Here is a 144,179-nt window from a genome sequence, read left to right on the forward strand (position 1 = left end):
GTATGTGTGTGTGTGTGTGTGTGTGTGTGTGTGTACCTGTATGCCACATGTATGCGGGTACTCACAGAGGCCAGAGGAGGGTGTCAGAGCCCCTGGAACTGCAGTCACAGGTGGTTGTAAGATGAACTCAGGTCTTTTGGAAGAGTCACAAGTGCTCTTCACTGCTGAGCCGTCTCTCCTTCCTCATCCTCATTCATGGTTTTTAATTATTGGTGCGGTGGTTTTGTGGGATTTTTTTTGTTTTGTTTATTTGTTTGTTTGTTTTTTAAAGGCAGGTGTGTGTAGCTCTGCCTGTCCTATAACTAACTCTGTAGATGAGGCTGGCTTTGAACTCAGAGATCCACCTGCCTCTGCCTCTGGGATTCTGGAATTAAAGGCATGAGCCACCACCACCCAGCCCGACTCATGTTTTAAATAGTCCTGTGCTAGTGAAAGGAGTCAAGGATGTATCAAAGGATCAGCCACATCCTGTCAGAGACATGTGCTATGAGCTGAAATGAGGGGACCACAGAAGAACAGTTGATGGGACAAGAGTCCTATTTATACAGTTGCATGAATCAGGGTGTTAACATCAGTGACTAACAGAAAATATACCACACCTGGCCTGGCCAGCAAGGAGCTATCTTGATGCTAATAATTGAGAAATCCAGTTGCAGTTCAGAATCTTGGCACAGTTTCTGTCTGCTTCCCCATGAATTTATCCATTCTCATCTTTCCTTCTCTCAAGGGGGGGAAAGGTTGCTTTGGTTCCAGTCATGACACCCACCAGTAGAAGCTTCTGTCAACCAACCCTCTAACATAAGCCATGAACTTCTGTTCAGTTTTATTTCATTCATTCATAGCACCTGTCACTATGGCAATGAGGATGGGCTGCACTGTTTTCATAACAGAGTATCTGGTTACCAAAGAGGAAAGAGAGGAACGGAGTCTAGGAAAGGATGCTGGTACTGACACCCACAAGACCACAGTTGACCGCAACAGCTGTTTACATGTCCAATGAGAGTTACTACAGGGCAGGGGGAAGGAGGGCTGAATCTCAAGAGAGAGGTCAGGATGGGAGATAATCCAGTAGCTGTCACTGGAGTGCAGATCGTTCTTACTCCCAGGAGCCTGAGAAGACCATCCTGATAGTGGCTCCAGTGAGCTCTGGCAGGTCCTGAGGAGAAGACATGAGAATACGAAGGAACAGCCAGTGGGCTTGATGGAGAACCTGGGAGTATATTGCTAAGTTCAAAGTTGAGAAAGAAAAACAATTCCCATCAGATGAGCAAAAAAAAAAAAAAGTGCCTTGGATGTGGCTGGACAGAGGCCATCAGTGACCTTGACAAGTGGCATGACAGCAGCTGGAAGTGAGGAGCAGACATGGGGAGTACCGGTGGCGGGTGGCTCTTCCAGAGCACGAATGGGGAAGAGCAAAGAGGTCTTTGGAGGGAACATGGAGTAAACTGAGGTTTGTGTAGAAAGGCTGGAACTATGGCAAGACCTTGTCTGAAATAAAGGAAAGAGAAAGTGAAAGAAGAGACCTTGGTAGGAAGGGCTGAGTCAAGCCAATCAACAGTCCTGTCCTGCTGCTCCGGGGATTCCAGACTTGGGCCAGGCCTGGGGATGAGTTGAGTCTGACTCATGGGACAGAGTTGGTGATCGGGATCAGGGCAGTGCTATAGGGGGAGGGTGTCAGAGATCTCTAAGATGTTCCTCTGCCTGGAGTTTTCTTTCCTCCCACTTCTCACTCTGTTATCAGGATCTCACACCCACTCCTCTGCCAGGTCCCTTCCTGGATGCCCCTTCACCTCCACTCCACTCCCAGAAGTGCAGGTGTCCCCATCATCCCGACTGTCTTTAGAGTGGGGGATGATGGATGCTGTGCTCAGGAAAATAAACCATGAATTTGGAACAACCAACTATGATGTAGGTCTTAGCTTGCATTCTTAAAAAAAATACTAAGATTTGTTGGTTTTATTTTTATGTGTGTGTTTTGCCTGCATGTATATATGTGCACCATATTCATCTGGTGCCCACAGAGGTCAAAACTGAAGTTCCAGATGGTTGTGAACCGCTGTGTAGGCACTGAGAGTCAAACCCAGGTCCTCTGGAAGAGTGAGGGGTGCTCTTTACCACGGGGCCAGCCCAACATAGGTTCTTTTACATTTATATTTTAATTACTCTCATTCATTTCTGTTAGGATAGGTGGAGGAGTGTAGCTTGGGTGAAAGGGTGTCACTATGCTTGTGGGGGCGTCAGAGGACACTTGTGGAATTCAGTTGCCTCCTGGGGATTGAACTCAGGTCCACAGGCTTAGAAGTCCTTTTATCCCCCCCCCCCAAGCGTTTCCCAAGCCCTTAGCTTGGGTTCTTTTAAAGTTTCAGTTTTCTTTGTGCTCACAAATATGAGTTATGCTCATGATAAACTTAGTTTGTTGGCTGGGGATGTAGTTTGGTGGCAGAGTGGTTTGCCAAGGCAAGGTCCTGAGTTTAACCCCCAGTATCACAAAAAAATAAAACAAAAAGTTTGGAGAACTCAGAAAAACATTTAAAAAAGAATAAAAGACCTACCCTCAACCACCAGCTCAGAGGCACTTACTTGTATGTGTGTGTGTATGTGTGTGTGTATGTGTGTGTGTGTATGTGTGTGTGTGCGCGCGCGCACGTGCCAATGTACTGGGAACATAGCACAAAGGTCCTTGCACACATAGATCTCCAGAGAAACCAGGAATGCTGAGTACACAGAATTATCTTTCCAACGTGAAGACAAAAAACCTTTTTTTCCATCCAGAAGGCTGAGTCTTGCAAGTGATTAGCTGTCTGGTGATTTGTGTTATCTGTCTGGCCAAGCCATAGGCCGTATCACACACCTACAACCAGGACTGGAGGTGGCTAGTAATCTCAATGACCCTGATAGCCAGCGGCTTCCCCAAGCTCCCACAACGAGAACCAGAGGTGGCTAATAACCCAAATGACCTCTATGCTATCTGTATGACCGAGACCAGCCCAGACTTTTCCTTAGGCCCTTAAGCTAGCACAGGTATCTTTAGAACCCATTTTCTTGGAAAACATGACAGGTACCCTGAGTTGAGTTTCAATGTAATTATGCTTCCTTGTGCATCAGAATTGTATTACACCAGGAAGCTTTTTTTCCAAATTGTATTGGGCTTAAATACATTGGTAATAAACTGCCTATTATTAAACTCCCCAAGTCTGATCCAAGTTGATGAATTCAGTTTGCACCAGGATTTCATTCTTATCTCTTTGAGCAGTTTGCTTCCCTGTCTGACACCTGCAGGGACCCCCTCACCTGTGTGGGTCCCCACATTGTTGGGGACCCATGTTGGGGTGATATCTGTCAGGGTCTAGCCTCAGCGGGTTCATATGTTCCACGGTAGGGGTGGGTGGATTAGGAATGTTAGAAAAAAACAGACACAGAAGAAAGGACAGGGACACAGAATAGAGTCAGGAGGGCAACCTAGTGAATACTGAATTCACCCCATTTATTTTCCATATGTTTTCTGTACCCCAATCCAAAAAGGGGGAGAGGGAAGAAGGCAAAAGACTCCTTTACCATGACACAAAGAACAGAGTAATTACCTCCTCAATACCTGAAACACCAAGTAACTACATCCTGAGTTAAGCAGTCTGTTGTTTAGGCAAGACATGCAGTGACCACAACCTAGGCCAAGTATCCTGTAGGTAGCCACACCCTGGGTCAAATCGCCTGTTATAACCTCAAAGGATCAAGGATAGATCGGAACTCTCTGACCTTCAGTCAAGGTGGAATGGAGCCACATCTATGGGCTCTGACAGCACCTGTGTGGTTGTTCTGACAGACAGCACACATGTGGTTGTTCTGACAGTACACGTGTGGTTGTGCACATGCGTGTGTAGGCGGAGGCCAGAGAATAAGATCAATAACATTATTCGGGAGCTGTTCACTCTGTTTTTGAAGACAGTCTCTGATTGGTCTCAAACATGCCAGGAGCAGGATGGGCTGGCTGGCCTGTGAGCCCAGGGACCCTTCCATCTTTGCCTGCTCCAGTACTAGAAATACAGGCACTCACCACCACACCCAGCTTTTTTTTTCACGCCGATCCTGGGGATCAAGCTCAGGTCCTTGTGCTGGCACGGCTGGCACTTTGCCATCTGAGCCGTCTCCAAAGCCCCAGGTGTTTCCTTCCAGCACACTGGCTTGCGTCTTTATTGACTCCCTCCCAAACTCATCTTCTTTTGATTAACTTGAGCCAGGCTTGGTGTTGTGACTTACATATCTTTCAGTGGAATATAAGTTCCAAGAGAAAAGGGGTTTTATCACATAAAGTCTCTCAAATATTTGTTGGAAAAAGTTGGTCTCATGGTCTGTTGTCAGTTAAGTCACAGGAATCATTGTCTGGGCTTACCATTCTTCCACCATTAGTTTTTAATGGTTATATAGTGTTTTATCTTGTGGGCACACAAATACTTATTTTTCTAACTTACTATTGTTAGATACTGCACCTGCTTAAAGTTGCTAGGGCAACTGTATGCAGAACATCCTTGAATGTTCACATGTAGCATTCATATTTCTGCACACCATTCCTTGAAGATTAATTTATACAGTGAGTCGACTGTGTTCGGTTAATTTTTTGGGGGGGGGATGGGGGTCTCATGTAACCCAGGCTGGTCTTGAATTCACTATGTAGCTGAAGAGGACTTTGAACTCCTGATCCTCTTACTTCCCCTTCCCAGATGCTAAGATTACTGGTGTCTGCCTCCAGGCCCAGCAAAGATGTAGTCCAGGCTGGCCTTGAACTAGAGACTCTCTTGCCTCATTCTCTTTACCATCTGCCTACTGGCATGTGTCCCACAGCCAGCTTAAAATGTCTGTATTTTGCCAAATTGCTGTCCTCTTTGATTCAACCCATGTCTTTGATCATTTTCCATGGGAATCTACCAGCATGCCTTACTTCTGATAACTGAAAAAAAAAATGAACCCTAATGTTATTGTTTGCTTTAAGATAGGGTCTCCTGTAGCTCAGGCTGGACTTGAACTTGTTTTGCAGCTGGAGATGACCTTGGACTCCTGATTTTCTTGCCTCTACCTTCAAATTACCCATATGAATTACCGAATCTAGTTTCCTTATTTTTGTTTTATTGACATTTTCTTTCACTACTTGTGGAGCTGAATTTACTAGCTCCACAATCTGTCTTTTTTGTTTTAATTATTTTTTTAATTTAAAATTTTTTATTTTAGTGGTGGCACACACCTTTAATTCCAGCACTCGGGAGGCAGAGGTAGGTGGATCTCGAGGCCAGCCTGGTCTATAAGAACTAGTTCTAGGACAGGCTCCAAAGCTATGGAGAAACCCTATCTCAAAAAAGAAAAAAATATTTTATTTTTGTTTAAGATAGAATCTCCTATAGTTTAGACTGCCCTGGAATTTTCTACATAGCCAATAATGATCTTGAACTTCTGATTCTCCTGCCTATATCTCTCAAAAGCTGTAATTACAAGCCTGAGCCAGCCATCAGAACCTAGTTTCTTCAGAGCCTCGTGCATGCTAGGTGAGCACTTCACCAACTGAGCTGTGACTCCAGCCAGGTTGGTTTCTTTGTATGTCTGTGCACTACCGTGTGTGTGCCTGGTGCCTACTGAGGCCAGAAGAGGGCATCAGATCCCCTGGAACTGAAGTTAGAGACAGTTTGAGCTAGTGTGTATGAGTCTGTGTGTGTGTGTGTGTGTGTTGTGAATCAAACTCAGGTTCTCTGTGAGAGCAGCCTTATCTGCTGAACCGTCTTTCCAGCCCCTGGCAAATAAAATCTAAAATTATTTTTGTTAGACTCGAAAAAGAGAACAAATTAAAGAAATGTGACTTGGGGGGGGGGAAATTGGCACCTTTGTGATGTTCTGCATATACAGACATACAGAGATGGGTTCCTGGGGTGTTTTTGAAACAGAGTCTTCCTATGTATAGCCCAGGCTAGCTCAGACTCTCCATCCTCTGCCTTGGCTCCCCACATGATAGGAGGGCAGACATGAACCGCGATGACCAGCTTATACTGATTAATGGTTTCATTGGTCTGTACCCCATTCACTCACATCACCTTCCTGGTCTTTCCTGGGGATTTAAATCGATCCTTAGCCTCTTCCTATCCCAGCAGGCCTCTGCTGATTCTGACACCGGAAGACTCTATCAAGGGAATTGTTCCCAGGGCCTACAGAGGTTCACATCTGCCTTGTGATATCTCCTTCCTTAAGCAATTCGACTGCACCAGCTTTTCTTCACCAATTCCGGATGGCGGAGTTACGTGCGGGCCTGCACAGTGAGTGACAGGGTTCATGGCGGAGTGACGTGCAGGCCTTCACAGTGAGTGACAGAGGTGACAGAGTGTCAGGGGAGGGCAGCCCTGTGGTTTTCAGTTTGACTCTCCACAGGTGTTGGTGGCCTAGTCATGTCTCTCACACTCCTCACCCTGCTGCCGCTGGGAATTCACCTTGCATCCCTGCGCCACATGGCTCTACTCGAGCTGTACCCCACGTGTTAAAGGTTCCATCACCACTTCCCTGTTTGGGAGTTTTCACTATGCAGATTTTGATTTTTTTTCCTTTTCTGGAAATTATTTTGTGTGGGACTAACATGTAGAATGCACTGGTATCTCAGATGGATTCCCTCCTTTTGTGTCAGGGCTGAGCACTTGTGGTTGGTTCCGGTGTTTCTACAAATGTAAGGACATTCTCTTTCATCCTTTCTGGGGTTTACTCCCTCCCCAAACCTCAAAGACACTAAAATAGCTTCAGCGATGAGCTGGTTGAGGTTCTGTTTATGTTTGCTACTAAAACTCAGAGTAGCTCCTGAAGTTCGTGTGCCTCTTTGTAAAGAGTTAGCCTTTGCTTTCTCCTTTTCTCCATATTTTTTTTTTATTTCTAACTTTAGGAGGAGAGAGAGAGAGAGAGAAAACACTTAACCTCTGAGCACCCCCAGCCCGAGCATTCTGATGTCCCCTCTTTGACAGAGTGTCAGACTGTTCTGGGCTCTTTGCTCTTCCTCCCCTGGCCAGCAGCCAGGAAGCTGAGTGCACCTGTTCTCCCTCAGTTCCTCACATGTTCTGAGAATGGGGTGCATCTTTCCAGTTCCACGGGATGCACCACTTCTTAAGAATTCTCCTTTGTCCTCCCTCAACCTCTTTGACTTCCTCCTCCACTCTAACAGGATCTCCTCCCTCCCTCCCTCCCTCCCTCCCTCCCTCCCTCCCTCCCTCCCTCCCTCCCTCCCTCCCTTTCTTCTTCCTACGCAGACATGAGCTACTCTGAAGGCCCTTATTGCCATCTCCAGCCCTGTCCTCAATCCTAGTTCACCGTGGTCCTTTAATGGCATACCTTGAAGGGTCCAGAGGTGGTGGTGGCAATAATATGCTACGCACATATAATCCTGATTTTTCTTGCTTTGCGTTAACTCCCAAGTAAAAATGCTGACGGTCACCAATGGGCAAGAACTTTGTGACTTGGTTTGCCAAAAAATCTATAGGATGTCAGATTCTCAGACACCCACATTATCTTGCCATCTCTGATTTATTGCTGGAAACCATCTGTGCTGAATTGAGGTAAGAGAGCTTGATGCCTTACTGGCTACTCGGGAAAATAATCTGCGTCTTGAGTAGATGGAAAAAGTGATGGTGTTGCTGGAGTTTTATACAAAAGTCCCAGTCCCGGGAATCCCAACGGGCTAAGTTCAGCCCCCATCCCAACACAGCAACTAAAGAGATGGGTGCAACCGGGGGTATATAATTCAATTGGTAGAGTGCTTGTCCATCAAACACGAAGCCCTGGGTCTCCTTCCAGCACTACAGACTGGGTGTGGTTGTGGATGACTGTAATCCCAGCACTTGGGAAGTGGAGATTGGGGAATCCAAAATTCAAGGTTATCCTCAGCTACATAGTTTGTGGCCAACCTAGAACATTCTGTGCCTCCCAAAAAAATTTTTTTTTTGAGAGAGAGAGAGGAGTAGCAGTGAAAGACAGAGAAAGGAATCTAATCGAAGTGGCCCTGTTGGGAAGAGTAACAGACAAGCAGTGACCCAGAGTTTATCTCGGGAGAACTCGCATGAGCCTCAGTTTAAACAGAGGATGGGTTGGTTAAGGTGAGGATGGATGCATAACTAAGCAGTCACGAAAGGCCATTGTCTCAGTTCTGGCTCTTTGAGGCGAGCTGAAGAAGTCTTTATCACTTTCATCCCTGAAGATTTCTGCTCCCGCTCCAGGGTAGGTAATTGCTGCCACGTGGTGGGTTATCTGTTCCAATCTCTGTTGTTGGAGGATGACTTCAGTCCCTTGTCCTAAAGACATCCATCAACCAGTCCGGTCATCCCTGGAATCCAAGGCAGAAAAAGGAAAGAGGGACTCAGAAGGGAGACATTAGGGAGGCAGAAACTGAAGCGTAAAATGACGAGTACTCTCCTTCAGTGGGGCTTCAGGGATTCTCTCTCAGGGATCAGAGGTGGCAGTGAGGGTTAGAGGGAAGAGAATCCTATGCTATACTTTCTGGAGGGAGGTGACGAGACCACCCTGGCAGCTGCTTCCTGTCCCCCTTCTGTAGACAGTCAGGAAGTGCCAAACATGGCATAAAGGGCTTCGTTTCTTCTTCCTTGAATTGTTCGTCTACATCTGCAGCTCCCCCTACCTAGTGTGTATCTGTCTGTCTCTGTCTCTGTGTCTTTCTGCGTCTCTGTCTCTGTGTCTGTATCCTTGTGTGTCTGTCTCGGTCTCTCTCTGTGTCTCTCTGTCTCTGTCTCTGTCTCATTGGTTTGGATGACATAGTAAATCCTTTGTTGCTGAGTGGCATAAATATTTTTTACAGTCTTTTCATCTTTTAGAGTTTTTAATGGTGGTTTTAACATGCAGATGTTTTAAATTTGCATGTTTCAGAACTTCGAATCTACTAACCTTTTCTTCCTTTGTGGTTTCTACATGGAAAAACTTTTCCCATCCCCAGCCAATACAACACTCATCTAAATTTTCTTTAACTTCCTTTTCCATGTCTTTACATTGTAATTTGTTTTGCAACAAACTCCAACCTTGCATAGCCAAAGACACGTGCATAGAAACATGCTTGGGACCCTCCCTGTGGGAACTAGCGGTTTGACCACCTTTCATCCCTGGAGCGGTAGACAAAGGAGAATCTACAAGGGCGTTGATTTGTCTTCCTGTAACTGCAAAAAAAAAAAAAAAAAATCATTAATTCCTCAGTCATTCAAATTTATTTTCAAAGGAAAAAAAAAACAGTCTCTCCAGTTGTTTGTCTGGAAAGCTCATCCAAGAGTTTCCAACTAAAAGAAACCTTTCCAAGTAAATGGAATTACTTCTCAGGTAATTCTTGTGATGGTTGGACAATGGCGGTTCCCTAAAGCAAAGAGCTTCTCAAGTTGTTCTACTATGACTCTCCTTTTTTCCCCAAGGAAAATGGTTTTTAAACTAAAAAAAAATTACTTTTACTTATTTATGTGTGTATGAGGGGGTATCTTGTACCATGGTGCACATATGGAGGTGTTGAAATAAGAAGCGGCGGGGCTGCGTCCCCAACACCCCGGCCGCTTGGCTAGCTTATGCCCGAAATAACAACACACAAACTGTATTCATTTAAAGAACTGCTTGGCCCATACTCTAGCCCTTATAGGCTAATTCTCGCACCTGGACTAGCCCATTTCTAATGATGTTTGTAAGCACCCCAAGGTGCGCTTACCGGGAAGATTCTAGCCTACATCCATCTTCATCGCGTGTGCCTCAGAGAGCAGAGCTATCGTGTCTACCCGGGAGAGCTGAGCATGGCGTCTCTGCTCCAGCAGAGCTGTCGGGTCTCTCCGGAAGCAGAGCAGAGTCTGACCTCACTTCCTCTTCCGCCCAGAATTCTATTCTGTTTACTCCTCCCATCTATGTTCCAGCCATGAGGCCAAGCAGCTGGTTTATTATAACTTAACCAATGAAATCAACAGATTGATATATGACACTCCCACATCATGGAGGCCAGGGAGCAACTTGTGGGAGTCCATCCACCCATGTGAGTCTAGGGGATTGAAGGAAGGTCATCAGGTTTGGCAGCAAGCACTTTTAACTGCGGATCCATCTCATGTATACCTCTCTGCATTTCCCAACATTTCTACATTAGATAAGTTCTACATTTTTTAAATTTACTTTTACTTTACATTTTGTGTGTGTAGGGGGAGATGGGGGTGGAAGATTGTATATGTGACTACAATACCTGGAGAAGCCAGAAGAGGGTGCCAGAGCCTGGGGAGCAGGAGTTATAGGCAGCTGTGGGCTGTTTGGCATGGGTGCTGGGAACTGAGCTCAGGTCTCCTCCAAGAACAGTATGTGTTCCCAATCACTGACTCATCTGTCCAGTCTTCAGTGATCAACTTTATTGAGAGGACACCCACTGCTATTCCCTGAAGGATATGAGCTAGACATTACATTTTCCCAGTTGTTGCTTTTTGTCTTCAAAGTCCTTGCTGTCAATGGGGTGGCTATAATATATATATACATATATACATATATATGTATATAATTTTATTTTTACTTAAATATTTCCACTTTCTCCCCTCCTCCCATTTCCCTCCCCCTCCCTCTCCAGTTCAAAGAGTAGTCAGGGTTCCCTGCCCTGTGGGAAGTCCAAGGTCCCCCCCCCTCCATCCAGGTCTAGGAAGGTGAGCATCCAAACTGACTAGGCTCCCACAAAGCCAGTATATGCAGTAGGACCAAAACCCAGCGCCATTGTCCTTGGCTTCTCAGTCAGCCCTCCTTGTCTGACACACATTCAGAGAGTTCGGTTTGATCACATGCTCCATCAGTTCCAGTCCAGCTTGCTTTGGTGAGCTCCCATTAGATCAGCCCCACCATCTCAGTGGGTGGGCGCACCCCTCAAGGTCCTGACTTCCTTGCTCATGTCCTCCCTCCTTCTGCTCTTCATATGAACCTTGGGAGCTCAGTCCAGTGCTCCAATGTGGGTCTCTGTCTCTATAGAACTGCCAGATGAAGGTTCTATGGTGATATGCAAGATATTCATCAGTATGGCTATAGGATAGGGCCATTTCAGGCTCCCTCGCCTCAGCTGCCCAAGGATCTAGCTGGGGACATCTCTGTGAACACCTGGGTACACCTCTAGAGTCAAGTCTCTTGCCAACCCTAAAATGGCTCCCTTAATTAAGATATATACTTCCCTGCTCCCATAATCCACCCTTCCTCCATCCCAACCGTCCCATTCCCCCAAGCTCTCCCCATCCTCCCCTTCTCACTTTTTTCTCCCCATCTCCCCTTACCCCCACCCTCAAGTTTCCAACTTTGGAAATCAGTGTGGCGGTTTCTTAGGAAATTCGGGATCAACCTACCCCAGGATCCAGCAATATCACTCTTGGGAATATACCCAAGAGATGCTCTATCATACTACAAAAGTATTTGTTCAACTATGTTCATAGCAGCATTATTTGTAATAGCCAGAACCTGGAAACAACCTAGATGCCCCCTCAATTGAAGAATGGATAAAGAAAGTATGGAATATGTATGCATTAGAGTATTACTCAGTGGTAAAAAAAAAAAACAATGACATCTTGAATTTTGCATGCAAATGGATGGAAATAGAAAACACTATCCTGAGTGAGGTAACCCAGACCCAAAAAGATGAATATGGTATGTACTCACTCATAAGTGGATTCTAGACATAAATAAAGGACATTGAGCCTATAATCCATGATCCTAGAGAAGCTAAATAAGAAGGTGAACCCAAAGAAAAACATATAGTTATCCTCCTGGATATTGTAAGGAGACAAGATTGCCAGGGGTGGCTCTTCTCAGGGGATTCTTCACTGAGTTTCAAGAGTTTAGCCGAGAGCCAAACATGGTAGTACTTATGCTTGTACTCCCAGCACTGGGGAGGCAGAGGCAGGTGGGTCTCCGTGAGTTTGAGAGTAGCCTGTTCTACAGAGTGAGTTTCAAGCCAGCCAAGGCTACATAGTGAAACCCCATCTCATCAAGCCTTACCAGCCAGAACTTTCATTTCCACAGTGAAACTGCGTGAGGGACCAGGCATGTATCATGCTGTGTGCTTAGCTCTGTAGCCACAAGCTTTCAAGGGCTGAAAAGACCTTGAGCAATGGGGCAATGAGGGAGACAAACCGAGTTCTTGGCTGTGCACAACACCAAATCCATACGGACTCCTTTCTTTTAGCATAAAAAGAACTTACTGAAAATTGTTGTATAGCTCATAGCATTTATGGGAGGTTCAAAAAAGAGCCTTAAATTTCTAAGAACAGCTCCCACAGTCACACACCATCCATTACTTTGCTACTTTCCTGCCAGCAAGATGGATGCCATGGGCAGAGTTTTCTCCCACTCATTCCTGATTTTTGGATCAGAGGCTCAGGAAGACATATCTCATTGGCACAATCTAATTCACTTACCCATTCCTGGATTCAAGGAAGGCTGGAAAAGTGAGTTTTCTGGGTCCCACCAGAAAGAGTTACTTACAATGTGGGAAATTATCAAAATATGTTTAGAACTGATAGGAATGGCTATGGATGCTTCTGAGTAATAGAGCACTTGGCCTAGTATATGTGAAGCCCTAGGCTCCATCCCCAGAACTGAAAACACGTTTCAGACTTACAGATACCAAGGGGTCATGACTCAGATTTTCTACATGCAAGATCACCAGATCCCATCCATCTTAGGCTGTTTCTCATGGCCATCTGCAGAACGCACAAGGAGATGAAGACTGGTGTAGACACAGAGGCTTGTCACTCAACTGTGATGATGAAAAGGCAACAAATTGTTGCTTGGTACTAGAAGTCTCTAGACCAGTATCTACTTGCATCAATAGAGACAGGAAAGGGCAGAGGTCTCCCCAAGGCATCAACGCCATGATAGAACCAGAGCCATTGCTGCAGCTGGTATCCTTTGCTCGACTTGGATGGCTGGTGTCAAGTTTCTGCCACTCTGACAAAATGCCTGAGAAATATCAACTTAAAGTTCTATCTTGGGTCATAGTTTCAGAGGTCTCAGTCCATAGTCGCTTGGCTGTTTCTGGGTCTGAGGAGAGGAAGAGCTTCGTGGTGGAGAGGAAGAAGATCCGCCCATCTGTGGCAACCAGAAAGCAGAGAGGAGAGAGAAGGATCGAGAGATAGGACACACCCTTCAAAGCCATGCCTTCAGCGCCTACTTCTTCATCCCAACCTTTCCCCATAGCCCTCTCAGCTATGAGCTCAACAAGGGCTTACTCTACTGATGAAGTTAGCACATGCACTCTCTAGTCACCTCTCAGTAGCAGCGCCACCTAGGGGTCAAGTCTTCAGCCTTTTCAGGGGATCCCTCCTTTCAGAGCATTTGCACTAAGGTCCAATATGAATGTTCCTCCCTCTAGGAGATCTTCCCAGGGTTATGGTAGGACAGTCCTTCTGTTTCTAGGCTTGCCACACTACACAACTGTTACTGCCTTCCTACACCCTAACTCCTATCAGGAGATGGCACAGAACATATAGTAACTTAAAGACTGAATGAACAAACGAATGGATGGAAGGCCACAGCCACTGTGCAGCTGGATGCAAAAGCCCCTTGCACCGACTTCTCTCTTGCCATGTTCCATGGTGGCTGGACCCGTGAAGTCTAGAGGTCTCCGAGTCACACCTGCCTGGTTCATATGGAGATCCACAAGGAGGAAGGAGTCCTTGGCAACCCAGTACAGAAAAGAACAAGTCATGCTCAGTAGAGGGGAGAGGTCTAGAGGGAAGAGAAACCTGGCCGTGATCCCACAGCCAGCTCAGAGCCTTTCCCATCTAGATCCCTCTCGAGGGAAAACAGAACCCCACGCGGTTAAGTTGTAATCATAGGCTTTTGAATTGTAATACTTACAAGAAGCAGGGGCATCTGTGGGAAGAGAAACTGGATGTGACATTCTGCAGGAGGCCAGGCTAAATGTGTCCCATTACATCACTCTGGAGAAGAGGCTGCCAGAAGCCACCCAAAGGCCTTGAGGCTCCTGCATCTTGGTGCTACAGACTTCTGGGCCCAGAGACTGCTGCTCGGCTCCTAGGACCCCCTGTCTGTCCTGGGCTATTCAGTTAGTCCCTTAGCCTATGGAGACACTTTCTGGTTGACTCCCTAGGTCAGTCTGATTGAAAAGATCCACTCCTTTTGCTCAGCCTAGAAGTTCCTCTTGCCTGGGTCTCCTCCTGAGCAGGCTTTCAATTAGTTTGCTGTGGGGGGGGGCATGGGGGGGGTCTGACTGCTGTGTTACCTACTGGGAAAAATCCTGCCACATCACCTCTGTGATTCTCTTGTGGAGGTGTCTGCCAAGTTTGGATTCCAGCAAAACCGTTGCCAGAAAGAGCCTGACTTCAAGCAAGAGTAACCCTCCTGGGACCCAGTTCCTGTAATGGGGTAGAAGGGTCTGGTGTAGAGATTCACTGTAGATATATCTGCAGACTGTACACACATGCTAAGGTTCACACACATAGTCCTGGATATATATGCCAATACTAAAGGTGCAGGACAACCTTCTCCCCACAACACACAACACACACACACACACACACACAAGTTGCAGCCCAGCTGTGAGTTCAAGTGCACAAAGAGCAAGCGACCTTACCTATCCACCCTTGCTTCCGGATGTCTGTTGTCTGGTTTCTCACCCTCTTCCTCCTGGTCCAGGTCCTGATATCAATTAGTGCCTGGCTGCCTATAGAGAGGGCTGGACTGCCTGAGCGCTGTCCTCGGTGCTGGAGACCTAGTGGGTCCTGAATGCTTGAAGAAGAACACAAGGAAGAATTTTGAGGGAGAACTTCGTGAAATCCACCTGAAGATGTCCATGGAGCCTACATCAGAATTACCTACCTTTATTCTTTTGGAAAATCGCAGAATCAGGCTTCCTCCTTTTGTTCCCAGACAGAGGGATTCCAACGCCATCAGCAACTTGGTGGCTTTTTAGCCGTTTATCATAGCTAAGGAACCTCAGTTCTCATGTACCACACACATAACCATCCCTGCCTGAGTCCTCGGAAGGCACCCGTGATTCCATGTGGCTGCCTGTGGCTTCATGTGACATGTCTGAGGATTGGTGACTGACTACTTGGCAGCTGGTGAGTCTTCCTGTGACCTTGTGTGGCCTCCAACCTGACCTTGCGCATTCTCATTAAGTCTGGGCATTATTCAATTTAGCCTCACCTAGAGAGCCCCCAATCACTTCCTCCTCTCTCGGGCTTGCAGATGTGACTCCCAGCGTCTACAAAATCACGTCCCAGAGGGCGTCCGAGTCAGCCGGGAACTGGCCCATCAGCATGTGTATTTCCTGGGACAGAAGTCCTGGACCCCGCTGCCACTTGAGCCTGCGTCGCCATAAAGCCCTGGCGGCGGGTCGTGCGGAGGTAAGGGTCGTTTGTGGGTGGAAGGGTGAATGGCAGCGGCAATGCACCCGTAAGCGCCCCCCCCCTCCAACCCGTTTCCCCCGGAACGTTGCGGGGCGGGCGGGCGGCCCCTCCCCCCAGTCGGGCTCGGCGGTTCGGACGCAGCTGTCTCTTCTTAGCCCAAGAGTCCCGGCCGCGCTGCGGGGCTGGGAGTCGGGTTCCGTGAGCAGCGCGCGCCGCGCCCTCCTCCCCCTCCCGCCGGGTCTCCGCAGTGGCGCGGGGAGGTGGGGGCTAAAAATACCCGGCGGCGGCAGCGGCGGCGGCGACTCTGGGGCTGCGGGGCTGTGGGCCCGGGAAGCAGTGCGGCCCGGACTGGGCCCGCTCGCCAACATGCTGACCTTCTTCCTAGTGTCGGGAGGCTCTCTCTGGCTGTTTGCGGGTAAGTTCCGGTCCGATTCCGACCTCCGTCTCCGGGAAGCTGTAGTATCTCGGCCCTGGGTGCGGGAGTGACATCCCCACCTTGCGGAGCCCTCCTCTGTGCTGCGGCTGCTGAGCGGTCCCTTCAAGGTCCCCTAGCCGCCCCCCAATTCTGGCGGTGGCCCCGGGTCTGCGTTGGGGAAGCAGCTTTGTCAGCCCAGAGGAAGGGCCTTGCTTAGAGAGACCCCCACGACCTCGCTTCATTCTTCAAGCCCCTCTCCCCTTGTGGTGAGGACCGGTGTTCAGATTAGGCCCCGAGCCAAGGGAAGGGCAGACTTTCCATGTCGTGTCCGTGTCCATCTCCAGAGACCAAAAACCCAAGGGTGTTGCCCCCGAGGTCCCTCGGTGGGTGAACTGTACAGCCCGAGCTGACCTGGGGGCTTCCTGATTCCTGCCAGAGCCTTCTCATTACCGGTCACTACTGCCCTTTAGCCAGAGGAAAAGATTGGCTGGTTACTTGCCCCTTAGCTCTGCCCAGGGCTGTGTCCTGGCTTCCCCTGTTCCTCACAGGAGTCGGCTTTCATCCCTGCACCCTCTGAGGAGGCTAATGGACCCCTGCGGAACTCCTGCTTAGCACTCTCCCCAAATCCCTACAACCACACCTGGACTGTCTCCACAGGCCCATCCCTTCAATATTTCCCCGTGCTGGCCTCCTCCTCTCCACATCTCCAGCTAGTACCTCTCCAGGGTCTCCAACCCAACCCTGGCCCCAGTTCTCTGCAGAATAAGCCTGATAATTTATATGAAAATGCTTGATGTTTAACGTGGTTATACCTGGCTTAGGCCGGGGCAAATGCATGCTAGTATTTCTTATTTGATATTCAGACAGTTCCACTGGAGAGGTAGCAAAGTTGTTTCTGAGCTAAAGGAAGGGCAGAGGTTAATCCTTTTGTGAGCTATGTGTTTTGTTTTTTAGTATTCATAGCAAAACCTAGAGGGTTGATGGTACCTCTTTTATTGTTAAGATTCAACGACTGACTTAATCAATGCTGTATGGATAATACCTGGAAGACTGGCATTGGAACTCAAGTTTAAGTTGATCCACCCATGCCAAGTGTCTGCTTACATCAGACCTGAACGTGGTGGGGAGGATGATGGGCCTTGTAATTATTCCCCACCCCCACAATTGTCCTGAGTTAGGCCACAGGGACATTTTCCCCGAGCTGGGGAGAGTAAGGCCTCTCTAATCCCCTCAGCTCCCTAAGCTCCTTCTGTCTGCCAGTGTCTGGTGGCAGGATGCTCAGGCCACTCTGGTCTTGCTATATGCCCAACAGGCAAGGACAGGCTAGAGCTGGGGTCATGTGTAACCACCAGTGGTGGTGGTGGTGATGGTAGGTGGTGGTGGTGGTGGTGGTGGTGGTGGTGGTGGTGGTGGTTAACGGACTTTTTATGGCCTCCATGATGAGAAGCCTATGCACCCCTTCCCAGTACTTGGCTGGTTCCCTTTGTCCTCCTCCAGGAAGAACCCCACCCAGCATGTGTTCAAAGTTTTGGTCTTTGGTTCCAAAGCTTTGGTCATCTGTGGTTTCAGGAAAGTGTTTGGAGGCTACAGAACCATACTTGTGATAGGGGTCATCAGTAGCCCATGAGAGACACCCCATACTACTGTCACTGAGACAGGCTGGCCTTCTGTCACGCCTCCTTGAATAAGAAAAGAGGGATCTGCTTCGCTGAGGGGCTCTACAAGGGCCTTGGAGAGTCAAGCAGAGCTTTTCCTGGGATGGGTGGCAGCTGCTTCCACTTAGGCCCAGCTGCTCTGTTTGCTAGAAGGCTGAGTATGACTTAGGGTTTTCCTTGTATGCTATGCTCCCGATGAATTGTGGGCTTTATAGAGCATGTGTCTGCCCTCTGTGGGACTGGATCCCAGGCTTTCTCTGGGTGGAAAGGCATGAGAAATGCATGTTAACACATACATGCATACACACACACACACACTCTCACACCCAAGGATGAATTCTACTCTGTAGTGCAGGATCCCAGTGTAGCTACCAGGTTCCTGCCGCTCGATCAAACAGGAGCGCACTCCTGGTCAATGCCACTCTTTATGTGCTTTATGTGACTTATTGTACCCCAAAGGAAGCAAGACTTGATCTGGCAAAAGTTGACCTCAAGAGTTCTCAGGGAAAGACGAGGAAAGAGCACCCCAGAAGACAGCAGCCACGCCTCTGAGCTGCACAGTACTTGGCCATTTTAAACCTCACCTGAATGTTGAGCTGTAAACAGACAATGATGTGGATCTAGGGTGAATCAGGTGCTCAGTCTGATAAGAACTGTGCCCTCCACACACCCCACCCGAGCACAATGGGATCAGCGGATTGGGACTCCTGCCCATATCTATGACAATGCGTGCAGCCTGTAAAGAGGGGCCACTCCTGGTGGATTCATTTCTAAAAGGCACCCCTCCCTTCAGGCTGATGTAGCCCTGTACTCTTATACAAGGTCCAACCTGTTTAACCTCAGACCTGACCCACCAGTGACATCTTTATGGGTTTCTGCAGGGACGCAGGGCGTTTGTCAGACAAAGGTAGGCCAAGTGTCGGGTGAAGGAAGTCAGAGCTGTCAGAGTTATGCAGAGAAAACCATGTGAGCCTTCGGGGCTGAGTCTTCAGGGTCTTCTGCCTTGGGACCTGGGTTGTTGGAACATGGAGAAGAGGGTTTTGTCAGGGGGCACAGAAGAGCCCTCTGCTTAGACACAGTGGCCAGGCTGAGTCAAGAGGAAAAGACTGGAGGCCAGGAGTGTTGTGCAGGACTGTTATGTTAGCAGAATAGTTGCATCCCGGGTTGGCCTGCACTGGGACTGGGCTCCATAAAGAGACAGAGATGAGTCTCCAGCCCTGATCCCTGTTCTGGGGACATAGACCTGGCTCTATTGAGTAAGGCATGGCTATATGAGGCTGAAGTGAGAGGTATCTGCCCAAACAGGTGCAAACATGCACCGGCTGGCTCAGCTCAGCCGCATCAGAGCCCACCCCAACCCCAGGGTCCACTAGGGAAATGACTGGCTTGAAGCCTGTGGCTATCGAAGGAAGTCCAAAAAAGGCAGCTAAGAATTGGTGCTGATGGTGGAGCTCCTGGAAAATTAGGCATTTGGGGCATGCCTCCTAAAGGAGGAAAGTTTGAATTTGCACCCAATCCTTTGCCTTGCGGGAAGATTCTGATCATTTAGCTGCCCACAGCCTGCAAGGGAATTTTAAGGTTGCACGTGAGCAAGAACTTGCTGACACCAGGGGGCAGCATAACCTGCCATCCTGCTCTCGGTGATTTTCTGGGGGTTTGTGATTCTAAGGGCTCTTAGTTTGACCTTCCTGAAGCTGAACCTGGCTCAGTGATAGAATTTGGGGGCTGTTCCATACACTGGGTAAAAAGGAGGAAGTTTGTCTTGTTTGCAAAAAAGAAACAAAACTTTTCTACGGTAGAAGGTGTGCTGTTTATCTATCCAGCACCAGGCACAGAGTAGGCACTTAGAAATTCCTTGAATTAAGGGGGGAGGGGTGTAAACATATTGTCTGCATTTCTGTTTCTCCCTGCACACACTGTATGTCAATCACCACGTTTCTATGATTCTGCAAGCGCCCTTTCAACCTTCCCACAATGCTGTTATCACCGCTTACCCCGTGCAGCTCTGAGACTCCAAGATATTTAAGTAGGAAGGCAACTGGTACAAGCTGAGGGTCAGAAAGTATTCTCAGTCAGACTTGCTGCCCAGCGGGGAGCCAGGATTCTAGCAAGCAGAAATGAAGTAGAAAAAGAAAAGGCATTCAACGCAAGAGGAAAGATTAGCAATGGGAGTGTCTGAAGTAAAAGCTGAGTGTGGTGGCTCATGCCTATAATCTCAGCACTGGGATGCAGACGCAAGCGGGCCAGGAGTTCAAGGATAGCTTTGACTACATAGTAAGTTCCAAGTCAGCCTGGGGTACGTGAGATTGTCTCACAAACAAACAAACAAACAAACAAAAAACTGGAATGAATGCTGACTGCTCTGCTCAGCATAGCTGAGAGAACTCTCCAGTTGCAGGGACAAATTCTGCTTGGTCATTGATATTGTCAAGGTTGGGATGCTTAGGGGCTCCAGAAGGGAGAGAGGAATAGTGGGTGGATGGATGGATGGATGGATGGATGGATGGATGGATGGATGAATGGGTGAATGAATGAATAGATGGATGTATAGATGGATGGATGGATGAGTGGATGGATGGATGGATGGATGGATGGATGGATGGATGGATGGGGGGATTGATGGGAGATCACCCACAACTGCAGGATGGATGGCTTTGTAGAAGGGAGATTTCTCTGGGGGCTCTTGTTTTCTTGGACTCCAAGGTCTAGTCTCTTTGTAGACAGGCAACTCTGGGTACATAAGCCAGCATAGCTGAGAAAGAGCCCCAGTCAAGGTCCTTGCCTTTGTTGATAGCCTGGTGTGACAGTCTCAGCCCCTTACCTTGAAGACAGGGCAGAGTTCTCATTCACTATCCACTGGACCTACCTCAGATTTTTAGGGGAAGGAGTACTGTGGAAAGATGCTGCTTGGGCCTGGATGGTGTCCTTAGACTGCCTGCCAATGGCTTCCTGTCATTCACTTACCTATCAGGTGTGGCCATAGCCAAATATTCCCCATACTCATGGGAGACTTGGGGTCTATGAGAGATACAAGTGAGAATAGGGGACACATGTTGGGACAGAAATTCTGAACTGAACTCCCTATCTATTGGAAGGTTTAATCAATAATTTCAAATCCCAAATCATTTCAATTAGTCCCATCTGACCCTATCCACCTGTTCTTCCCAGAAATGTCATTCCTCTCCCTGCCCTAGACTAAGCATTCAGCTGGAGGGCATCTGTGGAAGGTTGGGAGTGGTTGGCTCCTGGCTTGTGCCCTGTCCAGTCTGGTCTGCATTCCAAGCTGACTGCCTCTTATGGTTTTAGAGCAGTAACAATCAGAATCTCAGTTTCCAGATCCTGGGATAAGCAAATCCATTGGAGCAGGAATCAACCTAGTGACCACTGGGAGAGACGGAAGGGAGAAAGAAGGCAACCCTTGGTTGAATGGGCAACTCTGAGACACACCACATTAACTCACTCCCAGAACTCTGTCCCACTATGCATATGGATCTGGAAAGAACGAGTGGAACGGGCCCATTATCAGCACTATTTCTCCCTCTAGTATTGGACTGTTGGGCCCTTGATGCCCTGCGAGATCTACCTGCCCACCTATTTCTGCCCTAGTTCTGCTCTCAGACCTAGTGTGAATACTGTCAGTAAGTTCTGAGGTGTGAGCAGAAAGGTCAATCAGCATTGAGATCAACCAGAAACTGAACATCAAGGTCAGCCAGAGGCTCTATAGCAGGATGGTCAGAGCCGAGACACAGAAAGAGCAGCAAGGTAGGGTGTGGGCCAGCCAGTGAGATCAGGATCAGATAGGGAAGTGGCTAGAGGCTGGACAGGATGTTCTCAGGCCAATGGGAGAAAGATTCTTACCAACATAGAGGGAGGCGGGTATCAGGTAGGATCCGTTCAGGGTGGCAGAGACCACCTTGGCTTCAGAAGTAGCCTCCCCTCTACTCAGTTTCCAGAGCTGGGGCTACATGAAGCTCTGCTACTCTAGCACCCTGCTTAGCAGGCCGAGTTTCAGTGGTGGTGGTAGTGGCTGTACCTCTCAGTGGATAGGATATGGTTTTCTGGGGCACACCTTCAACTCACCCCTACTCAGGGGCCACTCTGCCATCTTGGCCTGGCCATGTCTGGGGACAGCAGTCCTAGTTAAGGATCTGGGTACATGTGTTCCTGGATCCTTGCTGTAGCCCAGACAGCAGGATAGGTGTGACTTGTGAAATTCCCATTTTCTAGGCCCACAGTGACCTCTCGCCTCCTTTCCCTCTGTCTCTTGATTCTCCTTCATGGAGCCACATCTCAGCTTCATAAATATGCTGTGTGACCACAATCAAAAGTAGAACAACTAGAGACAGCTGGTGGCAAGTGGTCCATTACCTCCCAAGGGAGGGCCTTTTCTTAAGGCTGCAAAGCCAATGAGGTCATATGCCTTGGATTGTGGAAGATCCATGTAACATCTCCTGCCTCTTGTGTGGCTCCAGAATGAGCCCTTAAGTGGCCTTACCCTGGATGTCCTCTCAGACTAAATGATGCCTGCTGTGTCACTGATTCCTGAGAGGATTCTGAACCTCACATGGGTGCTTGTGGGGCTCAAGACTTACTCTGTGGTTGATGGACAGGTCTTGGTGACCCTGGGGTGTCAGAATGTCAGAGGTGAGGGGTCAGAGAGACAATGACCCATTGTCACCCTCATCTGCCTGAGGAGTTCCCTTCTTTTAGAGCCCCTCCACCCTTGCATCAAACCAGGATGCCTGGCTTGTGTGCAGGAAAGAATTTCAGGACTAGCCAGTTTATGGTGCACGGTTGAGGCTTACAAAGATACTTTAGCACAGGCATAAGCAGAAGGGTTAAGAGAAAGGGATGTGCTCAGGAAGTGAGACACACCTGAAGGCGTGGCCTCCAGCTTCTCAGAGAAGAGTCGGGGTGCATTGTCTGCACCACCTAGACATGCCATTGCTAAGAAGTTGCTAAGAAGGCTTTCGCCCCATTTGCTTTTCTCTTTTGATAAGCGAGATGGCTCTGACATGTCCTAGAGGAAGTTACACTCTGATCAGCTGAAACCAGGCACCGCCGGGGGTGCACAAGGGCTTTAATACATGTCCTTTCCATGTAAATGGAGTTTCTGGTGAAATTCCTAGAAAATGAGAGGTTTACAGCAGGGAAAGAAAGGAGTCTTAAGCAGTTGCTGGTGGTGTTGGAAATCACGCTTATGTTGTTGTTTCCGACTATATCCAGAGTCAGGAGGTTCCTACCTCTCCTCATGTCCCCCAAAACTTCCCTGCCTTTCTACCCTGCCTCAGGAGAAGCAGCAAGGGCACCAGGTGGGGGATATGCGTGGCCTTCTGTTCCTCCCTCGACATTCACCATGAACACCACAGGAGTTGTCCAGGTCTCCTTACATAAAAAACAAAAACAAAAGCACCAAACCAACCCAACCAACCAAACCAACAGAAACCCTTGTTTTTATAAAAGGCAAAGAATCAACAGAACTTCAGAAGGGGTGATCCTCTCTGCTGTCCTGACCCTCACTCACCCTCATGCTTTCTTTCCTCAGTGGCCACAGAAGTTTCTAGTGCCCTTTCCAAAGATGCTGAACTTTTTTTTTTTAATGGGGAAGTCAGGATTCAGGGATGGGTACCCTCAGTAGGTCAGCATGGAACAGCCTCCAGCAACATTCCCTGGGCCGGCTGGGGCCTCACTTTGCCTGGGTCTGAAAGAGATTTTTGTTTTCTGGTGAGAACAGCCCCCAGTCTGACCTGGCTGCAGGAGCCAGCCGCAGGAGTGCAAACCCTTTCATGTGAAGGGCCCAGAGAGGAGTGAAGCTGGCCAGCCAGCAACAGGCCCTCCCCTGCAGCTTGGAAGGCAGGGTGGCTATTTGCATATTCCCCCATTCATCCTGCCCTTGAAAAGGAAGCCTGAGTTCCCAGTCCCTGGCTCAGCCAAGGACCCAGAGCTGGAGTTCCAAGTTAACCCTGTGGGCCTTCATTGCTACGGGGCCAGGACTGCAAGTGTTAACCAGCCCTGAGCTCCAGCGTGCTGATGCAGAAGGGAGCCGACTTCCATTGATCAGCATTGCCTTCTGCTGCAATGGAGAAAATTTCCTTTTATTTATTCCCATGAGAGCTAGAAAGTATAGCAATTTATCTTTGTCAGAAAAACCTTGAGCCTGAGGAAAGACTGAGTCATTGCTTAATGTGTAAGGTGTACACACACACACACACACACACACACACACACACGTATGTGGAATTGTGGGTAAAGGAACAATATGGGTTCCAGACTACAGGAGCAGCACTCATGGCAAAGACAGAGAGACACAATTTGCCTGGGACACTTTTGTAATCCCCAGGCCTCAGGGTCCTGGACGGTGGTCAGATGACCCACAAGCTGTGTCTTGGAAGGCATGAGGCATACAGCACCAGCTGTGATCTCTTATGTTCTGCAGTAAATAGCCAGCCTCAGCTTCGTGTTCTGGTCCTTTGTACAGCCAGTTTTTGCCTCCTTCCCTGCACTGAGGGATCTTGTCAGGTGCCAACACCTTACAGGCTCTTCCTGTGACAAACCAATCCATCGTGTCACTCCACCTTAGCCCAGCTGTCCTCTGTGCCCCAGCCCGCAGCCCCAACCTTCTCTTAAGGACATGTGTCTGGCATTTCTTTCTGAGCAGGTGTCCCCAAGAGAACAGCAGTGTCCTTAAATGACAAGCAGGCAAGCAGGCCCCTCTTTAGTTTCTCCCTTCCGCCTTAGTAACGCCAAGTGTGTCTCGCCAGGACCCATTCTACCTCAAGGAGCATGGTCCTAGCTAGAGAAGGCTGTCCCATCTGTGCCTTGACCATCTGCAGTTGTACTCTTGAGCATGTGTTTCTGCCAGGAGACCAGATGTGTCCTTCACTGAGCTTGAACTTGCAGCACTTATGGTGCGTCCCCAGTCTTGGCTAGCAGAGGAATGGATCCCTGGCCCCGAGACCCAGGCGTTAGCAGTCCTACTGTGGACTTATCTGAAAGGGAAAGGATCATGGTGCTGCCAAGGACTTGCCTTCCTACACAATGAGATCTGGCCAGGAGTGTCCCTCTGCCTGCATGGTGATCATGGCCCTTACCAGTATCCCTGGACTTCTGCCTACTGTCCCAGAGTGCAATGTGGAAGAAGGGCTATTGGAGCTTCAGTTTGTCCACAAACCCTTAGTCCATCACAGCCATCTGTTTATTCTGCCCTGTAGATATCTCCAAAGGGGCCACCGCCTTTACTGTTTCTATCCCTCTGGCCTGGGATTTCACTGAACCTGACTTACAGTGAGGGCAAGGCTTATCTAGGCGCCTGTAAAAAGACACTGTGTTTCTGTTTGCTATGCTGATCTCAAGGCTGCTTCTGTTTCTGAGTCTCTGGAAGTGCAGTCTGAGCCTAGCTTCCCGGTCTGATCATACAAGTCTACAATCATGGTCTCTGGCAGGGGTTTGGGCTGAGTGAAAATTTTGAAAGATGCTGTCTTGAGGATGGCCGTGAAGGCTGGTGAAGGCAGGCGATGGAGGCACGGTCACGGTGAGTTGGGGTAGCCAGGGAAGTAGCCCGCCACAGTAAACCTCAGTTGGACCTTTCATGTAAGGTGCTTTAATCACCCTTAGGAGAGAGCTATAATCAGGCTCCCCAGAGAGCTCGGGAGTGAGCTATTGGTAACACAGCAACCCTATCTCACAAGGGACACAGGAGCTGCCTCTCCTGCTAGTGCCAGAGTTGGGAAGGGCCTTGGCTCGGTCATCTATGGCTCCATAAATCTAATTAAAACCCAAGAGGAACATGGAGTGAAGCCCCTCTGTCATACAGACTTGAGCTTGAATCCCTGTGTAGACTGGAGAGTTGCTAGGCCTCACAGACTCTGCTGCCTGGCACTGTAGTTTGGGGTTAGTCAGATGTGCTGGTGAGACGGGAGCTTTTCTTGCCCTGGCAACTGGGTCCCTCTTCCTGGAGCAGACCTGCTCCCTCAGCTTCATGCCCCTGCCACCTGCACTTTCCACCCACCAGAACTCTGGTTATGGCCACTTGATTTCCCGCCCCTTAAGCTTTCCCAAGAATTACTATAGGAGGGCAAATTGCATACTGTGGGACTCTTGTAAACATGCTTGCATGCGCGCACGCACACACACTGAGAAATGTAATTTTTTTAAAAAAAAGTAAAGTAGAAGACCCACTAAAGAAGTGAAATTCAGCAGATTGGATGTTGAGGCCAATTTCCCTGACCCCCAATAGATGTCCCAGGTGTGTCTGTATTCATACGTGTGTGTGTGTGTGTGTGAGTGTGTGTATGCGTGTGTATGTAAGAAGGCTTTGTCCTCTGAGAACTCACAACCAACTCCCCTCCCAGACTGAAGACAATGTGGGGTCAGGGAAGGTGGAAGGGCATGGGCTGAGGCCCTGGCAAACTGGCAGAGCGAGGGTTAAGGCAGAGTTGCTTGGCTTTGAGCTGGCCTGAGCTAGCACCGCCCCATGTGCAGATGAAGGGGGGCCAGTGGGGGCCTTGAGGGGCCAACAGCTCCTCACAGAGCTGCTCTGCACCCACAGCCGCCAGGGAGCCACTGTTCCCACAGTTAATGCCTCTGCTACCGCCCAGCTTCTTAGGGCAAGCGGCTGTTGCCATCAGCTGTCCCCAGGGGCAGGGCCTTCGCAACTTTTGTACTTTGATCAAGATGTGGTAACCTCTTTCCCTGGGCTCCACAGGCCTTAGAAAGGGAGGCTGGTTCTAGCAGGACCAGCACAACACCTGCTCAGTGCCCGGAGCCTGCTGGAAAGGTAGGGTGTGAATGTAGCGTCTTTTGCAAGTTGTGTTTGAGCCCCGTTGGCTGGCAAAGTCATAAAGAAACGGATCCAGTTAGCTGCTCTCCACCGAGTACTTCCTTTACCATGTGCCTGGCACCTACTCCCTGCCCATGGCCTTATGTGGGAAGAGACCCTGAGGGGTTTGGTGACTTGCTCATAGCCACATCAAGAATCTAAGTCAGGATTTGAGTCTGGTCAGTCCAGCACTGGAATCCACCTTCTGACTCTGTCCCCAGCTTGTTGACTAGAGGGCTGCACCCTGGGGCCTGGCGAGGTCACCATTTGAGCTCTACAATAGGAGGTGAGGTGGTTCTTTGGTGATTTGATGGCTTGGTTCAGGTTGCCGTTTATTACTAAAGGCCGCAGAGGTTTGCAAAGGTCCAGGATCCCACTGGACCAGGCTGTACTGATGCTGAGAAAAAGTAAGGGTGATTCTAAGGAAATTCAAGAGAAGATTCAGAGAAATGTGGACATCTTTAGGGCCAACTTGCTGCGGTTGGACTTTGGGTCCTGAGACAGTAGGGAACCAGATGAAGTTTTTGAACAGTGGCATGACAGAGCCACATCTGTGTGGCAGGAAGTTGACTTCAGTGTAAGTGTCTGCACAGGTTAGAGAAAAGAGATGGCTGAAGAGGCTAGCCTGGGAATCTGGGCTGCTTTGGGTAGTGATTGGCCTGGGGCTCTGGGATGGGGGAATGGAGAGGTTTGGGAGCCTGACAGGGGTAGTGGTTCCACACTGAAGCATCAAGGTAGCCTAGGAAGGCGCGGAGTGCCGGGGTGGGAGGCTGCAACAGCAGAGGGGTCTCTCAGAGCTGACTCTCCCAGGGCCATTTCTTCAGGGTCTGTGCTCTGAGCTTTCTACTTTATCACCTTGGAGTCGATGTGTATCCCGTCATGGCTCCCTTTGTTCCGTCCTCTCCCACCCTTTTTTCACAAGGAAGGTAGGCTTGTGCCACCCACTCTCCAGGGTGAGCTGGTTGGGGGAAGTCTCAGGGTCTCCAGCATGAGCCACCACTAGGTATTCCAAAAGGATCTGTGTTGGAGGGAAAAGCTTGGGACAAAGCGAGTTTCTGCTGAGGGTTGGGTCCTCAGTTATAAACACCCACAGCAGCTTGCTTGGCAACAGCAGCACCAATGGTCCCTGGGGTGTTGTCTGTAAACCCCCACCCCCCATAGCTGCTGCAGCCAGAAAAGCCTCCTGGGGCATGGGAAGAGGCAGCTGGGCTTGGACCTCAGGGACCACCCCAGGTAAGAGGAGGTCAGAGAAGGCCAAGGCCGTGTAAAATAACCAGAGACGACAAGCCTCCCAGAACTAGTCTCTGCTCTCCCCTCCCACATGCCAAGGGCTTGGTGGCGCACACTGGCTCTGAAGTCAGTGTCCTCAGAGGACCTGGACTCACAGCCCTGCCCTGCAGTGTCTCCCAGCCCTGAAGGGAGCCTCAGAGTGAAAGTGAGCACCTCTGACTGAGAAGGTAAAGCTGGAGAAATGAAACATGCTCGTTGCCAAGGAGGGGTGCAGGCCAGACTTGGGGTCAAAGGAGCTGTGGGCTGCTGTAGTGGGCTCCTTAGGTGAACAGCCACCTGAGGAGCTGTGGGCTGTCCTTCAGCTAACGCCCTTCACTGCACCAGATGGGAGGAGACTTGTGGTGTGTGTAAGATGAAGGGCGTATGACTGGACCTACAGACTGATTCCATGTTCAGATTCTGGTGGCTCTTCATGTTCCCACCACTAGAGCTGGATTTTTCTAGGTGTTCAACAGTACTCCAAAGGAGAGGAGACTTGTGGGAATGAGTCTGTATTGGCAGGAGTGGGGTGGCCACATCAGACAAGGGGGTGCACACTGTGTCCCTGACTTGCAGAAATAGTCTTGTGTTCCCCTTCCTTACAGTAAGTGTAGGGCCCACAGTGAGGACCAAACTGTGTGCTGTAGAGGACAGGTTTTCTAGGAATCAGAAGTTTAGGAGGTCTAGACAAGTCCCCTCCTGAAGCTCAGAGGCTGTCCTCACAGGCTTGTGATAGTGACCTTTGTACAGGGTTCAGGGGCTCAAAGGCTGGATTACCGAATAGAGTACTAGGTTCCCCCACGCGTCCCAGGCACGCTCCAGCTTCTCTCTGCCTGGGACACCCTTTTCTCTCCACCCTTCAGCCTCCACAACTGTGCTACTTCCTGCCAGCAGCCAGCTCTGCCTTGTCATAGCTGAGTCAGGCACCTCCTCTGCCTTCTTGTGTCTGATCATAGCCTAGGCCATACTGTACAACACTGCCCACTCCCTCATGTCTGCCCTGCAACTCTGAGAACAGAGGCCATGTGGAGGCTGCGGGGTACATGGGTGGGAGGGTGAATGGGTGACCTGGCCATTCATGTCCTCTGTCCCCTCTCCCAAATGCCTAGTTTATGCTACAGTCTGAGGTCTGTCTGTGAGCAACTGCCAAGAGCCAGGGATTGGTGGTCTCAAGATATTCTTTCAGCCTTTTTTATAGTGTTTTAAGACATACAGTGGAGTCCTTGAGGGCTGGCTAGGGGCCCATGGAGTCAGTCCATTTCTCTAAAGGAAACAGTCCTCGGCTCAGTGCCCACCCCAAGAGCTGGTGGAGGCGTCTAGTAGTGAGTCACTCATCTGGTAGGTCTGATGAGTCTTCCCATCTACACTTTAGGTAAGTGGATGTCCTGAGAAGAGAAGGCCAGCTGGCCATCTGCCCAGAGCCCTCCCTCCCTAGAGAGACTTTGCTTGGTGAAGGCACTGTGGTTCATAGCTGCTGTGCCTCCACTCTGATGACAAGAACACGGCAGTGTGTGTGTGTGTGTGTGTGTGTGTGTGAGAGAGAGAGAGAGAGAGAGAGAGAGAGAGAGAGAGAGAGAGAGAGCTTCCTCTGGAATGTCTTCATCATTGGTCTCACTTAAGTCTGCTGGTGGGAGCTGGAGAGGTGGCCCCACAATTAAGAACAGTCTCTGCTGTGCTGGAGGCCCAGACTCAATTTCTAGCACCTACATGGTGGCTCACAACTGCCTATTACTCTAGTGTCAGAGAGATCTGATGCTCTCTTCTGACCTGCATGGGCACTGGGCAAGTACATGGTGTATAGATATCCATGTAGGCAAAGCACTCACATACATTTAAACACCAAAATGATTGCCGATGAGTTTGGGCTTCAGGCTCCACAGATCCGGGACGATGCCCTTGCCCAACTAGGGGTCCACTTTCACAGCTCCCTAGGAACGCCCATACCTGGAGATTGGTGAGTGTCCCTTTCACTCAGAGAGCCTGCATTCTATCTACAAAAGTATGCTCCGTGGAAGCACAGAGCCTGGGCAAAACTGCCTCTGTTTGGGCCACCTGCGTCAGACCTGTCTCTGCCTCTCTTTCCAAGGCTGAGCCACCTCCATCTGACAGGCACATCTGTCTATAGGTCTGTGACTATGCCATGCCCAATGGTGCTGTGCCCATTTCAAAGATGGGGAAGTAGAGGTTCAAAAAGGTTGGGTATGCTTAACCATGTGTAGTTTATAGATGAACTAGAAACTTGAACTGAAAAGCTTCCTTTCCTCTGTCTACAGTGACTTTTTGCCTATTACTAACCTCATGCCATGCTATACTTTAACACAAATACTATTTACTGGAATTTAAGCTCCTTCCTCCTCCTCTCTCAAAGGTCAAACAATTGTTGGCTCCTATCCCTTGCCTCCGGAGTCACCACTGTTGACATTCATTTTTGTGTCCCAAGAAGAGAAACCATACCCACTGCCTCCATGATGTCAAGGGCCTGAGGACGCTGTGGGGTGGTCCAGAGCCTGTCCTGTGATCACTGGGATGGCAGGCCTATGCATATCCCAGGAGTTTCTAGCTCCAGGTCTTACTGGGTAGTGATGCTAAGGGGTCCCAGTGTGGATAGCAGCACCTGAAACCCGAACAATTCCTCTGTCCCCTGTCAGTCCTGAGCAAGGTGCAGAACCCAGCAACCTGCACCTGCTCTGCCAATGTGCCATTACCCAACAGCTAACAGGAGGACACATGAGCTCTCTGGGAGATGCCATTCTTGCATCTTCAGGACATCTTCTGTGTCTTCCTGAGAGGCTTGCTGTGTTCCCTTGAACTGCAGAGGGTGGAGGTGCACCCTAACCACCACCTGCAGCATCAGAGGAGGTGCTGGACCACTAGTCCCAGCTAGCACTTCAGTCTTTCCTTCTCAGCCTTGTTTATGTCTTTCTTCCCATCAGTTTCATACTTAAACATTTCTCCTCCATTAACTGTATCCAGTCAAGGATGGAACCACTCTGCCTCTTGGTATCCTGTGTTTGGTGATGCAGAGTCATATAGTCATATAGGTCACTGTCTTCCAGTCATGAAGCCTGGAGGTATCTATCTGAACTAGTCCATGGGCTCTGCCAACGTCCCCTTCTCTCTCCCCCTCAGAAGCAAAGCCTGGGGCTGAGAGCTCGGAGGTGGATCAGGTAGAGCCTGCATCCCTCTGCCCCTCTCATCTTCTACATGGTGATGAGTGCTTCTGAGGTCTGCCCATCTTCTCCATCTCCTAGGAGCAAACATAAGCAAAGATCTGTGGCCAGGGTAACAAAAGACCCTGAGGCCTGAGACACTCCATGCCCAGAACTGCCAATGCATACTGGCCCCTGGAGGATGTGGAAACAGCTGTTAGTCATGGCCCCAGGCCTAGGCATGTGGTTCCCAAGAAAACTGGCCAGATGCCAGGCCGTTAGATATAAGTACGGAGGGCTCTAGTCTCTCAATGAAAAAGCGTCTGCAGGTGTCCAGCTTCTGGGCTGTTCTGGGCTGATCTGGGTTACATTAGGAGACTGCGTATCTGACTACCCCAGGGCCAGACCCATCTACTAGGACCCCTCCACAGCCTGCCTTCCTTCACCTGTCTCTTATTTCCTACAGAGATTGTCCTCTCACTTCTGGAGAAGATGCAGACCCAGGAGATCCTGAGGATCCTGCGGCTGCCCGAGCTAGGGGACTTGGGCCAGTTTTTCCGCAGCCTCTCAGCCACCACCCTCGTGAGTATGGGTGCGCTGGCTGCCATCCTCGCCTACTGGCTCGCTCACCGGCCAAAAGCCTTGCAACCGCCATGTAACCTCCTGATGCAGTCCGAAGAAGTGGAGGTGAGCAGAGCGGGAACTGGCCCATCATTCAAAGTAGCTCTAGATGGTAGAAGCCAAACCTGGAACTCGTTTGACCCCAAGTGGCCCAAAGACTACTAGTGTTCCCTGGTAACCAGCCAGCATGCTCTGCAGCAGCCTTGGGCAAGGTCTCCAGCAAGGTGGTCCTCAAACCCCCACAACATCAAAAGAGGTGCTGGCACGACTAGACTCATCTAGCACTTTGAGTCCTTTTTATCTTGGCCTTCTTTATTTTCCTCTTCCCATCAGTTTAATACTTAAGCATTTCCCTCTGTTCCATTAATTGTATGGACCATAGGCAGAGCCTGGTCAACCACTGGGCTAAGCGGTCCTCAGAGACTGTGGGGTAAATTTACTTCAAGTTCCTGGCTCCAGTCCTGGCTGACAGGAAACAGAGCTGAGCGCATCCCAGGACCGTGCCTCATCACAGAACCTAGGCTCACAGGAGGCTAGCGGCAAGGAAGAAGATTCACTGACTTGCCGACAAGGGACTGATGAGATATGCTTCTCCAAACTTATGGATTTTGTTTTTTTTATTTTTTAAAGATTTATTTATTTTTATATGCATTGGTGTTTTGCCTGCATGCATGTCTGTGTGAGGGCACCAGATCCCCTGGAACTGTTGTTACAAACAGTTGTGAGCTGCCGTGTGGGAACTGGGAATTGAATCCAGGTCCTTTGGAAGAGCAGCCACTGAGCCATCTCTCCAGCCCTCTTTGTTGGTTTTTGTTTGTTTGATTGATTTTTCTTTTAATTCTGCCTGTGTTCTAACCTTTGGTGTGCATTCCCATGAATAGTATGCTCATATAATTCATAAGAAATGAAAGGCCACATGCTGAGAAACTTCTGCTTCCTGCTGCTGAACTTTTGGTTCTGTGAACAGTTCTGTCCCAGCCAGGAGCAAACGGAGAGAGATCCCCACTCCTAGCTTTTGTGGTTGGTTTGTTGCTTGCTTGCTTTTCTCTAGACATGGTCTCATGTAACCTGGACTGGCCTCAAACCCCTAATCCTCCTGCCTCTGCTTCCCCCAGTGCTAGGATTACAGGTGTGCATCACCACACCCAAATCCCCAGTTTTAAATGAGCTCATGCTACACATGCTTGTGAACCTCACTTGATCATACATGTCAGTGACCACCAGCCTGGCAATGTTTCACCAGCTGGGAAGGGCACGGATCCTTGTCTAACAGGGATCTGGATTCTCGGGCTATCTTCCTAGTGGAAGGACTGATGTGTGCGAAAGCCCAGGTATGCTTGAAAGAGTGTGGCATTGGGAGGTGGTGGTTTGTGTTTGGTGCTGAGCAGCTGGAGATGGTCTGGAAAAGGCCCGCAGGATGGTGATGAGAAGGGAGAACAGAAATCCTAGGCAGGAGGCCTGGCAGTGCCTTCCTAAGCTATGTAGTTCTTGGTTGGGACCCAGCATGTCACTGAGTCCTCCTTTGTAAACTGGGTACTCAAAAGAGGGCCAGCGAGCTGATGGGGTGGTGCAGAGAAACTGTCAAGAGTAGCTGAACATAGTGGAATTCTTGGGGACTTTCAGTAGAGAGATGCAGCTTGTTTGTGCTGTAGAAGGGTGGTGGCTGCAGAGCAGGGAGGAGGAGGCAGCTCAGGGCTCCTGGGTTGGGTGATAGTGACCTGGTGGGGCTCAGCATGGTGGGGGGGATGATGGCAGTTCAGTCTGCAAACCTATAGCACAGGTGACCGTGCAGATCCCACTGAAAGGGCAGGGCGCCACCCTTTCAGAGAAGGGTTCTCTGTCCCTGCCCATCAGGAACATATGAGTGGTGACAGGGGCAAGAAATGAGGTAAGAGAGGCAAGCACTCTGGTACTTCTTGGAACACACAAAATTCAGACCATTTTACTTCCCCGCCTTAAAACCCGTCTCTGGTTGGCTAATGCCCTCGCCCAAAGTCTATCCCCCATGCCTGGGTTTGCGGCCCTCTCTAGACTGCTCTCACCTTAATCCATCTAGAGTCCCACAGATTACCCACAGTTCCTCAGCACCCTGTGCTCCTGTGTCGTAAGTGTGTGCTTGCTACCGCCTGCTGTACATTCTGCCTGGCCAACCCCTCTCTGCATCCATTAAACTCCAGCCAGGTGTCCCTGCCCAACACACAAGCACCGCCCCCTCCCCCAGTCCCTGGCACAGTCTCTTGCAGTGTCACATCTGATGCCCAGGTATAAAGTGGGTCTGATTGCACGTACCCCTAACTTCCCAGGTCAGTCTTTCCCAGGCAATACTGGCCAAGAAGAACTTTCCACTCCAAACAGCTGAGAGCTGCCTGTGTTTTTGCATTTGGCTGTTTGTTCTGTGACGCTAATTTTTTCTCAGTGTTCCAAGAACTGGCCGGCTCTGGGCCATCTCAGGATAACCCAAATAGCACTGAGCGATCAGGCAGAGCTGTGGCACAGAAGAACTCGGGGCTTGGGAGCCCTGGGGAGGAGGAAGGCACCGACACCTAACTCTTGTCCCTGGCCCCATCACAGAGGGCCTTTGCTTTGTCCCTCTCTGGATCAGCATGGCTGAGGACCCAGGATCTTGCTGCCTGGTGTGTCCTTTCACACACTCTTAGGCTTCAGTCCTGGGAAAGTACCTTAGAGCACTATCCTCAGGAATCCGTGCTAGCATGCTAACGATGGATGCCAACCTTCTTAGCTCAAGGCTATACACAGCTGACCTAGGGTATAGCAATGGCTGCTGGGCGCAGGGTACCTTGGCAGGTTGATCCTATATCTAAGTGATAACAGACTCCATTCTGTTATGGAACCACATCTTAAGAGTTCCTGATAATTGTGGACATTCTGTGTACACTAATCTGGTATACAAAGGCTGTGTGCTTCTTTAGGAGTGTATATATGTGAGACTCTGTTAAACTGGGCCTGTATGTAGTAACTAGTTATATTGTACGTATATGCGTACAGACTGGGTGTGTATGCTCTCTGCTTGAACAGGCCACGAATATGAGCACTTTCAAGCCTCAACTATTTGAACCAGGAATGCATCCAAGCTGTGTTCACACCAGGGCCTATCCCTGATGTCCCTGCTCACCTCAACTTATCTGGTGTGTCTGACTTCTAGGACAGTGGTGGAGCCCGGCGATCTGTGATTGGAGGGAGCACGCAGCTGCTCACCCACTACTATGACGATGCCCGGACCATGTACCAGGTGTTCCGCCGTGGGCTTAGTATCTCAGGTGAGGAGTGTTTGGAGACTTGTATCAGGCATTGAACAAGCTTCTAGCATGGTACTAGGGACACAGTAATGCCCAGGTCAGCAGAGAGTCTCTCCACCACTTAGAGAGGCAGCTGACTACTCTGTACACCCCTATGGGCAGCCCCTGGGAGCCTACTGTAATACTGTCAACCAAGGCTTGAAACCTGCACCCCTGAGATGCCTCAATAGTCCCAGGGTATGAGTCAAAGGGAGACGGTCATAGAAGGCTATCCTGTTCCCTCCCCCCACTGGCCTCCCCAAGAGTAAGTGCCCTCTTACTCTTTTCCCATTGGAACTATCACATAAATCACAGTAGGAGCTGGCTACCATGCTATCCCACCCACAGCCCCCCAGATCCCCAGGGAAAAGCTGTTCTTGCATTCTCACGATCTTCTTGGGCCACAAGCAGGTGAGACAAACTGCTCGAGGGAAGTCTCCTGGACCCAGAGACTCCCACAGCATGGGATTCCCACCCTGCGCTTGCTGGATGGGGGCAGCTGAGTCCACCTGTTCTCCCCCTGACGCAAGGCCCACTTGTCTCTCTGCAGGGAATGGGCCCTGTCTTGGCTTCCGGAAGCCAAAGCAGCCTTACCAGTGGCTTTCCTATCAGGAGGTGAGTGAGAACACAGGCCCCACCTGTCCAGCCCTGCAAGCATGGTACCCTGTTGGGTTAGGGGAAGCCTAGGTGTAGCCAGCAGGTCCCAGGAGCCACATTTCTTAAAATTAGTCTTTACATTCTATATATATTATAGAATATAATATGAAGATAGAACAGTGTGAATTCAGTGTCTGGTTTCTCTGAACAGGTATGAGAAAACTGTTTAGAAAGCATACATAGTGGCAGTCAGTTCAGGTGTTATCTGTGGTAAAAGGAAATCTTTTGAGTGTGGTAAAAAAAATTAAATGAAGCCATAAAGGTAAAATAAACAAAATAAAATCTACAAATACGTATGTGATATTAAAGTCTTCTTATTCAAAATCTTTGGAGAAGTCTATTCCACTAAAAATTGTGTCCATTTGAAGCCTGATACATAATGTCTGCAAGAGCCTTGTTCTTTTATCCTCACAGTTATTTTAAATTCTTTGATGGTGTCAGGATGTATATAATGTATCTGAGTTTCTTTTGCCTCCCATCACCCCTTCCTTGAACTCCTTCCTGATAAGCCCCACTCCTACCCTCCTGTCTGTCTGGTTTTTGTAACCCACTGAGTTTCAGTAGGCTTGCTTACATGGGAACGAGTAGGGGGTTAGTTATAGAACAGGAGCAACTTATCAGTGTCTACACCACTGAAGAATATGACCCCACCCCATCCCCAGCCATTGACGTTGGGCATCCCCAGGGGATAGGTGGGCTTCGTGAACCCCTCCCACACTTTTTACTGTTTCCCCCCAGCGTTCCCACCTAATTCCTCTCCTTAGCCTCTAGAGGCTTTCTGCATGCCTGGGTGGGGAGCCCAGAAGCTCAGACAGACGTGGGAAAGCTGTGTGGACAAGCCCCATTGAAACCTCCTCATTTCTCCATCCCGACCCCACCCACACCCATCTGTGTGCAGGTGGCCAACAGAGCTGAATTTCTGGGGTCAGGACTTCTCCAGCATGACTGTAAAGTGGGCACGGAGCAGTTCATTGGTGTTTTCGCACAGAATCGGCCAGAGGTGAGCGTCGGTCCGACTGCTTTCAGAGGCATCAGTAGACTAGGGAACAGAAATCCTGTTTCCACTCTTGGTAGGGCCTGCGGTCTGACAAAGAATGGAGACCTAGGGCCATGGCACTATCACCTGCATCCCCAGCTCCCAGGCCCCATCCACATTGTACTTGGAGCCACCGGGGAGGAAAAGTCATGATAAAGAGGCCTAGGCAGGGTCAGGCAGTGGACTTGGGCTGTTTGGACATGAAATCTGGAGGTTTCACACTAGCATAGCAAGCATGGTCTAGAGGTCTTTGGGCTAGCCTCAGCACACACTGACTTACTGGACTTATCTCTTTCCCCCAACCCGAACTTTGCATTTCTATAGTGGATCATTGCAGAGCTGGCCTGCTACACATATTCCATGGTGGTGGTCCCCCTCTATGACACACTGGGTCCAGGGGCTATTCGCTACATCATCAATACAGGTGAGCCCCCACTCCTATTCCTTCCTGAATAAGCAAGTAGCCCTCATCCTCCAGCCTCTTAAGTCGTAATGATTGTTAGGCATTCATAAAAGGCATTTTACCTCAGTTCTCAGGAAACACTAAGGTCTTAGCCAGACACGATGGAAAACGTCTGAGATCTCAGCACTTGGAAAGCTGGAGGAGGAGGGTCAGAAGTTCAAAGCCATCCTCCGTTGCATAGCCAGTTGGGGACCAGCCTGGACTATGTGAGACTCTGTCTCACAATCCAAAAACAAAACAAAATAAAACACTAGGGGGCTTACATGATGGCCTCTGACTTGTTCTCCTGATCTAAACTGTCCTGAAGCCTCCGTCCATAGGTCTGTGGTGCCATGACAGACCTTCTAAGAGACTGTGCCCATGTAATGTTACTACAGCTTGGTGTCATCCTTGCCATGGTGGTAAATATCCCAGACAGACCTGGACTCATGGGGGGACTGTCTGGAGGAAAACTGACCTATCTGCTGCAGAATGCTTTTGCCTAAAAGCCTTTTCCCTTGACTCCTAGCACTAATGGTACACATGATACACGACCCTCACGGCCTATTGTACACATTCATTTACACACAAGCTGGTATAGTGGCCTGTCGCGGCCTCCTCAGTCCCAGCCTGCACCTGCTCAGCCTGACTCTCCCCTTTGGCCTCTGCAGCGGACATCTGCACGGTGATCGTGGATAAACCTCAGAAGGCTATACTTCTGCTGGAGCATGTGGAGAAGAAGGAGACTCCGGGGCTCAAGCTGATCATCCTCATGGAGCCATTTGAGGATGCCCTGAAAGAGAGAGGGCAGAAGTGTGGGGTGGACATCAAATCTATGCAGGCCATAGAGGTGAGAATCCGCATCTAGGATGTTTGCTGGGTTAGAGCTGGCTGGCTGCCAATCACAGCATTGGCCACCCACCCCTCTCATGCCTTATGGTGTCTGTTTTGGGCCCTTCAGGTGCATCAGTGGCACGACAAGGCAGACTTTGCAAGGACTAGGGGAGGGAGACCCGGAATCAGTGTTTATAGACACCCTCTAGATTGACTCTGAGATGGGCCCAACCAGTGGCCCCAGGCACCAAGAACTGGATGATGGCTCCAGCTGGAGGGGCACTCACATGGCCTCTAGAGCTTTCTCACTTGTAGAAGGTGTAAACTTGTGGTCCAGGAACCTGGGAAGGTTCTTGTCAATAGGAACCAGACCCACTCAGCAGTCCACAGAATTAATTTTCTGTACATGGCCACCCCAGGGGCATCAGCGTGGTGGCAATGAATGGGTTAATAGACTGATGCAAGGCCTCCTGGCCTCCTGGACCTCAGGTTTGCTCAGTAACTATTGACCTCTACCATGCTGTAAGAGAGGCACACCCTCAAAACCTCCCAGATGTCCTCATGCTTCTGTCTGTCCTTCCCTGCCTCCATGACCCTGTGCACTTGTAAGCCTTTGTGACATTAGCCACACCTGCACTGGCAGCCCCTCTCCTTACCTCCTCACTGCCCCACCCCCAGCACTGACTGATCATCTAGAAACCTCGGTCATGCAGCCATTCTCTTGTGTACGTTCCCCAATACGTCCAAAGCTAAGTGATACGTGTATGGCGCCTGGCTTCTCCTGAGTAACAGACTCTTTGTCTGTAGCATATGGGGCAGGCCTGCAACCCCTCAGCATCCTCCCTTTTCCCCAGGAGCCTCAGGCTAGAATATGTCTGAGGAGGGACCGCTAAAGTGGCCTTTGTCACCGCAGTCCATGTCCAGGCAGGGATCCTAAGCTCTGGGCTTGGCGTAAGAGCAAGGCCTACTGTGGTAAGTGATCTTGACTTTTTGAATTTTATAATCACTTTTGAACATTTTAAAAATAGTATTTTCTTTTTTCAGGACTGTGGCCAAGAGAATCTCCATGCCCCCGTGGTAAGCTAATCTCCCAGCAGGCATTGGTGAGCAAGATAATGAGTAAGACCAGTTCTCTTGGAGCCCTCGCTGAACAGGGCTGGGGAGAGAGGCCGAGGAGTACCTGCCTCCGTGTCAATGAGCAGCCTAGCAGTGCTTAACCCGCTGCCCAGCACTGCTGCGGGCTGAGAGCCCAGGAGAGGACTGAGGGCAGGAGTCAGATGTCGGGAGAGAGACAAAAGGACATCCAGTCCTTGCCACCCTTGGCGCTCTTGTAACATTTTCATAGGGAGGTCTTGTTTTCCTTTATCTCCCTTGAATGTTATGAAGCCCACAGAGCATAAGATGGATAGAAGCATTCAAGAGCTAGAAGTGACCTCATGGGTCCAGGAGCCGTTGGCATCATCTGTGTGTGTGCGTGTGTGTATGCTTGTGTGTGTGTGTGTGCTTTGTGTGTGTGCATGTGTGTGTGCTTGTGTGTGTGCGTGTGTGTGCATGAGTGTTGTGTGCCTGCGTGTGTGCATGTGTTTGTGCATGTGTGTGTGCATATTCATGTTTATATGTATACAGGTGTTTATGCAGGTGCATGTGAGGGTATTGGAGGCCCAACATCAGCCTCAACTAATTTTCCTCAGGCACTATTCTTTAAGACAGGGCCTCTCAACAGGCCTGGACCTTGCCAAGTGGGCAAGGCTGGCCAGCCAGGAAACCCCATCAGTTTCACAGTCTCTGCCTCCAAGCTCTGAGATAACAAGCATGAGCCACCACTCTGGATTTTTCTTTGTTCATTTTTATTCTTTGAACTTTTCTGAGTGCCATCCTATGTGGTCCCGCCAAAGGTCAGGTAGTAATGACCATCTCTGCCTTCTGAACTGGGCATTGAAGGGAGAAGCTCAGGTTTCTCACAAGGCCTCTGGTTTCTAGGCCTCCCCCTGCTCAGTCTTTCCCACTCCCTTGCCACCTCTGATGAGCTTTCTCACATCCAGGCCAGAGCAGGTCATAGCTCTACTTCCTAGAGCCCTCCATGTGTAATCCTGGGTCCTTTTACATCTCTGTTGTGCCAGACTCTGCCTCCAAGAAGTGCTGCATGAGTCTTCAGCATGCCCCGTGTCCAGCACCACGGCTTCTGTGCCCAGACAGGTCCTCTCCCCGAAGCCCCCTCGCTTTTACCCATCACTTCACAGGCTACCTCTTTAGAAAGCTGTTCCCTGCGTGCACACGGTCTAGGTCGACTCCTCCTAGTGGCCCAGGACCATGGGGCCCTGCAGCCAGGACCTGATGCAGAGCTTGGGGTGCTTTAAACAGCTAAACAGCAAGCCACGCCTACTAGAAAGGAAGGGTCTTTGGCTTCAGCAGCCCAACCCCATGCAGTACTCTGCTCAGGCTGGGGTAGGGAAAATGGGACCAGGTATGAGGTTGGTGGGACAAGCGGGTGTCCACGTACTATGTTTCTTTCCTCGTTCTTGGGAGCTTGCCTGCCCATCTTTCCCACGGTAGCACACAGAAGTGTGTAACATGCCCAGCACATCACTCACTGTAGTGCATGCGTGGGCCTGGGTGGTAAAGGGGGTCCCACTGGTTCTCCCCAATACACGTCTCTTCTCATTCCCACAGCCCCCACGTCCTGATGACCTCTCCATTGTGTGCTTCACCAGCGGCACGACAGGTAAGCAGAGGCCCAGACCCTCGGTCGTGAGTGCTTGTCTCTGCTCCCGGCTGCCTGGAAGGAGACTTTGGGGGTCTCTCGTGCTCTCTGTGGTGTGGACTGAGTCTCATCCTGGTCCTGGTCCTGCTCAGTTACTGTTGTTGGCTGCCTTCTGCTTCTGCCATTAGCCATGCTGGGCAAGGCAGGGCTGGGCAGAGGCAGACAGGCAATGAGGGGACTCAGCACTTTCTACCTCTGAGACAAAGGAGTCTAGGCAGCTGGATCAAAAGCTGGAGAGTGTCCTCTGCTCGTGGAGTCCTTTCTTTATGAGAAATAGTTAACCTTTCTGTTTTATGCTCCTGCCTGGCCTTTGTGTCTGAGACCAGGGAAGGAGTATGGGCTTAAAACACCATCTCTACCGCTGGATAGAGAATCAAGTCAGCCACTTAAGCCCTCTGCTGTCACTGTCCCCAAGTCCTCACCTGGGAGGAGGTGGTTAAAGGTGTCAAGTAAGATGGGGGTGGGATGTACAAGGACAACCATGGGCAAGATTGTCAGGAAGAAGTCATGAGCAGAAATGACTGTGCCTGGTGCTGAGCAAGGAGTATCTCAGCAAGAATAATCTGGAAATGCTTCCTGGAGAAGGGACAGATCTAGCACTTTACAGTCTACAGAGCCCTGTCCCAGCTTTCACTGTGCCCCTCAGCACAGTCTGTGAGGCTAGCAGGCTTGAGAGCAAATCCACTCCGAGAAACACCAGGACCAGCATCCTGCGCTTCCATCGTTCTCCCAGCGCCCTTCTCATTGCTGCCTCCTCATCTGATGACAGAGGAAATGTCCTGGTTACTTCCTGTGGCACTGATAAAACACCATGACCAAGGCAACATCCAGAAGCAAGGGCTCATTGAGGCTTGTGGCTCCAAAGGGTTAGACTCCATGATGGTGCAGTTGGACAACATGGCAACAGGCGGCAGACATGGCGGACTGGAGCTGGATGCTGAGGTCTGGAAACTCACACCTCAAACTGCAAGCAAGAAGCAGGGAAAGCAAACTAGAGATAGCATGAGTCTTTAAACTCTCAAAGCCTACTCCCAGGGGCATTCTTCCTCCAGCAAGGCCGTGCCTCCCCAGCTGCCAAAACAGTGCCACAGGTGGGGAACAAGCATTGAAATGCCTGAGACTATAGGAGGCATTCATTCAAACTATCACAGGAAGTTACTTGCTTCACCTTGAATGGACAAGAAGTTCCCAGCAATCACTTCCAGACCAAGGGTTGACCAGCCTGACGATAGTTCTCAGTGGGCAGTGACCTGGGATCCCTGAACTTTTTAAAGGAACAGCTTACACAGCATTTGGGAGACCCGGGACCAGTCACATAAATGGATTATGCATGGCAGTAGATCTTGACGGGTATGACTTTATCAGCTATGGGATGGGGGTGGATTCTTTAACTCAAACAGGTTTAAAGATTGTTTTTTAAAACTATATTTTCTGGCCTGGCGGTAATGGCACACACCTTTAATCCTAGCACTTTAATACCAGGAGGCAGAGGCAGGCGGATCTCTGTGAGTTTGAGGCCAGCCTGGTCTACAGAGCTAGTTCCAGGACAGGCTCTAAAACTACAGAGAAACCCTGTCTCGAAACAAACAAACAAACAAACTTTATTTTACTAAATCATTTAGAAAAGTAACACAGCCCCTGCTCTCCAGAGCCAGCCCAGAATTTTAAAAGTGCCCTCAGGCTTATGTTGCTTTTAAAATAGCACCTCCTGAAATCTTCTGGGTGTTGAGTTTCATAGCATAATTTTTTTGATGATATGGTTTGGGGGATAAGTCGCTGTGGTGGCTTTTAGCTTTGGACCTCCTCGGCCTCCCAGAGTAAATTCAGTAGTTCACGCGGTCATTGCCACAGCTCCTTTATCTGGAGAAGTATTCCGCGCTGTTGAAACACGCTGCTGGCCAGCTGGAAGGCACAGCCGTCCCACCCAGTGCCTTCGGTACTGTGGACTCACGCAGAGACCAGGCTGGCCTTACCTATCTGTGCAGAGGGGCAGCATGCACAGGGCTGGAAAACTGCTCAGCCATCTTCTTTAAAGCCATGGCAGGTGCCAGGCAGGTCTGAGAGAGCAAGCAGGCCTTTGGCCCAGAATCATCCGGCTGGACCACATACTTGGACTTCCTCAGATCTAGGCCAAGTCTGTGTTGTGCCTCTTACATTCATCCTCTTGTCAGCATGTCAGTCACACCTGTCCCCAATGTCACAGCATGTGGAATGTCTGGTCGTCAGCCTCGATGGTGGGGAAACGTGAAAACGATGACCTGACACTGACTTTTGGCAGGATCTTCCAGGGAGAGGTCCTTCTAGCCTGTGGAGGGACTGTCCTGGAATCAGTCAGGCCAGAAAAGAACAGAATCAGTCGGCACCCGTCTGGAGCCAGGTTGTACACGGTCACTGTGAAAACACCGGCTGGTGCTCAGGGAGACAACTCAGCATTCTTGCTATTGCCTTGGAATCACATGACCTCTCTTCAGACTCGGTTTCCACAGATAGTAAATGAGTAATACAATTATTTATTAGCTTCTGAGTGGGAACCAAGAAATTGACAGTGGCTATCACTGAGACGTTGACCTGGGTGGCAGAGCCTCTCACTATCTGTACCAGCAACCAAGGCAGCTACAGGAAAACCTGCAGCTTGGTTCTGCAAACTGATTGCTCATAGCTCTGTCTAGGATGATTTTTGTTCTCCACATGAGCAACCGGAAAACTTTCTACATCCAGTTTACAGGACATGCTGCTGGAGGTGTAGATTTGTCCTGAATCGGCACAACAGACGGAGCCTTCCTGAAGGCTCTCCTCACACTTCCCAAGGGAACTTTTGTCCTCAGCTTCTAGACTCTGACCAACATTCGCTTCTCCTTCGGCCTTTGAGCAATGTGTAGAGATGACTTGTGGAAATAATCTGAACATTTCTGGGGATATTTTAAGAGTCCTGTAGGTCATTTATAAAGTGACATTTGAATCTGCAAGAATATTTGTGCTTCTGAAAGATCTGAACTTTGGCATTACGCTGGAGAAGAAATGGGCACAGAATGGAAAGCCGCCAACGCCATCAGTGTCAGGCCTCAGCTGAGAGGGCTGTGGGGATTTCTGTCCTGAGCTTATGCTGGTCATGCACGTGCCAGCCAGCCCCTCCAACAACTTCGGCACCAGGACCCATTTTGTGACCGTTCTGTCTGTGACTGGTATCTGGAGAATGATCCTTAGAAACTTCCAGAATCTGAAGGTGAAAATTGCCAGGTGACTCCTGGAGTACTTTAAGCACCCTGGGCTTCTGTAGGATGTGAATCTTGAGGGTCAGAGAGAAGAAATAACATAGGCTCAGGCCTGACAGAGTGCTGGAATAGAGAGCCAGGCACAGGTAAGGCAGATCCTCTGAGTCTTTCTCTTTTCAGAAGGAAGACATTTTGACAACTACCTATTAGGAAAAAAAAAATCACTTTTCAAATAACACAAGCTTCTATGTCCCCCAGAACCAAATCTGGTGTTGGCATCACGGGGGAAAGCACCAGCGTGCAGGCTGAGGCCTCACTCATCACACGTCCTAAGCAGAGGAACGGAACGCCTCCATCACTTGAATTAAGAGATGAGGCTTTGACTGATGCCAAGTGGGTCACCTGCAAGATGAGCAAGCAGGCCTCAGGGGATATCATTATGAAAAAGAGTTTATTTTTATCTCCGTTACCAAATTCCACGTGATCGAGGAGGGAAGTTTTCTCTCTCTCTCTCTCTCTCTCTCTCTCTCTCTCTCTCTCTTTCTCTCTTTCTCTCTGACCCTGTATAAATGTCTTCCTAGTCACTATTGGTTAATAAAGTATTCCATGGTCTCTGCGAGTCACAGAGGCTTAATTCAGAAACACAGTGGCAGTTTGAGCTGTGGCTTCGGCGTGGGAACCCTATCCCCCATCCTTCTCCCCTCTTTGCTTCTTCTCCTGCTTCCCAACTTTGCCAGTGGGGGCTCCACCTTCTCCCACCAGGTTTGACCCGGGGGATCAAGAACAAGGAAGTGGGTTGTGGAAGTTGGGAGAGGTTGAGGGAAAACATTGAAACCTATGCTTTCACTGATGGATACTGTTCGGAGTTCTGATGTAGGCAGTACCGCTCCGGGGCTACCTGAGCCCTCCTCACCACAGCTCCTAGCTCTGTCTGCACCAATTCTCTCCTTGGTGTTATGGGGGGGGGGGGGAGCATTTCTCATTGATTGACAAGATACCTGGTAGAACAACCTGATGAACAGGTTCCTTCTAAGACAGCATCCTCTCAGGCTGACTCCTGACTGTAGACTGCCTCCTGCCTCTGGGGTTCTTTACTTGTTTGAAGTTACTGGGGCCTCTTCTGGCTTCTCATTGGGTTCCCTAGGTCCTATTAGCATCTGCATGAGCTCAGGTTTCATATTAGAATTGAGAGAGATGACTCAGTGTAACCCTCTCCAAAGAAATCCTCCTCACAGATTCTGTTTCTTTCTCTCCATTTTTCCCCTTTTGAGGCAAAATTCATATAGCTTGTAAAATTAGAAACCTCTTTTTAAGACAAGAGTTTCAGTCTATAGTCAGGCCTTATCTCGCAGAAATTCTTCTGCCTCAGCCTTCGGAGAACTGAGGTTACAGATGCGTAGGGGTTGGGTGGGTACACCCCATGTCACGGTGTGCCATGCTACAGTACGTATGTGGAGGTCAAAGGGTAACTTTCCAGCTCCTAATCAGTGCTCCTTCTTGCCTTCTGTTTTCAGGGAACCCCAAAGGTGCCATGCTCACCCATGGGAACGTGGTGGCTGACTTCTCAGGCTTCCTGAAAGTGACCGAGGTGAATAAAGTAAACTTCCCGTGCAGCCGTTTCTGGAGGGTACACTTCAAGTTGGCCTGGCAGGGTGTCCAGGCTTTTGATACTACCATAGGCCACCCTCGTCTTCAAATGCATTGGCCATATTCTCAGTTAGCCTGCGATGACTGTAGTGAGAGGGCCCAGGGTTGGATGTGCTCAGAGTTGTGTTTTGTTGCTGTCGTTCTTTTAGGGTTTGGGCAGCGCTTGCAGGCAGGAGTTTCTGTCCTCATCGGACACCTTTTACAACCGCTTTTTAATCCCTAACACTATTTTTTTGGGGAGGAGGGATTGGGGTCTCACTATGTATTCCAGGCTGGCCTCAAATATCCGATCCTCCTGCCTCAGTTTCCCAGATGCTGAGATTACAGGCATGAGCCATCAGACCAGCTTTCAACCCCAATGCCAAAATGACCCTCCCCCCAACATTCACTTAATATCTAAAAGCTCCAGGAGCCCAGGGTGGGGGTGGGGAGCATGCAAACCTGCTTTTTGGTTTTTTGTTGTTTTATTTTTTTTTTCTTCACTTCAAAAATGAGCTCTTGAGCTCCTGTGTGTACCTTTGTTTGGAGAGTAAGCCTCACTGACTTGCTTCTCACGCAGGCCAGGGTTTGATTTGGTGATTTTGTGTCTAAGGACTACTAGAGTCTGAGAAACAGCGACAGCTGCTAACTGTAAGACTGTGCTCAAAGGCAGCTGTAAAGCCCACACGGCTTGCTTTCTTGGTCTGACCAAAGCACCTTAGTGTTTATAACCAGCTCAGACTGGAGGCGCTGTCCCGAGTACATTGCGGTGAGTATGTGCCACAGCTTCCTTCAGGAGAAAGGATGGCAGGCCCTTTCTCCACCATGGAAACAATCTCTCTCCGAGTGTGTGCCCCAGGGTACTGGGAGCCTAGACTCCAAACCCTGAGATGCTTTGGTGGGAAACCGAGGCATGGTTGCTGGTTGAGATCAGGTTCTAAGCCATGATTCAGGATCCCAAAGTTTGTCCACATTGGTTCAGAAGGCAAAAGGGAGTAAAGACGTCTATGACAAGACAAAGAGCAGTTAGGACCCACCAAGGAAACTTCCACCCTTTGCTGACAGCACAGCTGTGTCTCTGGGATCAGTCCCATGTGGAGATAGCTGCGGGCTAGAGCCCAGCTGATGCATTCTCCTTTAAGGAAGGCCCTGCTTCCTAGCTGTGACTCCGGAGTCTGTGTCTGGCCACCTGTTTGTGGTTTGGCCCGTTCTCCTCTGTCACCGCCCAAAACTCAGCCCAGCTGGCACAGATGAGATGAAGGACTCTCTGAGCCATTTTCTCTACCAGAAAGGCCTAGAAAATGCTGTGGAGTCAAAACTGGTCTCTGCTCGGTGGCCCAGGGAGACCGTGGCAGATGTTTCAGGAAGGATGGGGATGAGAGAGTCAGGCTGGCGCCACCCCCGACAGACAGACTGCAAGCGAGGTGCAGGCCGTCCTGAGAGGAGACTTCCCTGCGGAGCCTGGCTCTGCTGGTTTATGTGTGCTTCATGTGGCTCTTTGCTTCTGCAGATAACCCACACCCACTGGCGCTGCGACCTAACACTTCGCTTCCTATGCTGCCTCTCTCTCTCTCTCTCTCTCTCTCTCCCTCTTTCTCTCTCTGTCCTCCCTCTCCCCCTCCCCCACTTCCTGTCCACCCCTCCCCCAGGACCATTTTTCTCTTTATTGTTTTATGACTCTCTCGTTGTCTTCCTGTCAGTGTTTCTTTCCTTTCTGTCTCCCATGCCGTCCTGCAGAAAGTGATCTTTCCGAGACAGGACGATGTGCTCATCTCCTTCCTGCCTCTGGCTCACATGTTTGAGAGAGTGATCCAGGTAAGCCTTCTGCCTGCCTGACCGGGACTTGCCTGGGCTCCTTGTGTTTTCTTGCAGAGTCAGTGGGCTCCCACTTGTGCGGATGTGCACTTTTCCTATTTGCCTTTAGCACACATGTTTGAGCGAATGGTGCAGGTAAGGCCCTGGCGTCAGGGAGGCACCCTCTGTGCCTAGAACCTTCACTTGGAGCAGGGCATCACTTGCCACTGCCGGTGTGAAGTAGGACTCAATACTCCATCCTTAGAAGGCAGCACAAGGGGCCGGAGGGATCCGAGGACCTTGGCCTCTCCACCTGTCCTTCCTAGGAGCGGTTCCTCCGTAAGGAAACACCCAGACGCGCCTCAGCTGGCCGAGGGCCTGGCTGGCGGTGTCGGCTGCAAGAGCATTTTACAGATTTACAGAAGTGCTCTGTTGACAGGCAACACACTTGTGTTCCATGACGCGAAAGCGCCTAAAAGTCGGAATAAAGCAGTAAAATTGTGGCATTGTCATGGCTCCAGGGGCTGTAGACCAGGACTGTTTAAGAATGGCCCCGAGACAGACCTGGTGAGAGCAGAGCGAGCAAAGGCAGGAATCCATCTAGGAAGGTGGGGTTAGAGACGTTCCCATGCACATGTCACTCAAAGGAACAGCCTGTGAATAAAATACATGTTTCAAGTATATTTCTACTTCGTCTAGAGGGGAGATCTGCTATCCCCCTATCTTGCTTCCCCCCTCTCTGGGCCTGGATTAGATTGCCAGCCATTCTAATGTCAACTGGTTTTATCCAGCTGAGCCAGTCGTTTTACCTCTCCAAGCTTTGCATTCCTCTCCCACAAATGATGGCACGGGGCATGCTGCCTTCCTTAAAAGGCTGTCCTGGGTGTTTCAGAACAGAACACGTGTAAGGGCCCCAAGTGTGCTTCTGGCCCCATAGGAACCAGCCAGGAGCCCCTGATCTCCCGCCAAGGCTAGTGCCCGAGGAGAGAGATGTCCCTGGGAAATCTACAACTCCTCTAGGGACCTGGAGCAGACCCTTTTATAGAGTGCGGCTAGCAGAACATTACACAGAGCTGAGTCTCCAGGGTGGGAGCAGGGTGGCTGCGATAGGGCAGGCGCCACCAAGAATGGCTCCTTCAGCAATTGTCACCCGGCCTTCTCCCCAGGCCTGGCTGGGACTTAGTGCGAAGATTGTAGGTGGGTGGGTCACTCCCTTGCTCTCTTCACCCTCTTCTGGCAGCAGCCAGGGTTGGGTGGGGTCTTAGGAACTTGATAGCTCTGCAGCCAGGAGTACCCACCCTAAGTAATTCCCACATTCTTGTCCTCTCCCTTCAGTCAGTGGTCTACTGCCATGGAGGCCGCGTGGGCTTCTTCCAGGGAGACATCCGCCTCCTCTCAGATGACATGAAGGCTCTCCGCCCCACCATCTTCCCTGTGGTCCCAAGGCTGCTGAATCGGATGTATGACAAGGTGAGCCCCACAGACTAAGAAGGCTTTGTATTAGCTGCTGTGGACAGAATCTGGGGTCCCAGGGAGGCTTGCTTTCCCTCTCCTCCTTTCCTATGTCCCCTGTCTCTTCCCTGCGCGTCCTTCTCTGGTTTTCTTCAGCCTCCAAAACTCTGGTTAAAGAGACCTAGCTTTCCTCCTCCTCTCTCCTCCCCTCCCCTCCCTTTCCTATCTCCAAAATGTTCCTGGCCCTTGACAGTGCTAGCCTTCAGCTTCATGCCAGAAATCCAGTGACCTCTCATGAGGGTGCACTGGAATATGGCTCCTCTGCTGGCTAGTCTGGGTCTGCTTCCTGGAAGATGTGTTTAAAAGCAAGAGCGTCAGGCCCTGAGAGCCGTCTCCTGCTTGTGCTCCTCAGATCTTCCACCAGGCAGACACTTCATTAAAGCGCTGGCTCCTGGAGTTTGCAGCGAAGCGAAAGCAGGCTGAGGTCCGGAGTGGAATCATCAGAAACAATAGCATCTGGGATGACCTCTTCTTTAATAAGATTCAGGTAAAGGAACGAGCCTGTGAGTCTAGCGTGACGCGGTGCCCGGCGGGCGACCTCACAGGAGAGGTGGAGAAGATTGTGTCAGTGACCTGTGATACCATGAAGAAATGATTCTTGTGCTCATGTAGTCAAAACTTAAGCTGCCGCCGGAATTTTAAAAGCCATGATTTTTTTTTTTTTAACTTTTGGAGTGTGCTGTATTTGCTAAAAAGCAACCAGCGGGAGGACCCCTGGGTTGCCTATGCTCCAGTGGCTGGCCTCATACCCTCTCTTATATGGGCAGCACAAGCTGGACTCCATAGGATGTTAGACAAACCAAAAGAGAGGACAGGGAGTTGGGAGAGGTGAGGGAGTTAGGGATGGACCCAGTGGAGTTAACAGGAGGGATGAGGAATGAATGTGGTATGAGATTCTCAAATGATTAATTTAAAATATTTTGTGCGTATGAATACATACCACATATATACATTTTTAAAAGGCCTCCACCTTACCTGGGTGGTCAGGCCAGTACTCCACTATGACACTCCTGGGATCTGAAGGTCTGGGCTTCCTCTTGCCATTCCCAGTAAACAGTCTGTGGTGGGTTTTCAATAGCACTCCTCACCAGATGGCTAAGGGTCCCCTTTCCTGTCCCTTCAGTTTCTCCCAAGTCAAGCCAGTCCAGACATGCCCCTTACCGTATGGCCACCACAGTCTCCATGGTCTGCACCACACAAGGAATCTAGTTCATTAGTAGTACCAGCTCACTCTTCTCCTTGCTATTCTATTTTTAACCATAACAATTAATATTTAAGCTCCCTTGGATCAACTTACAGAAACAAAGTGTTTCAAGTATCCTTTGTCCTCTACAGAACATAGTAAATAAAGCATAGTATTGATTTATGCATGAGAAAAAGGCGATGCCATTAAAATGGAAGCTGGAGAAAATTGTCCTAAGTAATGGTTTTGGAGATCTGCAAATAATGAGAGCATGTGGAAGCAGCTGAATCCTTTAAGGAGGGAGAAATGTAGTATTTAAAAAAAAATGCCACATAGAATAATGGCACTTAATCTCAAACCAGTGGCAGAATAGGACATATTGCGGGTTAAGTTGTAGACTGATCAGGTTTACTATGTGGAAGGAGGGGCTTCCTCAGCAGGTAGCTTTATTTCCTCAGTACGTAGCTTTCTTCCCAATCTGAGCCGTAGCTTCCAGGACCCAGCTGTTGAAAGTTGGTCTTGAGTGAGGACCATCTCAGGTGTCACAAGCATTGGCAGCTTCTCTCTTCACACAGGCCAGTCTCGGTGGGCACGTGAGGATGATTGTTACGGGAGCAGCCCCCGCATCACCAACCGTCCTCGGATTCCTACGAGCAGCTCTGGGGTGCCAGGTATTACCTACCAGGGCCTCCCTCGGGGGTGATGGGATGTGTGCCAGGCAATACACCTATTATACTCTCTAGTTACAGAGGAAGATCCTGGGGAGCCAAGCCTTTCATTGTGTGGGTAAGAAAAGTTCACATCCACAGAGCAGAATGGCCTTGCCACCTTTTGGGAACCCCCAGGTATATCCCTGTTAGGAGTCCTTTACCTGGGACCTTGGAAGTTTTTGCAAAAGGAAAAGGAATCAGATGAACTATAAATGCATCCTTAGGGGCTGGAGAGATGTCTCAATGGCTAAGAACACTTATGCTCTTCCAGAGGACCTGAGTTTGTTTTCCAATAACCATATGGTGGTCCACAACTGTCTGTTACTCCAGTTTCAGGGACTCCAATGTCCTCTTCTGTCCTCCACCGTCACTGCACACACACATGGTACATATACTTACACACACACACACACATACACATAAAATAAATATTTTTTTAAAAATAAAAATATAAATACATGTTTTGTGTGCCTTTTTGTACTCTACAGTCTTCAAAACATCTCCTATCTCAAAGCGAGAGCATCAGGGAGGGAGAGCCCATACCTGTGTTTGTTGTTTGATCATCTCTAAGAAAAACCAAAAAATAAACAAGCAAAACCATCCCTTCATTTATCCATTCAGTTAAAATCTGTCGCATTCCCTTCGAGGGAAGTTAAACATGTCTGTTTCTTAAGTACAATGCTTAAATTTTTATGCTTTATATGCCTTGAACTCTGGAGAGGAAGGTCAAAGATAAAATCAGACCTGCAGTAAGTCTTGAATATTTACCTTGAGTATGCATTATCCAAGTGAAAACAGAGCCTGTGGTTGAAATTTGGCCAGAAACCTTTATTCCAAACCACACATGGCAAAAAAGCAGCAACACAGCCCTGCTGTCTTCAGTTTCGCTGGAGCTAGCTGTGCCTCCCACCATCCTCAGCTGGGAGCGGCAAACAGTCACTGGGAGGCAGGCTGGCCGAGAAGGGCCACCAGGCAGCTCTGGAACAGTTTGGCCCACATCATGGTTTCTGTGTTTTGCTTGAAGGTCTATGAAGGTTATGGGCAAACTGAATGTACAGCTGGGTGTACCTTCACAACACCAGGAGACTGGACCTCAGGTAGGACAGCTTGCACGAGCCGGGCAGGGGGGGGGGAATGAAACAACAGTCCGTGGTCCACTCAAATAAAAACTCCCAGTCCATCAAATCTGCACAGAAGCTTAGGGGATAAAAGCAAAAGAAAGAAAGAAAATAACAGTTGACAGTGGTTAGGTCTGGGCTGCGATGCTATGGATCTGACATTTTCTTCATTGCAATTTTTTTTACCTTCCTTTTTATATTTCCCCTATTTTAGAATTTTTATTTGTAATTTAAAATTGCATTGATTTGCTTACTTCATCCAGATGTGTGCGTGTGCTCGTGCATGCCCTGGCACACATGTGGAAGTCAGGACATCTTTCATGAGTTTGTTTTATCCTTCCTCCATGTGGATTTCTGGATCACACTCAGCTTTGTCAGGTTTGGCAGCAGGCGTCTTTCCCCACTGATCTAGCTCAAGAACCAGTCCTGGTTTCTAAATAAATAGAAGTTGTGCAAATTTAGATCACAAGATATAACTCTATGTGGTAAATGCTTATAATATCAGCCTGTTGAGTTTTATAGATTCTAGATAACCACACTGCCTTGCTTACAGTTATTTCAGAACTGTTTTTTTTTAATAGAATGAAAGAGGCTATGAGATGAATGTGACTTAGACAGCTATCTCTTTCAAAAAAAATGTGTGTGTATGAGTGTTTTGTCTGCATGTACATGTGTGCAAAATGAGTGTGTCTGGTACCTGTAGGGGCCAGTAGAGAATGTTGGATCCCCTGGAACTAGGGTTGTGAGCCACTATGTGGGGTCTAGGAATCAAGTCCCAGTCCTTTTGGGAGACCAGCAAGTAGTTAACTGCTGAGCCATCTCTCCAGCTCCTCCGAGGATGATTTCTTAAAGAATGGGCTCCTGCGATGTATCCAGAGGGTGGCGGCAATCTCAAAAGGAGGTCCTTGCACACTCTCACTGTGAGGAGAGTCCTCCTCCTAAGCAGACACAAGTCGGTCTGCAGTAGTCAGCTCGTGGGTCATCCATCACCAGGTTCAGACTAGGCACTGAGCACTCAACAAGAGAATTCTTTAGGACTCTTCCCCTTGGGGCCATTGTTCATGCTTACATTTGCTCAAATAAAAACTGGGAAACTTAAAATGATGTGCATGCAAAAAAAAATGCTAGTTAATGCAATAGTCTTTCACAGCATCTTGAAATGGATAGTAGACTCAAAATGGAAACTGCATTTGACTGAGCCAGATAAGGAGTGTTATTTTTTGAACCCTGTCTCATTACACTCAAGCTGGGTAAAGACTGCTTCCTATGTAAACTCTTTGGTCATATTCTTACTTCCAGGCATTTTTCAGGAGTCATCTTTGGAAGTATTTAAAAGTATTCAAATTTATTGTTAATTATGTGTCTGTGGGAGGCAGAGTATGTCCTTGTGAGTGCACTTGCCCATGGGGGCCAGCAGGGGGGGATCAGATCCCCTGGAGCAAAAGTTTCAGGTGGTCATGAGCTGCCCAACATAGAATCTGGAAACCAAATTCTTCTTCTCTGTAGGAGCAGCAAACCCTCTCACCTGCCAAGCTAGCTCCCCGGCATATAGCTCCCCCCCACCCCCGCTCCCATTGTTTCCATCATTCCACAAACTCCATTCCTTTTGGGCACGTTCATCCTTACCTTTTAAAAAAGTACAATTGTTTATTTTTATTTATTTGTGTGGGAGAACATATACATCTCACGGTGCATATGTGGAGGCCAGAAGAAGGCTTACGAAAGTCCATTCTCTCTGCTTCTGGGGATCAAACTTGGGTCATCAGGCTTAGTGGCAGGCCCCTATCCCCACTTTGACCCCACTTGGGTTGGATGCCATCCTTAGCATTTTCCCATGTAAAACTGTTTTTGCTTTTTTGTTTGTTTGTTTGTTTGTTTGTATTTTTTGTTTTTGTTTTTCGACAGTGTTTCTCTGTAGCTTTGGAGCCTGTCCTGGAGCTAGCTCTTGTGAACCAGACTGGCTTTGAACTCACAGAGATCCGCCTGCCTCTGCCTCCCGAGTGCTGGGATTAAAGGCGTGCGCCACCATCGCCCGTAAACTGTTGACTTTTTATTCATTCTTACTAGAAAACCTAGCATACTGGGTGTGGAAAGACTGTCTCTCTGTATAGTAGTATCATACTGGGTTTGGTAATGTGTCTTCTAAGAGAGAAATCCATGTGCCACAGCCTTCTTTCCATAACCAGGGCACACTGGGTTTCAGGACCTTGGCCAGCACCTGTTTAACCATCTTTTGGCTGGAGTTTGTAAGACCAACAAAATTTAATCCCCCCCCCACACACACACACACCTGGGATGAGTAGCTTCATCCTTGGGTTTTTTTTGTTTGCTTTTTTGTTTTGGTCCTTGCTTACCAAGTGTAGTGTTTGTCCGACAGCAGCATCAATATTGCCTATCCTGTGAGAAACAGACTCTCATGCCTCATCCCAGACCTGAGTCCAAATCTGCAGTGTAACAGGAGTTTTAGGTGCTTATCTATGCTCCAATCAACAGCCTTACTAGTGGAAAAGAAATGATGACTGTATTTGATGACCCACGAGCAAGATGTATGATCTGATAATGGGAAAACATTAAAGTCTCGTGTAGCACCTGCTGGCCTCAGTCTCCTGATACTCCAACATCCTTCTTCTAGATAGTGTGTACTACTGTGCCTAGCTGGAAAAAATGTTTTAATATAGGCATCAATTGTAAAACCTCCTAACCATGTAGATAGTGAACATGAGACTCCCACCTTCCTCGGGCTCCCTATGTAGGTTTGTGATAGGTAAAATATGCCTGTCTCACTCTCTAAGGACCAAATATAAGAGCCAGCAAGATGGTTCAGCCAGTGAAGGCATGTGCTGCACTGCCTGATAATCCTCAGGATCCACTTACTGGAGAGAGAACTGACTCCTCCAAGCTATCCTCTGACCTCCACACCTGTGCTGTGGCATACTGCATACACACACACACACACACACACACACACACACACACACACTACACTAATAGTATAGTATAATCCTGCAATAGTATAGTGGGAAAATTAAGAACCAAATGTAAACCTAGCATGGTGGTACCCTCCCATAATTGTAAGTCTGGGGACAAGCCTGAATGCTATAGTGAATTCCAAAACAACTTGGGATACAGAGAACTCTGACTCAAAAATAATCCTGTGTAATAAAAAGAAATCAAATGTAAAGGGAAAGTCGACCTCTACTTTCTCTGGGATTTTGCTTTGTCCTCAGTTCCTCCCTTTACACCTGAGCAGCACCTGTGTAAAGGTGTGTTATTCGGATCCTACAGCTCCCCACTTTAACCTGCTTGGTGTTTTGTTTCCACTTTTTCTTTGTCTTCTTTTTGTTTTGGTAGAGGCAAGGTCTCATGTAGCTTAGGCTAGCCTCACAATTTTCACCATGCAGCCAAGGATGGTGATACTTTCTCTCTGCCTCTCAAGTTGTGGAATTGTAGGCATGCTCCACCATGCCAGGATGCTTGGGGACCTCATGGGGTGTCGAGCACCATCAGCGCTGAAACACTGAGAAGTGTCATTTTGTTCTGGTGTCCTAGGGCACGTGGGGGCACCTCTGCCCTGCAATCATATCAAGCTGGTCGATGCAGAGGAACTCAACTACTGGACCAGTAAAGGAGAGGGAGAGGTGAGGTTAAGATGTCATGTCTTGCTTCTGTGGGTGTCACGTGTAGCCATTTGACAGCAAAAACAGTGTGGATGGAGCCATTTTCTCCTTACCTGCATGTAAAGTCATTTAAAGTTATTCTTGATTCAACCAAAGCCCAACACTGAGACTCAGTGAACTAAATCAAGATTTTTTTTTAAAATTTCTGACCTTTAAAAGAAGTTTCCCTCCCCCACATACACACCCGGCTGTGGCGTGAGTTATTTGTCTCCTCAGAAACATGGCCATACTCAAATAGGCCAAGTGAAGTGGGCTGAGCTGGGCTGTTCTCACTCAGACCTAGGGAGTGGGTGGAGAAACAGATTGTTTGCCAATGAAGCAGGGAACCTGAGCAGCTCTGGTAGGATTGCTTAGTCATCAGTATCCGTGGTGAGTGTCACAAAACACCATGAGCCTACGGCTGTTGACTGAGATTTCTGTCCCGCCTGTCCCGCAGCCATTCAGTCCCAAAGAAACACACAGAGGCCTACATTAATTATAAACTGGTTGGCCTAGTAGCTAAGGCTTTCTTATTAACTAATTCTTACATGTTAGCCACGTGGTTTGGTACCTTTAATCAGCGAAGCATTCTCATATTGCTTCCTCTCTGTCTGGTGACGACTGCAGACTGAGCTTTTCTCTTCCCAGAATTCTCCTGTTCTGGTTGCCCCACCTATATTTCCTTCCTGGCTACTGGCCAATCAGCATTTTATTAAAATACAAGTGACAAATCTTTACAAAGTGCAAGGCCATTGTCCCATAGCATAGGGTTATGGACTCCTGAGGGAGAAGAAGTAGCAAATGAAGAAAGAGTAGCCATGGCAGGGGTGGGCATTGCTTCAGAGAAGGCAAGGGGTGGGCCAAAGGACAGAGATAGCAGAAGGATACTCCACATCCTCTGGGCTGTCACAGTCTCCACAGTGGCCTTCCAATAGATGGAGAGCCACTATTGATCCTGTGCCTGGTGACAGGCAGTGCTGGACCCCTTACGTCATGAGTGAGCTAAGCCATGGTATTTGCCCCCACAGATATGTGTGAAGGGACCAAATGTGTTCAAAGGCTACTTAAAAGATGAGGACAGGACAAAGGAGGCCCTGGACAGCGACGGCTGGCTTCACACTGGAGACATTGGGAAATGGCTGCCGGTATGTACATTTGGGGTGTGGTGTCCCACATGTCAACGATGAGTGGATATGAGATCCAGGTCACCGAGGGGGCAGCTCTCCACATGCACCCCAGACTTGTCCCAAGCTTCCTGCTCCTGTTGCCCCAATAACAGTGGCATTGGCCTGTGTGGAGGACAGAACTTGGGCCTTAAAAATCAACTTCCTGGATTTCAGGGAAGGGTTTGCAAGTGTGTGGAGCCTGGTGGGTAAGTAGAAGGAGGTGCATTTCTTGAGCAGATCTGAGAAAGACAGTGTCTTAGTTAGAGTTTCATTGCTGTGAAGAGACGCCGTGATCACGGCAACTCTTATAAAGGAAAATGTTTCACTGGAGCTGGCTTACAGGTCAGAGAGTTAGTCTGTTATTGTCCTGGCAGGAAACACGACAGCATGCAGGTAGACGTGGTGCTAGAGAGGTTACTGAGAATTCAGACTGGCAGGCAGCAGGAAAAGAGCATGCCACTGGGCCTGGCATGGGCTTCCAGAACTCCAAAACTCACCCCCAGTGACATACTTTCTCCAACAAGGCTACGCCTACCCCAACAAGGCCCCAACCCCCAGTAGTGCCGCTCCCTCTGAGCCTGTGGGGGCCATTTTCATCCAGACTGCCATAGTCAGGGGCACTGTCCCCAGCAGAGAGGTCAGTGTCCTGAAAAGGGAAAACCAGGGAACTGGGGAACTGGTGGATACTGGCTGCTTCAGCTCTTTGATCTCTGCTGGAAGTTGATGTGTCACCTTGAAAAAAGTCACACTCCTCTTTTGGGCCACACCCTGGCCCATTGGTAGAAACTGGATCTTCTTCATAGCAGTCTTTGGCCACGGCTCCCAGCTTTTTTTAGCTCAAACCAATTTGCCTCATTCTCTAATTTAAATTTAACCACATTATTTTTATGTGTTCTGTGTACCTGCGTGCTTGCATGTGAGTGTGTACCCTGTAGGGACTGCGAGGCCAGAGAGCAGCTTGCATGTTTTAATTCTCCTCCTAGCATGAGAATCTTGGGAATCAGACTCGGGTCCTAAGCCTCAACAAAAAGTGCCTTTATCCACTGAGCCATCCTTCTGGCCCACATCCCTTATTTTTAAAATAAGGATAATAGCTAGCATCGTTTGCCGCTGCAGTAGTCATCACAAGAAACAAATGAGATCATGGCCACAAGCCCTAAACAGTGCCTGGCCTGTATCAAACAGCAATACAAAGGGAAAAAATGCTGTTGCTGACACCCAGAGCCCTTGCCTAGTGTCATAGCCAGGGGACCTCTTCTGTGTGTCCGGAAAGTTGCTGCTGTTTGATCAGAATCCAAGTGCTGAGTTTTTCAGACACATGAGTGATGCTGAGCCCTCCACAGGCTCTGGGGCCAGGTGAGCCAATTTGCCTCTGCTTGGGCCCATGCACTTGTCCTTGAGAAACTCTCATGCTGGTGGCAGACAAGGACAAGTCCCCATTGTGTTCCCTGGAACAGGGACTCTGCTCAGGGAAGGCATATATTTTTATTTTTATTTTTGGTGTGAGTAGGGTTGAGGGAAGAAGCTGAGGACAGGCACTCACTGGACCTGACTCTCAGGTCAAGAGAACAAGAGAGAATAGAAGGGACAGTCAGGACAGTCAGGACAGGATCAGTAGACAATCAGAGGCTTCCAACCAAAGGCCCACGGATGAGTAGGAGAGGGGCCAGAGAGGCCTGTGAGGCATGGACACCTGTGGAGGGACAGTTGTCCCACAAGCCAAGGAAGTTTGAGACTCAAGGCCCTGCACTCATAACAGCCCCCTTGCAAGGTCCTGCAATCAATTTTATTATTATTTTGCTTTTATGTATTGATGAGATGGCAGTGATAGATTATTTTTGAGAAGGTATTTCTGTATAGTCCTAGGGATATGACTGGCCTCAAATGTGCTGCCATCCTCCTGCCCCAGCCTTCCAAGTGTTGGGATTACAGACATGTACTGGTTTCTGCATTAGGTTTTTTTTTTTTTCATAAAGAAAGAGTCTCAGAACCATTCACACTCAGAGCTGAAGCACTGAACATGAATGGAGGCTCCCAGCACTCAGGGTGTGGTGAGAAGTGAATAAATAAATCCTTGTGAAGGAGCTGGTGTGCTCAGACACGAGAAACTCAAAAGCTGCCCGGAGCCCATGGAGTTATCAAAAGTCATCATCATTTCTAAATAAGGGCTGAATATTAATTGAAATTATTCTTACATTTGAAATAAGTGTTTATTCTTTCTGTCTCTCATGTCAGGCCAGTTGCCTTTCATGGTTTAACTTCATCTTAGCTATGAACACTATTTTTCTATACGCTGTGTTTGGCCTTTTTGTTTCTACTCATAAACAAGATTGATCTGTGATTTTTCTTTTAAAATACGACCCTGGTTTTGGTGTCAGCTTATTTGAATGAATGGACGAGTCATCCCCCGCCCCATTTTCGGGAAGACCATGTAAAAGGCTTTAATGCTTATATTTAAGAGGTATTTGTGTTCTAAAAAAATATTATTTTATAGTAACAGATGAAGAAGAAGGCATAGTCCTCTAATCCAGTAAATCCAACCTCTCTCAACCCTGAGTCCTCTGTTCCCCAGCCACGTGGCTGTTGGAGGAGTTAACTAACGTGTCTGACCCTCATTTTTCTAATTAGAGGAATAGAGGTGACAGCAGCTAGCTGTTGCTATGGAAACCAAAGAAGCTTAGTGTAAGGGCAGTGTAGGAAATACAGCCCCAGTGTTGAGAAACACAGGCCTGCTTTCTTCTTCTCTCTTGGAGAGATTGCTCTGGCCCTGGAAGATAAGCAGATGGAGTGGGGATTAGGTTTACAGGGGTCTGTCTGTCTGTCTGTTCAAGGTACAGTGTCCATGGGAGAAGGAAGAGGTTGGTGAGAGAGGGGTCTGTGAGTGAGGATTGATGGGTCTGAGCCAAGAGAGAGAGGTGAAGCAAACAGGGACAACCCCAGGCTGGGTTAGACTTGAGAAGAATGATCTCCAGGAACCTCATTCTGGGTGAGCTGTATTGGGGTAGACAGATCTTCACACCCTGATGGGAGTCACTGACCAGCAGTGAGATCTGGGAGCCCGTCAATGAAGCGATCTAGCAACTTTGGCATGTGGAAATGGTTATCCCTGGTGTGCTGTTCTATGAAATACAGCATCTACTTAAGCAACCCAGGAACTCAAAAAGGTCCCGGGTCAGTGAGGTGAACAGGGTCTGGGAGGCCACTGGCACCAGCCCTTCATGCCAGTGGATACTGGGTAGACTAGGGCTTCCAACACCATCTGGTGGCAGAAGAGGAATCTGCCGTCCACCAGGAGATGGCAAGGGCACACCGGGGTTGAGGCAGTAGCTGGGGCAATAGACCTAGTGAGATCAAAGAGAATGAACCTGGAGGTGCTGGCGAGGGAAAGTGGAGCTGGAGCATGGGCCTTGGCAAGAGGAGCCCTGATGGGACAGAGATGGAGCTGAGCAGAGGCAGATGCATGCCTGCTTCTGGGGTGAGAGTGACTGGAAAAACGGAAGGGTCTGGTGAGGCTGATCCAGAAGAAAGGATGGCGGATGCTCAGAACTGGCATGTCACCCACCTGTGGTGGGCGACGGCTCCCTAAGCTCCATGCAACATCTCTGTAACACAGAGTGGAGCAGCTTGTGCTGGGGTACACAGGGTAAGTCTACACTGAAGAGGCGGGGGTCCAGCTTGGAAATGGGAGTGCTGTCTTAGGACGCTGTCTGTTCAACTCCACAGGAGGGAACGCTTAAAATCATCGATCGGAAAAAGCACATATTTAAACTTGCTCAAGGGGAATATGTTGCACCAGAGAAGATTGAGAATATCTACATCCGGAGTGAGCCGGTGGCACAAATCTATGTCCATGGGGACAGCTTAAAGGTGAGCGATGGTGCTCCAGCCCTCCTGTGCATACTGGCATGCTGAGAACTCCAGATTAGGTTGTGATTTCTAGCAAACTGCCAGAATTTATCCATGCATTTCAGGCCAAGAGGGGAAAGTCCTTTAGAAAAGAGAAATTGTGGAGCTTGAGAGTCTAGCTCACTGGGCAAAGTATTTGCCGGGCATGCAGGAGGAAGTCCTGGGTTCTGTGCCCAGCACCACACAGAACCAGGTGTGGTGGTACATGCAGGAGCAGAGGCAAAAGGATCATGAATTCGAGGCCAGTCTCAACCTCAAAGCAAAAATACAGAAGAAATCTTGACTACTTAGGGTTTGGTTAATTGCAATTAAGGCAAATGAGTTGCTTGAAGGCACAGAAACAAACATTTCTACTAATTTTAGCATATGTTCACCAACTTCCAAGTGGGGTGAATTTCTTGAGGCAAGATATTAAATAAAAATTCAGTATTTTTGTTTTTTTCTGATTGTGTATGTGTGTGTGTATATGCGCATGCGTGTGTGTGTTGCTGTGGGTTGAATTCAGGGTCTTCCTGCATACTAGGCATCCAGACAGTATGCCTCTGAAATACACTACCCTCTAAGCCCTGCTATGCAAATAAATTGTACAGGTAAATGGGTATAGTGTTGCAAGGAATGTACCAATGATAATATCACTTATCAGTACTAAAATGTTTCTGGTCAATATCATTTAGATCACAGTCAGAAAGACCAAAAACATATTCTGTGATATTAAAGTTATTGACTATTCTATCATATGGATTTGCTTATATAATTAAACCTTAAATCACTTTTAAAGAATAGCCAGAAAAATTAAAATAGTTCTTCACAAATAATTTTGAAGTAGTTCTGAAGTTCTGGGAAATGTGTTTGACTTGCAGGCTTTGGATCAATAAAGTTGTTTGATTAGTATCCTCCAAGATGTGCAGATCTGAGACTGACATGAGAATCAGGGGGATATATCAGAAATTGTGTGTGTGTGTGTCTGTGTGTCTGTGTGTCTGTATGTGTGTGTATGTCTGTATGTGTATATGTATGTATGTATGTGTGTGTATATATATATGTGTGTGTATACGAATGTGTGTATGTATGTATGGTGTATATGAATGTGTGTGTGTTTAATTTTTGACTTTTGGTATTAGAGCATACTAATCAAATGCTTAGCCATTGAGCAGCCCCATGTCAGAAGCGATCAGTCAGGACTGTGTGGCACCCTGGTGGAGCAGCCCCATGTCAGAAGCGATCAGCCAGGACTGTGTGGCACCCTGGTGGAGCAGCCCCATGTCAGAAGCGATCAGCCAGGACTGTGTGGCACCCTGGTGGATGTGTTTTATAACCTCTGAACAAATGTTTCATAATGGAAGACTTATTTTTAGGAAAGGGTGGAGTCTGAGAATACTAAGAGATTAGTTTTAATGCCAGACCACAAATGAGAACTCTAAAAGCTTGTGTCCTGACTGTGTTTTCTGGTGGGCTTTGTAGGCCTTTTTGGTTGGCATTGTTGTGCCCGACCCTGAAGTCATGCCTGCATGGGCTCAGAAGAAAGGAATCAAAGGGACCTTCCAGGAGCTTTGCAAAAATAAGGTCTGTACCCCCAGGAGCTTCCTGACAGGCTGCTGAGCATTTTATGAGTCACATAATGAGGGGACAGGAAAGATGATGACAGTGAAATTTGAATGCGTACAGTGTCTGGTATTACTTTACACATGGTAGGACCCTAAACCAGACATGTGCCTTTTTGGAGTGGCTGAAGTTATTCCTGTTTTCTTTTTAGAAATTGAGAAAACCATTAAATCCTTAGGTCCAGGGGCCACCACACAGTTTATCTAGCCTTCTCATTCCCTGGCCTTCAGTCTAAGGGAGCAGTCTAAGAGGAGGTAATTTGTCCCAGGACACAGATCCCAGGACACAGATGGGTCCCAGAAGAGTCAGATGTGAACACAGGCTTTCTGAGCCTTGCCAAGAGAAGGTGGATCTCATGTGCACTGAGTTAAGAGATAGTGATAGAATGGAAACAGTAACACTCTTCTTCCTGCTTAGAGCATCCATCGCTCCTACCGTCGTGGAACTGCCTTATGGCATATGTCTAGGGAGGATGTTCGATGTTTCAGCAGCAGACATAGGCTGGCGTCCTTGTTCCACTTTCCCTCGCTGAACCCTGAGCTCGCATGGGGTGGCAGCACTGCCAGGCTGACCAAAAGAATACTTAGAATAAAGCATGCCCTAACACAGTGACCTCTTTGGTCATTTGCACCTCTTCCTCTCCTGGTGAGAGATAGGTATTGGCATGGCACCAGGTTACCCTCAACAGGGAAGGGACTGAGAGAGCATGCGTCTGCTCCATCACTGGTTAACCTAAATTCAAAACCTTATCCCTTCTTATCCCCATTTTGAAATGCATTCTTATTGTTTTGCTTTCATGCTTCAATTCAGGAGTTGAAGAAAGCCATTCTGGATGACTTGGTGATGTTGGGGAAGGAAAGCGGACTCCATTCTTTTGAACAGGTAACTGTGATCTTCCCCACACCCATTATATCCCTTTGCATCGTAACACGGTGACCCTGCCCTAGACTCTCTCCTCTGTGATGTGGCCCGCTAGGAGGCTAGATACCAACAGACTCCCCAAGGCCTGTTTCGAGTCAGCTGCAACTGCCTGCTCCTGAACTAAAATAGGTCACTGGACAAGTAAGACCATGCTTGTTGTCCCTACAACCGCAGGCGATCGTAAGGCTGAAATAGAAGCCTTGCTGTCACTGGAAGACCACGTGGGCCTGCTTGGGCTCCCAAGTACCCTACCTTATTTTTTACTTTTTGGATACTGTCTTCTTGGCAGCTTACTTTCTTTCTTACTTACTACCAGCCCCGTGGCCTCCTGCAAAAGAGGATGAAACAAGGCACCCACAAAGAAAGGACACTCAGTTCCCCTGAGACCTACTGTAGCTAGACTCAGCACTGAGCATGCTCAGTCCTACCTCAGGTATCATCTATGTGCTTGAGTAAAAGCCACAGAGAAAAAGGTTCCAAGCAGAAAATAGTAATATACTGATAGACGTTTTCATTCCTTGGATTCTGAAATAATTGTCTTTTATAAAATCAGCATTTCATAGTTTTGTAGTGTGGGCAGGGGTGACCATGAGATGGCCCAGCAAGCAAAGGTGCTTCTTACCACACCGGATGACCTGAGTTCAGTGCCTGAGTCCCATATCGTGGACGGAGAGAACCAGCTCCTGAAAGTTGACCTCTGAACTCTGCTCATGCGCGTTCATATTCATTCATACAGAGAGACAGGGAGAGATACACAGAGCGAAATAGAACAAAGTTTTTTTTCAAGAATTGCTTTTCACCAAGCACGGTGGGCACATCTTTAATCCCAGCACCCGGGAGGCAGAGGCAAGCAGATCTCTGTGAGTTCAAGGCCAGTCTTATCTACATGGCAAGTTCCAGGACAGCCAGAGCTCTGCAGAGACACTCAAAAACTAACAAACAAATGTTTTGCATAAAAAATGTCCCAAAAATATAGTATGAGGAATCTACAAGGCTTAGGAGAATTTTTAAATTTTGTATGCTGGTTTGATGATAGCGTAGAACTATTTTTAAATTGATTTTAAATGTACAATTCTTATGTTTAATCTAAAATTAAAATGTCTAGGTACAAAGATTTTTTTAAATTTTTCTTTTTTATTCTTGTTTTTCTTGGTTTTGGACAGGATCTCATGCTATAGTAGTTTTAGAACAGGACAGGCTGGCCTGCTGCATGTCACATAAACCAGGATGGTCTTGAACCCATTGCAATCCTCCTGTCTCAGCCTCCCAAGTATTAGGATTACAGGTGTGAGCAACCTACCACACCCAGCTATGGTTTTAATTTCTTAATTTCAAGACAAAGAAATCTAAAATAGTTTTCGTGTTTGATACTGTTTTCCTCTTGAAACTTACGTGTCAGTTAAGCTAATTTGAGAAACAAGCTTTCATTTGTCAGTAGCTACTTCAGGACAGCCAAAGCTGAATATGAAGTGTTCCTGCTGCTGACTTTGGTTTTTAGAGTAGAAGGTCAATTTTTGCCACTATGATTATTTCAGTCTCCAAATTTGGTAGGATTTATTTCGTTGTTCTTCCTTAGTGGGGATCTGTGTGGCTAGATCACACGTCCATGTGGTCCAGGAGCTACCCCTGAGTGATTCCAGACCCTGTAGTCTGGGGTGATTTGAAGGACAGACTCTGAGCCACCTGGGGACAGCCTTGTGAATTCCTAAGCCCTACACGCCCTCTGTTGGTGCTAGGATGCATGACTAGTACCAGAATGATAAAACCCTGCACACTAGCATTAGGGATAGGCGTGGGGGGGTTGAGAGGATGGTGTGTGTGTGTGTATGCACGCGTGTGTGATATTCTTAAGGTTATTTTAGAAGAAACCTTCAATTAAAATTCCACTGTTCTCCTGTTCTCCATTGCCTTTGGTTAGAGCATTAATGAGAGGCAAGCGATCTTGACTTTCTGTATGCCCTTTCTGCTCGAATAATCTGCCCTCACCATGGTAAACTCAGATGCAGGAAAGTCATGTGACATCCCAGAGGTCAATATCTTTATCACCAAAGTTGTTACATCTTGGTTTTCTCTGGTCTCATTCTCCTCATGCCCTGCTCTGTGGCATCCTCCCCGGCACAGAATTAGCATGTAGCCTCAGCTGACCATGGCAAAACAAGCAGCAGGGCTCCTGCCCAGGGGAAGGTATGCTCCAAACATGGGCCCTCCTTCCCCTCCTTCACAGCAGCTGTCCCAGTTGATCCACAGTCCATTTTTGTCTTGGCCTTTTCCCTTTTCAAAAACAAATGGGCAGAGGCTTGAGGTGTGGCTTAGCTGTCAAAGTGCTTGTCTAGTATGTAGCCCTAGGTTTGATCCCCAGTACCACACATACTAGGTATGGAGGCCGTGTGTTCTTATAATTCTAGCACAGGCAAGGTAGTTGCAGAAACATCGGAAGTTCAAGGCCATTCCAACCACAAAGCAAGTTCCGGGTCAACTGAGGCTGCAGGAGACCTTGTTTCAAACAAACAAACAAACCCAAACCAAAACAGTTCAGCCAGGGATGGTGGCCCACACTTGCAGCCCCAGAGCTGGGAGGTTAAAACAGGAGGATCAGAAATTCAAGGCCAGTCTGAACTCTGTAGAGAAACTCTATCTCAAGGTGGGGAAAAGAGGCCGTTAAGGGTTAGCTCAAAACACAAAGAACAGCATAACTAAGTCCAGAATCTAAGTCATCCTATGTAAACTTTAGTAGTTAAAATTTATTGAGTTGGGTTGATTGCACTAAACTTTGAATTTAAAAAATGGATTTACTGAGACATAATGTCCAGAACCATGCAATTCTAAGGACTAGGTCAGCCATGTGACTTACAGAGGTCTTTGAAAGATGTATTTTACTAGTAGACAGGTTGTTCTTAAAATATCCCATCAACAATGAAACAGTGTAGCTGACTAACAGATATTTGAGCACATTTAATTTTCATTTAATAATGTTCTTAGTATTTGTGTGCCTCATTGATTTGCATAGGTAATGAATTTTTTTTTTTTTTGGTTTTTCGAGACATGGTTTCTCTGTAGCTTTGGAGCCTGTCCTGGAACTAGCTCTTGTAGACCAGGCTGGCCTCGAACTCACAGAGCTCTGCCTGCCTCTGCCTCCTGTGTGCTGCAATTAAGGTGTGCTCCACCACTGCCTGACTGCAGGAGGGGGGGGGTCTTCTCTTGTAATTGAGGATTTTTGTTTTGTTTAGCTTTAGTTTGGTTTTTTCTTTGTTTTGTTTTTTGGATTAAAAATTCAATGAATAGAATGAAGTTTTTTTTTTTGACCAAAGAATTCTTTGTCACCTCTAAATAGCAACTTGCTGGCATGTTGCACTGTTAATATCAGAGACATCTCTCCAACCCCTTGATCCATCTTAATCTGGTTCAGCTTGCTGGCATTTAAAAATTATGTCAAGAATTACCTTCAGATTTTCCAGGAAGATGCGCTGCTCTGTACAGTTCTGCTTCTTCTAGATCATATGGACCACATGCTCCAGCCCACACTTGTAGTAGCTGGGGAGATGTGGGCTCCATTCCCTCTGCCTGAGCACATGCTTCGGCCACAGAGCAGCCTGCTCCAACCCCGCTCTCACTGTGCACATCTGGCCAGAGCCTACTTGTTCTTCAAAGTTCACCTTCAAACATCCCTTTTTAAAGAGCCTCGTCTGTTAGGATTAGTTGTGAAATGTCTCTCACAGGGTCATGTTCTGAACATTCAATTCCCAACCTATTTTGAAGGTCAGGGAGCTTTTAAGAAGCAAGACCTGACTGGCAAAAGTAGGTCCCTGTGGTCTTAGAAGTTCACAAACGCCTCTGCTCTGGTCTAAGACTCTGTTTTCTGTTTGCCACCACGTGAACAAGCTGCCTCCTCTTTCTCTCTGTCACCGTGGGACCACGGTGTTTCCTCCATGAGGGACTCAGTCCCTCCAGCCCTGTGATCCAGGAGATGCTAGTCTTCCTTTAAATAGTTTCTGTCCAGTATTTTGGTACTAACAATGAAAAGAAACATAAAATGAAACACAGCTCAAATACTGCCGAGCCTAAGGGATGTGGTGTAGCGGAAGGAAATGGAGTCAACTCACGCAGAGAAAGCCGGCTGACACTCTGCTGGGTTTTCCTCCTTTGCATCCGTGGAAAGATGGATGGTCCCAGGTAGGTACCGGTCTCAAAGACATAGACTCCTGCCTTTCCGCTTCTCTCTATTCTCTTACCATGCTGACTTTTCGCCCCATGGTGGCAAGGTGGCTGCAACAGCTCTCAGCACCACTCACGTTCAGTTAAGGAAGAGGAAAGGAGGTGGAGGCAGCCATGTCTGAGCTTTTTATTAGGGAAGCAAAGAGTTTTCTTTCTTAGACCATATACGGATCTCATGGCTATCCTCTAGCTGCAAATCAGAGCTGAGAAATCCGAGAGCAGGACTGTCCTCGTGTGTATTCTGGACCCAAACTAGATCAGGGTTCTGTTAGCACAGGGGATAGTGGGAAATGGAAACAGAGAAGCTCCCTGCGCTCGGCCCTGTGGTAGTTATGTCCGACTCTAGCATCTCTCGTTGAAGTGGAGGATCCCTGTGAGTGAGAGCTATTTGTTTTTCTTCCTATCCCTGATACATAACATAGCACCTGGCACACGGTGTATGCTCAATGAATATTGGTTATAAGGCTATTCCTGAATCTGAGTCTGTATTTCACCACATACATTTTGATATAATTTTAAAGTATATATTACAGTGATGTTTATTTAGCCTAGCTCACTCTCTAATAATATGAGTTATTAAACTCATTAAACAACAAAAGTCAATTTGGTCCCAGTTAGGAGGACACAATTTCTTAGAGGTTGTACCACTCCAGTGTTCAGATACAATATTCTCAGAGAACTGCCTGGGAGTCTTCCTACTGGAACCCAAACATGTTGTGTACTTGCTTTACCTTGCAACGAGCTTTTGACTGAGGAGCCTGGCTCTGCCTCATAGAAGGCAGCAGTGAGAACACTCGGTAGATCCCTCTGTGCCCCACTCTAAAAGACCTGATGCAAGTCCAGAGCATGGCTGGGATGTAGCTCAGTTGGTAGAGTGCTTGCCCAGCACACACAGAACCCTGGATTCGACCCACAGCGCTGCAGAAACGGGTGTAGTGATGTCTACCTGTCGCCTCAGCACTGGGGAGGAGGAGAAAGGAAGGGGATCAGATGTTCTAGATGATGCTCAGCTACCCAGTGAATAAGGCCAGCCTGAGCTACGTGAGATCCTGTCTCAAAAAACAAAAATGTCCTCAGCAGAACATTGTTTAGCTCATTGTGTTCCCCTGCTTTTTGCACTCTTAGTGCAGACTACAGTGTCTCTAGGAAACCATCTAAAGCAGACTCCCAGAGGCCTCACGGCAGCCGCCCTCCGTATTGCATCTTGTCACCGTGTCTCCAATTCATTCTGAGCTGTTCAGCTATCTCTGTGTCTGCCTCCACACTACGTGTAGAACAGGACTTCTCAACTTATGGGCGCAACGCCTTCGGGGATCAAACAACCCTTTCACAGGGTCTGCAGATCAGATATTTTGCATATCGGTATTTATAATTACATATGAATATTATAATTCATAACATTAGCAAAATTACGGTTCTAAGTAACAATAAAAATTGTATGGTTGGGGGTCACCACAACATGAGGAACTGTATTAGAAGGTGGCAGCGTTAGGAGAGCTAAGAACTACTGATGTAGACTATTGTCTTTTTTTTAATTGATTTTTATTGGGCTTTACATTTTTCTCTGCTCCCCCTTGCTGACTCTCCCCTCCCCCCTTCACCCTCCCCCAAGGTCCCCATGCTCCCAATTTACTCAGGAGATCTTGTCTTTTTCTACTTCCCATGTAGATTAAGATCTATGTAAGTCTCTCTTAGTGTCCTCATTGTTGTCTAAGTTCTCTGGGATTGTGGTTTGTAGGCTGGCTTTCTTTGCTTTATGTTTAAAAACAACCTATGAGTGAGTACATGTGATAATTGTCTTTCTGGGTCTGGGTTACCTCACTCAAAATAATCTTTTCTAGCTCCATCCATTTGCCTGCAAATTTCAAGATGTCATTATTTTTTTCTGCTGTGTAGTACTCCATTGTGTAAATGCAACACATTTTCCTTATCCATTCTTCAATCGAGGGGCATTTAGGTTGTTTCCAGGTTCTGGCTATGACAAACAAAGCTGCTATGAACATAGTTGAGCACATGTCTTTGTAGCATGATTGAGCATCCTTTAGATATATACCCAAAAGTGGTATTACTGGGTCTTAAAGGAGGCTGTTTCCTAATTTTCTGAGAAATCGCCACACTGACATCCAAAGGGGTTGTACCAGCTTTCATTCCCACCAGCAATGCAGAAGTGTTCCCTTTTACCCACAACCTCTCCAGCATAAGTTGTCATCAGTGTTTTTGCTTTTGGCCATTCTTACAGGAGTAAGATGGAATCTCAGAGTTGTTTTGATTTGCATTTCTCTGATGACTAAGGATGTTGGACATTTCCTTAAGTGTCTTTCAGCCATTTTAGATTCCTCTGTTGAGATTTCTCTGTTTAGGTCTGTACTTCATTTTTGTATTGGATTATGTGTTTTTTGGTGACCAATTTCTTGAGTTCTATGTATATTTTGGAGATCAGACCTCTGTCTGATGTGGGGTTAGTGAAGATATTTTCCCATTCTGTAGGCTGTCATTTTGTTTTGTTGATCGCATCCTTTGCTTTACAAAAGCTTTTTAGTTTCAGGAGGTCCCATTTATTAATTGTTTCTCTCAGTGTCTGTGCTGCTGGGGTCATATTTAGGAAGTGGTCTCTTGTGCCAATGTATTCAAGTGTATTTCCCACTTTCTCTTCTATAAGGTTCAATGTGTCTGGCTTTATGTTGATGTCTTTGATCCATTTGCACTTAAGTTTTGCATGGTGATAGATATGGGTCTATTTTCATTCTTCTACATGTTGAAATCCAGTTATGCCAGCACTATTTGCTAAATATGCTTTCTTTTTCCCATTTGATATTTTTTGCTTCTTTGTCAAAAGTCAGGTGCTCGAAGATGTATGGATTGATATCCAAGTCTTCAATTCCATTGGTCCTCCTGTCTGTTTTTATGCCAATACCAGGCTATTTTCAGTACTGTAGCTTTGTAGTAGAGTTTGAAGTCAGGGATTGTGATGCCTCCAGAAGTTCTTTTATTGTACAGGATTGTTTTGGCTATCCTGGGTTTTTTGCTTTTCCATATGAAGTTGAGTATTGGTCTATGAAGAATTTTGCTGGGATTTTAATAGGCATTGCATTGAATTTGTATATTGCTTTTGGTAAGATTGCCAGACTATTGTCTTGTTTCCAGCAAATGGAACATATCCTTCCATTCTTAGCTCTTCCCAAAGCCATCTTCCAGTTTTTCTGGGAGACCTCTTTCTACAGGGCATGTGAGCCTGTGCCACTGCACTCTTTAGACTTCTCCAGTCCTTTCCTCTTGTGTTTGGGATAAAGTTTGACCATCTCCACCACTGGGCTGTCTATACCTTCAGTCTCATTCCTCCCACACTTGACTTTCTTATGTAACAATAAGAAACCACTTAGCCATCGCTTTGGAAACCCTGCATCTTCTCAACTGCTGGTTTTGTTCTTGAGGACTGACTGTGCCTGTGGTACCCTCCTGTACCCACATTTTCCCATTTGCTGTCTGACTATTTGTTTATGATAGGGTCTCATGTATCTTAAGTTGAACTTGAACTTGATGTATAATCAAGGGTGAACTGCTGGTCCTCTTGCCTCTACCTCATGAGTTCTGGCTATGTGACACCACACTCTGGTTTTATAAGATATTAGAGACCAGGGGCTAGAGAGTTGGCTCAGAGATTAAGAGCATTGCCTGCTCTTCCAAAGGTCCTGAGTTCAATTCCCAGCAACCACATGGTGGCTCACAACCATCTGTAATGGGGTCTGGTGCCCTCTTCTGGCCTTCAGGCATACACACAGACAGGATATTGTATACATAATAAATAAATTAATAAATATTAATAAAAGATATTAGAGACCAAACCCATGCATCATACATGGTAGGCAAAGCACTCCACCAGCTAAGAAGCATCCCCAGCCTCAACTGTTGCTATTTTTTTAATACTCACCCGATTGTGAAACCTTTCCTGACTATACCTCGCTCTTCCCTAACTCAGATCTGTGCTCTTCATTCTCCGTACATCATGTTAAGAATTTCCCAGTGTCCTTCAATCTGCTCTGTAAACGCTAACTTACACCACTGCGGGTGTTGGTATTTAAGATCCCTCCTTGTATTCTCAGTGCCTAGCAGAACAAGCAACCTGTTTGTGTCTCTTGAGTTGCTGAGTGATTGAATGGATGGATGAGTGGGTGACAAGAGGAAAGGGTGGCTTTCAGACACATCAAATGGGCTGAAATGTCTTTGACTCTAATTTTGACTTAGCATGGTGTGATAAAGTCAGGATCCCTATTCCTTTACGCCTGTTTATTTTTTTACCACGAATGCTATAAATGCTGTTTTATTCCTATTAAAGATATATTGTGCATTTAATTTTTAGGTTAAAGCCATTCACATCCATTGTGACATGTTCTCAGTTCAAAATGGTTTGCTGACACCAACACTAAAGGCTAAGAGACCCGAGCTGAGAGAGTACTTCAAAAAACAAATCGAAGAGCTTTACTCAGTCTCCATATGAAGCTCACGGAGGGTCCTACTCGGTCCAATGAACTTCGCAGCAATATTACAGTTATTCCCGAAAGACAGGAAGCTGAGTGACGCAGCTGAAAATGAACGAGCACCCTTGCGACTGAGCCTTTCCTGACCCAAGACGTCTCTAACAATATTTTCTCTACCATCACCAAGTACACTTTATTTTTATTAAATGATATTGTAGCAAGCTGCTAAAAATATCACAAATGGCAATGTAAAAACAAATCAAGACATTTTCTCAAGAACTGTGTACCACTAAAAGTAATATATTCGCAATGTTCACAGAATTCCATTAAACATAAAGGAAAAAACATAACTGATATATTGTACTTAATTATTTGTGGAATATTAAGTAGATACTGCGAATGTCTAGGCAATGTGGACTACCTCATTAAATAACTGACAAAGATCACAGTTAGAGCAGACTCAAAACTTAGAGCAGGAAGTAGGAAGTCATGCCCAAACAAAACATGATAGTTCACACGTGACCTGACTCCCATCCTCCGTCATGGCTATCCCTGTTGATGAAAGAGCCTTCCCTCTGATTTTTACTTTTATTTATTAAAAAATGAAAATGTAGATGTTCTTTTTAAAATATTATATTTATTTATTAACTCCCAAAGGTCTTTCAGCACATTTTCTCATTTCTCAAGCTCACTGAAATATCCAGAATCTATGTACAGATTCTATGTGTGTATTTATGGACTTATTACCATAACGAAGTTCAAAAGATGTCTGCTGACTGCAGCAAATGGATTCTTGGCAGACATTTAGGGGAAGGAACTCAGTGATTTCTCAGGGTGGGTGACAGTTCGTGTACCTGTGTTCCTGCTAGAGTCGTCCCCATTTCCATCTTTAATGTCTATACCAGGGCTGGGAAACTCAATATGGCTGAACTTCTGAACATTTTTGCTTCTTTTTATATGACTATAAAGGCAGACATGAGGAGGAATAGATGCTATTTCCGAATGATGACACGATGTGGAAGCACTTCTTCAGAATTTTCCTAGAAAACTACTTAAGGCCAACATAGAAAAAGACCTGCTAATGGTATAATTCCATTCTTAGAATCTCTATATGCTACTAAGTTTGACCATTAAACATTGATTGTACCACATATTTAGATGCATCCTAAATCTGGATGCCAAGATTCTGATGTCACTAAAAGCCTCGATTCCATGGACAGCTCCAATTGTATGCTTGAGGAGGACAAGCCCCTAGGGAAGTCTCTCTCCTCTGATGGAACAGGACTCTGAAAGTATATGAAGAATTCATGCAGTTCACGTGATCTTTCCATGTACATATATAATCAGTGTGGCAGGACAAGAACTTCTTAGTCCTAGAGGAAACCCAGCATGGTTTGTATGTGAATGTTGTCAGTACAGCCTGCATGATCACACAGGCCTATTGGATGGTCCCAACCTGTTTGTAAGCGAACAGGCCTGTTGGATGGTCTATATCAATGTTGGTTCACACGTTTCAGTCATGTTGAGTCTTGAACTCAGCTTTAAATGACGTAGTTATTCGGGTACTTTTTAAAAATTCAGGTACATTCCTTGGGTATAATTTCTCTGAAGACTCATTGTTGCACCTATAAATTTGGCTTTGAATAAATGATCAGATTCTGTTCACATTAATGTCTTTCACAGTGTGGAGGATCAGAACCAGGGCCTTGCATATGTTCAGCAAGTGCTGCGCCCCTGAGCTCCACTCCCAGGGTGAAGTAAATTTGAAAGACATTTCTGACTAGACAGATAACACATCCAGAGCCGCATGTGAGAAGCACAGGCTCTTTAGATACTTCACACATATTTGACAATTAAAATTGAAGACCATTACCTGAATTAGATACTCATATTAAGGGCAAGGAATTTTGCACGTCAAATAAAAGAAGCTGTTTTCCATTGTCTGACTACTTGACGAAAATCTCATAGTTGGCTTTGAGTCCAGAAGAATTTTTGAACAGTGCAATTTAAGCAAACAATTGAAAAACCTATCCTTATTATATTTATTCTTTGTTGCAGTTAGATGTGATTAATTGTTAACAACCTTTGTTTGTTGTTTGTTTCTCAAAAGATTCTGTGTTTCTATTGAACTTCCCAATCTGTGTGGGGGCTATTTATGGGAGGGCACAGATGTGCTTAGAAAGTTACAGTGGGCCTTAAGTTCATCACATGTCCTCTTGCTCCTCTGTGAAACACTACTTAACTTTGTAACAAGAAAGAAATGAAACAGCATGTTATCAGTGAAAAACTCCTTGTTTCAGATTTCTCAATCTTATCTCAGGTGATGAAAAACAAGTTAGTGTTTCTCTTTAACTTTTAAATAGGAAAAAGGCTAAGCACTTAAGACTTGTCATAATCCCAGTGGGCACCATATACTGTTTAAAGTCTAGAGGCCACAGAGACTTGATTCCTTAATCGTAAGTATGTTCTTAAATGTTTGGCATTTTTATCTATTTGTCACTCAAATGTGTTACTAATTCTCATATTTTTTTACAAACCAACCCAGTGTGGGTAAACACTATAAAACAGATATATACATTGCCCCATTTGCCACAAAGGATGTCTTTATAGGTAGTATTGAGACTTCCCCTCCAGGTGGCAGAGAAGACTGACTGGATGTGGTCTGCAGGCCTAGCTCCATGTATTAGGATCTTAAACTCAGAGGTTCAGGGAGTAGCTGTACTCTGAACAGGGAAACCCCCCAAAATTTCCATTGAGAGTTTTACAGACAGGTAATGTTTTAGCAATTTGAAAACAACACTTAAAATTGATTGTATTGCCTATGAAAGAACCAATGGTCATTAATTTTTCTGCCATAATAAATGAATTGTTTTTTATGTTTTACATATATTAAGCACAAGTGTGATACAGTTATTTAAAACTAGAAAATGAATGTTAAGAATGGAAAATTATATTTTTTGCATGAAGACAAACTCCTTACAAAATTGCTTAATATCTCAGGACAAAAGAATGAATAATCATATGTAAAACTGATCAATTAAAAGTTGGCTGTTTTTATTTTAAGAAAACACTACAATGATAAAAAGGATCCTGACAGTCTTAAGCTCTCTCTTAAGTATGCTGCATAATCCTGCCTGTGAACCTACAAATAATGCCATGAGAGTGAGATCAGCAAACATGAGGACCAGTCTCCCCCCCCCCGGAATGAGAATCTCCTCATTGAAAATATGTTAATGGTTGTACTGCGAAGGTGATGCACACTTGAAAATGTAAGCAAGCGTTTCTAACTCTAGTCCCAAACACACAGGGTTTTCAGGAGGTAATACGCCACTTAAGCACTCATCTGACCGCTCATTTTACATTTCCTTGTTAAAAAATCATTGCAATGATTGCATGGGGAGGGGAAAATGGCTATTTTTGAAGAATTGCTTATTCTACTTTCAATTTTTGAAAATCAAGGAATTAAGATATTACTTTTTAAATACGCATAGATGTACCTTAACTGTAATTATATTTTAGTTTGCTTTGTTATAACGGCATGAACATCAAATACAAAATGCACTCATGAACACTTTTGTAAAAAATAAAGTTTTTTATTTCTCAAAATTGTTTATAATTTCTTTCTGTATTCTGTGCTTATATAATGCAATTACCTCATGGGAATGTATTTGATAATCATCTATATGGTATATTTAGTACCCAAGCATGAAACTTTTGCATCAGCATATTCTTCATCACCTGTAAGTTTTCTCAAACTTTAAGCAGTTAGACATAATTAGTTATGGACAACTTACGTACACTCAGAGGCTATCCTTTGTGCAGGCCTTTGCTGGAATCCACCTTGCTATTACCAAACATGTCCTAGATTTAAATATTTTTCAGTCTTCCAAAGAACAATAACTCCTCAAATTTTTCCATCATGATGATGGTCTTTAACATTTCCACAATGCCATCAAATCAACTATAAAGTTAAAGAAAGATATTCTTTCTTTCTTTCGTTCTTTCTTTCTTCTTTGCAAGACAGGGTTTCTCTGTGTAGCCTCGGTTGTCCTGGAACTTGCTCTGTAGACCAAGTTGACCTTAAACTCAGAGATCCACCTGCCTCTGCCTCCCAAGTGCTGGGATTAAAAGCATGTACCACCACTGCCTGGCCAAAGACAAAATTTCTTAAAATGGTTCACTCTACCACGCCAAGTCTGTGCAGATTCTGTCTTCACATATTTGCTCTTATCTGCTTCTCTCTGGTCTCACAACTATTTGTATAGTCTAAGCCACCTTTGTTGTTGGTTTGAAACAGTACAGTGCTTTATGAAAGCAGTCTTCAAGGTTCCACTTCACTTTCCCAGGTTTTGCCATGACATCTTTCTGAATTGAAAATCTGGTCACAACGCTTTTCTTTCCATTGTTTCTTTGAATCCTTCCCATGGTTTCCAGAATGAAGTCTGACTCCCTGCTTCAGTTCACAAAGACTACTGTGTCTTCTCCTGCCACTTCCTTATAGAGTCTTGGCTCCAATCGTACCAATGACTCTCCTTCTGTCTCTACGCCTTGGCTCAACTTCTGCCATTTTTCTTTGAAAATTAAGCTTTAGGGCTAGAGACATAGCTCCGTGGTTGGGAGTACTCAGTACTCATACAGAGGCCTGGGGGTTGGTCCCTAATATCCACATCGTGGCTCACAACTCCTGTGCTTGTCACTCCAGTTCCAGAGCATCTGATGCCCTATCCTGGCCTCCACACTTTCCTACGTCTACATGGGACACATGAAACTCACCCAGGCACAGAATACACATATTTAAACAAAACAAATGTAAGCTCCAAGCTTAGAAGCTTTCCAAGTGATTCATTGGTTGTTAGTCTCTTTGCCCCATCCCCACTGGGACAGTTGCTTCAGGTTTAGCCTCAGTGTAAAGAGTATAGCCAACAGTAGGTGCTCAAGAAATGTCTATTAAAGGAAAATCCCCATGGCCCTACTTTATGTTTCACTGAATTATGACTGCAGTATCTAAAGCTATAGTTTATTTTTTTATCTATCTTTGTAATTTTTTCCATTCTTGTAACCTAAGCTTGTCTAAACTGCTTTCACTTAGCTCCCTGACATCCATGGATATCACTGTAAGCAAAGCCTCTCAGTGTATTACTCCATTAATCAAACAAGCACACAACAAACAGATTATGCCATTAGATTCTCTTTGGGTTTCAAGGACTGCAAACACCACACACTGGTTGTTTACAAAAAAAATAATAATAAAAAGCCTTCTTCAGAAGTCTCATCCACATATGAACCTTGTTTCCCCATAGAAGTTCATATCTCTGAATGTTGCTAATCTAGTCTAACTCAATATGTGTTGAACCTGAACATGGCCAGTGGGAGCAGTAAAATGGACGAGTGGAAGAAGTTCCCGGGAAGCCTCATTTGTGAATGCTTGCACAGGCTGTTTGCTCTTGGAGATGGAGAAGAGAGAGCGATGACTGAGTTGAGATGTCTCTGCCTACCTCACTTTCTTGTGGGGATCTTGTTTCTTTTCCCTTAAAAGTATTTTATTTTGGTTCTGGTGTAAGTCTGTGCACCACCTGTGTGCAGTGCCCAAGGAAGTCAATAGAGGGCATCATATCCCCTGGAACTGGAGTAAACAGACAGTGTTTACAGGTTTACAGGTTTACAAACACTGATCTTCTGGAAGAGCAACCAGTGATCTTAATCACCAGCCTATCTTTCCAGTCTGTCTTTTGTAGGATGGTTCCAGGGGAGGCTGTAAACAAAACATTCCATCTCAAGTTTCTTCCCTTCTCTTTACCACTAAGAACTGCAGGCACCTCTCCTTATTGCTCTTGCCTCTTTCCCTTCCCTATTAAGAGGGATGAAAGCATGACCAGTTTGCTAGACAAATGCCCAGGCAGCTATGCTACCTATGGCAACCACCTGCCTTCATGAGTTTTCCTGGGACTTGGTTCCCTCAGCTGGAAAGTGTGTGTTGTGCCTAGATGCATGTGGAGGCAAGAGGGCAACTTTTAAAAATTATTTTTATTTTGTGTGTAGGAATGTCTGTGTCCAGGGAGGTGAGAAAAGGGCATGGGGTCCAGTGCCAGCCTAGACCATAAATTATTTCTTGGACCAGCAGGGAGGCATGGGAATAAAGACACAGCTCACATGGGTTTATCAGGAGGGAGATTCTCATTGATCCCTCATGAAATCCTGAGTTCACATCCTGAAAATTCACCCGTGTATATTCTCCAAACAGCTTTTACACCAATACGTAAACGGAGGGGGAAATTCATTAGTAGTCTGTCTCCGAGGTAACCAGGTGAATGTCTGAGGTCATGTCCACACCTAACTATGCCTGCTCTGTATGCCAGCTCTGTCATGTAGGCCAAATTAACATCTCTTTTCCAGGTGTCCTCCAAATTACAAAGAAGGAGCAGAACAACATTAGCATATCCTGACCATTTGTTTAGAATGGTGTCAGTGTGGAAGGCTAGGTGACCACCTGTGTGGCAGGTGCCACTGGCCTGAAATTCTAGCCGCCATATGAAGTAGAAATATGGGCTTTTTAATATGGCCCTACACACGGGATCCCCCAGGACTGGAGTGATAAACATTTATATTTATCTGTATGGGTGCTGGGAATTGAACCTGAGTCCTCTGCAAGAGCAGCCAGAGCTTAACCACTGAACCACCTCTCCAGCCCCCAAAGAACAATTTTTATGAATTGGTTCTTTTCTTATATCTTATATATATTCTTATTGCTGGGGATGCAATTGTCAATTTTGCACAAAAAAAAACACTTGTAAAGATTTTTAAAAATTTTTTTTTATGTGTATGAGAGTTTTGTCTGTCTGTATGTGTTGTACCACAGGAACCAGAAGGAGGTATCAGATCCCCTGGGATTGGAGATATAGATTAATCATCCATGTGAATATCGAGACGTGAACCCAGGTCCTCTCCAATATCAGGAAGTGCTCTTAGCCACTGAACCATCTCTCCAAACCTCAAGACAAGTGCTTTTATCTACTAAGACATCTCACAGGTCCTAGTTCCTAAAAACTTTACTTGTTAGCACTTGGTGAATGCTTTCATTGGGTTTGGGGAAATGGGTCTCTATCTCAATAGAGTGCTTGCCTAGTTTGCACCAAGGCTGGAACCACTAGAATATAATTAGGTACTGAGACACCTGTCAGTAATAACAGCACTTAGGAGGTAGAAGCAGGAAGATCAGAAGTTTGTGATCGTTCTTGGCTACACAGCCTGAGCTATATAAAACTGTATTCGGGGAGGGGAGGAGGCAGGGAATAACCTTTAGGGAGTTGGGCACGGTAGTGCATGCCTTTAATCCCAGCACTGAGGAGGTAGAGGCAGGTGAGTTCCAAGGCTCCCACACATCATTTAAGAACTGCAGTGGGTTGTTTGTACCCCCAAAGCAATGAGAGGAGCCAGGAGACTTGGTATCTGAATGAGAGACTGCCTGTTTGCTTGTTATGGGTGCGACTCAAGAGAGAATGTTGGGACTGTGATTACTACTCAGAGGGCAGCAAGACTGTAAGATCCCTGACTGAAGGACCTGTTGATACTTATTCATGTCGCCAAGACAGTGCCTAACGCAGCAAGGTGCTCAGCCAACACTAAGTCAGTGACTCAAAGCACCAATACATCTAAGCAGGCAAGAACGCCCATAAAGATCCCTCTGCTATTTACAAAGTCGTATTTTGATGAGTAATAGACTGCTATAAATGTTTCCATGGGCTGATTTTCAGGTGTAAAACTCAGTGTACTTTTATTATGAAAATTCAGTTTGTGTTCACATACATTGGGATCTCAGGATGAGAGATGGCTTAGCTGGTAAAGTGCTTTCCACATAAACAAGAGGACCTGAGTTCAGATCCCCTGGATCTTCTTAGAAAAGCTGACAGGGCAGTGTGCATCTGTCAGCACCTTGCTGGAGAAGCAGAGACCGGAGGATGTCTGGAGTGTGCCAGCCAGGCAGTCTAGCCAAATCAGTGAGCTCCAGGTTCATTAACAGACTGAATCTCTAAACAAAACAAACGAAGAGTGGTGGTTAAGAAAGTCCTCATATGTACAGAGCATTGGGGAAGCACAGAAAAGCCTTCGAGCTCTTCCTAATGTCATCGCTACAGACCGCATTTTCAATATTGTCAAAGGCTGTGTTTTCTTAAGACTAAAAAGATGGTTGCCACGTGCTCAATATGCTTATCAGATGGAGCCTTCACTAACAAATCTGCCCTTTGTCTTCCTGCACTGAGTGAGGCTAAACTCCTATCTTCATTCCTTAAGCACAGAAACCCAAACTCCGCGGTTGGGGTGTCAAGGCGGTGTTCAGAACAGCACTGTATGAGTTACAGGTGTTGGGTCATTCCCACTAAAAGCAATGACCTGCTGGACACAGGTGCGTGTGTGTGTGTGTGTGTGTGTGTGTGTGTGTGTGTGTGTGTGTGTATGCGCGTGCACGTGCACAAGTGCATTTAAAACTTAGGGAGCTTGGGTCAGTTCTCACAGCCCAGGCTTTGCTTTGCGGCAATAGGGCGTGGCCGGAGCCGCCCACCATCTTCCCAGAAACCTTTGCGACTATAAAAGTAGTACTAAGAGGGCCGTCACTGCAGGGCATCGCTCTGTGGGTGCCCAGTTCCTCAATAAGGCGATGGACAAGATGGGGCGTGTAGGGCCCTCCGGCTTTGGTGGAGTGGTCATGTGGCCTCGACGGGTTTATACCCGCAAGAAGAGGGATGGTGAGAGGCTCAACCTCACCCCGAAGCCGGACCTAGCCGTCGCTGGGAAGACTGAGGCCCCTCCAGGTCGAAGTTCAGCAGGCCTGGGTGGCGGGTGGGTCTTGGTCGGGTTTGAGTGGGGGCACGAGCAGGTCCCCTGAAACGTGGCACCCTCTCGTAGGTCTGAAGGGAAAAGGCAAAGAGCAGGGATTGCGGAAGATTACTGAGAAAGAGGAATTGAACAGTTCCAGAGGTAGCAGCTCACAGTTGCCAAGGTGGGTAGCCTAGGGTAACAGCCCTGGGCAACTTGGCTTTCTCAGAAAGTTTTAGGTTTTGCTTCTGCTTAGTAGCCTCTCATTCAAGGAGTCAAAGGAGGAAATGAATGTGCTGGCTCTGTTCCTAAAACGCAGACCCAGAAATTGGGGGAAGAGGGTGTGCACACATTCCCGTACACGCCCTTCTCTCACATATATATATGTGTGTGTTAGGTTTTATATACGTTTACAGATAACACACACATCTATATTTATGAACGACAGGATCTCATATAGCCCAGGCTGGCCTCAGATTCTCTATGTAGTAGAGGTTGACCTTAACAGATAGATTTTCATGCCTCCACCTCCCAAATCTGGGATTACAAGTTTGTGCCATTACGCGGTGGTTTAAGGCCCTCCACCAAACTGAGCTACAACCCCCAGTCCAGACAGATTTGGTTTATGAGGGCTTGCCACATTACTTAAAGGCGAGACAGAACCTGTAAGGAAAGCGTCTGCAGCTTCATTCAGCTTTTGTGCAAATCCCAGTCAGTTCTCTAAGCTCTCCTTAAAGGAACTCTCAGATTTTAAACTACAACAAGACACAATCACACCCAGATGCTATAAACTGAACTGTTTTGTTTATTTGCAGTCAGTTAAGTATTACAGGAGGGGAAAGCCTGCAAGAAAATATCCCTGGCAAAGAGACCCCAGATAAGAAGATAACTCCATTGAGTGTATGTATGTTCTTCCTGTGCTTCTTACATACACTTAGGGTAAAGACAGGCAGTAGCTGATGCACCTCACAATAGAAAGATAGTTTCTACTATTTTTATTACATTGATACACACACACACACACACACACACACCTAGGGAGCCTTGAGCATCCCACTTAAGTAGGTTCATAATTACACAGTTCCATCTTTTTCAGATCTTTTAGTGAGTACTGGGGAAATGTTATTTATTAACGTTCTCTTTTGCAGATTCAAAATCTTAACATTTTAAAGCCTGTTTTCCATTAGCAACTAGAAACATGACTGATCACTAAGGACTCAGTGTGCTGCCGAGCATGCTAATACTCTTTTATTATAGTCTAGCTTTGTGAGACAGGACCTCACTGCACAGCAGAAGCTGGCTTTAAACTTACAGTCCTGCCTCAGGCCACCAGGCCTGTGTTTAGAAGATGGCAGTTTCACATACGACATTTAAAAAATGATTTTTTTGCATTATGTTTGAACAATATGTGGTGAAGTATTTTGTAAAGATGATTTAAATAGTCAAAATAGTATATATAAAACTTGCTTAAATTGCTGTATGTTTCTTTCTGCTTTTTTCTCTGCTTTAAAAACATTTTACAACTTACATATTACCTTATTTTTAAATAGTCTTAAGGTATTTATAATATTTTAATGTCTTCATAGTGTTTTATCTAATAGATATACCAAAATGTGTCTGACTTTTCTGGAGACTGGGAGCCCGAGTTTCCAAGGTTTGCCTTTGTGGGTATTGATAGACATACTGCTATAGGATTGTGTGCACCTAAGGTTGTTACTTAAGATAAATACTTTGCAGAAGGCCAAAAGGTAGATGTGTTTGACACTTTGAGATTCTTATGGGCAAATTGGCACACTCTTACTCAGATTGATGACAGATGGAAAGCTGTGTGCTATTTTACTTCTCATTTCTTCGGATGCTGATGAAGCCAGGACTTTTTTCTCACTGTTGTCCACTTGTATTTCTTCTGCCGTGAAGTATCTGTTCATTATATACTGAAGATAGTTTTACACACATAGCAAGTATTGCCATTGACTTATGAGTCTTTTATTATTTTGGACTTCTATATCATTTTTCTTCTGATTTAATCCGCTTTTTTTCTTGTTTGTTTGTTTTGTTTTTGTTTTTCAAGACAAGGTTTCTCTGTAGCTTTGGAGCCTGTCCTGGAACTAGCTCTTGTAGACCTGGCAGGCTTCAAACTCACAGAGATCCGCCTGTCTCTGCCTCCGGAGTGCTGGGATTAAAGGCGTGCGCCACCACCTCCCGGCTTCCACTTGTTATTTAAAGGGTGAGAAAAAGCCTCCCTTCCTAGGTGGTCAGAAAAATATTTACTTTCTGTCTATTACTTTATCTCTCAATAGTGAGCTGACTGTGCTACTTCCCCATATTTATTCATAGTAATCTAATATTTATTTTTAGATTCCGTGTTAAATAGCAGGTTATCTGTGATCAGTATTCTGACATATCTATGAAATTAACATACAAAGTTGATGCTCATTTTTCAAATCAAATATCAAAAAAATCAAATTAAAATATCTATCTCATAATTTGTACTATATCTTTAATTTTTATTCCACATAGGAGTCAGTGACTAAGGACTTCGAGATTGACAGTTGCTCATCAAGTAGTGAACTGGTCTCAGGTAAGACTAGCAGATTACAGCCTTCTGTCTTTTCTGCAAACATAGTGCTCTCCTTGACATCTCTCGGCTTCTCATTTCAGCACAAGAGAAGCTGTCTTTCCTCTGACTGTGCTCTAGACCTCATTCTCAATGCCTGCATGTTTACACCAGTAAATGACATGTTATAAAAGAGAATGACTTGAATGTAATCAATTATGCTTCCATGTGTGGTTGGCAATTGACTTGAGAGCTGAAGGGGAACAGAAATTAGCTATGCCAAAAGATGGTTAAGAGAAATCCATGCAAAAGAAACAGCGTGTACAGAGGTCTTCCTGCAGGCCTTCCTGGCACCCCGAGCTGGGGGAGTCATGGTAGGGCACACGGCTGGACAGCAGGGCCGGAGCAATTAAGCTCAGGTCAGAGGCAGGTCCAGCTGACACACGGATGGGATCATCCTCCTGCAACACAGGGCAGCATCATGCCTTGAGGAGTGGACCTGCCCGTGTGGAACCAAGTTTTGGCCCTAGTGGGCCCAGGGTGACAGCGAAATGCAATGGTACCTTTTGATTCTGAGGTGAGAGGATATAAGAGGAAATCTGAAGTTTTGTTTCCTGAACCCTTGTGAAAACTATCAAGCCAGATTCCATGGGAACTGGGTTTGTAGATTTTCCAAATAGTGCAGTCACCACATAACTTGTTGAATTTGGTTTAATCAGTGGTGCTTCCTTTCAAAGAAGAGAACACTGTTGCTTTTAAAAACTTGGCTTTTGAGAGAATATGCTGGTGTAGATGAAGATGGCTATCCTAGTTTGAGTTACTCTTGTGATGAAAGATGACCAGAGCTAGCTGGGGAGGAAAGGGTTTATTAGGAGTATGCGTTTTATCACTGTTCATCTTGAAGGAAGTCAGGACAGGAACTCAGATGAGCTCCTGGAGACTGGAGCTGAGGCAGAAGCCACAAGGGAGTGCTGCTTACTGGCTTGCCGTGGCTCACTTGGCCTACTTTGTTATAGGATTATTAGCTTAGGAATGGCTCCACCTACCACACTGGACTGGGCCCTCACATCAATCTCCAGTTAAGAAAATGCCCTACAGGTTTGCCTACAGTCCAATCTTACAAGGGCATTTTCTCAGTTGAGGCTCCCTTTCCCGTGATGACTTTAGCATGTGTCAAGTTAACTTAAAACTATCCAGCACAATGACTATGGCTGCATATGTGCATCATATATACTCAAGGAGACACTTAATGACAGCATCGTTTTTGCTTTTTCAGTCATATCACCATCTAATGGAAATTTCCCTGGCGACAGTTATTGACAAAATTAAGACAATAGAATTGGATTAAAACCTGTATGCAGCATTAAAAGAAAGGGCCCATGTTTTCTTCCAGTGAGACCCTGAATATTGACAGTGTTGATGAAACAGGCTGTGCCTACTTAGACTTCTAACTGTGCCTTCGGCACTGGACTCATTCATTGTTCAGACTGGAATTTTTTTGGCTTCTACAAATAGAAAATTTTTACCCCAAAGACACTGACCTATAGATGATTTCTTCCATATTGTTACCAGAATGTTAGGTATTTCATAATATGATTCCTTTGACAAGAAAGCTCACAGAAGCAAAATCAAAGTCTATTTTGAGATTAGTACCGACATGGAGACATATGAAGACGTGAGAGTATCTAGATCCACTGAGGAAACGCTTTAGTGTATCCTGCTGTTTGATGCTTTTTATTGTGGTTTTCTTGGCTTCTGTTCACATATACTGTTCACAAGATCCATTGTTATTAATATAAGTTACAGAAGGTGTTTCTAAATCTCTTGATAAAGAAGAAAATGCAGCATGTGTGTGGCATTGGCTAGCCGCCTTCAGCCTTTGCTCAGATCCATCAGAACATCTCTGTGACTGTTCAGCTATCTGTACTCACAGTGACTACTCCTTCCATCATTCCCAGCCTTTTTATTACACTTGAGGCAGATTCTTATGATACCATTAAGGAATACCAGCGAATAGGTTTCCTGAAGCAGAACTGCAGGCATTCCTAAAGGAAGGTTGTGAAAAAGAGGAGTATCACAAAGAGCCATTGGCTTTTCTGCTGTGTCTACTGTCTGAAGAGCAAAGGAAGCAAATACCATTTCATACAACTACCACTTCATGCCTAAAGCCCTGTTAATACAGCTCTGTTTCACGCTTCCTTGTCCTGTAGCAGTGAAGAGAGACCCTAAAATAGATTGGTTTAGCAGTGCCAGGATTGTGGGTTGGGAAGGAGGCATGCATGTCAGCTGACTGACCAGCACTGATGTTCCAAAAGGACTAGATTTGGAATAATTTTACTTTAATTTTCTATGCCTATGGCTATTATCTCAGCTCCTACCCTTCTACTTCCTGGATTTTTAGATTTGGTCTCTTGTTTGATCATGTTCCAGAATTCTTGGATGTTTATAGATACCCTTATGTTTTCTTTCTCTGAGTATAGTATATCTTCAACCTCATCTTTGATCCCTGATATTCTTTCTTATGCTTGACCTAGCATATTGGGGATGCTTTTCACTAATAAGTGATGCTTTTAATTTCCTGAATTAACTCTTCAATTTCCAACATTTGTTTTGTTTTGGTTTTTCTTGAGAATTTCAGTTTTCTTGCTGAGTTTCTCTTCCAGGTTATTGAGGTTCTCATTCATGTCACTGAAATTTTTATCTAGGCCCTGACTTGATTTCCTTGTTTCATCCTCTACTTGTTTGAGTACTCTGAAGTTGTTAAAAAAAAGTGAACTTTTGAGTCATTTGTTTAGCATTTTGCTTAGTTTACTATCTTTGGTTTTAGTTATTGAAGAGTTGCAAGCTTTTAAAAGTGCTATATTGGCTTGTTCATTTTGTATGTTTCTGTGTTGTTTGTGTATCTGATGCAATGGATGAGTCGTCCCATTATCATTGGGTTTTTTGTTTTTTTTCCCATATTCATCGTTCTGTTTCATGTGGATCTTCTTTATGGATGGTCTTTTCTTGGGCTTATGATTCCCCACTATCATTGATAGGGGAGTAGCAGACAACTATAACAAAAAGAATGATTTTACCACAAACCAGATACTAAAGTACAATAAAATGCAACTGGGTAATTTGCCTACATTCTCACTAAGGAACTAGGAGACCAAATGAATAAGCAAGTAATTTAAAGATTGTTAAGTTTATTAATAATAAAAAGTAAAAAGTCACACATGGTGGAACACACCTTTAATCCTCAGGAGGATTAATGCTCAGGAGGCAAAGGCAGTAGGATCTCTGAGTTTCAGCGTAGACTATTCCACATAGTGAGTTCCAGGACAGCAGGGCTGCACAGTAAGATCCTGTCTCAAATTTTAAAAAAAGAATAGTAAAGAGGAAGTGAGGAAAGGGAAGAAAAGTAGGAATGGGGACAAGCTGTAAGGGTTGTATGCTGTGCATGCTTGTATTAACCTTTGCAATTGGATATTACCTGAGCCCAAGCTACTTTTCCACCAGTGTCCTGTATGTAGTCTTTGCCTAGGTATACTTGTATCCAGGTCAGCTCCTGTGTTCACATGGTTCTCAGGGTAGTGGTGTGTGTGTGTGTGTGTGTGTGTGTGTGTGTGTGTGTGTGTGTGTGAGAGAGAGAGAGAGAGAGAGAGAGAGAGAGAGAGAGATAGTGCGATAGTGCTTATTCTGTTGTTGCTGGCAGAGCAGTTTGAGTTTCTCTAAGGATTGGCGTTCTCTGTGGCCTTGGTCCAGGTAAAGATGTGTGTCGGTGTACCAGAGTCCTATATGAGCACTGATTGCCGCACAGTGTGTAGCTCTTCTATTTATAATATTGTCTTTCCGCCAGATCTCTTTTTTTACTTTTTATTTTAAGGAAATGTCTCACTAATTTGCCTAGGCTGGCCTTAAATTCTATATTTCCCTGCTTCAGCCTCCTGAGTAGGTAGGACTACAACCCTTCTCCATGAAGCATGCACCGACGTGCCTAACTTAGTGTTAGTTTCTTAGAGTATAAAATTTAAGTTTCTTAAAATTTATTTTTATGTGTATGAGTGTCTATATGTATGTATTTGTACCACATGTGTGCCTGGTGCTCAAGGAGGCCAGGAGGATGTCTCGGATTCCTTGTAAATGGAGTTACAGATGGCTGTGAGTTGCTATACAGGTGTTAGGACCAAATACAGGTCATCTTCAAGAAAAGCAAGTGTTCTTAACTGCTGAGCCATCTCTTCAGCTCAACTTTTGTTTTGTTTTCTTTGGGGTTTTGTTTTTGGGGATGAAGGGCTTTTGTTATGATAGTTATGATAGTGATTGGACCTAGGGCTTCACAAATATTCTACCACAAAGTCACAACCCAATGTTTGTTATGGTTTTACATATGCATACGGAGTTATTCTAACACAATTTGTTTAAAAGACAATCCTTCCTTTCCTCATTAAACTACTTACATGTCTTCATAAAAATCAGTTGTGCATATACATTTGAGTATTTCTAGGATGTCTGTTTAGTCTTTTGTTTGTCTGTTTTTCATTCTGTCTTATTTTAGTCTGTCCTTTTTTGATGGAATGGCTGGATTCATCCTTTTTCTTCTTAGCTAGTGAATTGCTTACATATAGAACTTGAATTTTTGAGCTAGGATTACAGATGAAATGAAAAAGGAGTGGGCCATAAAAAGTAAAACTTAGGGAAACAGTCAAAAAGGATTATAATGTGTTTATCAACATCAAAGCATTTATTTATCTAAGATTTAAATCAAAATCATTGACAATATTATGATTTCCTAATTGTGTGTGAAGGCAATATTAAATTCTTGCTATATGACTATATATATATATATATATATATATAAACATTTCTACAGATGTGCCTTTTGGGATTTTAATTCTGTTCTTTATCCCTTTCAACTTTTTTGTTTCGCTTTATTTTACAGGGATAACTTCAGAGTATGATGTTTCCAGTTGTCCCCTGAGCTGTTCAGACACAGACTCATATACAAAGAGTACTGAAGAGAATAGCTTCTCATCACCTGAGCTGTTCAGAGGATCAGACTATTTGAGTAAGAATATGATTTCATCTTTAAATGGCTGTACTGTAAAACTGTTGCTTTGTCCATACATCTTACAGTGAATATATTTGCACTTAATGGAGGTGAAGGTGTATTTGTTCTCTAAATATCCATATCCTCATTGTACACCTCTATTTGCTTTCTTTTATTTCATGTAGTTTTCTTATTCTTCAGTATAAGACATGTTAAATAGGCCAAATCCTTGCTTGAATTTTCTTCACAGTTATTTATTATTTATTATAAATAGAGCCTTTGGTTGATGATGGAAGACAACATAGGCTTTTCTCTACAACTTCCTGTAACAATAGAACGTGCCTTTTTCTTTTCAAAATCCAACTCATAAAGACACAGTGAATTGGAAAGAAGAAATCATGAATCCTAATCAAGACACAAAAAGACAAGTATTGTGTATTTTCTCTCATATGTTGAAATAAAACCGAAAGGTAACTTGAAAGTAGACGAGGAGAATCTAGAGCAAAGGAGATCTAGTGGAGGAGGGGGAGAGGGAGGGGCAAACTTAGATAGAAGGGACGGAGGCATGATGACAGAACATGTACAAGCATGAACATGTCACATGTATATATAACTGTACAAACTAATGGTGACTAATGTTTGTACAGTTATATATGTGTGTATGTGTATATATATATACATTATACAATTGTATACTATATTTGCCCAGTTATATACATATATGTGTTATGTCATTTTTAAATGGCAGATATTGTGACTGTTCCTTTCTACTCAAAGGGAGCCTCTTTTGAAATAAGGCCTTACTATGTAAACCAGGCTGAACTTGAAATGACTTGAGTTCCCCTGTCTTAACATCCCAAATGCTGGGATTCCCTGAAGAATTCCCTTTTGGGATGTTTTTAGTCAGAGGGATTATGGATTAGATGGCTCTAGGATCTGTTAATAAAAGGGATGCTGTGATTTTTTGATATGTTGGTCTAAATTGCTCATTCCTCTGTGGTAGTTTTCTACTTTTTCACATTGGGTGAGCTATATAGCTTGCTTTGGGCAACAGGGTATCAGTGAACAAATGTAATAAAGGCCTGGAATTGGCTTAATTGGTCGGACTTATCCTTTTGTGCTTTTACAATTCTAAAAAAAATTACATATCCTAGTTAACTTTGTGGGGAGACACAAAATATTTTAGGTCAATTAACAATGATTTAAAATTCTAAACTACAGAACCATGGTCATATAAACAGCATGATACTGGTACTTAAACAGACATATAGATCATAAAAATAAAGGAAAGAACCCAGATAGATGTCTGTATAGCTACAGGCATGAGAATTTTTACAAATAACACCAAAAATGCACATTGAAGAAAAGATACCCTTTTCAACAAGTGATGCTGGTGTCCTAGTTAGCTTTCTATTGCTGTGATAAACCTCATTACTAAAAGCAACTTAGACAGGAAAGGGTTTCTTTCATCTTAGAGCTTGTAGTCTGTCCAGGAAAGTCAAACTGGGAACTCCACGCAGGAACCTGGAGGCAAGAATTGATGGAGGAGTGATGCTTATTGGCCTGCTCCTCTTGGCACACTCAACCTGTTTTCTCATACCATCCAGGACCCCAGAGTGCAAGGGTGACAGCATCACCAGTGAGATGGGCCCTCCCACATCAGTCTTTAATCAAGAAAATGTCCCACAGGCTTGCCTACAGACAAGTCTGGCGGGGACATTTTCTCAATTGAGATTCCTTTTTCCCAGGCGACTCTACCTTGTGTCAAGTTGATGTAAAACTAGCCAACATAATTGACCCCTTATCAACTTGATAGCATACAGTCACATCACTATTCAACTAGAACCTTTCTTTTGTCATTTGCCCCCAAGTTGACATGTTAATATTAATATCACAATATAAAACATTCCAACTTTTAAAAGTCACAGTCTTTAAAAATTCAGAAACTTTAAAAGGTCACTCGCTTCCCAAGCAGTGGTGGTGCACATCTTTAATCCCAGCACTTGAGAGACAGAGGCAGGTGGATCTCTGCAAGTTTGAGGCCAGCCTGGTCTACTAAGAGCTAGTTCCAGGACAGGCTCCAAAGCTACAGAGAAATCCTGTCTTGGAAAAAAAAGTTCAGTATGGTGGCACACGCCTTTAATCCTAGCTCTTGGGGCAGAGGCAAGTGAATCTCTGTGAGTTTGAGACTAGCCTGGCATACATAGTGAGTTCCAGGACAGCCAGGGATACATTGAGAGGCCCTGTCTCAAAAACAAAAACAAAAATAAAGAGTAAGAAAAGTTCAATCTCTTCAAAACATTTAAAATCTCTTTCAAAGTTTAGAGTTTCTCTAAAATATTCATAGTCTCTCTAAAATTCCAAAGTCTTGCAAGGCGGTGGTGGTGCACGCCTTTAATCCCAGTACTTGGGAGACAGAGGCAGACAAATCTCTGTGAGTTTGGGGCCTTCTTGGTCTACAGAGTGAGTACCATGACAGCCAGGACTACACAGAAAAACCCTGTCTTGAAATTCAAAAACAAAAAAAGACTAAGAGAATGAAATACATATAAAATTAAACCATCCGTGAAGATAGGGGAACACTGATTCAGGAAAACCAAAAGATTGCATGGTATACCAGAAGAATAAGATTTTTGTAGTATTTTATCATCATGATACCTACATTGAATATCTAATATGTCTGGAGATGTATCTCAGTGGTAGAATGTTTGGCCAGCTTGCATGAGGTCCTAGGTTCAATTCGCAGTTTCCATACATAGGAAGACTATCTGATGATATGATAGTATGCTGTGGACAGGTGAAAGGTACATACAGGGATGCAACAGGTATAGCATATTCTTACATAGCCACGGTCAATAGAAAGTTTAAAACTGAATCCAAGTAGCGGCAGTGTGACATGTTTCTCACTGGCATGAGGCCTAATGGATGGAGAGGAGTACAGAGAATACGAGAGTCAGCAGTTATGTGCATGCTGCCACTCTGCAGCTCAGTGATCTCTGTAAAGCAAAAATCTAGACAGAAGACATGCAAGGACAGAGAACTGGCCTGGGCTGTAGATTCTTGTCTTGATGTCATCACGACTTACCCTTGTGTTCTGTTCTATCCAAAACCTTCAATTACCATAGTCTGGAATGGATAGGACCTAAGTTTGGGGCATGGAGTAATCTGTCACTTGTAGGCTTTTCAAAGTTTTATGTCATCTTAAAACTTTGAAATTATATTTATTTATTTAGCACACACACATTCACATACATGAGTGTATGGTATGAACCATGACATACTCTGTTTTTTAGATTGTGAGCATCCCAGGTTGCCAGAGTACAAGTCCTGCAAGAATTCCACTCTTCTAGACGCCAGCAATGCAGTGGCTGTAGAGAAGGTGGCACAGCTCTCAGACCTCTCAGCAATTCTAAGTGAGTTTTACATTAGTTTTTCTCTCTCATGAGGAAAATCCCTCATCTATGTTGGAGAATGAAAGTAGTTTTTTTCTATTCTAAATGACTTATAATCTAAACCTATGAGCCAAGATTGCTTCTGGCTACAAATAATACCTAACAATAGTTTTAGTAATATGGGTTTCTAGTTTATTGTTTACATTTTACTTATCTATTATGTGTCTGTATGCATGTATGTGTATGCATGAGCATTGCATGTGCCATACTGCACATATAGAGTTCAGAAAACAGCCTGACAAGTCCTGGGCATCAAATTCTTGGCAGCAAGCACCTTTATCAATGGACCATCTGCCAGCCCCAAATTTAGAAAATTGCATTTATTTAATATGTGGATTGAGTACATGTACATATATTGTGCCATGACATACTTGTGAAGATCAGAGGATGACTTTTGGGAGCTGGTCTTCTCCTCCACAACATGAGTCCTGGGGACTGAACTCAGGTCCTTGTGGATGTTTGCTAAGTACTTTACTGACTCAGACTTCTCCCACCCCAATCCAATCTTCTTTATTACTGTTGGATGTTTACAGTGCCAGAGACTGAATCTAGGCCCGTGGGCATGCTTGGCAAGCTGTCTGCCCTTACTCATTTCAGTGGTCCACCTCAGCTTTTGAGCTAGGCGTTCTTACTGTTGATTCAGCTAAATACCTAAGGCAGGTGGTGGGTTTTGTAACTGACTAGTCCTTGTTTCCACATAGGTGAAATGGGGAAAAATAAATTGGTGTGTCGACTGACTTGGATATTGTAAAATTCCCAAGATAATAGTTTTGAAAGGTACTCAGATTATAAAGAACTACCCAAATATTTATGTATCTCATAACACTTCGTAATACTTTTTATGTTTTACTTTGATATTTCAAAATACCTTTGCCTAATTTAAGAGACACATATGAGAATCACGACAAAACAGTTAAACATAAATCAGAAGTTTGGTCAGTGTGTGTGCTGAAGAGAAATATTTTATCCAGGATAATTTTAGCCCCTTACGTGCTTTTGGATTATCTCTATGTCTAATGGATTGATTTCCTCCCCTCCTTTGGTAGGTTCTTCTCCAGAAAACTATGAGGAATGCCATAGAAAAATGTAAGAACTAAAAATTTTGGTATTGTATTTTTCAAAACCCTTTATTATAAGAGTTATATGATAGTGATGACTGCCATTCCACAAACTCAGATAAACTTGATTCAGTATTTGCTGATCACTTACTCTAGTCAGGAGTGTTCTAATTGCTGGGATATAGTAAGGAGTAAAATCAATGAAACACAAAATTACTGTCCTCATCAAATCCACATCACATTTTGAAGAGACAGACAATAGACAAGTAAATGTGGTGCCACTTGCTGTGTCGAAAAGGATGATATCAAAAAAGGTAAAGCAAGATGGCCTCTGGAGTGTTGGAGTGAAGCTTGCTTCTTTGAATGGTGTGGTGTGGAGGTCCCATTAGAAAGGCATCATTTGAGAGTTATCTACAAGGGCAAGTTGGGTAAAGATCTCTTTAGGTAGGAGGGCTAGCCAGAGGAGGGCCTGAGGTAAGAGGCTGAGCTCCTACGACGTTTGCAAGTAGAAGTAGCAAGACTTGTTAGAGCCAGTGGTGGGATGGGAGAGACTGTGGCCAAGGCTGACTCTAACATTTTGAATTAATAGCACATATGTCAAGTAACATTTAATAAAAATCATTGGGTATATTTTTGTCTTATCAAAGTTGTTTTGTCAACATTGAATCAGGCTTCATTTTGTGAGAATTTATCAGTCAAGCATTTATTAATTCATATTAGCTACTCATAGCTTTGGATGCCTACCTTCGTGTCTGATTATAATCATTTCAAGCCTGTTCTTCCCTTCTTTGGTTCTCTCTTAGTCTGACTTTTTGTAAATCTATCAAATTGGTAGGTTAGTTTAGTCCTTGCACAATTACCAAAGTGATTTTTGTCGTAGTGAAAGAATATAGAAAGGTACTTTTTCTCTGTCTAAATTTGTATTCAATAAAAGTAGTATTGCAGGGAAAGTATTCAATTCTTGTGGATTGCAGATAATTGCATCGTCTAACTAAACTGAATTAGACTTTTAATTTCTTAGATTTTTGGTAATCTAATGAAAGGTAATGAAAGAAAAATTTGAGGATAATTGAAAGAATTCATTGTGAATTGCCAAAATGTAGCATAAGTTGGCTTTAAGCCCTGGTTTATGCGATTCTAACCATGTGCACCATTCAGTATAACATTGAGAGTTTCCGTAACATATGCACTGATGATTTATGTAGTTTTCTAAAACTCTTAAGAACACACTTACCTCTCTTGGCTCCTAGGAATAGTAACAATGGATTATTTGTGTAATTGTCTCAAAACACTTATTAAACAACTCTGTTTTAGGAGGAACTATTGTGGAGGTATTATTATTATATATATATATATATTGTGGCATTATTATTAATTAATGCCAATATTGCTTGATGTTGAGGCTCTTGCAAAAAAAAAAAAAGTGGTAGAATGGCTGTGGGGAAGACCAAGGAGAAGTGTGTTATTAGAGGAAGTGTTTGGGTCAGGGTAAGTGTACTGACCTGAGAGTCTGTGAAATTGATGGGATCTGAGTTCAAGAGGGCGGCCACGATCTGAACTGTGAAAGGCCTGGAGGGTGGAATTTTTATTTTGTCCCAGAGATACTGAGAGCCACTGAAAGGTTTTCATCACGACTAAAGCAGATTGTAAAATAATTTAACCCTCAGTGAATACTTATAGAAAACTCAAGAAAATGGAAAAGTAGCCTACAGACTGGAGAAAGTCCACTGATCCAATGCCAGAGGAAGCCAGCTTCAGACAAGTGTGTGTGGCAAGCTGGCAGTGGGAGACTAGAACTAGAGAAGCGGAGGCAGGGCTGCTGTCCCCATAGCAGGAGTCTGAATGGGGCCAGAGCAGGGAGAGATTTACGTGTCATAGCAGAAGTGTGGAGTTGTGTCACTACACTGGACTCTTCATCCCTAAAAATAGCTGTTTATTCATAGGGCAGCTGAGATGCATTAGTGAAAGGCGGAAGAGTTAGGTGATCTGAAGAGAACTCAGAGTGTCCCTGAAATGCTCCAGTAAGAAGTAGTTCACATGAAGGTTCATTCAGAAGCAAGGCAGCTCTATTTAGAAATAAGAGCTTAAAGAGAAATGACAGAAAAATAGTTGGTTCTTTACTGAGTTCTACTTTTCAATTAACTAATACAGGAATTTAGAAAAGTCTCATCTCACATTTGGTTTTCAACTCTGTTGTCTTCAAGGAAATCTGTCTTTCTCAGAACTTGTTTTAGGGGCGAATACCTAGCCTGATCTTTTTGTAATAACTCATCCTCACCTGCATGTTTAGTCAGAATGGAATGCAGTCTCATTTGTGGAAGTGCCAAAGAGAAAAAGACACTCATGTCCAAATATCACTTATGTTTGGGGTCCTCACCAAAAACATCCTGGCAATTTCTTTGCAAGTAAGACTCAGGACAGGTTGGGTAGCTTTCTCAAGGCCACTGAAGTATGAGTGGTAAAACCAGGGTTAACTCAGGTCTATGTAATTCTAAACACCAGGGCTTTCCTCTACATAAACATGTACATACATGTTATTGTTATCTGTTACTATAAATATGATGCATTTTTGACTAGTTATATTTTCCTACAGAATAATTAATTGCATGTCTTTAATTTCGGTATAATTTGAGGATAATTGAAAGTTACTAAAGATTAGAAAATATCACTAATTTGTTCTTATTACAGAGAGATGACATTAGAAGCCCCACATATCTCTTCAGAACCAAAGTATACTTCAAATTTAGCATCAGGTAATAATTAGTGGCACTAATTATTTAAATGATTACATATTTACCTTTGCTACAGTATACCATATATTAATAAACTAGGTACTCCAGGAAACAGTTGCAGTTTGAAAATAAAGATTTGGCCGCTTATGGTGGTGGTGTAGACCTTTAATCCCAGCATTCAGAAAACAAGCAAGTTAGAAGCCAGCCTGGTTTACATAGCAAATTCAGGCCAGCTAGGAATGCATAGTCAGACCCCATCTCAATGAAAAAAAGAAAGAGGGGGGGGAGAGAGGGAGAGGGAAAAGAAAGAAAGAAAAGAATATTATTAGGTTACAAAATGGGTCTTTACTATTCATACACACCTATTGTTTATTTTTATTAGAAATATACTCAAAATATTCTATATTAGGCATTGCTGTATACCCCAGTGGGAAGTGACACATTTTCTCTGCCCTTATAGGTTCAGTGGTAGAAGAACAATTGGGGCCACATGTCATGACTGGAAAATGCTAGGATCAACAAAATGTCTCGCATTACTGGCACTCTTTAATTTATTATTGGAGTGAACATAGCAAGACATTTATGTACTTATTAGCCTCAGTCTTAGGTCAGATTTTTATTTTGTTTCTTTTTTCAGGTTTATTTTTATGAGTGTTTTGCCTGTATGTGTCCTGTGCACCATGTGCATACAATGCCTGCAGAGGCCAGAAGAGAGGAACTGGAGTTGTAAACAGTTGTGAGCTGCCATGTGGGTGCTGGGAATTGAATTGAGGTCCTCTGGGAGAGCAGCAGCCAGTGGTCATAACCACTGAGCCATCCCTTTAGCCCCTGTTTTTTTATTTCTTGCAAGAAGTTTTATATTATTTATTTGAAAGCAAAATTGAAGAATTGTTCCTTCTTCAAAAAATAATTATTTCAAATGTTTATATGAATCAAAAATACATAGTTTAGTATTAAAATCTTCATTTTGAGAAATTGCTTTTGAGAGCTCATTCTAATCTACATAGTGATTTCTAGGACAACTAGAGCTAAACAGTTGATATCCTGTCTTGGAGAGAGAAACGATTAAGCTCATACTATTCTGAACAATAGTGTTATAGTGTTAGACACTGAGCCTGTACTCTAGAGAGTTAGCACGAGGAAATGAAAGGAAACTCGCTTTGTACTATCACATCCAAGGGACTAGAGAAATAAAAATTTTTATATTCACTTCTGAAGCTCACAGAGATTAAAGTGGCATGGGGCCTACATGGCTTTGCACCACGTCTGTGTATATGTTATAGCTGTTAGCTTGGTGGTTTTGTGGGACTACTAACAGTGGGAATGGATGTATCTCTGACTCTTTTGCCTGTTCTTGGGGCTCTTTTACTCCTATTGAGTTGCCTTCTCCAACCTCAATGTGAGGGCTTTTGCCTTGTTGTATTATTGTATCTTGTTTTGTCCTGTTTGGCTGTTGTCTCTTAGAGGCCTGCTCTTTTCGGAAGGGAAGGAGAGGGAGGGTGGATCTGAGGAGGAGGGGGTGTGGCAGGGGAAGTGGGAGAAGTGGAGGGAGGGGAAACTGTGGTTAGGATGTATTGTATGAGAGAAATAGAGTATGTATAAGAATATAAATAAGAGCAATGGAAGAAAATGAAGCAGGGAAAAGAGTATGACTGGGTAAGCTATTATTACTGTGTGTGCGTGCATGTGGCAGGGGCACACACGGCAGCACACGTGGAGATGTCAGAGGACAACTTTGGGGAGCTACTTTTTTCCTTCCACCTATATGTGGCTTCTAGAGATTGAACTCCGGTTTCTAAGCTTGTTGTCTGGTAAGTGACTTTACTCACTGAACTATCTTGCCAGTCCCTAGGTATGATGTTTTAAATGGAGAAATTAAAGCAGTTGTATCTGAGGAAGTACTGTGACCTTTGTATATACAACCTTGAATAAAATAATTCAGCCTAGAGAGGTGCATTAGCTTCAAGTGTCACTTTCATCAAGGTACTGTGTAATATATGACTCTGGAATTCAGGACAGAGGCTGTTTTTATACACAAGCACATGCACTCTGATATCTATTTGGAGTTGGAATGTAGGTGTTTTGATGACATAGGATTAGGTGAAATCATATGGAAGTAATAATGAATTAAAACTAATAAGAAGAATGTAAATGTAACACTTCAATATGTAGAAGGAGGGAAAGAAGGAAATGTCCATCAGGTGACACCTAGGCTTATTGGCTGATGCATTAGAGCTGTACCTCAGAAGCCATGAGAAGACTCAAGACAGAGTAAACCAGCAATCATACACACACACACACACACACACACACATTCATTTTAAAAGCTTTTTTTTTAATTTTAGAATTTATTTAATTTCAATTGAGTTTAAACAGCCCTATGAAGCTGGCAGTTAACCCACTGAATGTCACCATTCTAAAGTATGCATTATGTAACAATTCATTGTGATGGGTATGGTAGTGCGTGGCTTAGATACCAGCACTTCAGAGGCAGAGGCAAGCAGATAACTGTGTGTTCAAGGACAGCCTGGTCTACAGATTGTGTTTGTAGAGCTACATAGTGAGACTCTGTCTCAATAATTATTAATAATAGTAATGATGATGATGATGGTGATAATAATAATACATCATTGTATAACATACATTAATGAGGTAGAAAATAATTTAAAGTAATCAGACTAATTAGAATGAAAACTGTGCAGTAAGAATGATCATAATCCAGATCTAACCTGGTCTTAATCTTAGGAACTACAAATCAGTTGTCCAGAGGTTATCCTCAGTACTCCCATGTTTGTTATTGTTCTGTTTAATTTATTACAAAATGTTGGTAGTAGTTTTTAATCTCCCACAAACGCATAAATCTACCTACGGATGTTCTTCACCTTGGGAGATGAAAATGATAGAAGTAATCCATTAACCCCCAGAGTTTCCAGATTTAGCAAATAAATGCATTAAGCTTGAACTCAGGTAAATGGCAAATATTCTGGTAGAAGTATGCTTCAAACACTGCAAAATAAATATTAAGCTGGTTTGTTAACTAAAGTTTTACTGAAATTCAAATTTAACTGAGAATCCTATATTTTTTCTGGAAAATATTTTAGGCTGGGGAATCATGAATCATAAAAAGGACTTTGTATGTCAAAGTAAAGAGTTTGAATTTTAATTTGATGGCAATGGAAAGCCTGAAAAAAAAAAATCTTAAGCAAATGACCCAAGGTTTACATTTTAGGTAAAAAAGGGTCCAATGAATTATAGAGAAGGTGGTGCCTCAAATCAGGGTAGTGGTGCAGAGAGTAAAGACAAGCTGGATGTGCAATATTAAACCCAGATCATATGCATAGTGTGCACAGTGCCAGCACTCAGTGAGTACTGTTGCTTTGTACTCAGTCTGGGGAGTAGAGAACAGAGGGAGGTGTGGGGAGGAGCAGAGGCAGGAGACAGTCAGCACCTTGTGAAGATCCAGTGAGACAGAACAGGGGTGTTTTTGCTGATGCTAGTGAGGACTAAGCTGGACGGCTTTGAATCTGAGAGTACACAGGAGGAGAGGCAGTGAAGTCAAGTATGGGTGGCTCTCTGAAGAAGTGCAGCTACAGTGAGATGTGCTGCAGGAGGCAATATGGAGCACAGAAAGTCGGAATAGCATAAGCCAGGCCTGAGTTTGTTTTAAATGTTGATAGAGCCAGGTATAGTAGCAGGTACGTGGAGTCATTACTACTCAGGAGACTGAGGCAGGAGAATGGCTTAAGCCTAGAAATTCAAGACGAGTCTGGGCAACAGAGAATCCTCATTGCATTCATAAGTAAATGACTAAAGGCTGCTAGGAAGATCACAGTAGAAAGGCAGTGCTGAATACAGGGGAGTGGAAATAAAGAGCTGCACCACATACCTCCCTCCTCACTCAAAAGTAAACCATGTATTCTACTTGTGTGAAACATGGACCTCTGGGATGGTTTTTGTCTTATTTTATGTGTTGGGGTATGGGTATTTTGCCTGTATGTATATGTGTATACTGTGTGTGTGCACCGTGCCTGCAGTGGCCATTGGATCCCCTGGAACTGGAGTTGCAGAAGAGTGTGAACCACATGTGGGTGCTGGTGATCAAGCTCAGGCCCCCTGCAAGCGCAGCCAGTGCAGCCCTGTCTGACCTAAATTTTTAAGGGAATATTTTCTTCTATCTGAGGCAAGTTAGATTATTCAGCATACATTAAGTTTTTCTTCCTTTTACAGAGGTAAAGCCATTAAAAGCAGGGGTTTGGGTTGGTTTTGAATTTGAATTCTCTGTCGTCTGTATTTAATTAATAGCTGGTTAAATAGAATCAAACTATGTTTTCATTTGTAGAAAATGCAACTTCTGAGGTTATATTTGCTGAGAAAACTGGCCCTCCAACCACCAAAAAAGCAAAGAAAAAAGCAAGTATTGAAGCAGGATAACTATACAGATAATTGCACCAATAAAAGATGTGATTTTTATTAACACATTCAGAAATTATTTTCTGTGTATTTAAGGTAATAGAAAAACTCATTTTGGAATATAAGACTTACTCAATTTGTAAAAACCCTATGCATACCATACATAAATATATACATTATGTAAGTTTAATAAAAAGAGAATTAAAATGCATTTTAACATTTTTTCTGATTTCCTTTCAATGACTAGGTACACATTATTCACTGAGGTACAAATAAGAAATTTACTCTGTAACCAGAGCAGTACTTTATGCTGAAGACTATAATCTTCTGGAATCTGAAGTTCTCTGGGGAAGTCTTTTGGACTTTGAAAGGCTTTTGTTAATTGTATTGTTTATTTATATCATTCAAGTAAGATAATTGGTTTTTTTGTTTGTGTGCTTGCTTGCTTTCTTGTTTGACAGTATCTATAGTTGAGAAAACAGGTTTATGTTTTCATCATTTTTTAGTAGTTTGTGGCAGGTCTTTGTTGCTCTAAAACCTACTTTCTTCCTATTATATAGATTACGGAATAAATTGGGAAAAGGCAAACGTGTTAGCAGGGAGACTTATCACTAAGAAATTAAAAATAGTTTTGGTGAGAGATTTTGTTTCGTGTTTTATAAATAGAAGAGATAGAGAGATGTGTATGGATTGAAGATAATTTTGCCTGTAGAGTTGACAGATTGATATAGAGGAAGGAGTGAGAAGTATTGAAAAGACTTCTAATCTTTGTCTTGAGATATTATTGGAGGGGCTGGAGAGGTGATTCAGTTGATTAAGTGATTGGCATGGAAATGCATATAGCTAGCTGGTCTTTATTTCACCAACCAGCTCCTAAATCACTATATGGACACTTATTCATTATAGCTTAGGCTTGTTTATAGCTAGCTCTTATAACTTAGATTAAGCTAATTTCTATTAATGTATGTGCTGCCCTGAGACTCGTTTACCTTATCTATGTAGTCCATCCTGCTTTCCTGCTTCCTCCATGTCTGGCCAGCCAGCTGGGAGCTGGCTGGCTCTTGTCTGACTAGGTGGCTCCCCTTTTCTCTCTGGCCACCACTCCTGTCTATCCCTCCTCTGCCTAGTTATTGACTTTTTATTAATCCAGTCCGAATGATGCATCTTTACAGTTTACAAAAAGATTATTCCACAAAACTTCCCTCTTTTTGTCTAAATAAAAAGAAATATTTTTAACTCTAACAATGCAAAACTATATACAATAAGAACAACTACCAAGTAAGGGATACATTTACAATGTCCAGTTTATGAGTATTTGGCAAATTTAGGAGAACATTACGTTATTTATCCTTTCTGGATGAGTCCAAACTTTTTTTTTTTTTTTTTTTTTTTTAGTTTTTAGAGACAGGGTTTCTCTGTGGTTTTGGAGCCTGTCCTGGAACTAGCTCTTGTAGACCAGGCTGGTCTCGAACTCACAGAGATCCGCCTTCCTCTGCTTCCTGAGTGCTGGGATTAAAGGCGTCCGGAGTCCAAACTTTTGTACCTAATTTACTTTCTATCATAACTAAGGAAAACTGTAACCATAACTATCTAGTCTTCAACTCTGTCATTACCCTATAACACGTAGGAACTGAGGGACGCTGGGAGAACCCGGTGACCAGGTCTGCTTTTATATGTTAAATAGGCACCCCAGCTGTTTGTCCCGGGTTTGAAACTTAACATTTGGGACATGATAATGAATTTTTAAATATACTGCCAAAGGCATAATACATGAAAGAAATCATTAATAAATTATAATGATCATTCATCAAAATTGATGCCTGATCATTGAAAGCCAATATTGAAAAAGAGAAGACAAACCTCACATTTATAAAAGGTAGACAGCAATAAATAGATTTAATATTTTCTTTAGTATGATTTTAGGTGTTGAAAAACAGACCTAATAATTTGTTTTTGCAAACATTGTTTGGTTTTTCTGGCTCATTTTTACCCAATTTGTCACCCTTTCTAGCCAAATGCCTGCCACTGACCAATCCACACCTCCAACTTTGTAAAACACCATGTGAGAGCTGTTACCTTAAATGTGGTAGAACTGAGTATTTAAGCCTAATTTGTCTTTCACCAGATTTTTTCATTTAAATATTGGAACACATTGCTTTTTAGCCATATGACAGGCTTTGTGTTGTCATGTTTTATAGTGCTGGAGATACCCCAGACTTAGAACACATTCTTTTTTCCTAGAAAATCAATTATCTGCACATCTAAACCTTTTTTTTTTTCAACTTGAAGAAGTCATAGGACGCCTGAGAAGGACACGGGATATTTCATGGTATTGTGAATTATATTTGCTATTGTGAATGTGTTTCAGCCTGAGAAGAAATCTGAAGAAAGCGGTCCACAAGTTCAAACAAAGTTAAGCTCTGGTTGTCTAGACAGCAAGGCTCCATTCTCCCATTATAGTTCAGCTCTCGAAAGCATTGCAGTCGAGGATGTTCTGTTGCCTCAGCCCCTGGAACCTGTGTTGGTAAGTCCTGGTATTTTATTAACTCATAATTATGGAAAGACTATACAATGTACTGATTGGGAAGGTTTAGTAATGCACAATTTGTTAACACATATAGAGAAAAAAATAGCTAAATTCTACAGCTGCATGCAAGCTAATGCTTTTTTAAAGTGAACTGAGTATTAACAGCTGTTCATCGGGAACCCTGCAAAGCAGATTCTGAGACATAATAAGAGTTCAAGTGGCTTATTGGAGCAGATGATACCTGCGAAAAGTAATAAGGGACTGAACAGTGACTACCTGGATCCAGTGGGGAGTTCTGAACAAAGAGTATGCATCACCCAAGTCTGTGTTGTGCTGTGTGCTCAGGACTTGGCCGAAGGCTGAGGTGACAACCTCAGCTTCACAGCTGATGAAGATCCTAAAGATCCTGATGCAGCTTGGTTAGTGCTAAACATACCCCTTACGGTGTACCAGTAGGCTCTTTGTTCAAGGAAATGTGAACAGAGACCCCTGAGGCTGCCTCGGTGATGATAGAACTAGCTCACCAGAACACTCATTCTGTCTTCTCTCCAGAATCTTCTCTTTCTCTGTAAATCCTTACTCACCAATCCTGAAGGTAGGCTGCTCCTCATTGTTCAGATAGAAAAATTTAAAGTATGTAGCTAATAAGTAAGAGTTAACATATTCTGTACCAAGCAGATATACCCATAAGTTTTTAATATTTTCTTAATAATCCATTTTAGATTAGTTTATTTCAACTAATTTAAATAGATTAAATCAGAAGGAAAACAGAGTGAAAGAAAAGTAAAAGTGGAATAAAACTAGTAGAGACTTAACTATGACTTTCAGTTTATCTCAGGGTTTGGGTTCCAGATCCAAACTTGGCATCATGTAACGGTCACACAATCAAGAAAAGAGACTTCCCCCAAAGGCATGGTGGGTTTATGGAGTCTAAGATTTAGAAAGGCCACCGATTTCTGGAAATAAAATTACCTACCTCACTCTACCCATCTGTCACTCGTGTTTCTTTGCTTTCCTGCCTGTTTCTTCTTTGTGGTCTATGCTTGTCTCTCTGTGTCCTGCCGTCTCTCTGACTCCTGTCTCTGTCTCATTGCCTGTCTCCCTTCTCCACACTATCCCTGCCCTTCTGTGCCTGTCGCTTTTTCTGTTTCTGTTGTCTTTGGCCTCTCTTCTCCCTTCTCTCAATCATCTTCTCTTTTTCCTTCTGTTCTCTTCAAGCGTCCCTCTCTTTCTGCATCTTTGCATCTTCCATTTTCCCTCTAGTTTCTCCCCTACTTTCTACTCCCATTTTGTTGATGTGAGTCTGCCCATGAAAAGTACAGTACTCTTCCAGGAACTAAACAAATGCTGAAAGTAATTTAAGGTGGTTAAAAGAGGTCATCAAAGCTAATTATTTATCACTCTAGCTTCTCTTTCTAAATTAATAGTGATTTCAACCTCAACATTCTTCTGTAGTTGTTACACCAGATACAGTTCTATTCAGAGTTGCTTGACCTAATTCAGTCTAGAAAATTCTTCAGTTTTCTGTCAGGTGATTTAAAATTTAATTAGCAGAATAAGGATTTTATTATTATTACACATGGTCTAATCTACTAAGCTTGAGTTACTATTTTTAAAATGTTTTCTTTCTAATAATTAATCTATTTTATGAATATTTATAGAAAAAAAGTTCTACTCCTGATAAGCAAAACAAAGCCCCGTTAACAAGTACGCCATCTTCAGACACAGCTGACTTTGTGGTAAGTTCCAGCCTTTGGCCTTTGTGGTATCTGTGTCCTGACTTCTCCTCTCCCCATTCATCTGTTTCTATCGTTCTGGGGTCATTTGCCCATGAAGAATACTACCTGAACTTTTCTGCTTCATAAACACACTTTCACTGGGAATGCTCTATATGTAAGGAGGAATACTGCAACACCAACCAGGGTTTGTTTAGGAGTTTTGTTTAAAGATTTTATTTTTAATTATGTATACATGTCTCGTGTCTGTATGTCCATCTGAGTGTGAGTACCCACAAAGGCCAAAAGAGGGCATCCGATCCCCTGGAGCTGGAGTCACAGGTGGTTGTGAACTTTCTGACATGGGTACTGGGAACTAAACATAGGTCCCCTGCAGTACACATTCTTAGTGACTGAACCATCTCTAGTCAGACTTGCCAGGTCACAAATTCTTCTCTCTCCACCCCTCCCTTCTCTTCCCCCTCATTCCCTGACTGGCCTAGAACTCCTTTTGTAGACCAGGCTGCCCTTGAATGCATAGACCAGCCCAGCTCAACCTTTGGAGTGCTGGGATCAAAATCATATACAATTACAACCAGTCTTTTCTGTATATGTAACATAAAATTTGGAATTTTAATCATGTTTAGTTGTGCATTGAACATTTCTGTATAATTATCATCTCCATCTAGTTCTATAATTCTTTTTCATCCTGTAAAACTGAAACTTCATACCTAAAACAGTAACTCCCTATTGGGCCCTTCCTAATCACCTTTCTACTTTCTCTCTGTGATTTGACTACATGAAATGCTTCATATAGTTAAACATCACACATTACGTAGCCTTTATTTTTTGAGATAGGGTCTGACTTACCCTGCGATCAGTTGACCCTCCTACCCCAGCCTCCCCTAGTAGCTGGGACTTTGGGTATATCTCACCATACCTAGCAGTATTCCTCCTATTATGACTAACGTAATACACAAATATTATGCCCTCAAGTTCACATATGTGATAGCATGCGTCAGAAATTACTTCCAAGGCCAGAGAGATGATTCAGTGGCTAAGAGCACTGGCTATTCTTTCACAGGACTGGGGTATGATTTCCAACACCCACATGGTGGCTCACAACCCTCTAGAACTCCAGGTCCAGTAAATTCAGCACCCTCTTCTGGCCTCCATGGGTCCTACATACACATGACACATAGACTTGTGTAGCCAAAACACCATATATATAAAATAAAATAATTTCCAAAACACATACTGTGGGATGGCTCAGTAGGTAAGGGTACTTTCTTACCACCTGAGGTCTATCCTTAGGACTCATACAGTAAAAAGTGAAAACCAACTCCTGAAAGATGTTCTCTGATTTTCATGTAAGTGTAGAGGCACGTGCACTCACAACACAATACAATACACACACACACACACACACAATTACTTACATTTTAGATATGAAAACATTCTGTTATATTACATTTTCTTTATGTGTCTGTTGGTCAGTGGACATTTTGGTCATTTCTGCTTTTATTGTTATGATCACTGGTGCTAAAAGTATATGTATAAATATAAGCGCCCTCTTTTCAGCTCCTCTGAATATATACCCAGAAGTAGAATTTCTAGACCATATGGTAGGGGCACTTTAAATTTTCTAGAAAATCTATACCATAGAACTTGCATCATTTCACAATCTTAATAGCAATGCACAAGGTTCCAATCTCTGTACATCCTTGCCAGTATATGTGATTTTATAATCTGTTTTGCTTTAATGAAAAAAATTTATACATTGATTTATCCACTTAAATATGTCTTAAAGAATTATTTCCAAAGCCGGGCGGTGGTGGTGCACGCCTTTAATCCCAGCACTTGGGAGGCAGAAGCAGGCGGATCCTGTGAGTTTGAGACCAGCCTGGTCTACAAGAGCTAGTTCCAGGACAGGCTCCAAAACCACAGAGAAACCCTGTCTCGAAAAACCAAAAAAAAAAAATTATTTCCAAATGTAATTAATAATGTTTATTCAAATGAAGTTGTTTGTGCCTCAAATACACAAGAAAATACTTGAATAAGATAGTGTTCTCAATATGTTTCATTACCTAACACTAATTATTTTTGAAACTGTAAAAGGAGTTATATTGTTATATAGATTGATTTGTCTCCAGTGCAAAATGTATCTTTTGAAGAACTATTTCCAAATGTCAGCAATTATGTTAACTCAAGTGAAATTGTTCCTGTGTCAAGTTGGCAAGAAAGTTCTTCAAGTGAGGTAACATTTTCAGATTTTTCTTCAATTGCTGTAAAGATAGTTATGATGATGTTTTTTGAGACTAACATCCTTTATGTGTGTAGAGAAGACTCAGTTCTTAGCTTTGTGAGCTTCCACTTTCATGAGTTTTCTTTTTATTCTGTACATAGGATATTTTGAAGCACAACATTTGGAATTATATTTTTGGCGTCATACAAAAAGTCATAATCAAATCAAATGTTAGGAAGCTTCTGCTAATGTTTTTTGTTAAAGAGGTGTAGGTCTCACAATTAGGTGTAAAATCTATTTTGACTGAATTGTTCTGTGTGTATCTAACTTCACTTTTACCTCTAGGTTCCTAGTTTTAACAGTATTGTGTCCTAATTTTATTATCTGAGAATTGTATTATGTACAAAGGAAAGTTTAGTATAGTAATTCTAGATTACAAACTGTGTTGTTTTCTTTCACTTTTCATGACTAGAACTTTTGTGTAGTTCAAGCTAGACTCAGATTCACAGTCTTAACCTCAAACTCTTGTTCTAACTTCCAAAATGTTTAGATTACAGGCATGTGCCATCATGCCCAAGCAAGGCAAAAAAAACATTTTACTCCCTGAACTCAGTGGATCTCTTATTGTTTTTCACAAGTTTCTCTGTACACACACACACACACACACACACACACACACACACACACGCATGCACACACGCACGCATGCGCACGCGTGCGCGTATAATCCAAAATGGGACAGGGTAGGATGACTTATTGACTCATAAATGGGAAAGAAAATGATTGAATTCAGAAATTGAGTAGCACTTGTTAGAAATCCCTGTTGAGACTTCTAGATGCCTTTTTTTTCTCTTTGTTTTTCGAGGCAGAGTTTGCCTGTATCTTTGGAACCTATCCTGGAACTAGCTCTTGTAGACCAGGTTGGCCTCAAACTCAGAGATTCACCTGCCTCTGCCTCTGCCTCCCAAGTGCTGGGATTAAAAGCATTCACCACCACCAACCGGTGAAACTTCTATATGTTTCTACAATTGTTTTTATTATTTGGATATAAATGTATGGAGTTTGCATGCATATTCTTATGTCATGGGCACAGGTGTGTCCATGTATGTGTGTTTAGTTCTGAGGTTGATACCAAATGTCTTCTCCAGTTCCTTCCCAGAACCTTATATATTGAGGCATGATCTCTTTTTGGACCTGGAACTCCCAGTTTGGATGAACCTGGCTAGCCAGCATGCTCAGCCAATTCTGTTTCTGCCTTTCTGGTTCTGGGATGACATCAAGCCATCATACTTGCCTGACATTTACATGGGTCTTAGGGATCCCAAACTCTAATTCTCACACTTGTTTTTAACCTCAGCTTGTCCTTATTGTACCCCCAATCATCTGTTACAAACAGACATTCACCATCTTCTATGGTTTGATATAGCCCAAGGAGAAGAAAAAATGATTATTATTACATTTTTTTTGAGGCAGAATTTCTCTGTGTATCTTTGACTGTCCTGGAACTCACTCTGTAGACTAGGCTGGCCTCAGACTCACAGAGGTCCACCTGCTTCTGCCTTCTGAGTGCTGGGATTAAAGGGTTGTGCCACCACACTAGACTGAAAGGAATATTTTTATGTATACATGTATTTCAGTATTGGCTAAGGGCTTCTGTTAACTTTGCCTGAGTTGCACGTCTGCCCTGGTCCATCTGTCATTGCCAGGGAAATGGAAAACTGTAATTGTCTAAGACTGGGTGCAAAACTTGCTGAGCTAACATAGCAAGTTGCCATTCTCCATTACAACTCTTTTCACAGCATTTGGTATTGAACAGAGAAACAGAGTTCATCCCAAATTTCATTCCTTTCCAAATAAATTATTTTTCCACCTTCTCATTTGCAAGCAGAAGATTTTCTTTATCCCAGCACTTGGAAGGGAGAAGTAGAGTGGCTCAAGGCCAGGCTGGACTACGTAGGGAAATCCTTCTCCAAACATGATGATGCCTTCTTTTTGAGGACATGCTGGAGTGTGAGGCGCTTTTATTTTAAAAGCAGGGTGGGGAACTTTAAGAATATATTAAGTCAGTTATCTTTATCTTACAGAATTCTTTTTTAGCTCATATATTTGTGTTATATCTCTGGCTATTGCTTAATTTATCCTTTGGTAATATAAATTTTTGACATTTTGGGAATTATCTGTTCTTCAATTCTTTATAATCATTGATCTTTCCCACTATATTTTGGGAGGGCTTCCCTGTTAGTTCCTTCAAAAAGCTGAACTAAAACCCATTTGTAGCAGGTTCTAATAGCAGCTGTATACACTGAAGTTGCCTGGCACTCGTCCTGGAAAAGCACAGTCTTAGGAAAGTTTTCTCCATGCGATAGTTTTCCGTTCTGGCTAAGAGCAGTGTACTGACTGGTCTGTCAACATGGGTGTTGGTCCTGTCAGATCAGCCTCCGACCATTAGGTGGATTGTCCAAATACAGTCCTTTTCTCTGTCTGAATAAAATGGAACACGAACAACTGTTTTCTTCACAACTTCTCTTTCTTAAGAAAGAGAGTAAAGTTTTTGGTCTCGTAAGTATTTGTATCATTGGAGATTCTTCACTGTTCAGAGCATACAGCAAACTGCAATTGCTTCTCCCAGTGGTTTACTTCCTGGGGTAGTAATCTGTTGATATGGCTATGATAAATATTACAAAGTAGATGGTTTCTTAAAACGGGAGAAAATACCTACCACAACTCTGAAACTAGGATGCCAGCTAGAGTACAGCTCCTCCACCCCCACTGGGGGTGAATTTTTCTTCTGTCAGGCTACATGCCAGCATTTTGTGACTGGAACAGCATCAGTCCGGTCTGTGTCAATTGTCATATAGCTCCCTTCCCTCTTTGTGTATCTCTGTGCCTTCACGTTTTTCCTGTATGGCAATGTCCACGTTTCCTGTTCTTATAAGGACACAGGTTATATTGAACCAGGGCCTGATCTAACTTGATGAAATCTGTTAAGACCATATTACCAACTAAAGTCACCTTCATAATAACTGATGTCTTTTTGAGAAGGGTATTGTTCTGCCCACGATACTTGTTTCCTTGTTTTCGTATCTAACCAGTCCTAAATTCTTTGTTAATCATTTGTGCAACATTTTAGATCTGAAGATCCATCAGATTTTAACTCACTGAAAGAAGTTTCTGTTGGAGTCTTCTGATTGGTGCTTTCTGTGCCTGGACACCGTTACCAATCATCCTTAGATTTGCCTGAACCACAATTCTGGGGATTTATCTCACAAATTTACTATACAAACTCCCCAGCTGCTGTGTGTTCTCTCTCGCTCTTCTCCCTCCCTCTCTCCCCTCCTCCCTCCCTTTTTACTTTCCTCCCTCTCTTTTCCATAATTTAGAGAAGTGAATCCTGCATTACCTCTTATGAAAGGGAATATGGGATTGTTCATGACAGAACAGGTTTTAATTCTATCCTCATAGTTGGATATTCTTCTACTCTAGTTAGAGAATTTGAGGTACAAATAATTTTCTTTAGTATTTCTTCAACATTATCTTATCAGAATTCTAACTTCCCATGTTGTTTTGTGAAACCATGCTGATTTTTTTTCTGTTTCAGAAGCTTGGGAAAAAAACCTTATCTTTCGATCCTGTGTGAAATTTTTTGTCATGCCTCACTCTTTTTTCCATGTACTATATCAGAATGTTATGGATTCTATTTGTGTGTGCATGTATGTATATGTATGGATCTGTATGTATTTATAGAGATGCCGTGGTCTACATGTGGAGGTCAGAGGATAGCCTTGGGTGTTGGTCCTCACCTTCTACCTTGTTTGAGACTCCTCTAAAATTGTTTGTCCCTAGGGACAAGAGAATCCCCAGAAGCTCATGGACTAGCTATCCTGTCATACATAGCATTAAACAACAAGTTCTCCTTTCTCTCCCCACTCTGAACCCCACTCCCCACATGAGTTTGTGTGCACACATATACTTTCTCTGTATGTTAGTGATTTATATATACAGTAATAGTTAATATTGTGGATGTGGAAAGGTAACTAAACAATCTCAATTGTAAGTAGTGCTTGACAACTGTGAAGTCATTGTTAGATGATATGTCTGAACTCTCAGGCTAACAACATTAGATCTTTGGACAACTAAGAGAAGAATCTTTTAGCCTCTTGTCTGGAGGTAAAAGGCTCTTTGGGCTTGGGATCTCAGCATTTGCTGATTTAAGTTTCCTTCATTCAGCTGTTTTTAGCATAGACCCTCTACCCCAGATGGCCAGAAATCTTCCAAGGAGGAAATGATCTGCTAACCCCTTTCCTTAGGAAAATTCTCTGTCCTGTGTGTGAGATGGAAGAGGCTGTTGAAAGCAAGAAAGCAGATCTGGGTATAAAATAGCATTCATACAGAAGATAATATGCATGGTTTAAATAAGTAAACAATACTTTTATTCCCCTCATTTAGACAATAAAGCAGGATATTAGAAATACCCCCTCCAAAGTATTTCAGATCATGATTCAGTTCATCCTCTCAATAAGTTCTTGTTTCATTCTGTGATGGTTTGAATGGAAATGCCCCACCCATAAGCTTATATGCTTGAATACAGGTCCTTCCTATTTGGGAAGGACTTGGAGGTGTATCACTGGGGACAGGCTGCTCCTGTTGTCATTCCTCACCTTATCGTTATGGACTAACCCTCTGGAACCATACGCCAAATTGCTTTCTTTTTATAAGTTGCTCTGGTCATTGTGTTTTCTCACAATAGGAAAATAAGACAATTCATCATCTCTTTATTTAAATGTTACTCATTGTTTTCCAGTATGGTTCTATCATTCTAACCAAGAATAGTGAGACTATTTTTATTTTAAATAAGACTGCATTAAATGTAGTACTTAGAGGAATTATGCAATAACTACTCTTTTCCTTTTCAGTTTTCTTCATATGCATCAGAGATCTGTTGTATTGTTAGGGCATCACCAGGAACTAGGCAAATGAGAAGTGAAGATGCTGCTGCAAAGAAAAGGTATTCTCCTCCTACAGATGTTCCTCCAGGTGCGAGCTCAGTTGGCCTTCACGGTAGATATTTTCTGTGCACAGTAAATTCATTTATAACTTGTATTCTCAAGTTTTTGCATAAAATTGAAAAGATAAAATTACAAAACCTTGAGCAAATGTCATAAACTCGAGTAAGACAACTTTGTAAAAATGCATACTTCATCTTTTGAAAACTTAGCTTATGACATTGACTTAAATGTATCTACCTAGGATGCTTCTTCTTCAACAATTTGCTATTCTCTGCTATTGAATTTTATTTTAGTTGTATGCTTTTTAAAGATGGAGAATTACTTTATTCACCTGGTATTGGTTGAGTTTCTCTGTGTGAGGCACTATGTTTAACATGTCAACTCCTCACCATTATCATAATAGGTAGTAGTATTCCACTTTGACACATTTAAAGAGTAGGAGATTTTAACTGATAAATATTACCAAGTGGTTGAGGCAAATGCAATCATTAAAGGCTTCTAAAATCAAAATAAGCACATTTTTCTAATTCCACAGTGGAGCTAAAGAACCTCTCATGAGTAAATGGCCAATGAAACAACTGAAATTTAATATGACATATAGTTTTATATATTTATGTATTATTTAATATATATTACATATAAATATATATGTATGTATATATACCCATGCAAGATGTTCATTCTTGACTTTTGTCCTCATTTTTTCCTGTGTCTGCTCTGAGGACTCTCCAAGTTTATACAATTTCACTTTTTAAATAACTTCCTGATTGCCTAAGTCAATACTATTCATTATATACCTAATAATTGTATTACTGAGGGCTGCCCAGAGTAACAGAACAAGAATCAATAGGTATCTGTCTCTCCATACATACCCTCAAACACTTGCACTACTTAGTACTTTTGGAAGAGTTTCTTTTTAGAGAGTGTGTTGAAAGAGAAAACCTTCCCCAGTGTTTCTTTGCTCGAATATATAAATACATAAGATAGATAGATAGATAGATAGATAGATAGATAGATAGATAGATAGGGTATTTTATGTGAGAGGAGACTTAATACAGGAATTGGTCATATGATTATGGAAGTTTCAAAGTTCTAAGGCATGCCATCCACCTGCTGGAGAACCAGAAATGCCAGTAGCATAGTTAAGTCAAAATCCAAAGGTTTGAGAACAAGGGGTGCCAGTGGTGTAATTCTCAGCCAAGAAGAACAGTGAGCAGTAACCATGATGCCCAACGCTCTTGTGTCCTGAAACTTCTTCCATTGAACAAATGAGTCCATTAGTTTTTAATTCAACCCTCAGGTTTTCGGGACATAGGCAAACTGTAGTCAGCTTTTTTTTTTTTATCAGAATGTTAATACAAATGGTCTGCAATCTAGTTCCAAATAGATCTGGTTCCCGTCTAAACCTATATAGGCTGGATTATTGCAGTCTGAATTTCTTTCCACACTCTCTGGAGTTTTCTTTTTTTATATATTTATTTATTTATTATGTATACAATATTCTGTCTGCGTGTATGCCTGAAGGTCAGAAGAGGGCACCAGACCTCATTACAGATGGTTGTGAGCCACCATGTGGTTGCTGGGAACTGAACTCAGGACCTTTGGAAGAGCAGGCAATGCTCTTAACCACTGAGCCATCTCTCCAGCCCTCTCTGGAGTTTTCTAAACACTCACTAGAATGGCAAATTAATCTCTGCTTACATATTCTGGGCTTCTTTAATCCCCAGCTCTAGATTCCTCTACATTCCTCCCACAAAACAGTTCCAAATGCCTAAGGACTGCGTGATCATATTTATCAGAGCAGTGACCTCACCCCTGGTACCAGCTTTTCTGCATGAATTACTTTTCTAGTTGTGACCAAATACCCGACAAAAAGCAACTTAAAGGGGATGAGTTAATTTTGGCTCATGGTTTATGAAGAAATCATGGTAGAGAAACCTGGTGGCAAGAGCTCGAGACAGCTGGTCACATTGTGTTTGATGTGAGGCAGCAGAGAGTGAATAGTATGTAAGCCTGAACTATAAAGCCTTAAGCCAGTCCCTAACCCCCAGATCTTCCATGAAGGTTCTATTTCCCATGGGTTCTACAACTTTTCAAAATAGTACCGCCTGCTGGGAAGCAAATGTTGAAACACAGGAACCCATGGGGGCATCTTACATCCAAACCATAACACCATGGCACCATTATCGCTCTTTACAGTGGTTATAAACTCATGTGCCACAGCCTTGGCAAAAGTGTTGTGTGTACAGAAGGCATATTCATCCAGAGCCACAGTGTTCACCCTGAAAAGAGAAAACACTCCCTCTGACTGATAAAAGTTGGTCAGTGTAATCTACCTGCTGCCACGTTGCTGCCTGAGCACTTCAAGGTGTTCTGCTATAACAGTACCAATTAGGTCCATGCTGATGAGCCTGCTCTCCCTGCTACCTCATTCCTCTATGTCCAAGGACAGAGGATACTATTCAGCTTCCTTCTTCTTCCTCCAGCCTTGTTCTGACAGAGGTTGTAGAGAAAGAGACTGACTGGCATCTGGCATTAATTATTCTGTCCATTTGATTATTAAGACTCCTCTGCTGAGGTCACCAGTTGGTGTATATTTTTATGTCATACAAATAGTTTCATGGGTTTTTCCCATTTAGAGAATTTTTTATAATGCCTCTTCTCAATTTTCCTTTTCATCTATTTTTTCTTACTGCATTTCTTCCGAGTCACAACCATGCATCCATATCATTTGCTACCACCTATGAATTGGTATACATCCAACATCTGGTCATTGCTCCTTCCAGCAAAGCAAACAACCAGGTACCCTACTCAAAGTCCTGCCCCTTGGAAGACGATTTCTCTGTTTTTTTTTTTTTTTCCTGAGTTGTATCAGAGGGGCTGACCAATTTGTAAACCAGTTCTGATCTTTTATTTTTCCTGGTCATCAAACTACAGAGCACTCCCCATGACCTCTTAAGTGTAGACTGGATGAGAGAAAATAGAGCTGTTAAAGTAGGGGCTATAACAGTTGTATCAGTTCTTCATGTGAACTATTTGTGCCTTTAATGCATACTGGAGTGCAATCTTATGTATATTAGTTTGATTTGGCAGTGAAGACCTGACCTTCACTACAGTAGCTCAGTAACACAATGGCCCAGTGCTAAGGTCCATTCGCAGGCTAAATGCTGTTATTCTGTGTTTAAGTATAGTTGAACTTGATTTTGAAATTCTAAGGGCCATACCATTTAACTCTGAGGTCCTCCCAAAAGAACCAGACAGCATCTCTGTCAGGGATGCTTAGAGCACCTCTGGATCTACTGGACCATGTTGTGCAAGCGATAGAGCATCTTGCAGCATAGCTTGGATCTGTTGTTGAGCCTTCTCTTATTCTGAGCCTCTTGTTAAATCTAGTAATTTTTTTATGTCACTTGGCAAATGGGCTAGAGTATTACACACAAATAAGATATATGTTGACAGCAAAATCCATAATGGCCCATGAAGGAGAGTGACTTTTCCCGTGTTAGGAGGGCCCAGATACAACTGCTGTTCCATACGTTAGTAGTTATTGTTCTGTTCACAGTACAGGACCCCTAGAAATCTTGAGACAGAAAATCCCTGGCAACCCGGCAGTTCCACTTCTAGGATTATGCTCAGTAATGATGTTTATGTGTGTTCACCAAAAGATATAGACTAGGGTCAGGTGTAGTGGTGCACATATTTAACTCCAGCATTTGGGAGACAGAGGCAGCTGGATTGATTTTGTGCATTTGAGGCAAACCTGCTCTATGTAGCAAGTTTCAGGATAGCAAGGGTAACATGACTTATCTTTTTTTTTGTTTGTTTTTTGTTTTTCAAGACAGGGTTTCTCTGTGGTTTTGGAGCCTGTCCTGGAACTAGCTCTTGTAGACCAGGCTGGTCTCGAACTCACAGAGATCCGCCTGCCTCTGCCTCCCGAGTGCTGGGATTAAAGGCGTGCGCCACCACTGCCCAGCTATGACTTTTCTTTTTAAAAAATGTATACTAGAGTATTTATTGGTCATGATAGTTCCAAACCAGAATCTAGACAGATGCACATAAATTAAAATAGGTAAGTAAACTGTAGTATAATCATTCAAGTTCTACAAAGTAATAATCAAATAATATATATAGTTTAATGAAGTTTTTATTTCACATAAGGTATTAGATACTCATAGGGAATATATTTACTATTTTTTATATGTGTGTAGCCTAAACCAAGTAAACTAAACTCTAAAGGAATTGGGAGTGAATTCCCTCATTGGAATGAAGGTATTAACTAAAGAAGTTGTTATAGGTAATTCTACCATGCTAGCTACACTAGTGTGTTACATTTATAAAAAACCCTCAAGGTGTACTTTCTGTTAATATGTATGCTAATAAAAACTTTATTAATAAAAATAGGAAAACTAGCCGGGCAGTGGCAGTGCACACCTTTAATCCCAGTACTTAAGAGGCAGAGGCAGTTGGATCTCTGTGAGTTCAAGGCCAGCCTGGTTGGTCTACAGAGGGAGTTCCAGGACAGCTGAGGCAGAGAAACCCTCCCTCAAAAAAAAAAAAAAAAAAAAAAAAAGAAAGAAAGAAAAAGGAAAAAGAAAAAAAGAAATCTATTGATCCTTTTTTATGTCTATAATATTAGTTTATGACACCAGATATTGTCAAAATTTGGGGATTAAGTAACAGATCTAAACCAAGTTGTGCCTGGGAGTTTCAGTTGTCCACAGTCAGCAGTTTAATTCAGAGACCCCTGAGGAATGTTTGAGCTGATGCTGCCCTCTCCTGGCTTATTTCTAGGCTGTTATCCTAACTAAGAGCAGCCTCCTTACCTAAGTGTTTGCCCTTTGACCTCTGGCTACTTGTGACTGCCTTTCATTTAGTAAAAATAGCAAAGCACCAAGCTAACTTGTGATCAGGTTATTTAAAATATTCAACAGCCTATTCTTAGCATTGGCATTTAAAGTTTTAGCTGGTTTGGCAGTAATCTAATCAGGGCTACAGTGTAAAGTTCATTTTGGTGATCTAGGACCCTGTTCTGTATGACTGAAAAGCAACTAGCACTGTGTTGATTAAAGAAACAACAAAAATGCTAAGGCACACAGAGTGGTAAATAGGCTCTGAAAATGGTGACCACTAGGCAGAAGGGACCTCAGAAAATGTTTAGATCAACCCTTCTCTGTGCTGATCTTTTGACCACCTGGACAGCTGAAAGCCTGGTAAGTTACGGGTACTCGAGAGAAGGCAGAGGAATCTGAACACTGTTAAACTTTCAAGGTGATTACAGTAAACACAAAAATTTGAGAGCCATGCATGGTCTTTTCTATTTTTTTTTCATTCTACAAATGGCAAAATTATTTTACCAGATTTATAAGTGATCTTGTCCTAGTTTATACAGATAATTACTGGACAAATCAGAACTAGATCAACACACTATATGAACCTAAAAGAGGATACTTTTAGCTTTTAATCATATAACCATATAATCACAGATAGACACTCCCATTCTCTTTCTGTCTTGGTGAGAAGCTTGAGATTTTAGATAATGATAGTAGGTAGAAATAGCACACAGGCACACACCAGATGAGGTGGAAGTAATTCTATGTACGTATCAGAGAGATGGAAATAGAAATCCTTAGATAATGGAACATTCCTATATTCTGACACCTGAATAAATTCCTTATAAGTCTATTTGCTGGCTTTGGTGGTGCATGCCTTTAATCCCAGCACTTGAAAGATGAAGCAGATTGATTTCAATGAGCTCGAGGCCAACCTGGTCTATTGAGTGAGTTTTAGGATAGCAAGGGCTGTTACACAGAGAAATGCTGTCTCGAAAAACAGAAACAAAGCAAACAAACAAAAAGAGTCTATGGATTTTTAGTATGCTATCTGTAAACCTGGTTAAATAGTTATTACCTTAAAGAATTGTGAGACTTATAGATAAGCTATGTAAAGTATCTGAAATATAATCACTCATTATGAGACCTGAGGATATAGCTCAGTGTAGAACACTTGGCCTCGTATACGTGAGAGCCTGGGTTCAAATCCCAGGACTACCAAAAAAAATCATCCAGTGTACAGTGATGATTTGCCTTTAGATGTTTGATTAGTTCCTCAAGTCTAGCTGGAATCTCACTTTTGAAACTTTTCCTTGATTTGGTTAAATTGTCAAAAGTCTAAAATATGTGTTTAGTTGCTGTATTTAATAGTAAATTTGATTATGCTACCATGTGAAGAATAAGTTATCAAGTAAGTACATATAGTCACAGAAAGACATATTTATTACTCTAACTACAGAGGTGAAGCCAGTGCTTTATAGGAAAAGAAATCAATGTATTTTGACACCATGGTGAAGAATTATCAAGCCTGTTATTTGGTTGACACATATCCATTCATGTAAATATGGAGGGTCTGTAGTCAGCTAAGACTTTGGGAAATACTTTTGGAGTCCAAATGTCATGCTCTAGATATTTAGTTGCCGGAGTTGATATTGTTGCCTCAGTCAGTTAGTAGTCTGATAGAAGATATTGACTAGCTAAAACAACTCTGATGGAGGTAAATGTGTTTTAATAGAAATATATACATGATTCTACTAGGGTACACAGCTCAGGTGGAACTCCTCTGGTGGATGATCTAAGGCCCATGGAGAACCCTGAGGATAGGCCTTCTAGAAAGAAGTATCAGGATAATGTAAGCACAGAGACCTAATGTTGTCTCAAAGAACTGAAATCAGTTATGCTTCGCCATCCTTGGAGACTGGACTTCTGAAAACCTGTTTTCTTGTTTTGGGAGGGAGATGGCGGAGAACCAAGAAGTAAGCTGAAAGTTAAAAGACTGATGTGACCTTTGTCAAACTCCATATGAACAGAGTCGGGAAAATAAAAACCTGAACTAGTGTGTCTCACAAAATATGCTACTCAGACCACCTGGATATTTATAAATAGTAATTCTCAGGTTATTGCCTCTGAAGTCTGACTCGGGAATTCTGAGAACCAGTCTAAACAGTTGATAGGACTTAGTTACTAATCAGTTGCTTGTGTGGGGTAGTAAGGAAGGATGATTGGAAGATGATGCCCAGATCTGTAGTAATTTCAAGTTCCAGAAGTGAGGGGTGATAGTTTATGTCTGGGAAAATAAAGATCATGATATGAAGTCTGCAAAGGTGAAGTGAAGATGAGGCTGGGAATAACTGAGAAGTCTTTAGTGAGTCAAGACATCTGAGGTTAGTACATCCCACACAAGGAATGAACGTAGTGAGGTTGGCTTCCCCAACTGTAATGTTTTGTGAACCACTTGGGGATCATGTTATAACAGAGCTTTTGCTACAGCCCCTTTAGAATGGTACCAAAGGACCCTCATTTCTAAGAGTAAAACTACTGTTAGATGCTGCTGCTGTTACTGATCCCTAGATCCCACTTTGAGTAGCAAACTGTAACTTAGCTATATACTACTTTCCTGATTATCTGATATTTAGGTTCCTTACTCAAAGATTTGAATTGGCATGGAGGCATGACTGTGATAGCAGGGTTTTCTGAGGCACAACAAAATCACAGAACCACCTGGTATACATCTAATTAGGATGGGGAATGAGATGTATCAAAATGAAAATGTGTCCGTGGGAGCCTGGTTAAGCTATGGTCTTCCTGCTGGACTTCCTGGTGTGAGCCCTGAGAGGAAGGCTCCAATAATGCTATATTTGGTAAGAAAGCAGATTTAACTGCAGCATGGAGTAGGGGAAGGCAAAGGAATGGTAAATGAGAGACTGGGAGGTGCTATCTGAGCAGTTCCTGAGCAGGGAATGAGGCCAAAAAGCACAGGGACAGAGTTCCTCCAGGCTACAAGGTGAGAGGCAGAACCCTGCTGAGCGCATGTCAGTCTTTGTCAGGCTTTCCTCTAGAATGTTACTGAGCTGGTCTCTGTCTCTCCAGAAAGCACTCCCGGCACTTGCGGAAGGAGCAGAAGGAGCGGGTGTGATGCAGGCAGTGAGCGCTCTCCCCTTGGGAGTTGTTTATCAGTAACTGTTGGACACTTGCTTCTGTACAAAATAATGTGTTACATTTTCTCTAGATATTATAATGAAGACAAATGGCAGAACGTAACAGCTGTGGCTGAATTTTCACTGCGTTGAAGATACAAATGTGAAGTAAAAAGTCCATATAAGCAGAATGTCTGCCTGAAATTATATAAAAATTATACTATATAAAATAAAATTCTCTTATTGTTTGTGATAAACTGTCTGGAAATTCTGCTAATGCTCTTGGTATTTTTTTAGTCAATTAAGAAAACAGACATTTTCTCATATGCTTCATGGACATGCATTTGTACTTTAAAATATGGACCTAGGTGTTATTAGATGGTTATGCAGACTGGAGAGATGGCTTGGTGGTTAAGACACTGGCTACTTTCCAGAGGTCCTGAGTTCAATTCCCACATGATGGCTCACAACCATCTATAATAGGGTCTGATTTCCTCTTCTGATGTGCAGGTATATGCAGAGCACCCATATATAAAATATAAATGAATAAAAATTTTTAAAAATTAAAAAAGGCCATGCACCAAACTAGATGTTTTGTGCTCCTAATGAGCTCTCCTGAGGGTATTGTATAACTTCCTTTGTTTTGGTCCCCAGGTCTGTCCTTTGTATGGATCAGAAGTAGTAAAGTTGTTGAAGTGCTAAAAATGAAAATGATTATACTACAAGCTATTTTTAACAGAACTTAATTGAAACCACATGAGTGAGAGACCTAATTCCAGGTCTGACTAAAAGAAACTCTACACTCAAAAATTGCTGAAGCAGGAATATATAATGTGTGTACAGTCAGTCATACACTATGTTTTTAATATGTTACCTCATCTCCAAAGTAGCTTCAGTACTATCTGTAGGACTATGATTATGCTTGTCTTGTTTTCATAGTATAACTTGTAGCATCTGGACAATGCCTATCCCAAGAAAACGGTGAACAGAGTACAGTTGCATAACTTGATGAGATTTTAACCCTGATATTGTGACTGAGGCTACAATAAAAGCAAGACCCAAAGTTTCAAAGCTGCTCCAGGAGCAAGGAAAAGCATAAAATCTTTTATTTAATCTGAAGTTAAATAACCTATACCAGATTCCTACGATAACATCCTTGTAAATGAGTTGGTAAGGTCTAAGCCACTAGCAAAGCTATTTTTATTTTATTTTATTATTTTCTTTGCTCTGACTTCATCTGGAGGTGAACTACGAAAATACAGAAGAGAATGTTAATGATGGAGGATGCAACAGATCCAGACCTGTTTTCCAGATCACTGTGCACATAAGTAAGCAACTCTTGTGGTGGTTTTAAAAGCAGACATATGATAAACGGTAGGGGATGAGGACTGAGACAAGGTCTATTCCTGCCTTCCAGTTTAATCCAAGGAAGTAGTGGTGGTGCTGGTGGTAGGAGGTGTGTGTAGTGGCTTGTACTACATCTATCCATTACCCTTTAACTCTATTCTAAGTAGGTTTTAAATCTACGACAAGCCTAAATCTATTATAAACCTATTTTAAATCTATTATTAACCTAAACTATATGGTTCAGGGTTGATTCTACCTTTAGTTACAGGTATAGATCTTTGATGATTTAAATCAGTTAGCATCGTCATTACAATGCTGATAGCTTCAGGAATGTGTCCAAGATCTAAAATGGTTCTATAGGATTAAATATCAGAACATTTCCTTTCTTAAAAGTGTATTTATATGTGAGTAGAGGGGGAAAGAATTTCAGAGGTCAGAGGAGAGTTTGCAGAAGCTGGAGCTCTCTTTCCTCCATATGGGTTCAGAGGATTGGATTCAGATCAGTAGGCTTGTCAACAAGCACCTTTACTTACCGAGCCGTCTCACTGCCTCCCAACTGAAGTCTTCTTTCATTTTAATTTTGTTTTAATAAAATTCCATTGTATCTATCTACCATATTTTCTTTGTAGATTTATCTGTTGATGGACATTTTGGTGGTTCCATTCCTTAGCTAGTGTGACTAGCAATAACTATAGACATGAAAGTATCTCTGTGGTGTGCTGACTTAGATTCCTTCATGCATATGCCCAGGAGTGGTAGAGCTGGTCATATGGTAGTTTTGTTTTTACATTTTTAGAACCCTCCATGCTGATTTTCTGAGTGACTGCACAGTTGACGTTCCCAGAACCAGTGGTACCGGTTATTGTCTCCCAGCGCCCATGTCAGCATTTCTTGTCATTTCTTTTCTTCACAGTAACCATTCTAACTAGAATGGGATGGAGTCTCAGTGTTAATTTTCCTCATGGTTAAAGATGTTGTAAATGATTTCAAGTATTTATTTGTTATTTGTGTTTCTTTTAAAAAAATATAGTTGTTTTATTTTTTGTTTGAGAATTTCTTGTATGTATACAATGTATTTTGAACATATCCACGGCCACTACTACATCCCTCCCTTGACAGAGCCCTCTCCGAATTTCATGTTTTCTTTTTTCTTTAAAAAACAATCTACAAAGTCTAATTAGTGCTGCCAATGTGTGCATGGGTATGGGACCATCCTTTAGCTTGTGGGCAACCCAGCTGTGGCTATCTCCCCAAAGAAAAATGACTTCCCCCGCAGCCATAAACTGTTAAAGAGCTCCTCTGCTAGGTAAGTGGCCTTGGGAGCCCCTCTTCCATTAGTTCTGGAATTTTGTCTGGCTCAGTCTTGTGTGGGTTTTGTGCAGGTAAGCACAGCTATTGTAAGTACAGTCAAACAGCTATGCCATATCAAGACGATAGCATTTCCGTTTCACAGCACACCCTCCTCTTCTCCAGCTCTTCTGTTCTTTCCGAACCCTCTTCTACGGCGTTCCTTGAGCCTTGGATGAGGACAAGGGTGAAGAGGAGTATTGATGTGGATGCCCTATTTAGGACTGAGCTCTCAATAGTCGCTAATTCTCAGCATTTTCACCAGCTATGCGCATTAACTGCTGCCCACTACACAAATGGCTTCTCTGAAAAGGTTGAGTGTTATGCGTATATGGGCATGAACATAAATATGTAGATGGTAGTTAGACAACATGACCATTTAGCAAAATAACAAGAGAGTGGGGTCCTGTTTTCCTGGAGCAGGCTTTAAACCCAATCAGAAAGTAGGTGGTTACCCGCATAACTGTCAAGCTGCTGTTGGGCAAATGGGCCCGTCTAGCCTGGCATGTCATTGTTATAGTATGCAGGATCCAGTGCTGGATTAGACCGTTGGTGCTTTTCTCCCTTCGGGGTCTGCATGGCACCGTGCAGCACTGTGGTAGCACCTGAATAAATCTGTGCATGAACTCTTCATCTAGTGTTGTTAGGTCTAGTTATAAACACTAATAAATTTCATTCTTTTGTTTGTACTAATTTGTTTGTGTTTTCTATTATGTGCAATTTCCTATTATAGACTGGTTAATAGATTTAATTCAATCAGGTTTTCTGTAGATGCCTGCATCATAGCATTTATCTAATCATATGAGAGCATGTAGCTACCTAGCAGATCTATTTTTCATATGTACTAAGATCTATCAGTTCAGAAATTATATATTGTTATCTACTGTGTTTCCATCTTTTAGCAAAGCTGGCAGGCACATAGTAAGAATCTTAAATATTTAAAAAATATTTTTGAAAAGTTTATCTTAGAAATATGCTATTATATGAACTTTGGTATGCATCTAATAAAATTTAAAGTAAGGAATTCATGCCAGTATTTCTTATACTTAAGGTAAAGGCTTGATTCCCTAGAAGAATTTATTACAATCTGCAGTAACTTTCTTTGTGGCTTGCTGGTTTCTAAAGGGCAGGGACTGTGTCTGTCTTGCTTATTATTGGAGTCTTCAAATTTTAAACAGTATGTCTTTATTCTCTATTAGATTGATTCCATTAGCATAAAAATTCTATAATGTCTCCCATCTTAAGAAAAAAAAAAAGAGAAACCCAATCTTCCCCAGTCTCCTCTCTGTCACAGCTAAGCAGAGAAATTGCATTTGCTTTGCAGTTTCCTCTCTGCCCTTCCTCTTTTGAACACACTCGGTCAGGCTTCCATTTCCATGTTCCACTGAGAGTCTTGCTAAGAGCTCCTTGTTGACAGTCTAATTAATGCCCACTTAAACAGTCAACAGCATTCATGTGACCCACCTATTCCTCTTTGGAAGGACATTTTTCCCCTCCTATTCTTCTTTTGGGTCTCTTTCTTCTAGACTTGTGGGAATTGTCCTTTTCTCTTAATCCTTGGTTCTTAATCCTGGACCATCTTTTGTGTATCTACATTTTTTTTCTAGAAAAAGTCAGCCATTCCATTGTGATAAATTGTATGAGACGAACCTCTCGAATCTGGCCTTCTCCCCATATATGCTCTTAAAATTCCACATAGGTATCTAACAGGCAGTTCAAACTTAACTTACTTGATTTTCCTCTTCAAACCTGCTTTTCCTGGCATAACTTACATTTAAGTTGCTCAAGTAAAGAAATATTGGCAATATGTTTGATTTTTCTCCATTAGAATTTATCCAACTACATCTCCAAAATAACCCTAGTTAACCACTATTGCCTCTTCCCCATATGTAGATACCTAGCTATTTGACTGCCCTTCTCCCATTTTTTCTCTCTATAATTCCTTTTTTACATAATAGCCAGAGTGAAGTCATAAGTTGTGTCATATCCCTTTTCTATCTTAACATTATTTAATAGCTCCAATTACTTCTTTATTTCTTCATTCTTTGACAATTTCATATGTGTGTATAATGTATTTTTGCATTTTCATTCTCCATTCTTCTTTCTTATTTTCTCCCGCTCCCACTGAATCCCTTCCCAAAAATTTCTCCTATTTTTTGTCTTTTTCTTGTTTTAATGATTTTCTTGTGTTTCACTGAGTCTAAGTGGGGCTTCTTGCAGTTACCATTTACTTTCTTGTGGTGTCAAGGATTGAACCTATGACCTCACACATGATAGACAAGCACTGTACCTCTGAGTTATGTCACCAGCCTAGTCCATCGCTCTTACCCTCCCTCCCATGATTTACAAGGGACTGTGACTTATACAGTCTGGCCCATCGTGTTTTCTAACCATATGCAAACTATTGTTCCTTCCAGGAGTCTTCACTGTTTCTTCTGAGTTCCCCGTTCTCTTCAAACACCAAACCTATTGCTTGCAGGGCCTTTCTACTTTCTCCTTTCTCTCAGAATGTTCTTGGCCCTCTTTTCCTTGGCTGCCTCCTAAATTGTGCAGACATCAGCTCAACTCCTACATCTTTGGAGAGGCCTTTCCTATCACCCATCTAACTTTGGTCTCCTTCAGTTACTTTCTGTCATGGGTTTCTGTTATAGCGCCTATCACAACCTGCAGGGATTCTGTTTCCTCCCTATAAGAAGTACATTCCCAATGGAGACTCCCCCTTTCAACACTCTATCCTCAGTGCCTCAATCAGGCTGAGATAGGAAGGACTTAAGGGATGTTTGCAAATAAACCAATGTTTATTCCTCTTTGTACTTCAAACCACTGCCATTTTCTTATTATGTAGCTATAAATAATTGGCTTAAGAGTTTTAAAAATTGACTGACCCCCAAGTATGTGTAAGTGGACTGGTTATTTTGAGATGATAATTTGTGAAATTTTTCTTTTTGAATAATTTAGCACAACAACGTCAAGGTTTATTAGCATGGTGGTTAAAGGAGCAAGATTATAGTTTTACTGGCGCATTTCCTAGGTCAGGCAATCAGCAAAAATAGTGAAAACTACCCCTGTCATTTATATTTATGTGGTGTATGTGTATGTAATTTTTTTCTGGTATTTTTTGAGACAGGCTCTCTGTGTGATTCCAGCTGTCCTGGAACTCATTAATGGTCTAAGCTGGCCTCAGTCTCACAGAGATCCATCTGCCTCTGCCCCTTGAGCACTGAAATTAAAGACATGCATCATTACACCTAGCCAAGAAGGGTGGTCTTGAAGCTGGTAGACAGAGACCGGTTTGAATCTTCTATGGTTAGACTACAGGAATTATTTGCAATATTCCTAATTTGTTGTTCTACATTTATGTAAGATAGTATGAATGATTAGATAAAACTGTTATATTTCTATTTCCCACACATGTATTCCCTAAACTTAAAAGAACTTGCTTTCAAGACACCTCAGCTTCTTCACGAGAAAACATGAACAGTAAACAACAGGTTTAATATATGTTACCAATCTCGAAAGAATTTAAGTATAACTGTGTCTTACAAATTTGAATCCTTTCTATCAACATATAGAAGAATGAAAATAGATTCATATCTATTGCCATACACAAAACCCAAGTCCAAATTGATCAAAGACGTCAGCATAAAACCAGCCACACTGAACTTCACAGAAGAGAAAGTGGGAAGTACGCTAGAATGCATTGGCACAAGAGACCATTTCCTAAATATAACCCTAGTAGCACAGACAATGAGAGAAACAATTAATAAATGGGACCTCCTGAAACAGAGAAGCTTCTATAAAGCAAAGGACATGGTCAACAAGACAAAACGGCAGCCTACAGAATGGGAAAAGATCTTCACCAACCCCACATCAGACAGAGGTTTGATCTCCAAAATATACAAAGAACTCAAGAAATTGGTCATCAAAAGAACAAATAATCCAATAAAAAAATGGGCTACAGACATAAACAGAATTCTCAACAGAGGAGTTTAAAATTGCTGAAAGACACTTAAGGAAATGTTCAAAATCCTTAGTCATCAGAGAAATGCAAATCAATACAACTCTGAGATTCCATCTTACACCTGTAAGAATGGCCAAAATCAAAAACATTGATGACAACTTATGCTGGAGAGGATGTGGGGTAAAGGTAACACTCCTCCATTGCTGATGGGAGTGCAAAATTGTACAGCCTCTTTGGAAATCAATAGGGAGATTTCTCAGAAAATTAGAAAACGACCTTCCTTAAGACCCAGCAATACCACTTTTGGGCATATATCCAAAGGATCCTCAATTGTACTGCAAGGACATCTGCTCAGCTATGTTCATAGCAGCATTGTTTGTCATAGCCAGAATGTGGAAACAACCTAAATGCTCCTTGACCAAAGAATAGAAAAGAAAAATGTGGTACATTTACACATGGAATACTACACAGCAGAAAAAAATTAATGACATCTTGAAATTTGCGGGCAAATGGATGGATGTAGAAAATATCATATTGAGTGAAGTAATCCAGATCCAGAAAGACAAATATCATATGCACTCACTCATAAGTAGTTCTTAGACAGAAAGCAAAACAAACAAACAGAAATCCAGCCTACAATTCACAATCCCAGAGAACGTAGACAACAAAGAGGACCCTAAGAGAGACATACATGGATCTAATGTACCTGGGAAGTAGAAAAAGACAAGATCTCCTGAGTAAATTGGGAGTATGGAGATCATGGGAGAGGGTAGGAGGGGGAGGGGAGAGAAAGGGAATGAAATGGAGAAAAATATATAGCTCAATAAAATAATAAAAATTGTATCCTTTCAATGTTTTGATTCTGTGATTTAGTGTTATATTACAGTATAGGGAAATGCGATGAGTGGTGGCAAATAAATTTGGTTTTCTCTGTAATTTAAAGACTGAGAATACAGAGATGAAGGGATTGTATGATTGGAGAACACTAAAATAAAACATCTCTTATGCAAGCAGCACGGCTTCTCCTACTATTAATATCTATGATCACCTATGAAGTAATTCTTTCCCAAGATGAAGGCACATGAGGATACTGTATGTGGAAACTTCCTTCTGAGGGAACCTGGAAAGATGCATCTCTGTGCCAGCCATGAACAGCCTCTTGTCCTTAAGAGACTTTGGCCCTGTGTAGAAGGCTTTAGTCTGCTTCTATTTCACATTCACCTAACTCATATGAAAACAAGAAACTTCAGCAGTTTGCACAGTGACTTGTCAAATATGTTTTTTCTACATTAAAAATGTCACAGATATTTTTGCTTGAAAAATATATATAGCTAATTTTTCTCATATTAAAGATCTTCTGGTGTTTGATGTGAGATTGAGAGGATTATCTGAAATGTATAAGAAATGTATTTGGAAACTTGATTGCCCCATGTCTTAGTCACTGTTCTATTATTGTGAAGAGACACCATGACCACAGCAACTCTTAGAAGAGAAAACATTTAACTGGGGCTTGCTTACAGTTTAAGAGGCTTAGTCCATTATCATCATGGCTGAGATCATGATGGCACACGTGGCAGGCATGGTGCTGGAGAAGTAGTTGAGAGCTACATCCTAATCTCCAGGCAGAGAGAGCAAGATACAACTGGGCCTGGCGTGGGCTTTTTGAAACCTCAAACTGCACCCCCAGTGAGTGATATAATTCCTCCAACAAAACTACACCTGCTCTAACTAGGCCACACCTCCCAATCCTTGTAACCCTTTCAAGCAGTTCCACTCTGGTAACAGAGCCTATAGGGTGCATTCTTATTCAAAGCACTACACCCAGTAACTTTTGAAACTTGTACAATTTACAAAGGAACCATAAATAAAATCTAACCTGTGCACCGCAAACCTTTTCAGAAAGATTTTTCTTATGCCATAATCTCATTATTAGTTCATTCGTTTCACAACACTAATCACTGTCTGAAATTATCTTACCAATTTGCTGTCTTCTTGTCTATAAAATTAGCTTTTCTGTTGTTAATATTGATCTCCAGTACACAAAACTCAAATGTTTGTGGAATGAGCAAATTCGTCTTTTTTTCTTCTCTCTCTCTCTCTCTCTCTCTCTCTCTCTCTCTCTCTCTCTCTCTCTCTCTCTCTCTCTCTCTCTCTTGTTTGTTTTTGTTTTTCCAGACAGGATTTCTCTGTGTAACAGTCCTAGCTGTCTTGGAACTCTCTATGTAGACCAGGCTGGCCTCAAACTCACTGAGATCCACCTGCCTCTGCCCAAGTGCTGGGATTAAGGCTTATGCTATCACTGCCCTGGCCGCACATCATTTTGTAATCATCTTCAAGTAGTGCTTTAAAAGTCTCGTGCACTGGAGCGGTAGAGACAGGATAGGGAACTGGAGATGAGCCTGAGCTTCACAAAGACCCAAAACAAAACAAGCACATCCATACCATGCTCCTGGCAACAGCTTTGGAAGCTGGGGAGACAACTTGATGGATAAAGTTCTTGCAGCGTAAGCATGAGGACCTGAATCTGATCCTCAGAATCTACTTCAAGAGGATGGGCAAAGGAATGTAAAGTTGTCATCCTACTGATATCAAGAAGATGAAGCAGTGTGGACTGATTACTTGGTAAGCTCTGGCCAACAAGAGACCCTGTCTCAGTAAATATATATAAATATCTTGTAACATCAGAGTTCATCATGCTAACTATTGACAAATTATTAACGATATGAAAATATATCAGTTAAAATTAAGAAGCTGGTAGCTCCTTAAAGATTTGGTTTCTATTTCAAGTTAAATGAAATTCTCAAGCATCTTTAGCCTTCCAAGCATACACCACCAGTTCCCTGACATCCACATTTCTCAGAGAACTGCATTCCACTGCACAAAATCCCTCATCCTGGTAAATGGTTGACGAATTTGAACTGAACTCTGACGTTTTGATAAGATTGGAAGGACATTCACGAGCCTTATTTTCCTTTTTGAGAGCCCAGTCTTGTCATTTGGTTACAATGCGGGAGTCCTCCTTTCCCATACTAGATATTAACATGTATTTGTTTTGTGGAAGTTCTGATTCCTGCCTCCCTTAGACATTTTGCTAAAATTCATGTTTAGTGCTGGGGCTCAAACCCAGGGCCTCCAGCATGCTTCACAAGCCCTCTGCTACTGAGTCCTGGAACCACAGTTTCTCAGATTCTAAATACTTAGCATAAAGGGTTAGATATTTTTAGGTAGATGCCTTCTTTAAGGCTGCTTGCCTCCCTTGGTTTTGCTTGTGATTTTGTTGGTTACCAAGGAGACCAAGCCTGAGCAGTCGCTAGATCTTCCTAGATACTAAAAGTGGGTGTCAATGGAAACTGAGCACCCCAAGTCGCGGACCTAGGTCTCCTCCCAGAGCCTAGGCAGCCCGGGAGGGCCAGGGGGCGGGCCTAGCCCCAGAGGCTCTCTCCCGCCTCTCGCCGCGCGCCCTCGCACGCCCCGCCCCGTGAGAGGGCGCGTGACAGACCCGTGGGCCAGCCAATGGCAGGCGGCCCCGCCTCCCCACCCCCACCCCGCCCCCCGCTCAGCTCGCTGCCACGTGACGCGGCTCGCTGCCAGCCAATCGCCGCGACCTCAAGCTCGCGCTCCGCCCCGCGCGCCGTGGCCGTTTGAAGTGACTAATTTCTGTCATATGACTGAGGCGCCCATGGGGGTGGCGGGGCGGCGGTAGGAGCGGGGGGCCTCCGGCGAGCTCCCAGCTGAGCGACCCCGGTCCGGCGGCGGCCAGCATGGCGCCCACCCTGTTCCAGAAGCTTTTCAACAAGCGGAGCGGGCTGGGCGCGCCGGGCCGAGACGCCCGCGATCCGGACTGCGCGTTCAGGTAGGGCGTCGCGGGCCCCCGAAAGGGGTCGCGGCCTCGGGCGGGGCGTGCGGTCCAGTGCCCGCTTCGCTCGGCTGTTGACGTCCCGCCCGTGCCACGCGCCCGCGGCCTCGGGAGGCTGGCGGTTCGCACGCTGCCGGGGCTGCGACCTCACCGCAGGCCTCCGGGGCCGGGCCGGGAGCTGCTCCCTCCCTGTGATCAGCCGCCCTCGGTTGGCTTTGTGCAGGCAGCCGCGCGTTCGGCCAACCTGCGGAACGCAGAGGAGGCTGACCGAGCGAGTGGGCAGGCTGCCGGTCTGTCAGCCTTCTTGGAAACTAAAATTGGAGCGGTGCAGTTTATCGGGCCGAGCGACCTTAGTGTTATCGAAGGAGAAATGCGACACCGAAGTGGTTAGGGTTCCTACCGGCCGGACTCGAGGAGGACCGGCGTTAGTTCTTTCCCCTTGCACCTCTTACCGAAAAGGAGTCCTGTATAGAAAACGGTAGCAGAATTGTGTGTGTGGTGGGGGAGGGGGACGATTGCAGGCTTTGTTCGTTTCTGATTGCAGTACCTGTTGCTGCTGTAGTAACTTTTTAGACTTGTCAGATTTTATGGAAGCTTGGCTGAACGGTTAACTTCAGCGGTGGAATTGTATTGGAAGAAGATACTGTCGTGTCTTCCATAATGCGCTGTGGAAACTTGCACATGTAACTAGGCCAAATGTCACCTATCACACAAACTTGGCAGTATAGCAGAGAACCCAACTGTACACTAGTAGTAAGGAGACACTGTCAAATTTTGCAGCAAAGCTAATTGTGCTACACAGGTTTTATAGTTTTTAGTATTCTTGAAATTGTCCACCCTGTCAACAATGGAGATTACATCAGGAAGCCATGTATGAAATTGAATAGTAAATGGCAGGTAATTTAACTGATATTTAGAGCATGAAAAAGCTCAGTTACCATTTTGGAAACGCTTAATCAAAGAGTTTTCGACTTTTCTTCTCCATACTGGGAAGTAAATGTCTTGTGCCATGGTCATCTGACATTTGTTTTTCCTTTGAAAAACGAAAGTGCAGATAACACGAGCTAATACACGAAGACTAGGGACTCTAGAGACCCAGGCTCTGGAGAGAGAACTTTAAAAGATGACATTTGAATAGGCAGCTGTTTATTTCTGTGCAGAGACCAACTTTGAGTAACCAAGGTTACAAGAGTCTCAAGTCCCTAATGTGAATAAAATCTGCTTTTTGAGTAAGTGTTCTATATGGTTGTGTAATACTCTACCACTGCCAAAGAACTTTCTCATGAGTTATCTCGTTTGATATTTCACAGTAACCTTGTGAGGTAGAGCAAGTAGCAATGTAGAGAACTTCATAATCCTTTTTCCAAGGTGGAAGCCCAATTCATGCAGTTCATCTTAAAGCTTGTTATGAAAACAAGACGTGTACAAGTGTAATGTGATAAAATGAAAAGTCTGAATCACATACCTACTGACTTGAGATCTAATTAACCCAGCTTTAAAAAAGCTTCCTTGAGTTATAATTTAAATACAATAAAATACGAATATATGTAAGGGTACAAGTCACATGAGTGCATTCCATCAGCTTAAATTTTTGCTTTTGCTCACTCCTTTTCCTCTGTCCTTAATCCTTTATCACCCAAGATAATATTTGGTCTGCTTTCTGTCATTATGATTTGGGCTTTTTGAACATGTCATATAAATGTAGTTATAGTTTACATAACCACATGGCTGGCTTCTTTTCACCCAGAATGATGATTTTTGAAGTGTATCTTGGATGTTGCTTTTTTAGTAGTTCCATCCATCCTTTTAAATAGGTGTTCCATTGTGTGGGTGTAGCACAATTTTTGTTTTATTTTTCTTTCTGTGTGGGGTGTCTTTATGCTTTTGCATGTGTGGGGGTACATGTGGAGTGCTGAATTTGATGTTGAGGATTCTCTTGGATTGACCTTTCATTTCACTTATTAAGTCAGGGTCTCTTAGTCAAACCCTGAACTTCTCTATGTTACTGGTCTTGTCAGCCCCTGTGCTCTGGCAGTCCCCTTGCTCTGCCTTCTGGGGCTGGAATAACAGGTGACAGGATATGCCCACCTGACATTTCTGTGAGTTTCTGGGTTCTGAGCTCCCAGTCCTCACACTTTCTGGGCAAACAGTTTAACCATTTGGTCATCTCTCGGGCATTACAATTTGTTTATTCATTTATCAGTTAGAGGATATTTGAACAATTCTGCTGTGAATATTTGTGTATGAATCTTTATTTAGAAATAATTTTTGTTTTTGTATGGATACTGAGCAGTAGAGTTGCTGGCTCATGTGCAAAGTATTACTTAACTTTTTAAAAAGTTCCCAAGCTTCTTCAAAAATACTTGTTTTAGGGCCGGGCGGTGGTGGTGCACGCCTTTAATCCCAGCACTCAGGAGGCAGAGGCAGGTGGATCTCTGTGAGTTCGAGGCCAGCCTGGTCTAGAAGGGCTAGTTCCAGGACAGGAACCGAAAAAGCTACGGAGAAACCCTGTCTCGAAAAATCCAAAAAAAAAAAAAATTGTTTTAAGTTCTAGTACTGATATATTAGTTATTTTACAAAAAATTACTTTTGCTATAAATCTCTTCAGTACATTAAATTATCCTTTTAAGAAAATGAATACTTTTTTATTGTGTAGAAACGTAACTATCTTAACCAATTAAAATTTTAAATTTTATTTATTGTTTTGTGTGTATATGATGTGTGTGAGGGACATACATATGATACAGTGTGGATGTGAAGGTCAGAAGACAACTCTGTAGACTTGGTCCTCTCCTTCCACCTTTACATGAATTCTGGGAATGGAACTCAGGTCACTAGGCTTGTGTGGCAAGTACCTTTAACCTCTGAGCCATCTTACTGACCCCTAATAATTTTTTGTCTTTTGGCTATAGCTGTTATGAGGGTATATAGTACTATTGAATTGTAGTTTTAATTTGCATTTGCTTAAGGTGTTGTCCAGCACTTTTTTTTAATGTCACCAGGGTTTGGAGTGATTGAAATTGTGTGCATACACTAAGCAGCTTAAACTGACCAAAATGTGTATATGTACATGTGTGTGTGTATGCATGCTCACATGTTAGTAGCTTAAATTGTTAAACTTACACTTCATAAAATATGTGTATGGGTGTTTTGCCTGCATGTATATATGTGCACCATGTGCATTTCATGCCCTTAGAAAAGGACAGGAATCCCACAGAACTCGAGTTACAGATATTTGTTAGCTGCTGTGTAGGTGCTAGGAGACAAACCTGAGTCCTCTGGAATAGCTGCCCGAGCTCTTGACCTCTGAGCCATCTCTTCAGCCCCTTAAATCACACAAAAGGCACAGACATTAGTAACTACCTATTTCCAAGAGGCAGCTCTTAGAGAAGACCAATCATGGTTAGCCACTGTAGGGCTTCATTATAGGAGATAACTTTGACAAAGAAACCCTAAATATGTTTCTGTATTGTCTTTCATGGTTCCCCCATTAGAAAAGATGGCCAGGAACTGCTGCCTTCTTGATGTTGTTCACTCTTAGGACAGCCCCTACTGAACAGAGTCCTGTGAGCTTGTCTCGTCTGTTTCTTAGCTGGAGATGAGTTTGAAAGATACCATAGGATATTTTTCAGACATTTGTAGGATATATTTTTTAATTTTCTTTTGAGATGAGGTCTCACCATGTTGTTCAAGCTGGCCTTGAACTGACCATGTAGCTTACTTTAACTCAACTCACAGTCTTCCTACCTCTATTTGGTGGGATTATAGGCCTGAGTCACCATACCCAGCTGTCATTATAGAATTGAAATGATATTTAGATCATTTAAAGAATTCGAGAAAAAAGGTGCTGTGCAGAAGATTGATTCTATTTTGTGTTTTTTCCACTAGGCACATTAAAGTGGAAGTAAAAACATTGCACGTAAGCTCAATACTATATTACTTGTAAAAAGGCTTGCTTTAGATATTTTTATCCAGTTTTTTTTAAAAGCTTTTAATTTGGTGAAGAAAGTTATTTTAAATGTTTTAGGAAGTAATTATTAAAAAGAGTTGTCTGTGGTTTTTATTTTCCTGAGTTAATGTCTTAGTTAAGGTTATCATTACTGTGAAGAAACACCATGATTAAAGCAACTGGAAGAGGAAAGGGTTTACTTGTCTTACACTTCCACATCTCAGTTCATCATCAAAGGAAATACGATGGGAATTCATCAGGGCAGGAACCTGGAGGTAGGAGCTGATAGAGGCTACCATGAGGTGTGCTGCTTGCTGTCTTCCCCCCCATGGTTTGCTCAGTCTACTTTCTTATAGAACCCAGGACTCTAGCCCAGGGATGACACTACCCATAGTGGGCTGGGCCCTTCCCCATCAGTTGCTAAGAAAATGCCCTACAGGCTTGCCTTCATCTATGGAAGCACTTTCTTAATTGAAGTTCCCTCCTCTCAGATGACTTTAACTTGTGTCAAGTTGACATGATATCTAGCACAGTTAGAAACATTTACTCTTTATTGTCTGTAGCAGGAATTCTGCTGCTAACTACCTCTTAATGGAATCTTTCTGTGTGTCTCTCTTGTGTTTCTCCAAACTAAACTAATTTCAGTATGCTATAGTATAAAATAATAAAAGGAAATTCTCAACTAAATTTAAACTTTTCAACTTGACCTGCTAGCTTTCTTTTGAGTTTTAGTGGTATATTTTACCTGACTTTACTTTCTCAATGATATTTGTTGATATAACTTTGAGAAACATTATCATGCAGTGATTTAAGGTCTTTTGGTTTGGACACCAGACTTCTTGATTTTCAAACTGAGTTCTAGCATTTAATTGCCAAGTCTTCAGACTTCATTCTTTTTATCATTGTGAAGTCTTAGATGCAATGCTGCTAGCTCCTTCTCACATCACATCTTGGAACAGACAGACTGTACTTCAGGATTTCCAGTAAAAGTTTTAGAGAACTGTGCTGATTGCGTTACCGATAAACTTACCCATGATTATGACCTGGACCAGTGCTAAGGCATGTGGAGTTGCTCTGATGGTGGTGGTATACCTCAAGCCAGAAATATGATCAGGTCTCACACCAAATGTGGCTGAGATTGGGGCAGGGATGCTGAGAAGAGAGTCTAGGTACCTGTTATACCTAATCTTAGAGATGTTCTGAGGATAAATTGATAGTAGATACTCAAATGTTAGCATTCCCCAAACCCTCATTTCCCAGAGTCCTCCCTTTCTGACTTCCTCCTTTCTTCCCTTTCGCATGTTTCTCTTTTTGTTGTTTTGGGGGTTTCAGTGATTTGACTAAGAAATATCTTCCATAGACTCAGGCATTTGAACACTTGGTCTCCAGGTGGTGATGCTGTTTGGGGAGGTTTAAGAGGGTCAGCCTGCCATAGGAAGTACATCATTGGAAGTAGGCTTTGAGAGTTTAAAGCTCTGGTGCTCACTTCCAGTTCACGTTCTCTGCTCTGTGCTTGTTGCGAAAGGTGTGATATATCAGCTTCCTACTCTTGCTGCCATATCTGCTGTTTATTGCCATGCTTCCCTGCCATGATGGCCTCTTAACCCTATGGAATAGTAAACCCACGCTCCCTGTTCCATATTTATGCCTAGTGATGGTAGTTTTTCAGAGCATCAGCAGAGTAACTAATACAGATTGCTTTTTGTTTTGAGGCAGGTTAACCTGTAACATGTATTAATAATCCTTTTACCATAGCCTTCTGAATGTTGGGAATGCAGGTGTACCCCACCAGGCCTGGCATCCTAGTTTCTCCTTTCATTCTTTCCAGCTTTTTTGTTTGGATGTCAGATTCATTAGAGTCTTTGTTATTTATTGAGAATAATTTGACTTATGTGTTTGCACATTGTTTTGAGCACTGTGACGACAATTTTTTTCTTTATTTTAAAAAAGAGTGTGTGCGCACACACATGTGTGTGTCTGGAGGGTGTGGGTGTGTGGGTGTGTTTAGGCCAGAAGTTAATGTTGATGGCAAAGGGCTTTTTCTTTTCTCTCTTTTTTTTTTGAGGCAGAGTCTCTTTGTGTGTGTGTGTGTGTACATCTTTTTTTAAATTATTGATTTTATTGAGCTATACATTTCCCTATGCTCCCCTCCCTTCCTCTCCCCTCTCCTTCAGCGCTCTCCCATGGTCCCCATGCTCCCAATTTACTCAGGAGATCTTCTCTTTTCCTATGTAGATTAAATCCATGTATGTCTCTCTTAGGGTCCTCACTGTTGTCTGTGTTCTCTGGGATTGTGAATTGTAGGCTGGTTTTTCTTTGCTTTATGTCTAAAAGCCACTTACTTATGAGTGAGTACATATGATAATTGTCTTTCTGGGGCTGGGTTACCTCACTCAATATGATGTTTTCTAGCTCCATCCATTTGCCTGCAAATTTCAAGATGTCATTTTTTTCTGCTGTGTAGTACTGTAGTACTCCATTGTGTAAATGTAACATATTTTCCTTATCCATTCTTCAGTCGAGGGGCATTTAGGTTGTTTCCAGGTTCTGGCTATGACAAACAGTGCTCCTATGAACATAGTTGAGCATGTGTCCTTGTGGTACGATTGAGCATCCTTTGGATATATACCCAAAAGTAGTATTACTGGGTCTTGAGGAAGGTTGTTTCCTAATTTTCTGAGATCACCATACTGCTTTTCAAAGGGGTTGTACCAGCTTGCAATCTCACCAGCAATGCAGAAGTGTTCCCTTTCCCTACAATCTCTCCAGCATAAGTTGTCATCAGTGTTTTTGATATTGGCCATTCTTACAGGTGTAAGATGGAATCTCAGAGTTGTTTTGATTTGCATTTCTCTGATGACTGAGGATGTTGAGCATTTTCTTAATTGTCTTTAAGCCATTTTAGATTCCTCTGTTGAGAGTTCTCTGTTTAGGTCTGTTCTCCATTTTTTTTATTGGATTATGTGTTCTTTTGGTGACCAATTTCTTGAGTTCTATGTATATTTTGGAGATTAGACCTCTTTCTGATGTGGGGTTAGTGAAAATCTTTTCCCAGTCTGTAGGCTCTCGTTTTGTCTTGTTGACCATGTCCTTTGCTTTATAGAAGCTTTTCAGTTTGAGGAGGTCCCATTTATTAATTGTTTCTCTCAGTGTCTGTGCTGCTGGGGTCATATTTAGGAAGTGGTCTTCTGTGCCAGTGCATTCAAGTGTATTTCCCACTTTCTCTTCTATAAGGTTCAGTGTTGTTGGCTTTATGCTGAGTTCTTTGATCCATTTGGACTTGAGTTTTGTGCATGACCATAGATATGGGTCTATTTTCACTCTTCTACATGTTGATATCCAGTTATGCCAGCACCACTTGTTAAATATGCTTTCTTTTATTTATTTGATATTTTTTGCTTCTTTGTCAAAAAAACAGGTGTGTTCATCGGTGTGTGGATTAATATCCAGGTCTTCAATTTGGTTCCATTGGTCCTCCTATCTGTTCTTATGCCAATACAGGTTGTTTTCAGTAATGTAGCTCTGTAGTAGAGTTTGAAGTCAGAAGTTCCTTTGTTGTAGAGGACTGTTTAGGCTATCCTATGTTTTTTGCTTTTCCATATGAAGTTGAGTACTATTCTTTCTTGAAAGAGAAAATTATGTGAAGAATTTTGCTGGGATTTTGATGGGCATTTCATTCAATCTGTAGACTGCTTTTGGTAAGATTGCCATTTTTACTATGTTAATTCTACCTACCCAAGAGCATTTGAGATCTTTCCACTTTCTGGTGTCTTCTTCAGTTTCTTTCTTCAAAGATTTAAAGTTCTTGTTATACAAGTCCCACTTGTTTGATTAGAGTTACTCTGAGATATTTTATGCTATTTGTGGCTATTGTAAAGGGTGATGTTTCTCTGATTTCTTTCTCAGCCCATTTATCATCTGTGTAGAGGAGGGCTACAGATATTTTTTTTTTTGAGTTAATCTTATAACCTGCTACATTACTGAAAGTGTTTATGAGTTGTAGAAGTTCCTTGGTAGAATTTTTGGGGTCACTTATGTATCATATTATCAGCAAATAGTGAGAGTTTGACTTCTTTTCTGATTTGTATCCCTTGATCTCCTTTTGTTGTCTTATTGCTCTAGATAAGACCACAAGAACTATATTGAATAGATATGGAGAGAGTGGACGACCTTGTCTTGTTCCTGATTTCAGTGGGATTGCTGGGAGTTTCTCTCCATTTAGTTGATGTTGGGTTGCTGTATATGAGGCAGGGTCTCTTTATATAGCGTTGACTGTCCTGGAACTTTCTGTGTTGACTAGACTGGTTTCCAACTCATAGACATTTGTTTGTTTCTACCTCACAAGTGCTGGAATTAAAGACCGCTATACCCAGCTCCCAAACTTAATTTTTGAGAAAAGGGTACCTCACTGGACCTGAGCCTTATTCATCAGTTCAGCTAGGCTGGCCAGTGAGCTTCAGGAATCCGCTTGTCTCCAGCTCTCCCCTCTGCCACAGCACTGAGGTTACATGTGTGTGCTACAGCATCCAGATTTTTACCTGGGTGCCAGGGGGTTGAACTGAGGTCCTTAGACTTGCACAATAGGCACTTTACCAACTGAGTCATTTCCTCACCCTCATATTTTTCTCTCTAAAGTTTCAGTGGAGCAGGACATAGTGATCCATACCTATAATCATATCATTTAAGATGCAGAGGCAAGAGGATTGCTGCAGAGTTGAAGCCTGGCTGGTATACATTGTGAGTTCTAGGCCAGCCAGGGATGCATAGTAACACCCAGTTTCAAAATACAAAGTGTAATAGAACCTTTATTTCTCCTTTTCCCCTCTTCTTTATTTTCCTCCTTATGATGGAGATGGATCCCAAGTCCTCACACATATTAGGCAAGTGCTCTACCATGGAGCTACATCCCCAAGACCTGGGCCGTTGTCTTCTGTGTTGTAATTGCACTCATTGGTGTCATAGCTTCACTAGATTTTAAGTTCTATAAGAGGGAATAGCCACTAATAGATTTTCTGCTGTATTTCTGGTGCCTGGCTCAAGAAGAAAGTCACTATATGTTTGATGAATGGGAAAAAAAAAGGTTACTGGATTGAAATATATTACATGTAAGAATGAAATTCTGAAGCTATAAGAAATTAAAAATACTTTAAATTATGGAATTGAAAAGTTCTAATTAGGTTAAAATTATTTCTATTTTGAGTTACTTGCTTGATATTATTTAATAAATAATTTATATTTTTCTTTGACATTGTTTGCCAATTTAAAGAAAAATTTCATATTTCATTGTTTTTTAAGATTTCAAGGACAGCCCCTTTTTCCAGAATAGATTATTATACCTTTTACTATACCCCTCATTAGCAATTAGTTTAATAGTGTATTTTCTGGTGTCATCCCTGACATTGAGTGTTGCTGATTGAGTAAAAGAATGAATTAATGAACTAGTAGTCTTCTTTTTGGTAATTTAAAGTTTAAAAATAGAAGCGGTTTTGGAGAACATTTTTTTCTCCTTGCTTGAAGATTCTGGCCTCTTATGCCTTGTATAGTTGTCGACTGAACCTATTGGGAAGCTGGAGCTCCAGTATAACCTATTTGTAAGGACACCTTCAGAGCTCCAGGGACCTGTCTCCTTGTACACACATTGCCCACACTGCCTAATACAGAGTGTCCTTTAACACAGTAGCTTTCTATTCCAAGCTATTCCAAATGTGGTTGGCTGCTTCATATGATTCTCCTATCTCTAATGTAGTGGTTGGATAGGGTTGTAATAAAAATTTGTAGATGGGTTAATGAACTCAGTTTATACAACTGATGTTGTACTTGGAGGGCAGGACTTTGAGGTTTGTTCACCTGCTTTTCTGTCTCTGTAATCTGTATATATTTTTTAAAAATTCCATTTATACTAGGAAAATGCAGATTGTGAGGTACTGAGAAGGTGAATCAACTGTGGCCTGTTCACACAGCTCCTCAACATAGATTTGCTACTAGTTTTATGTTTTGGGTTAATTCTTAGTTTAGAAGCCACAAACTACACATCTATAACAATGCAGAAATATACTAGGAATTATTTGTGAATAATTTAATTGTTTAACATTTTTATCAAAGAAACATAAGATTTTGCAAACCTAAAAATCAGTTCTACTTTTATGCTTGCTTGGCAGTCTGGTAGTTATAGAATTCCAGATTGAAGGGCTAGGTAGATGGTTTAGTCAGTGAAGTGCTTGTCACACAAATCATGAGGATCTGAGTTTATTTACATCCAACACCCATGTAAAAACCTGGGCTCAGTGGTACTTTGTTCTAATACCCATCTTTGGGGAGATGATGACAGGAAGGCCCCTGGGGATAGCAGAACCGGTGAGCTTCATGTTTAAAGACCTTATTTCATTAGAGTCTTTGTTATTTATTGAGAATAATTTGATTTACGGTGGAACTCTATTGAGGAAGACACCTGGTGCCAACCTCTAGCATACCCGCATACACTTGAACACATATACCACATCCCATACACACAACAGCTATAAATTGAAATCATTTTAACTTAGAAATTCAAAGACTTTACTCTATTGTCTTATGGCTGCCAGTATTGTAGCTGAGATCACAAAAGATACAGGATTTTTCTTCTGAAAATTCAGAAAAATCTACCTTGGGCTTTGTTTGGAGAGTTTTACAAATTAATTTGCTGGTGTCCATTCTTTTAGTCAGAAGGCATTTAATTCTAGGGAATGTTCTTACATGATTTTCACAATCCATCACTGCTATTTGGATTTTGTAAGATTTCAAGTGTTGCTTCCTTTATTGAGCCTTTGGGTTTCTTGGTTTTTTTTTTTTCTTCCCAATTTCTGTCATATTAGTTTTATATTGTACTTCTCAAATATTTCATAAATATTATTTTGTAGTGAATTGTCTGTTTTAATTTGAACTATCATATTTTTAATTGCCTAGGGCATGCTTTTACAAGCCTATTTCCCTGAAGTCCTTAATGATCTTGAGTGTGATGTTTGACATTTTCTAAAGCAGATACACCTTGGTTCTATGCGAAGACTGAGGCTAAAACAGGATGAAGAAGACAAACTTGACAATAACATCTACGAGAAATACATTTTCTTTTTATTTAATTTGCAAATGTTGTACAGTCCTCGAACTGTTAAACCATGCCTAAAAAATCCAAAGAAAGGAGTGGTAGTGTGGGTAGATGGAGTCACTCCCCATACAATTTATTTAAACTTTTATTTCTACTTATTTTGCAGTGCTGGGTATTGAACTCAATATAGAGTGGGTAGGCACTGTACCGTTGAGCCATACCCCCATTCCATTTTATGAACATTTTGATAAACTCACAGTCTTTTTATATATTTTTAAATTTGTATTGGACATGATAGTGCTTGTAATCTCACTCCGGAGCTCCTATCTCCATAGGAAGGTATAACCGAGTTATAATTTAAATCTTCTACAACAGTATGATATTAACCATACATAGTAATATGGGATACTTAGAAACATATTTTCAAAATTCATTAATATAAGTTATGAAATATTAGAAACAAAGTGTTAATAAAAAATATCTAGACAGCAAAAAGAAAGCTGATATATCTCCAGTTGCATCATATAAAAACCAGAACTAAAAACTTACTAGCCAGGCAGTGGTGATGCACATCTTTAATCCCAGCACTTGGGAGGTAGAGGCAGAGACAGAGGCAGGTGAAGCTGTGTGAGTTTGAGGCCAACCTGGCCCAGGACAGCCAAGGCTACACAAAGAAACCCTGTCTCGAAGAAAACAACAAAAAAGTTACTTATGGTGAATACAATTTTATTTGCTAGTCAGTTATAACATGTTTTAGAACTACACAGATCTAGTGTGGTGGCCCATGCCTTAATCTGGAAATAGAGGCAAGAGGATGTCCCTGAGTTCCAGGACTATCAGAGATACATAGAGAGAACTTATCTAAAAACAAACAAGCAAAAAGAATTAAAATAAATAAAATAGAAATATATAAAACAAATTGGGTGCTGGAGAGACGGCTCAGTGGTTAAGAGCACTGGCTGCTTTTCCTGAGTTCAATTCCCAGCAACTACATGTTGGCTCACAACCATCTATAGTGGGATCTGATGTTCTCTTCTGGCATGCAGGCATACATGCAGAGAGAGCATTTATACCTAAAAAAAAAAAAAACCTCATTAAAAATGAATAAAGTGACATGTTTACTATTACGGATAGGTGATTTTGACATACTTCTCCTACTTGTTGAAGATAAAGTAACGAAAAAATTTGAGACTACAAATTATTTTAGAGCTGGGCGTGATGGTGCTTGCTCATAAAAACCCCAAAGTAACAAAACTCTTAAAAAAACAAAACAAAGTTTTTATTTGATGTATACACATGTTGAGTGTTCTATTTCATGTTGTTAGAAAATAAATCCAAAGATAGTAGAACCAGTTAATCTGTAGGAGTCAAATTAATGAACTAGAAATGATTGCATAAGAGAGAAAAGAAAAAAAGCTGAAAATGATTTCTTTAAAATACATGAGCAGCCGGGCGGTGGTGGCGCACGCCTTTAATCCCAGCACTCGGGAGGCAGAGGCAGGCGGATCTCTGTGAGTTCGAGACCAGCCTGGTCTACAAGAGCTAGTTCCAGGACAGGCTCCAAAGCCACAGAGAAACACTGTCTCGAAAAACCAAAAAAAAAAAAAACATGAACATGCCCTCCCCAAAAGGCGAAGCTTAGGTAAATAATCACACTTTTAAATGAAACTTTTCTACAGATAAGAAAAGGTAAGAGAATACTTAAAATTTTTTAAATTGTATATTGGGGATGGGGTATGTGCACATGAATACAGGTGCCTAGGAGTGTGGAAGCTGAAGCTCCAGTTATAGGTCGTTGTTAGCTGCTTAATGTGGGTACTGGGAATCAAATTCAGATCTCTTGGAGAACAGTTCATATCTCTAGATCATGCTGTTAGTATTTGTAATACTCTTTTAGTACATTTGTGCCAGGCAGAATCTTAAGGACCATAGAGAGTTGTACTCATTAATTTACTCCTCAAGACAACTAAACAAGCAAATAGCCTCATTTTATAGATGAGGGAGCTCATCAAAGCGCTCAAATTAAATAATTTTCTCAGTGATAATACAGTGGTTCTTAACCTTCCTAATAGTGTGACCCTTTAATACAGTTCCTTATGTTGTGGTACCCCCCAACTATAACATTACTTTCATTGCTGTTTCATAACTGTTATGAATCATAATGTAAATATCTGTGTTTTCCTATGGTCTTAAGTGACTCCTGTGAAAGGGTCATTTGACCCCTAAAGTTGTGGCCACCCACAGTTTGAGGACATACCATGGGCGGAACATGGAACATGGCTTGACCCTTCTGAAATGCATGCTGTAATCCCTATTTGGCAAAATTATAAGGATAGAATTTTATCCCAGCTGTGGTTTTAGAGGTGTGGCCTTAAGGAGGTGATTAGTATATTAGATAAGATCATCAGACTGGAGGCTACATGATTGAACATTAGTAACTATAAGAAGAGAAAGAAAAGATCAAAGGATATGTACTTCGTGTCCCTTGCCCTTCACTGCCTTGGGACTCTGCCCACAAGAACCCTATCACTATCTGAACTGTGATCTTAAATAAGCCTTTCTCTTTATCCAGTGATACTAACAACAACAACAAAAAGAAACAATATAGAAAATTAGAATATAGGTTGGTTTTAAGTTTGTTGGTTAAATCTATGGCAACTAATTAAATTTCTCTGCCTCTGTTTCTTAGTCTGTGAATTGAAATAAGACTTCATCAGTTTGTTAGAAGGATTTATTTAACATCCTTTCAGCAATGCCTGGCATATTGAACTATATGTTGCTGTTATTTATTAAAGGAGAAAGACTACATGATTAGTCAGTTCATACATATTTTTTTTGATAAAACTCTGCCTCCATTTCTTGTTAAAATAAAAAGCTTGTAGCAAATTTAAAAGGATTTTTTCTTAATGTTGGGTAGATTAAATGTATCTACCAAAACTAAACCAACTTATTTTGGTAAAGAGTGGTGCATACATTGACATTGGCTGGCAAAGACCAAAATGTTGGACTAGTACCAGCTATTAACAAGAATGTGAAGCAGTGAGAACACTTGTATAGTCCTTGGAGTATAAATTGGTACAAGCACTTTGTAAAGTGATCTGGCTTTGTTTAGTGAAGTTGAAAAAGCTAATATCCTATGCTCCAAGATAATTATTTATTTTTTTGCAGGATTTTTCATATGCATTTTTATATTACTCAACTTTTGGATACTGCTGCAGTATCATTGTGGTTGTAAATAGTATTCACATGTTTTGTATTTAGACCTAAGATTAGAAGGGCAGTGTGAGTTCTTCATGCCCTCACCTGTGGAAACAGTCCAACCCCTAACACCTTTGTGAAGGAAGCTGCCTTAGAGAATAGCAGAGTCTACAGTAGACCTTAAGTCAGAAGGAAACTGTCTTAAGCTCTTGTTTGGTTTCTTTTTTTTTTTCATTCCCTTCTTACCTCCCTGACTTTTGTTATGTTCTGACTAGTATATTTCCTGTGTATATTGTAGTACAGAAACTTTGATTCTGTGACCAGGAGATATATGTGAAAATGTTAGGAGGAACAAATACAATGTGATTTCTAGGTTGTAGTGTAAAGATTTTAGAATAGGAGGGAGTGTCATTGTCTCTAGAGTTACAGAAACCAATTAAATGTCTGTAATAACTTGGGGTATTAAGTATTTTCTTATTTTCTGATAAATTGGTCAGGAGACGCTTTAAATT

The 144,179-nt window shown here is 43.6% G+C and overlaps 3 protein-coding genes across 4 annotated transcripts in view; all 3 read left to right on the forward strand.

The window, feature by feature from the left end:
* Positions 1 to 26,145: 26,145 nt before the first annotated feature.
* Acsl6 (acyl-CoA synthetase long chain family member 6) lies at positions 26,146 to 71,754 on the forward strand. Its single transcript, XM_050157671.1, has 21 exons — positions 26,146 to 26,217; positions 31,144 to 31,364; positions 34,462 to 34,576; positions 35,145 to 35,209; positions 36,150 to 36,251; positions 36,612 to 36,711; positions 37,401 to 37,579; positions 38,608 to 38,640; positions 40,234 to 40,285; positions 45,051 to 45,124; positions 46,900 to 46,977; positions 48,292 to 48,426; positions 48,821 to 48,955; positions 50,227 to 50,322; positions 51,386 to 51,458; positions 55,029 to 55,117; positions 56,164 to 56,280; positions 60,025 to 60,168; positions 61,669 to 61,770; positions 62,620 to 62,691; positions 71,300 to 71,754. The coding sequence occupies exons 2-21, from the start codon at positions 31,170 to 31,172 to the stop codon at positions 71,435 to 71,437; spliced, it is 2,094 nt and encodes a 697-aa protein (XP_050013628.1). The 5' UTR covers positions 26,146 to 26,217; positions 31,144 to 31,169; the 3' UTR covers positions 71,438 to 71,754.
* Positions 71,755 to 80,118: 8,364 nt separating this feature from the next.
* Meikin (meiotic kinetochore factor) lies at positions 80,119 to 119,052 on the forward strand. Its single transcript, XM_050157598.1, has 15 exons — positions 80,119 to 80,224; positions 80,319 to 80,412; positions 81,044 to 81,128; positions 82,752 to 82,809; positions 87,710 to 87,835; positions 91,111 to 91,230; positions 92,316 to 92,355; positions 95,016 to 95,080; positions 95,661 to 95,666; positions 99,399 to 99,469; positions 101,838 to 101,993; positions 103,658 to 103,735; positions 105,849 to 105,968; positions 110,870 to 110,990; positions 119,021 to 119,052. Exons 1-15 carry the CDS (start codon positions 80,119 to 80,121, stop codon positions 119,050 to 119,052), a joined length of 1,278 nt encoding a protein of 425 aa, XP_050013555.1.
* Positions 119,053 to 129,244: 10,192 nt separating this feature from the next.
* The window catches only part of Fnip1 (folliculin interacting protein 1), a 92,731-nt gene continuing 77,796 nt past the window's right edge, over positions 129,245 to 144,179 (forward strand). For both annotated transcript variants that reach the window (XM_050157768.1, XM_050157769.1), the window contains exon 1: positions 129,245 to 129,436. In XM_050157768.1, coding sequence (XP_050013725.1) covers positions 129,345 to 129,436 — 92 coding nt within the window. In that variant the 5' untranslated portion in view covers positions 129,245 to 129,344. The remainder of the gene's footprint in view (positions 129,437 to 144,179) is intronic.

This window comes from Alexandromys fortis, unplaced genomic scaffold (assembly GCF_014885135.2).
Source record: "Alexandromys fortis isolate MF-2015 unplaced genomic scaffold, M_Fortis_MF-2015_v1.1 scaffold_103, whole genome shotgun sequence".
NCBI classification, from domain to species: Eukaryota; Metazoa; Chordata; class Mammalia; order Rodentia; family Cricetidae; genus Alexandromys; species Alexandromys fortis.

Coding starts and splice junctions, on each gene's coding strand:
- Acsl6 (XM_050157671.1), top strand. CDS start 31,170: ATGCAGACCCAGGAGATCCTGAGGATCCTGCGGCTGCCCGAGCTAGGG. Junction 37,580..38,607: donor AATCTATGCAGGCCATAGAG/GTGAGAATCCGC, acceptor TTCTTTTTTCAG/GACTGTGGCCAAGAGAATCT. Junction 62,692..71,299: donor GACTCCATTCTTTTGAACAG/GTAACTGTGATC, acceptor TTTAATTTTTAG/GTTAAAGCCATTCACATCCA.
- Meikin (XM_050157598.1), top strand. CDS start 80,119: ATGTGGCCTCGACGGGTTTATACCCGCAAGAAGAGGGATGGTGAGAGG. Junction 81,129..82,751: donor AGAAGATAACTCCATTGAGT/GTATGTATGTTC, acceptor TCCACATAGGAG/TCAGTGACTAAGGACTTCGA. Junction 103,736..105,848: donor CAGACACAGCTGACTTTGTG/GTAAGTTCCAGC, acceptor ATTGTTATATAG/ATTGATTTGTCTCCAGTGCA.